Raw genomic sequence first — 144,179 nt, 5'->3', positions numbered from 1 at the left:
ATTAATTTGAAAAGTAATAATCATATTTGTTCTGTTCCTCTTCTCATTGCAATTTGTACCGAAATATTTATTTCATTTTATTTTAAAAACGTGTTAGCCTTGATTGGAAGGAGGTGGCATTGCAGGCAAGGTAGCCAAATGTTAAGGCTTTTGTCTTGTAAACAGAAAGTCGGAGGTTCAAACCCTGTCCGTGCTTGTTTCACTTATCATGACGTTCCTTTATCTAAGTCTTTAAATGTCTTGCACTGTACGAATCTCTATAATAATAAGAAAATAACTTCAGAATCCTTCTGTTGTCCTACCATAATCTGCACTGCTTTTGAATCGACAATGTTTGTCTCTCTTCACACCCAATTTATAAATGATCGTCTCAGTGTAAAAAGGAACGTGTGTTTGGTACAGCCCCCACTCCATGGTGTGATCACAAACAGATCAGGTGAGCTGTTAGTATAGGTTAGAAGTATCATTCGATGCCCTGAAAAACTGACTTAGGGACGCACAGACTGTGTTTTTTGAACAAGTACACAATAAAATATTTATTGGAACAAATCATTGCCTGCCTTCAAGACTGTCATGCTATGTCAGTTGTCCTAAAGCTTCAGAAAATTGGACACAATGGGTGCATTCAGCACAGTGCTTTCTAGTACTCGTCAGGATGGCTGAGTCTTGTCTTTCCATGTTGCTTATGTGCCCTGGTCTCTAAGTGGAGGTGGGGGTTCAAATATCACTCCCAATAGCTAGGGTTTTTTTCCCTGTCTTGCACTGTTCCAGTCTACTTGTACTCACTGACAATCACAATAGGAGGAAAATGTAGAAACTGCTTAGCAAGAACATAAAGGACAGGAAAATGCTTCCCAAACACATAAATGTCTTTAGCAGAAAGGAAAATTAGATAGGCTTCGATTTCTGCATTTATATAATCCAATATATAAGCAAACAGCACAAGGGGACTCTTCAGTATACTCCTGTCCTACAGTAACACAGATTCAAACCAAGGTTGTTGCAGCTTCAAAGCAAAGCTCTTACCATTCTTACCAGCAAGATTTGTTTTTTCAAGGAAGGAAACACTAATGTAAAATATACTGTAAATAGACAGGAAGTATTATTAAGTTAAAATTATAATAATAATTGTTAAAATAATCAGTTTGTTCTCTCTTGCAGTAACTGATTATAATATTTGTTTGTGGTTTGGTGATTATTGAAAGCAGAACAATTGTCAGTAACGTTTGAAACATACAGGCATGTGTCTCCTGCAGTTACTGAAGATTTTTCAATGTATTTCTCTGTGTCCGCGTGCCTGGTGCATCTTTATTGGACAAAGTCTTTCTCCACTAAAAGAAGGAAAGAAAAATTTGATTATTGTTAGTTCATCAGTTGTTTTGATCAAATTATTATAATGCAGTGCCAGGTACAATTAAGGTATATTATGTACATGAACATCATGTCTGAGACAGTGATGCCAGCTGACTATCGCTGGAGGACAGTTCATCATGAGTGTGTAAGTAAGCATAATGAAGGAGAAGAGATCGGCCTCTGTGATGGAGTGTCCAGTGACACTAACTATCTGTCCTACTGTTCTCTCCTAATGTAGTGGGTGAATGTAAGGTTTCTTTCTTGTAAAATATAATCGAGTGCATTTTTGCTGCTGAAAATGAATCTTGTGCATTTCAATTCTGTGTTCATCTTCCGATATTGTCACCTAATTCTGTATGTCATTTCATCAGACTGCTACATTTGTAGGAGCTCAATTGCATTAGATTGCATAGTGATAGTATTTCTTGCTTTTTAAATACTTCAGTCAAAAATGTTGAGAAAGTGCTCCTGTTTTCACCATTCTAAGAACTGTGATGCAACAGAAATATTTACTCTCATAAAAGAAGTTGAGTTCTGTTACAGTCTTGAGTGACACAAACCTTCTCTTTTACTGCACTACACTTCTCCAGAGGCCAGTTCAGCACATGGATCCTCAGGCAAACAAATGCTATGATCACTTGATAAAAGCCATTTCTCATCCTTTCTTTTAGTGTCAGTGCTACTATTGTATGCAAAGGAGGCAACTTGAAACTGAAAGATGTAATCGCCTTACAGAGAGTCTTCATGAAGTCGTGCGTCGGGTAGCGTTCCACTGTCAATTGACTGGGCTTGTGAAGAAACCAATCTCATTCAATGACCATACAAATTGCACACCTTAAGACACATGAAGATAAATGTGTGTGCTGATTGACACAAAAAATGTCACTTCACATTATCCACAAAGCTGTTTTACTTGTCCAACCTCCTCTTCCTACTTTGCAGTAAGCACGATTCTTTCAGTTTCTTCTCTTGTATTTTCCTTGCTATTTTACTGTCCCTTTCCCCCATGTGGAGATGGATTCACATCCGAAACCTAGTTTCACTCTGCGTTTGTGCCACTTTTACAATCTGTGTAGGAGCTTGTTTAGGGAGGTCCAGTGGTGCAATCAGTCAGTGTGTGGTACTTGCACAGCTGTGCACAGTGGAGTCATGCTGAGGTGGTGAGTTCAAGCCTTCACTGGAGCCATTAAACCTTTTGAATGTTTTCCATCCATAAAAAGTTAATTTGCCCTAGCAGTTTCACTGTGACTTTGCAGGTAAAATATTAATAAGGAGAATAATGTTTCGTATGTAATAACCACACCAGAAAATATTGAAGAGAAATTGCTTGTTGCACTATTCGCAGCAGGCACTCAGACACAAAAACTTTCCTGTCACTAAAGTAAATTCATGAAGAAGAGGAGTGACATCATTGCAAAGGCGATATTTTCTGATGGCTGTTTCGGTTAACAATTATTCGTGTTAGAATTACTACTGTCATTACTACTAATAGTGATAAAAACAGAGGACTCACAGCTCTCTGGGTGTTGGTCTGGACTCTAGAAAGTGTTTCTATTTGTAAGTGGCTCTGGACCTCAACACCTGTTGATGGGCCACTTTTGTCAGACACACCAGTGGAGCCCAAGCCCACCTACACACACATTCACACACACTGACAGATATACACCCACACACTCACACACATGTATTCTCACAGACACTACACACACTCACAGACACAACACAAATTTATACATTCAATCAGACACTCACGCACTCACAGATATACACTCACACACATTCACAGACACACACATAGACACCGTATACATACATAGACACGGCATACACTCTTAGGTACAGATACACTATAACTAACACTAGTGCAGATACTGCTAATATTGCAACAGTAACACTATCACCAAAACATACACTATTCTATCATTGTTACTAACACTGACACAAACTACTTATAATAACACTAATGCTATCATTAAAACTAACGCTACTACTACTATAACACTATAATTATAATTAATATTAACATGAATATGAACACTAAAACTAAAACTATCGGTAGCGCTATCATCATTAATACTCACATGAACACTAGCATTAAAACTAACAGTTGTACTCTCATTAATATTAACATGAATACACTAGTATTAGTATTAGTTGCTACCCATGACGTCACATCGCTCTTTGTGACGAAGGCGAGACACCTAGACGCGCACAGTGACGTGACGCCTGTCGCCGTGTTTACCATACTTATGATTTATAAACACTGGAAAAAATGCATTTAAACTGTTACTTACATACATGTGTCAACTTGGAATATAATTTTCTAGCTCTAGGATAGAGTTACCTAAATAATAATATGAATAATCATTGTTTAATTTTGGATTGAACATTATTAACACTAAATGCAGTATGGTAATTGATCGATACAGTCTTTATTGACTGTTTACTAGATATTTAAAACAGGGTCAAGAATGGGAAATGAATCAGTACTCACCAATCGGTGAAGTTAATCGTTTATCCTACGGTTCTTCAGAGATCAATAACTCTCCTCCGTGCACTCAGCGCGCCTCCCGCGGTCTCCCTCTCTGATCCCGGTGCTTTTGCTGGTGTCTGTGACATCACAGCGCTCTTTCTAACAGAGCAGAGCGCGTCTCCGCGGGAGGAGACTCCTGTCCGGAGCCCGGGGGGCTTTTCTTACAGATAAAACATCTCCCAAAAAAAAATACATACTGGGCTGTGAAGAGAAGCGAATCATAACAGTTGGAGAAGGAGAGCGGCAAACCAAGAAATGCAATTAATTAAACAGGGAAAAAAAATTTGTTTACTTCGCAGATTAATGTGTTACAAAGCGTACCCGTGTGGAGCAGTAGAGATCGAGCACGAGTCCCTGAAATAAGCGCTTTTAACAGTTTTACACGAATCTTCAGAGTATAGAAGCCAGGAGGATCAGACTCCTGATCCTAGAGGATAAAATGTGTATCCTGGTTTTATTTCCACCCAGTTCTCAGTTCCATAGGTAGTCTGATGATTTAAATGAACTGTATAACTGTTACAAGACTTCATCTAATTGTAAATTCATAAGACTGTCTGTGAGACACTTGTGAGAGCAGCTGAATCCCAGGGCTGGTGTGGATCACACACAGACAGGTCTTCTGTGTGATCTGAGTCCCACTGCTCAGAGCTACAGACTGGTCAACTGGTCACTATAGTAGTCACAACCATCGGACCATCAGTTACTAATAATCAATATGATGATCAGAGTGTCAATACTGGTGTTTATAAAATAAATACTAAGATCATTCCACACTCACTTGCATTATAAAACACTTAGAAACATGTTTGGGGGCTGACATACAGTAAAGAAAGTAATACAGAAGGGCTGGAGGTCCTGGAAAGGGTTAATAGAAGCTTCTTGCTTCTGACCTGGAACAGAGCCAACAGCTGCCAGATCAGTGACCCCTGAGCCCAGTTCACAGAGTGGAGAATTGGGAGCTCTTCTGTGTTTCTGAGAGGCTGGGAGGAAGGAGAAAAGGGGGAGATGTGACCTGAGTTCAGGCTGTTCTGTCTGATATTATTCATGTAGCAGCACTGATTGTCTGAATGTCCTCTGGATCTGGACTGTCAGGACAAAGAACAGTATGGAGTTGAGCTTAGATAGATAGATAATACTTTATTAAACCCCGTAGGGAAATTGATGTGTTACAGCAGTCCAGCCCAAGACAAGCAAAATAGACATCAGAATAGTTATAAAACAAAAGACAACAAAATAAATAAGTACATAGGTGTGTGCAAAATGTGCTGATCATAGTCACTGTAAAAACAATAAAATATGTGCAAAATGTGCATAGGTTTATACAGACTGATTATCCAAAAAGTACAATGGAGTAAACATGCTGTCCATAGAGGAGCAAATGAAGGGCTAACAGTCCTAGCCTAGGGCAGCGTTATACACCCTGATCGCCGCCGGGAGGAAAGACCTGCGGAAACGTTCCCTTGAACACCGTAGCTGGAGCAGCCTGTTGCTAAAAGTGCTCCGCTGCCCAGTAACAGTCCCATGAAGCGGATGAGAGGTGTTGTTCATGATGGCTGTGAGCTTGGTCAGCATTCTCCTCTCGGCCACCACCTCCAGGGGGTCAAGGCTCATCCCTAACACAGTGCCAGCCTTCTTGATAAGTTTATTGAGCCTATTTGCATCTTTTGTCATGATGCTGCTGCCCCAGCACACAACAGCGTAGAAAATGGCTGCCGCCACCACTGATTCATAAAAAATGTGTAGCAGTGTTCCACACACACTAAAGGACCTGAGTCTCCTAAGAAAATAGAGTTGGCTCTGACCTTTCTTGTACAGGGCGTCAGTGTTACCAGACCACTCCAGCTTATCATCCAGGTGTACCCCTAAGTACTTGTAGGAATGTACGCCCTCTATGTCCTCACCCTGGATGGAAACAGGGTTCAGCGGAGACTTATTCCTTTGAAAGTTGAAGATCATTTCTTTGGTCTTGCTGGTGTTAAGCTGGAGATGGTTAAGATGACACCACTCCAGAAAATTGGTAATCAAATTTTGCTTCTGTCTGAGTGTGAGTCTGAGCTGTGAATCTGACTGAGAAGAGAATAATGATTTGTTATTCTGCCTCTGAGGATTTTTCTTCTTTGCCAAGTGGTGTTACATCCCCTTCAGATACTCTGCACAGACTGCCAGAGAGAGATGGACAGATAAGAGCACACGCAGCGAGAGAGATATACTTCTTCATTAACTTTGAAGCAAGTGTTCATTTCTTTTCTGGAACAAGTTGTTTCTGAATTTCAAGAAAGTCATACAACTTCTGAAAGATAAAATACAAATCTTGCTTATCCGGACAGAAGAAATATTGCAAAAAAAAAAACAACAAATGCCAGTGATTTTTTCTCCTTTTAAAGAAAAGTGGAGAAAAACAACAGCAGTTCATCTCCGTCGGCTTGATTTAGCTTAATACAAGTATTCACTTCTTTTTTTCTGAAAATTACAGCCTGCGAAAGATTAAATACAGTTCTTGGTTATTCTTCGTCAGTGCAGAAGAAATACTGCGGGCTGGCAGGAAAATGCCAGTATTTTATTTCCTTTAACTACAAACATGTGAATGGTGAAAAGCAACGGGGGTGTCTCTCTGTGCAGCTGTTAAACAAAGAGCTGGTGATTCAAGCCCACTCAGGGATGCGCTTCAGATTGTTCTGATGTAAACATAATCTCCGTTAACAATTAATGGGATTTCTTCGCAACACGTTAACCCTCTTGAACTTTGCAGGAAATGTGTGTGTTTTACTCGTGTGGAACTACAACAAGTAAAAAATTAAGTACCTAAGTCAATGTCCAAGGAAACCATTTTCACGTGAGGAATTGTAGCTTTAACTGGCTGTCGGGAGAATTCATTTATACTACGCAAAAATATTTTGTATTTAAAATTAGATCACAGATTTGTTGGAGAACTTAACAATCCGGGTTATGTGCCCAGTACGCTTCCGCTGCGCCACTCTGCTGATTCAACACAACTGCTCTTCCTTTGCTTTCTAAAAGTGCGCCCGAGATTAAATGTCAACGGTAAACGCGGACGTCACTTTGAGCACTTGGTCTTTTGTAGTACAAATCTTCGCACGCTGCTCCAGTGTCTTCAGGATCGTTGAGAACCAAAGCTTCCGCTTTCCGAGGCTACTGATTCTTTCGTCGTTAATTCCCAAATCTTCAATGAGAATCAGTGAAACGAAAACCAAAAACATGCACACACTCGCGTCCTAGCGTGAAAGAAAAATGATGGAAGCATTTGAGAAATAGCAAGTGATTGCTACCTCCACACAGTTTATAAGGCTGAAAATGATGCAGGAAGGACAGCAAAGTTCTAAAAGCAGCGGTTGAAAAGCATCTACATAAGATGACAATTTCTCATAAGTAAAATCTTCAGCTTTAAAAGATTGTCATCCATATTTTTTTGTTTTACTCTTTTTCACATAACACGCTTTCGATTAATAAACTGTCTTGTAATGAAGGCTGCATTAGAAAATGCGTATCTAGCTTTGTTCAATTAAATTAAGAGATTGATTTAGGAACATAAACATATTACCATATACAAACTGTACTGTATACAGTATGTATATGTATATTTAATGTCTTAACTGTGCCCGTTTAAGTATTGAATATTTATATGGAATTTTACCACTGAAGGGAAATCTTAGTGCCTGAGCATAAAAAGAATAGGAGCATACTGCAACGCGTGTGAAGGCCATAAACGATATTAATTTTGGAACATAAACATACAGTATATGGCTGGTCTCGGTACTTTAAAGAAAACATACACTAAACATGGTTTCATTATGACCAGAATCGGTCTTGAGATATTTTTAACTTGATTTACAGTATTTGAGAGGTATCTTGACACCGATACTACGTAAGTACTGCTCACGTACTGTATATGTTTCTAGGTTTATATTATGCATTTCATACGGTCAAATTACTTTTGAGCAACTGATAAGAAGCGCGAAACGGTATGCCCAGGACGTTTTAGTTTCGTTTTGTGCGGGGACTGCTTTAACTATATCGCCGTGGATTGATTAGAGATATCAAGTACATACAAGTCAATTTTCAAATGTTGTAGTTTGTCTTGTAAAAATGTTACGAGAACATCATCTGTCAACAATTACACAGGTTCTGTTTCCATATTGCGGATTTTGGTTACGTAATATTATTTTCTAATTTAACGTTGTGAATATATGATTTGGGCAAACAGAGCCGCAAAGAAGTACATTATGGGTTGTTGTTTTTTTTTGCAGTTTTATCTAGAACAAGCGATGCTTAAACCTTTGTCTGATTCTTGTGAAACTATCCACACGACAGTTACCCACAGTAGGAGTTGACTTCAGCAATGTCACTGATGGGATGTTTCTAAAAATCCATCCTCTGTAAAACGTCTTCTCTAGTTGTCCTGCATATGTATTCGCTAATGAAGCTGTGTGTTCTGAGCCTGGATCTCTACATTTCTGTATGAACCAGCTTAGAGGGCTAAAGACAGCTTGTGTTTAAATTGAGTGTAAGGTAATTTATGCTTCTAAAGTCATGGTCAGCATTTATTATTGTACTGTGCTGTAAACTTGTTCTGTGCCTAGTCACATTATTTTATAGCTTTTTTAGAGTGTTATCAAATCTGGTGGCGCTGTGTGTTAGTTTCCTGACTCCCATGTCACATGGTCTGTGATTGAATCCCATGGAACTACTGTACAGTATGACTATTTTTTAACAAACATTTCTTTGAAAAAATGAAACGTTTCCCTTGGTCAGAGATTAAATAAAACCTCACTCGCACCAAACAAATTTATATTTCTAAATATCACAACATGATCGAATTTAAGTCTTTTTAATAACAATGAATAGTCACCTATGCGTTACAAAATAAACATTTATATTGATTTGAATCGCGTTTTGATTTAAATCGTAAACGCGTGTTTAAATATATGTGTTTAAAGGCGATATACTGTATAAAAGCGCTGATTCTTATGGAATGTGTTAAGCCGGGGATTCAAAAAATTTATTTTTTTTAATCGCGTATCTAAGGAAAATTGCAGTATAACTTTGTTCATGCACAAACAGTGGCATGTTACATTATAATTTGGGTGTCTCCTCTTGCCAGAAAGCTCTAAATTGCATTAAACTGCGACACTGATCATTCATCTCTAAATAAACTTTATTTTATATAGCGTTTAAGGCGAATAGGTAATTAGATTGCTCATAAACCTAATCGCTTTTTCTACATAAACACAGCGTGATTGCTCTCTGAAAATGCTTTTCCTTTATATTTAGGCTCAGATTTCAACTATAGATCGCATTATTATAAACTTTCTTGGAAAAATGTATTTTATGTAAACCATGTTTGCTATTAATTCATTTAGGGCTAAAATACGTTCATTGTCTTCCAATCGAGTCGAGTTGACATTAGAAGCTTGCCACTCCCGGACTGTTACACCAACGCATTAGCATGTTAAAGCGACTTAATTGAGGTGCCCAGCTACCAGTTAACACTGTACTTCCTACTTTAAAAATACCTGTGAAACCGGTTTAATTCGTCACAGCCAGCACTCCTGCAGAGAGGGGGTTGTACTCGTAAAGTAGAAGCAGGCGAGATTTCCAGCGAAAGACACCTCCCCCCCCCTCAAAAACCCAGTAAGCAGTAAGGCTTTATGTTGAAAATTGAGGTGGATTTTGTTTATGATAAAGAGGATAAACTGGGACGGGAGGAGGGTTTGGTTTTGCATAAGGGGCGGGATTATGATAATTGGAGGAATTTGCGAGAGTATAATGGTTTGATATATTTGATTTTGTATTGTGGTCGTTATCTATGTTTTTGGTTGGTATTATGTTTATATGGTTGTTTTTGTTTGTTGGTTGTTATTATGGTTATTAATAATACGATCTATAGTTGAAATCTGAGCCTAAATAAAAAGAAAAAGCAAGTGATTAGGTTTATGAGCAATCTAATTACTTATTTGTTTAAAACGCTATATAAAATAAAGTTTATTATTAATTTGCTGGACAGAGCGGTGAACATTATTATGCATAAGACAAAGATAACGATCCTGATCAGTTTAGAAATCTGTGTACGCTGTAAGGTTTTTACTTCTTAAACTTTTAAAATACATGTTTCGAATAGAAAGAAATCCTCTTCCTGGTACAGTCGCATGAAGAGAGAGGCGAAACAGCCCTACACAGCCCTGTCGCAGTACACGAATATAATCATATCGTTATTAAATTCTTTAGATACGCGATTCCATATTATATTAGCAGGAAAGTTTAAACTACCACTTTTTCACACGCTATTTCACATGTTAGTTAAATTTAATTTATTTATATATTATATATTTATATCTCTGACCAAGGGAAACGTCTCATTTTTTCAAAGAAATGTTTGTTCACAACGGCGACTGTCAGAAGATAGGACACAGCGGCTCAGGCACCCGCTGAATGGAAAAGGGGCACTTTAATGTTCTGTATGGCTAATACTAAAGCCAATACTAACATTCAATACTTTAATATCCTTTTCTGTATGTTTAACAATAGTGAGTACTGGCCTAATTCGTCCCTGCTCCCGTTGTTAGGTGTTAATGTGTTGTTAAGTGTGAATTTGTACCTGTTTCCCTGAGGTCTGGCTTTTTTTCTGGAAAACCATAACTGGTCTTGTCCAGATTGACTGTCGGCGCCCAGGTCTGACAGTGCTGCTCCAGCAGTGCCAGGTTCTGGCGCAGCCTCTGTTCTGTGGGCGACAGCGGGACCAGGTCGTCTGCACAGAGCAGGAACTCGATTTCCATAATTAATGCAGATCAGTAAATCAAGGGACAAAACAATTATTGCGCCCGGGTCCTCAATGGGCTTTGACGTGCTAATGCGTTGGTTTAACAGTCCGGGTGTGGCAAGCCTCTAATGTCTTCCGACTTTGAAAACCAAGTAATAACTTAACTATATGTGCAAACGTTTCATATGTTGCTGTTGTGGATGCCTGTGGAGTGTATCTTATTTGCCGCGCGCCCTCCCCCCCTCTTTCCCTCAATTCAATTCAATTCAAGGTGTTTTATTAGCATGGCAGATGGGTTCAATCAGTGTTGGGTATTTACTTTGCTTTGAGATTCCACTTTTAAAGGTGATATATAAATTTTTGACTAAAATAAATTGATATCTTTGTCTTCTAAGCTCTCTGTGTACAGTGGAGCCTCCTGTCCAGCCAGCACATGTCCACAGACATTCACAACAGCGACATATCATAAAACGTTTGCACATATAGTGTGCAAAAATGCACTTTATTTACTAAAAATAAGACAGAGATACTGTATCAATTTATGTTGCATTAGCCTGATTATGATTAAAAAAACACATACAGTGGTGTGAAAAAGTGTTTGCCCCCTTCCTGATTTCTTATTTTTTTGCATGTTTGTCACACTGAAATGTTTCAGATCATCAAACAAATTGAAATATTAGACAAAGATAACACAAGTAAACACAAAATGCAGTTTTTAAATGAAGGTTTTTATTATTAAGGGAAAAAAAAAATCCAAACCTACATGGCCCTGTGTGAAAAAGTGATTGCCCCCCCTGTTAAAACATAAATCAACTGTGGTTTATCACATATTTGGAAAGCTGAGTTCAATTTCTCTAGCCACACCCAGGCCTGATTACTGCCACACTTGTTCTCAATCAAGAAATCACTTAAATAGAACCTGCCTGACAAAGTGAAGTAGACCAAAAGATCCTCAAAAGCTAGACATCATGCTGCGATCCAAAGAAATTCAGGAACAAATGAGAAACAGAGTAATTGAGATTTATCAGTCTGGAAAAGGTTATAAAGCCATTTCTAAAGCTTTGGTACTCCAGCGAACCGCAGTGAGAGCCATTATCCACAAATGGCGAAAACATGGAACAGTGGTGAACCTTCCCAGGAGTGGCCGGCCGACCAAAATTACCCCAAGAGCGCAGCGACGACTCATCCAAGAGGTCAGAAAAAGCCCCACAACAACATTCAAAGAACTGCAGGCTTCACTTGCCTCAGTTAAGGTCAGTGTTCATGACTTCACCATAAGAAAGAGACTGCGCAAAAATGGCCTGCATGGCAGAGTTCCAAGACGAAAACCACTGCTGAGCAAAAAGAACATAAAGGCTCGTCTCAGTTTTGCCAGAAAACATCTTGATGATCCCCAAGACTTTTGGGAAAATACTCTGTGGACTGACGAGACAAAAGTTGAACTTTTTGGAAGGTGTGTGTCCCATTACATCTGGCGTAAAAGTAACACAGCATTTCAGAAAAGGAACATCATACCAACAGTAAAATATGGTGGTGGTAGTGTGATGGTCTGGGGCTGTTTTGCTGCTTCAGGACCTGGAAGACTTGCTGTGGTAAATGGAACCATGAATTCTGCTGTCTACCAAAAAATCCTGAAGGAGAATGTCCGGCAATCTGTTCATGACCTCAAGCTGAAGCGCACTTGGGTTCTGCAGCAGGACAATGATCCAAAACACACCAGCAAGTCCACCTCTGAATGGCTTAAGAAAAACAAAATGAAGACTTTGGAGTGGCCTAGTCAAAGTCCTGACCTGAATCCAATTGAGATGTTGTGGCCTGACCTTCAAAAAAGCGGTTAAGGCTCGAAAACCCTCCAATGTGGCTGAATTACAACAATTCTGCAAAGATGAGTGGGCCAAAATTCCTCCACAGTGCTGTAAAAGACTCATTGCCAGTTATCGCAAACGCTTGATTGCTGTTGTTGCTGCTAAGGGTGGCCCAACCAGTTATTAGGTTTAGGGGGCAATCACTTTTTCACACAGGGCCATGTAGGTTTGCATTTTTTTTCCCTTAATAATAAAAACCTTAATTTAAAAACTGCATTTTCTGTTTACTTGTGTTATCCTTGTCTAATATTTCAATTTGTTTGATGATCTGAAACATTTCAGTGTGACAAACATGCAAAAAAATAAGAGATCAGGAAGGGGGCAAACACTTTTTGACACCACTGTATAATTAAACACGCGTTTGCGATTTAAATCAAAACACGATTTAAATCAATAAAAATATTTATATTGTATCGCATACTGTCCAGCCTCCATTTCTCTATAAAAATGTACTCTATTACACACACACACAATAGAAGCAGGAAGCAGAAGCAGGGACCGTTGTCAGAAGGGAAGAAGGTGACTATTCATTGTTATCAAAAATGACTTAGAATCGATCATGTTGCGATATTTTGAAATATAAAAGTCAATTGATTGTCCATAATATCGCTATTCTATTTTTTCGAAGAAATGTTTGTTAAAAGAAAAGTCCAGCACCAGCTGGATTTGAACACACAACCTGCAAGTTGTTAATCAAGCACGTAGACCAGTAGGCTACAAGACAACTCGCATGAACAGGGAGGCGAAACAGCCCTACACAGCCCTGTCGCAGTACACGAATATAATCATATCGTTATTAAATTCTTTAGATACGCGATTCCATATTATATTAGCAGAAAAGCTTAAAACTACCACTTTTTCACACGCTATTTCACATGCTAGTTAAATACTTCGATGCTTGAAATGTTTAGGGAGAAATGGAATACCGGTGTGTATTTTTCCTTTAAAGTACCGATTCCTGGAATCTGACTGGCTGACACCCTTCTGAAGTGGTTCCATAAAATCTGGTATACGGAAAAGAAAGCATTGATAAAAAAAGCCTGAATTCTCATGTATCTCATACAAGTATCTTTTAATACAGTCTTTGCTGTGCTCTTGAGGATCCTTGTGATATTTTGAGCTCTAGATGAATGATAAGTGTCGCATTTTAAATCATTTTCATAGTTAGAAATTATGAAACGCCCTGTTAAAAGCAGGGGAGTTTTTATGCCCATTGAAGTAAAACAAAATGCCTGACAAAGTATGGCTTGGATAGATTCCAAGTGCTTGTACAAATGTGCTAAAGAAATTATACTTTGAGTATACAGCTTGTCCAAAGTCATTCATTATTAATACTATTAGTAATATCTTCGGTAAAGGCTTTGATGCATAAATATTTCTGATAAAGGTAGGTTGTGTACTTTTGTCCAGCTGAGCAATCTTGCTTTCAGAAAATATATACGCGATTCAATATTATATTCCCTTTTAATCAAATTCTAAAAGTATGCCTGTTGACACCGGTATCTCTTTAGTTAAAGACTTCGATGCTTAAAATGTTTAGGGAGAAATGGAATACTGGTGTGTATTTTTTCTTTAAAGTACCAAGACCAGCCATATACTGTATGTTTATGTTCCAAAATTAATATCGTTTATGGCCTTCACACGCGTTACAGTATGCTCCTATTCTTTTTATGCTCAGCTACTAAGATTTCCTTTCAGTGGTAAAATTCAATATCTACAACGGGCACAGCAAAGACGTTTACTGTAAGTCTTTTTACGACAGACCAACGGACCACGAGTGCCCCTGTCGGTCAACCAATCACGTACTGCGGTGCCTCGCGTCATCTTGCGTCACAATGCGTGACGCCACCTGCAGTACGTGTCTGTAACGCGCACTTTGAATGGCTGCATCTGTACATAAGTTGGTGTGTTAAAAGCACCAGTAGTTCACAAAAGTGAGAAATGCTTTGCTGGAGAAGCACCACGTTGCCTTTTGTTGCCTAAACGGATCGCGGAAATCAAATATTCGGATCAATTCAGAGTGTGCTTTACAGCCTTTGTGTATTATTTTTAATTGTTTTTAAAAAAGTGTGTGCTGTGTACTACGTTTAGGACTAGTTAGTGTGGTAGAACATGGAAATCATCTCCAGCTCTGAGCTCAACTGCAACAAGAAGTCGTGCTGAACAAGTCAGAGCCCAGCTGTACGTGTGCTCAGTGTGGTGCTCAGGACTCAGGGGTATTGTTGTGGTTCTAATTTGCATGAACTGCAGGGGCTCTGAATCCGAACATTTCAATTTATCTGTTCAGTAAGTTAAAATGCAGGACACGTTAAAATAGGATTATTACTTTGTCTCTGTCCCGTTTGTATATAACTGAATGTCCCTTACATTTTTAAGGACACATACCTACTAATGCGATACTCATTGCAAATAGTCCCAAAACAAGCACGTCTGGCAGCTGTGGGGTTGAAGGTGAACATGTATCGTATTCTAATGGCTTCTATTTCCACTGATGAATGAGACAGATTCACAAGGAGATCCTTCACACAATTAAGCAAACACATTGCCTTTTCTGTCTGATGTAGAGGCTACATTTGTGTCAGCAGTACTATACAGGTAAGTCGAATACACTTTCAGGGGCTGCATCTGTAGCGCTTCATCTAAGAGGATTGTTAGAGCACAGTTACATTCACCCACCCAACTTATTCTTTGATCATCTAAGAGGATTTTTTTACTTTCGCACATGGTTACATTCGCCCACACAACATATACTCTCTGAATGTCCAATGGCTCAATAACCCCGTTTTCCCCTGGGAACCACCAGTGTACAGTCCCATCCCATTCAAAAATATAACAGATATACTCAATTGATATATTCAATTAACAAATATAAAAAGATATTATGAACAAGAGAACTCTTGTTCATATAGATCCAGGTTTACACAATTAATTTCATTCGTACTCGAAGTGCCTGAAGTCTTGCTCTGCTGTTTTAAAAATACCTCCAAAGCATTTAGTTGTGTTAACTATCAAATTATTCGAACTAATTTAACGTCATATTCAGAAAATTCAGAGGAAGTCTTCAGACTTGTCATGGCTGTTGAAGAAGCCACCGGTTGAATCTCACCCGGGATTTCTTGAGAGATTGTTCAGCGAGCGAGTCCTCCTTCTGCACTCCGCACCGAGCTGAAAGCTGCATCGTATAAAATATCCATGGTACAACTCGAGAAAAAACTGAAGGACTAAACAACGACTTTTGATGATTACAAGAGATTCAAGCAACACAACCGTCCACACACGGGCTTGGATCCTGAACGCTTAAGTTAAAAGACAAAACGAAGGATACGAATTGTAAACTCTCTTCACGTCTTACAGTTTATGAAATAAAACAATTTCTTAATAATTTCTTACTGCTGATAGACGATTTATTGCATTTGAACAAAATCACAATTACAAACATTTTGGGTTAAACTGTTATTCACATACTCTAACGGAGAGAAATGTTAGTGTCTTCAGGTGTGTGAGCCCATTTAAAAAAAAAAAATAAAAGTTATATGAATTTAATTGTTCTACTTTTTAGGCTTGCATAGCATTATGAATGTTTCGGTTAAATCTTTTTTTCTGTAGTAATTTTAGTTGATATTAATATTAGTCATGATTTACAATTTTTGGACATGGTTCATCTTAAAAAAAATTGTAATTAGTTTCAGTTTTGGAAAATTGCACCCAGAAGCTACCAAAACTGGTAATGTTCATATAATGTGTAATGCAATAGCAGCATTTTGGGTGGGAAAACAAAAAGTATTTCTTGGTATGAATCCCAACACTTCATAAGCAGCGTTCGAGGACTTCTCACTTCAAATAAAGCTGTCAATACATCATAGATTTTTACTCAATCAATATCAGCAGTGTTATCACTACCGAACGCTAAATATAGATCCTGGCAATACTTCTTGAGATCTTCGTAAGAAAATCCAAAATACTACAGAAGCAATCAAATGTATACGTTTCTTTTGGATCGAGAAGAGGATAATTATGAGACTCAAAACATGCCTGTCTTTTCTTTTTTCGAGGACAAATGGATTATTGAGGTGTAAAGATGGGTTCAAAACCAAAATCATCTGCTGTTTCTTTAATAGTTTCTTCAAATCCTTCAACTGATCATCGATATCAAGGAAAAATATTATACAAATTGTTGTTTTCTGTTAATTGTCAATTTTATTGTAATTATATCTTCGTTTACAGATGTCTTGCATGTAGTCCACAGCTAAAATGTTTTAAAAAGTACGACAAAAGTACAATATGCTTAACAACATTTATGGTTATATCTATATTAAAATGAAGGTAAATAAACCAAGATATTAAAATACAATTTTACAGTCCTAACCTAATAATGCTTGTGAAGTTTTCCAATAAATCCGAACTGTAATTTTGAAATATTATTTCTGAGAAAGCAAAGAGTGTTCAAAGATCAAATTCAATGAGTGAAAATACAAAAGTAGTTCACTATACTGAGTTTCTTCCCTGAAATGATTTGCTTGCGAAGCACTAAGCAGCTTTGAAGGGATCGCGGGAATCAAATATACAGATGGGTTCAGAATGTGCTTTCCAGCTTTTGTGTAACATTTTCCTTTGATAGGGCAGAGTTGTCTTCACAATCTGGGTTACATAAAAAGGAGTGATGTCAGTACAAAACAGCTTTCCTTCTTGGGGATCAACGGTTGTGTTCCATATTTCTAACTATTTTGGTTTCAAGATCTCAATTTAGTGTGAAACATAAAAGCCAAGTGGATAAATCTGTTACACATCATTTACAATGGCCTTACAGCTTAACACTTCTCGGTCTCAGTGAAAGTGATACACTCCGTAAAATTTTTACTACTGGAGTTTTTTACATTCTATACTGCGTTTTCTGAAGGGTACCCTGTGAAAATACGAGTTTTTACGAGAAGGGATGGACATATAAGGTCAGCAGGCTTAGGGAATTGGACTTTAAGGTGAAGACTGTGGGTTCAGCAGCAGCAGAAGAACCTGATCAGTATCAGTTGACTCGCATGTACTTTGAAAATTAACTTCGGGATTTAGAGTCAGACGTGCTACCGTTGCACCATGGGGTATTTAATTAAAAAAAATAGAAAAACAGTCAGTGTTCCTGGATCTGTTATCGAGAACAACACCTGCACAAGAGCTGCGCATGAAGAATGAAATGTGGTCTGGGAAGAAGATACTCTCTTCAGAAGAGCGGTGCTCCTCACAGGAGAGAATGAAATAAAAAAAATTTGCGACGTTGATTTTTCTCTTTTGGGGGTTTAAAAGGGGGTGGGGGGGGGAATTGGTGTGACCTCGTGGCCCAGCGGTAGCAGGTCTAACTCCAAATCTGAAGGCTGCGCGTTCAAATCACGTCAGGGTCAGTTCTTTGTTTTTCAGGTTCTGCTGGTGCTGAACCCGGAATTCTCACTATGCAGTTGAGTTCTGTCTGTACATCACATAGATAATCTAAATGAAAGAGCGAATACCCTTGAACACAAGATAAAAGGCACAGTTGACATCTGCGAAACATCACGTCCGACTTGAGAGACAGCTACATCAGAGAATGAAACCCTGGAAGTTTCAGATCACTTTTTATTACAGGTTTAAACAAACCTGAAAGTTAGGGAGTTTCAGGATACTTTTGTTTTATTAAAAAGTGTCTGATCCCTATAAATGTCACTTGAAAAAAAAACGCTATTGGACATGAGCTGGAAAGGAAACAGACCCAGCGTTTGCTTTCAGGTGCACTTCATTACATAATAGACATCTATTGCTGAGGAGCTTGAATAACATTTACACGAGCCAGGTAGAAGACAAACTTACAATCTTATGATCCGAAATCAGACGCGTTATTTATTAAACCTCTTGTACATCATATAACCTGAATTGCACCGTTGTGAGCTCAGCGCTTCTACTAATAATACACCATCACGTCTAAAATTTAAAGTGAGAAACGTGTTTTCTAAAATTTTATGAGTTTTAAAATATAATCTCTTTAAATCAGACAAAGAGTTTATGTGTCGCATTGAAATTCCGATTGATTTAGAATTCAAAGAAAGACTGTTTCTTCCACAACTCATATCACATCCACCAGACTCTCCAACTTCTCCAGACCTTGTTGGGTGAGCATTTGCTCTGGTAAATTAGGTCACATATCATGTTAAATCATTTCTTCTCAACACAACATTTCCTGGTGCACGTTTTCTCTATGAAAAAAAAAAACATTTTTCCCTTGCACGATTTCTAGTTTTGTTATCAAAGCGTACAGAAAGAAAAAAAAAGAAATAGTGTCGCAAAAGAACTCTGTCGCCCTTGGTAGATGTCAAAAGTATTGGACATGAAAAATGCCAGATAAAAGGCATTACTCTTCGTTTCTCAGTGTCGGGGCTGCTATGTAAAAGAGGCAATTTGTGCTGAGAGAAGGCTCAGCGCTTACTGAAGGCAGATGTCTCAGAGCGGTCTGTCCAAGTGGCTGTAAAAGGACAGCAGCAAGAATACGTAAAACAGGTGTAAAAGAAATATAAAACAATTTTAAAAATAAATACTAAATGGGTTTAAAATTCAGGAATGTGATTGGTCAGATGCTTACGATGAGTGTTGTTGGTGTTTCTTGTGACTTAGCGAATTGAAAAAAATATTCAATTTAAAAACGGCAAGAGCTCGTAAGGAAAAAAAAAATAGTTTGTAAGTATCTTTGTTGTAACTGCTGCGCCAGAACTATTCAGATAAATCAGAAAAGTACCTGAACTTGACTGGTTTATATTCAGTAATGTGCATTGGGAACGAAAGGAAGACTTACATGGATTTTATTAGGTTTTAGGAATCAGAAAAGTTATTTTTACACGTTATTGCCTACGAGCAGAACTAACTTCCTGCTTTCAACGCTTTTTTTGTTTCTGCTTGTAACCTCGAACAGAAAAACCCAGTACTGACTCACAAAAACGCCGAGGAGTTTCTGTGTTTCTGGGATTTAAGAGGGATGTATGAAGACAGTAAAGGGGAGTTTTTTTTCCCCGCTGTAGAGTATGTAGGCGGTGTGACGAGTCAGGAGGGAAGAGACGCGCATTCCGCACGGGGAGCGCAGAGCAATGAGCCGCACCTGTTGCGCGCCGAGTCTTGTCCTATATAACCGCTGAGCCCGGACACAGAGAGTCTCCTGCCAGTGTTGGAGAATTATAGGGTTAAAGCCCAGAAGTTGAGAGTAGAGTTTTTGTACGAGTATAAGATTAAGGGAATAGGGTTTGGTTGTTGTTTGTTTTTGACACATTTGTAACGGCCATGGCGGCCTGTAGGGTCGGCATGCGCCGTTACTTTTGCGCGCGTTTGGTGTACAAGTGTGGTGAGGGCTCGGCTCACTCGGGTGATATTTCACGGTTAGACTTTTCAAGGAAGGTGTTACAGAAAGAGTTAAAGGTTAAGGCATTAGATGTCAATTGCTTAATTACTTTGCCGAAGGGAATTGGTTTTGACATTAGTTTCAAATCGGCAAAGTTATTGGAAGAATTTTGGAGAAGAATAGAAGAGAAAAAAGATGTGGGCCTGATTAGAATGTTTGAATGGCAGAAGCTGACGGATCTTTCTAATAGGACTGTGATTGTTCGCATGTTTAATGAGATGGTGATGAAGGAAGATATTGTGACATGGTTGTCTAAGTATTGTTTAGTGAAAGGTGAGCCTCAAAGTCTTGGATGATGATGGAATCTGGAACTGTGCATGGAGAGTACCTATTTCGTTGCATGAAGACAAAAATGGTTATGGTGGATTTAAACACATTCCTTCTTTGATTGGATTAGGTGAAAATAGAGGCCTTGTGTTCTACCAAGGGCAGCCAAAACTGTGCAGGAGGTGTGGGGAGCTGGGTCACTTTGTGGATGCCTGTACAAAGGTGGTGTGTGGTAAGTGCAAGGAAATTGGACATGCATATACTGAATGTACAAGCGTGAGGAAATGCAATCTCTGTGAGTGTGAAGGTCATGTGTTTAAAGACTGTCCAAATTCCTTTGCAAATAGAACAAAACTGGGAAGACCGATGCAAAAACAGGAAGAGTTTGAAGAGGCATTTAGGGCTGGAGCAGTGGTTCTGGATCAGGAACTGGATGTGGTTGACGTTGAAGAAAGTAGTGGAAAAGAGAGCGAGGGTTCAGAATGGAGTGAAGGAGATGAGGCTGAGGTAGAAGAGAATGATAATGATGTGGAAAGTGAGGTGGACTCTGAATTGAGTGGTAGCATCTCTCCTGATCGTCTGCCACCCGTGGAGACTGAAAGCGCTCAAATGGAATGTATAGAACAGAGGGTGTAGTCTAAAAGGTCTGCTGAGACATCTGATTTAGAAAGTGATCTAACTCCGAGTGGGAAAAGTGAGGGAAGATCATTTTCAGAGTCCTCAGATGGCAGGTTCTCCCATGGGATTAGTTCTTTCCAATCCTACTGATCCAGCTTTAGAACTAGAGACTCAAGGAGGGCAGGTGGAGAACCATCCTATTGATGGCGGGGGTGGTGGAGGAGGAGGCAAGGAGAGCAAATGGAAAAAGAAAAAGGCCTGTATAGTAGGTGTCACAGACTGAACGATTCTAGCCAGAGTTTTTAGTCTTCCCTGGTCTAACTTTAAGTATGGCTCTGAACATTGTGTCCATAAATGTGAGAAGCATTCGCTCCAAGTTAAGGGCAAGGACTATACTATCATTTGTGAGTAAGGTAAATGCTGATATTATGTTGTTACAGGAGTGTGGATTACTTTTAAAAACAGCTATAAGGATATGGAAGAACTGTGGACATTGGGCCCATCAATTTGGAGTGGGTCCAATGAGAATAAATCTGATGGTATAGCTGTTTTAATTAAAAATAAGATGGCAGAGGTACGTCAGTACCTTGTAGTGAAACCAGGGAGAGCACTGGTGGTGTATCTGGGTTTCATGAATGTCAAATTTAAAATTTTAAATGTGTATTGTCCGAGTTGCCCACACGACAGATATGTCCTAATTCAGGAATTGAGAGAATATTTATTGGGATGGGAACCACTGGTTTTAGCTGGGGATTTTAATTGCCTTTTAGAAAGAGAAGGCAGAATGAGGGGTGAGAAACAGGTCCAATTTGATAAATCATCAATATTATTGCAAACGGTATGTAAAGATTTTAAACTGAAAGATGCCCTCAAACTTCATAGTCAGGGGAGGGCAGGTTTCACATGGCACAAGTCTAATGGGACCCAAGCCTCACGTATAGATTTTGTTTTGATACGTGATTTTACTTGCACAACTGCAGGCTTAACCCCTGTTTTTTTCTCTGACCATTGTTTACTGTCATGTACACTTGCTATTCCAACGGTTGTTACTGTGGGGAAGGGTGTGTGGAAGCTGAATATTTCACTTCTGGAGGATGAGGAAGTGAGGAGCAGGTTCAGGGAAAGATATAAGGAATGGCAGTCTTTGTACGACCTGTTTGGCACAAGAGCACAGTGGTGGGAGGAGGTGAAGGAGCGTACAAAAGCATTCTTCATAGAGATGGGGAGGAGAAAACAGGCTAGGATACGAAGGGTTGAAAACGGATTACAAAAGAGATTGCAGAGGTATGTTAAGTTATTAGAAGAGGGGTGGGACTTCAGTGAGGAAATCAAAGAATGAGCTTTTAAATCTCTCTAGAGAAAAGATTAAAAAAATCATGTTTCAAAGCAAAGTGAAAGAGCTTGAAGAAGGTGAAAAATGTACAAGATTCTTTTTCAAGAAAAGGGTTGTAGGGAGGGGACTAATGTCTACATTGAAGGGACGAGAGGGGGTTTTGAAAACTAGTATGGAAGACATGTTGACTGTAGCTGAGGATTTCTATGGGGAGTTGTTTGGAAAGAAACAAGTGTCTAAGGATTTGTTAGAAAAATTTGTGCAAGTCATTCCAAAAAGTGTAAAAGACGATACTGTGTTATCAAAAGGCCTTTCTGTTGAAGAGTTAATGGAAAGTTTGAAGACCTTCAAAACGGGTAAGACTCCAGGGTTGGATGGTCTACCCATTGAGTTTTACAGGGCCTTTTGGGATATTTTAGCATTGGATCTTTTAACCATTTTTAAAGAATTTGAGTTTTTAGAAGAACTGCCGGACAGCTTTAAGACGGGAGTTGTGATCTTACTTTTCAAAAAGAAGGATCGCACAGACCTGGCAAATTGGCGACCGATAACTTTATTGAATTGTGATCTTAAACTGCTCTCCAAGTGTTTAACGCTTCGACTAAAATCTGTCCTGGGGGGGAAGTCATTCATCCAGATCAAGCTTGTGGTGTGGCAGGGAGGAGGATCACGGACAGCCTGATACTGATTAGAGATACCATAGGTTATGTGAGAGAGAGGAATATTAGATTAGCTGTCCTAAACTTGGATTTTGAGAAAGCTTACGATTGTATCTCTTATGAGTATATGTTTAGAGTACTACAAAAAATAGGGCTTTCAACCAGGTTCCTCACTTGGGTAAGGTTATTATATAAGGGTATAGGAAGTAGAATAATGATTAATGGAAGCATGTCAAATGTGGTTAATGTGAATTGCGGTTAAGGGGTGTTGGCGTGAAAGTATTAAAGTGGGTCTGACTGAGCTCATTACTGACTTCCGTCACATAATCTCTGTAAAGGTTTATGAGTTTACGAGTCTCCGTCAGTGGCTAAGTGAGTTGAAGGAAGAGCTCCCCCTTGTGGTGTATCAAGAATACACCTAACCAACCATTTTGTTTAAATACCAAAATGGAGTTTGAACAAGAGCAAGTAGAGCACTGCTGGAGTTTATAAACTGTGGTAGGAGTAACTGGGAGAGGAAAGACGGCAGGTCAGGAGGGCTAGAGCTCTACAGGAGCACATCCCTTCCCCTCCCCCGTTTCACTCTCACACCAGGGTCTGTTATACCCCAGTGTGAAATCCAGCCTCCTGCAGTTTAGCTGATCTAGAAGACTGTTGATTGAGCTTTTAAGAACCCAGCTGAGCTACAGGGTCAGTCCTGAGAATAAGGGGTAAATATAGGAGCCACACCAGATTAGAGGGAGGGTCTTTAAACCCAAGCGATAACTTGTTTTACAACAGCAGACAATGTAAAGAAACACAATCCCCCCATCTCCTGGTTCTACTGGGAACCAGAGGGGCCTGAAGGTCATGAACACTAATATGGGTTATAGCCCCAGGGGGGAGCTGGAGGAAGTGAGATGAAAAGTGTCCAGTTTTGTTAAGGGCAGTAAAGCTCATTAGATCTGACTGACTAGTTAAAATGAATTGATCTGCTTTCTAGACAGAAGCCAGTGCTCTCTTCTCGATATCTGGGAGAGTCAGTCAGTGTCAACAGCTAAGCAGTACAAACACTCCCTCAATGTGTTCTATGATCTGTTTTGTCTCCTGTTACCGCATCTTCCAAAGATGACAGTCCAATCCAACCTGGAGTGTCTTGGACTGCTCTGTCTGTGTCTGTGTCAGTAGGAGGTCTCTTGTCCGGCCAGCATATAAGAGATGGTGACCACTAAATGCAGTAAAATTTAGCTTTTGTAGCTGATTACAGCATCTACAGTAGCAATGTTAAGGTTGCTTGGAACCCTTAGTGTGCCCACACTCATAGAGACTCATAGAGACACTGGCCAGTCAATACCAACCTCCAGTCAGCACAGACCCGACACCTCTTGTCTTGGAGAGAAGACCTGGGTGAGACAATAAAAAAGACAGCTCACAGGAGGCATCTGGACTAAACAAATGGCTGGGTGAGATCCCTAAAACAATTCACAAGGAATGACAGCCAAAGATTGAGAGAAAGTAGAATTGTTTAATGAGATGTGAAGACTCTTAGCTGATGGCCAACCTCCCATAAATGAACCAAGTGGGACCCCAACCACCAGTGCAGAAAAAACAATGGACATTGACCTAAGTTCATCTGAGGAGAGAAAATGCTTGTTTTAGGATATCAGGATTGGTTTTAATATATGCATGATAGGCTTCTGAGGACCAGCGGCCGAGTTGTTTGATAAGATACTCTGGGATGCCTTGTCAAGCAGCTGAGGAAGAGGCCCTGAAGCCAGAGAATTAATCAGGAAATCCAGCAGGTGTACATTGTGATGGAGAAACCAGCCACGGGTCCCTTCTCATTCACAAACAGAGGATCAGTAGGCAAAGCTCTGGTGTGAAGTTGCACATAATGGGATAGAGACTCATATGGGCTGATGTAAGAATGGATTTTGAAATAATATGTAAGGGTGCTAGACCCTAACTGATCAGTTTTGCTTTTCTTGAGATAGAAGGTTAACGTATTGGGAGATAAGTTATTGATCTTAGATAAACAAGGCTTGGAAGAAGGATCAAAGGATGCAGAAGTAGCAGTAAATTCAGAGCATCTCAGGAAGCTGAAGAATGCTAGCATGAGTAAAGATTCGAGTGTGCTGTCAACCCAGGGTGTGTGATAATCAGATCTGAGAACATAAATGCAGGATGCCAGGATGTCTTAGGTAAATGGTGTGCATTGATTTGGAAGGGGTTTCTCGGATCGTTGGAAGCATTTTAGAAAGAGAGTGATTTGAGGGTGAATAAGAGATGGACAAGTCATGCCAAAAAGGAGTTTGTGGAAGAACTGGATGGAGGTATGCCTTAGTAGTGGATACCTGCATTTTGAGCAAGTTTCTATAATGGCAGATAAAAGGGTGAGAATATCGAAAGATAGAAACTTTGTTTGTTTAGAGGTGAAAGGATTGGAAACTTTTCCAGGCAGTCCAGTAAGAGCCAAGAGTGTGAGGAGCAATCCCTGACAGGACAGGATGGCCCAGTGCCACCTGGAGATAGTGATGGAAAGGATGATTGAGAAGAATGAGAGTTCTGAATAACGAGGTATTGTACAAGGTTTCAAGTATGCATCTGGTTCCCAAATTTCTTTTAAAATTTGCTGCTGGAGTAAGAGAGGAATGGAAGGAGGACGAAACACCAGTGTATTAGGAGGAGCTGAAAGAGGAAAAGCTGTTCGGAGAAAAAAAATCTCTGTTAAGGGGGAATGAGGCAGGAGAGATGGAAGCAGGAGCATGACCAGCAGGTGGTGCGGGAGAGAATGATGGAATAGATGAAGTAGAAGGTAGGGGTTGAACAGTTGGAGCTGCCACTGAGCTATGTTGGATGGCAGGGGATAGGAGAGACAAAATATTTAATAGGACGCCCGCAGGTTGGGGCTGAGGTAAGAGGCTGAGGCACTATTAGTAGAGTGGGCAGAGAGATTGAAATCCGGGGCCAAAGGCATGAGATGACTGATGCCAGGTTGGATGCCGGGGATAGGGGAAGAAAAGGAGGAAAAAAGAGCAGAAAGAAGATTGTGCTAGGTGAGGTTAGATAGGGGTCCTGAAGCTCAGTGGCTTGGGTGAAAGAACTCAAAGGATGTTGTAGAGAAGCTTGAGTCTTAGGTTGGGCTGGAGGATGAGCAGAGGTGGCAACCAAGTTGTCTTGGATGCCAGGGGGTAAAGAAGGGTGCAGGCTACTTGCTAGCTATGCTGAAGGTAGTTTGCTGGATGAACTCGGGGCCATGGGGACAGCAGCAGGTACAACAGGGGCATAAACAGAAGAAACTGGTGCCGAAGTCACCAAGCAAGTAGAACTTTGGCCACGTTGGATGCCGGAGGCAGAGACAGAGGAGAGTGTGGAAATGAAATTAAATAGAGAGGAAGGGAATGGGGGAAGGGCATGGACCTGAGGCCTTAGACTCAACAGCACAGTCAGCAATAATCGAAATACAAGTGTAAATAGCACAGGGCAGAGCACAGACTTTTGTTTTGCACCAGCTAAGTTTAATGACCCCGGCTGTCTTCATTCCTCCTGAACGTTCATTAAAAACTCCATTTGACTGCTTTTTTTGCTGTTGAAAATGAACCTTGAATGCGGTTTTCCTCTTCTGATATTCTCACCCAAATCGATGCATTGTGTTTTTACTATTCCTTAGACTACAACATTTTGAAGAGCTCAATTGCATTAGGTTATGTAGTCAATGTATGTTTTCATTCAGTCCAAAAGGTAGAAAAGGTGTTGGTGTTTTCCCTGCAATATGAACTATGATGCACCAGATGTATTTAATGTTATAAAAATACTGTAATAATTACAGGAACTCATCAGACACTCTAATTATTTCAACAAACCTTGTATCCTACTGTTCTGTACTTCTCCAGGAGCCAGTTCAGAACACAGAGATTCTTGGTCAAACAAATGCTGTAATTGCTTGATAAAAGCCATTTCTCATCTTTTCTCTTAGTGTCGGTGCTGCTATTGCATGTGTAGCGGCGAGGCTTAATAATAAGGCAGAATTAAGTGTTTCTGAGCTTCCCAAATGAGGCCCCATTTCTCTGTTCATCTCTGTGGAGCAGCCACAGAGAGACCATTAGTGCAGGGTGATTTAAGGTTTCCTAGGACAGCTCCCAAAGGGGGATGCACTTAGCTAAGTCTGGCTATCATGATCAATGGTCATCCACTGGCGCCTATCAGTCTAGGGAGTGCCGGATGGACATCTGGACTGCATTCCTAAGTGTCAGGACTAAGTGACTCATATCTCACCTTGATCAACCAATCAGGGACTGGTAGGGCTGAGTAACCCACGTGGGACTCTGATGCCCATGGAACTTTCAGCCAATCAACGAGCTGAAGTTCCTCCAGGTAAAAACAGGCAACACAGGCCTGGAGATTCAGAGAGCCTGAGAGATTCAGATTCGGGAGATTCAGTAAGATTCTGGAGAGGATTCTGTGGACTGTTCTAAAGGGAATTCAAAGGAGAATTCCAGGGCAGGACGGCCCAGGAGCAGAAGGCTCCCAAGGGCAGGACATTCTCGCAGCGCGCCTCCTGACCATCCCGAGACTCAGCCCGGACAACCACGGAACGGCTATGAAACACTACACATGTAAAGGAGGCGACTTGAAAATGAAATGTGTAATTGCCTTACAGAGAGTCTCCTTGAAGATGTGCATCGGCTAGCTCTCCACTGTCAATCAACTTGACTTTTGAAGAAACCAATGTCATTCAACGACCATACAAATTGTACATTCGAAGGCACGTGACGAGAAATCTTTGTGCTGATTGACACCAAAAATGTTGTTTCAGATTGTTAGACAAACTGTTTTACTTGTCCAACCATCTCGTTCTTTCCTAATTTCCAGTGAGCACAATTCTTTCAGTTTCTTCTCTTGTATTTCATTACTATTTTACTGTTCCTTCCCCAATATGGAGATGGATCCACAACCAAAACCCCGTGTTTCAACCTGTATTTGTGCATCACCTTAACCACTTGGCCACCTTGGCACGCAACTGCCAATGAGGGGGTATGCTCAAGATAATCATCTTTCTCCATATGCGAGGGTCATTTTCCTCTTTCCTCTTTTCGAAGAGGAAAACATATTGAGCTCATTGGACATGAAAGTGCCAGATAAAAGCCATTTCTTATCATTCTCTTAGTTTCAGTGCTGCCATTGAAGGTAAAGGAGGCAAATTGAAAATGAAGCTTGGTATCACTTTTAAAGGAGTCTTCATGATGGCGTGTGTTGGCTGTCAATTAGCTCAACTTTTGAGAAGCCAATCACAAACAATGAACATACAAACATGCTTTTTTTCCATAGAGTCCAAGCATGATTTTCACCATTAAATATCTAAAAGCGTTGTAACACAGGAAAAAAAATAGATACAAATGAGATGGTTAAAGGTAGAAAGATGCCAAGTCCTTATGCTTTTGTTAGAAACTGCAAGCTGCAGTACTGGAATTTGTCAGTAGGTGGAGGTGTGACGCAGGAAAAAATTATGCAGTCTTGGAGCGCTGTTGTGCCTGATAAGTATAGGAACAGAATAGGCACCACAGTCATGTATTTCTCTATATTTCCAAAACTGTAAAATAACAGTGTTGACCATTCTACTATTATACTACCTTTTAAGAGATATATATGAGCTATAAGTTATAATGTATGCTTCCTATTCCTTTTTCTCAAATGGTTACATACAGATCCAGACATTCAAAAACGTGAGATATGCTGTGTTAAAACCTGGGGGGGCATGGTGCAATATACCACATCATACCGCATGTTAACTGAAATATGATAATAGTATCTGGAAGCACCTTGTAAAACTGCCAGGTAAAGCTAATAAAGCTTAACTTCTCATGTACAGCATTTGGTCTGTTGCAAGAAAACGCCCTCTTTCAAATCCCAGTTGGTGCTTAGGGAAAATCTTTTTCCAATTAATGAGTTGTATACTCTTTAGAGTTTTAATAATTTTAAACTGTGTATTACAGCATGTTAATCATTATACATTTAAAAGTCTGAATATTTTATTAAAGCAAGATTGCTAAGTAGGACAAAAGTACACAACCTTCCACCTTCATCAGAAATATTTTAATTATGCTTGAATATTTTATGCATCTGTTACAACCCCAAATGTCTAGGGGTAAAGGGGTGTAACATTTAGGATAATTTTTGGAAGCAGGTGGGTTCTGGTGAGGGACTAGGAAGCTTGATATTAAGGGTCGGTAAAAAAGTGATGATTTTAAGTTGAATAAGTGACTGGTATGAAATAAGACAATAACACATAGGGGTCAGGAACTAGAGTGGTGCCAAAGAAGAGAAAATAACAAACAAAATGGAGCTGGTTAGGAAAGTGAGGGAAAGCTAACCTGACTACAAAAGAAAACCCAAAACACACGGTCTTCGGCGTCTTCAACACCCTAGTTAACCTCCACTGTCTGCCCAAAACCATACAAGACAAACAGAACTCACCCGTACTAAACTAGTGTTACTAATACAAAATCAACTAAGTGTGTAGAATGTACTCAACAACCTAAACTAACCTTATACACAAAAGTTCACACAAAAACATGAGTGAACTAGGAATACAAATAAGGGAAAACGAGAGTAATCAACAGGAACAGGGTACAAAGGAACACAAAAGGTGAACATATAACACGTTAGGGCAAGGTAATGGCAAAACAAGGATAAACACACAAACAAACGAAAGTACAAAGAAACAAACAGAAACCAACAAACCAACAAAGCCAAAGCAAAATCAAAAGTGAAGCGATAACCAAAGCCAAGCGGAATTGAAGTCAAACGAAAGGCCTCTTCCTTCTGAAAGCCACCATGTTTTATACTCAATAAGATGCACTCTGATTGGCTGAGAAGCTGATTGATGATGACATCATACTGAAACAGTGGTGTAATGGTGGGCCAATGGGGGAGGGAGAACAATCAAAGGTCAGCAGTGTGGAACATAACAAAAACACACTGGGACGTATCAGCATCAAAGTCTTTAACTTGGTAACTTACATGGGTTCTGGTTTTAATGTGTTTGTTCTAACATTATTAATCTTATATTCTGTACTTCATAAAAAGTTATAACATTTTATCCTTTTCTAAGAATACGTAGTAAGAACACCAGTTTCTGTTATTGTAAAAAAATAAATGTTGTAGTGATTTAACATCACTTGATTACTTGATTGTTATATTAATATGGAATCGTATAACTAAGCAGCTAAAGTATTACAAGTGGACATTTTGGAAACAGTTTGACATTCGTTTCTTTTAAAAAAAAACTTCTATTGTCCTTGTAGTGGTAATGTAGTGAGCTGCACCCAGACGGTTCAAAGCGCGATCAGAGAATTACTTTGTTTCTTACATAGCCGAATATATAAAAATAGTCCACTATTATAGCATGTTGTTGGTGTGAGTGTGTGTATCTGGATTAATTATTAAAAGTTATGGTTTTGTGATTTAGGATTTCTTCATGCAATTCTTTAAGTTAAAGGAGGGACAAAGGTTATATATATTTGTAAAAACATTCCAATTTAAATGCAATACAGAATATATTATTAATAACATTATAACAAATTCAGATTCTTGGGCTTGTGCCTTCAGTGCTCCTGCCCCAGTTCACCCTTCAACACATGGGCTCAAACCCAGGTCTCCTGTGTTGCTTAACAGAAGGTTTTTTCAGCTGAGCTACAGAAAACCTCCTTCAGTACTAGTGGCTGCAACCGGCTTGTACCATCTGTATGCCTGCCGTTTGTTACAATATTAATAATGAACGACCATCAATGAACTGTAAACTGAAGAGTTAGAGACGACATGTTGAGTCTTGTCTTTTCAGCTTGGAATTTAACCTTTGCAGCGATCCTTTTGGCCATATTTTTTCCATAGCCGGATTAGTAAAAATAGATCGGATTAATAACTGGAGTAAGACGAGATATTTCACACATACTTTGAAACCATACAGCTTTGGAACAGCAGGAGGCGAGACCCATCTGGGAGGGGGGGAAGGTATTTTGTTTTTCCTGCGCAAACCGTATTTGCTACAATACTAAAATGAGTCCCTGAGGCATACCATTCAAATTTTGGAATTATAAAAAATATATCTGTGTTGAGTTTGCATGAGAGACAAAAGGTACCTTTTGAGAAGTCGTGTACTGCTTGCAAAATAGCAGATTTTGACGAACAGCTAATTTTGCTTGAAGAATTTAAAATCTGTCTGTACTGTAGCTTTATTTAGTTTAGAAGAAAGTCACCTTTCTCTTACAAGCGGCTCTGTTAAGCAGAGTTTGTGTTAACACACCACTCCCTTTTGAATGATTTTTAATCAACTTCGTCTGTCAGTGAAAAAAAATGACAGCGGGCACTTTTCCTTCCCCCCTGGTGCGAGGTGATAATGTGGAAAACGTTTTTTTTATTTTACTGGGAGTGTGAACATTGAGTGAGCACTGGGGGGTACAGTGAGACTAACATAGTGAGATTGCTGAGATGGATAGTTTTAGTAAATATGTTGACAAATATCACAATTTTTGCAAGATAAAATTATATCCAGTTTTGAATGAGCTATGTGACCTTGCCCTGTGAAATTGTGGGAAAGAGGTTTAGTGAACAGCATTACTCACAGTGTAGTGACCATAGACTGTTTTATTACACTGTACAGTATAACAGTGTAAAGCAAGTATGTTTTTTTAATGTTTGTAATCGCTATTCTTGCAAGTACATTTTGTATTCAGTTTGGTTCTGTGTGTCAGCTGGTGGGCAAATATCCGAGGTGAAAATTCTTCCACAAGGAGTGTACCTTTAAAGCAGAGAAGACGGCACCAAACTTTTTCGGCTCTGTATGTCTCTCAAGCCTTTTCTCTTTGGCAGTTTAGTCATAAAGGTGGGAAGACGCCTCCCTTCTCCCCCCTCCCCCTTCCCTCTGCCTGCCTGACCTGTTCCCATTTTTAACCATTCTGTGTCTGAATCATAGTGGGTGAGAGAGAGTAGCAAGAGACAGAAAAAAAATTAACCCTGGTTTAATTTTAAATTATATTTTACCTTCTTTTTTATTTTATAAGTTAATATTTTACTTGTTTTTATAGTCGGATTTAATGTATATTTGAACACAGTTTTGCAAATTAATGTTTTTACAAGATGCGGAAGTGCAACAATTTGTCACAGTGAGAATTTTAATACTAATTATTGATTACTAATAGTTATGCACCTGATGCCTGACTTTTAGATGTATATAAAATATTGAACTGTGACTTAACATTCAGAAATACAATCCAAAATAGTCTGTGATATCCGTGTAGATTAAACTCTTCTAAAATGTATTTAAAAAAATAAAAATGATTAAACTGTATCATCTTTCCATGTGTAATGTCATTAGAAAGTACAACAATGTTTTGTTTAACGATGGTTTCAAATATAAAACTAACTGGTAAGAAAGCTATGTTTAATGATAATTAAAAGATTTCAAGTTAAACTAAATGATTGACATTCCTTTTCTATGTTTTAAAGGCAGACACACTCAGTGCCATAAACACTGCAAGCTGCAGAACAGTCTTCTTACAGCACCACCTCTTCTCTGACTGAGCTCAGTGGGTGCATTATTTTCTCAGCGACCTGCTAAGTTTCTTCATACCATGGGAAGAAATGAGAATGTGATTGTACTGTATCTGTATGAAATGTGTGTTGCGTTTACAAAATTAAAGTGTTTAAAATGTTTAATTAAAAATTTTTAAAAATTACAGCTAACACAAAGATTCTAATCTGATCACAAGGAAAATCACCCATTTTTAGTGGATTTTGTGTTTTTAGCTATTTAGATTTTAAAATCATGCAGTGTCTGTTTTAGGCAGACACGTTTTTTCTTAGTTTTGATTTTCTTTAAAATTAAAAGAATCAGTTGCCCATCATGCCACACAATATTATGTTACATTTTTATGTTTTTGAGAGACTTCAGAAGGCTTCAACTGATGCATAAAAAATATAGCATAATGCCTTCTCGCGTTATGAAGTCACTTGCACCTGGGATCTGGTTTATTCAAACTAAGGTTTCTAAAAATGCAACCAGGTACCGCTTTGTTATTCTCGATTTTAATTACAATCTATATGATTTCGTGTTAAGACTTGAGGCGTCTGTTAAATTGCCCCACTGAATAAAATGTTTTGAATTAAACTGGTTGAACAGTTGACAGTATTCACGTTTCCTTATTCACATTTTTATTCCATTATTAATATAATTTAACATTGAATATGTTATAATATATATACAAAAAAAAACATTTTAATACAGTGTGCATTATATTTGCTATTTCATTTTTTAAAAAGTATTTGTTAGAAGAAAAACTTGTGTAGTAAGCAGGTATTGAACCCAGTTCATCTAGACAGACTATCAATTGACAAATCCACTGCACTACCGGGAAATGCATCTGAGATGAACTGCTTAAAATGTTTAGAAAGTAATCATGCATGACTACCAATACCAGCCATTTACAGTATACATAATATGTTTATATTCCTAAATAAATATCGTTTATGTCCTTAAGACACGTTATGCTCCTTTTCTTTTTATGCTCAGCTACTGAAATTCCCCATTCAATTGTAAAATTCCGTATTAATATTCAATATTAAGCAGATTAAAACATGCATAGTTAAGAGATTAAATGAAGCAATCGTTTCACTGACAAGCAATGCATCATGAGTGCCGCCTGTCGGTCATTTTGGCCAGCCAATCACGTACTGCGGTATAACTGTAGATAATTTCACATGGTACGGGGTTCTACCGTGCATTTTGAATGGCTGCATCTGTATCCTTACATCTCACATGGTTATACAAAGTATGTTATCTGTATATTTAGCCTTTATTAGAACATTACTCCCAGTTGCAATCTATAAAAGGTGATTTGAAGTACACTAGAACAAGATTGAGACAAAATGGAAGTTATTATATAGAAGAAAGTGTTTTTTTTTACAAGAAGAGACAGTAAGAGATGAAGATGCCTTTTTTAAAATATGTCTCAATGGCAAAATTATAATTAAAATAATAAACAAAACCACATTCTAGTTGTATTTGATGAAATGTCAAAATCAGCTTGAGCACTGTATTTAATGTTGTACAAGTGAATTAACTATTCAGCAAAAAGCACATATACTTTTGTTATTAATTTCAAAGATAGTTCTTTATTTAACAACATCAAACAATAATCAAAAACAGATAATCTGAGGATTCCATCCAGCTGTTTCCTGAAAATATCCAATGAATCCACTTTAACAACATGGCTGGGTATCTTGGTTTACATTCCCACCTCCCACATTTATATCTTATTAAAAAACATATTAAACATGTTACAGAGGAAAACAGTATACATTCAGTCACAGCGATCTGTCTAGGCTACAGAAATAAAGCATGTTCTATTCACAGACATATGAATTAGGTTAAACAGAAATGGAACAATATTCAATACACAATTTTAAACTTGTGTTCAGCTAGTATGTATCCAAAATACATGACTGAAGTATTTCTGAATGTCATTACACAGGAGAATATTAAATATTAATTTCAATTTGTATTAAGATTTTATCAGACTTAAATGACTACAATTTTTTGTGTAATAGCAAGTCCTCTTTCAGATGTGTAGGCAGCCTTCTGACTACAGTGCAGTGTTGTTTAAAGGTTCTGTGCATGGTGTCATCATGATTCACAATAGATTATCCATTCACACAGTTTCCAGAGTCTCATTTCTTTCTTTTGTAGCATTTGTATCGTACACCGTGTCTCTTCTTTTGATGTCTTCGCTTGTCTGATTATCATTTTTTAAATTTCTGGAAATGCTGTAGTATTAATTTGAATGATTTGCATTTATTTTACAGTCATTGAATTGAATGCATTGTGTTGTTTTCCAATTTAGTAGCATTTGATACATTTAATGCAATAATTTACTCATTTATTTACAGTATTCATAAAGGTTCAGTGAATAGAAAATGATGATTGCTGTGCATCGATTAACGTATTTGCATTGGTGGATATTGACATCTTTCATGACAAAGTGTCTTTTAGAAACTGAATCTTACTGTGAACCAAATATGCTTTAAGATTGTTTTACTTCTACATGGAATTTGGGTGGATCAATGCTGTGGATACTACAGTATTTTGAAGTTCTACTGCATTATTTCCTGTACTTTTCGATTTGTGTTTTTTTTTTTCTTAATTTGTGTGGTTGATCTCTTACTCCTTTTGTAATTTCTTTTAATCATTGTTTTTGATAGGTCAAGCAAGATCTTCAAAATTATCACAGCATATTGTACTACTTAGTTTTTCAAACTTTTGTATGTGCTCATCAATTTGATTGAGATCCTTTTCAACGTCTGTTATCAAATGATTTATTTGTTTAGCAATTTCAGAACCATCTTTGAATTCCTTTGCTTTATTTTTAATGATTATGATATCAAAAATCATGGTGGCTGCGGCAAGAATTCCACCAGCCACTCTGACAACGTGGCCTGCAACGTTGGCCCCTGCAGCTATAATGTCATCTAAAGGCCCAAGTAAGTTCACAGCCTGGAAGCACTGACACAGCATATTATTTGCCATATTTTCAATGTAAGAAGCATGATCTTCTCTAAATACTTTCATCATTTGGCCAACATATTCAATTATGTTTTGGAGCTCCCTCATGTGTTTCTGTATTTCTTCCTGAATTTTTTTAGCATCGTCTGTCTTGTTCTTGGTAACAAAGTACTTAGTGAGATCTGAGGTTAGGACAGTGGCACCACCGCTTACTCCTGCAGCAACCCCTCCAACTGTAAGTGCTAAAGAGGCACCAGCAGTAAAAGGAGCAAGTAGTATCCCACCAATAGTAGCAGCTGATCCTGCAATTCCAACACCAGCTCCCACAATGCTGCCTACTGCAGTGCCCTTGTGGGTTTTTTCAATGCCCTCTGCCAGGGTTTTCATAGATCCCACAAAGTTGTCAATTTCTGTCTTCTTTTTGTGGTACAGAAGGACTGTGTAATATGTGAATGTCTGTTGAAAGACACAGAAATTAGAAAAAAAACAATGCATTGTACTAAACATAAAGGAACACTGTTGTATACAACCTCTAGAAGAATCAGAATTATTTTAGATATTATATATTATACAATTAGTATACATTTACAGAACATTACATTTGAACATTACTACATAATAAAACATTGTATCTTATTTGTACCATTTTGATATCTCATGTACTTCGACACACAAGACAGGACCCTGAAAATGGTCCTGTGATCAATGGTCCTTGATCAGACTATATTTAGGTTTCTCATTGCGTTATTTAATCACATCCAGAAAATATCTACCAGATTTCATGTGCCTTCAGGTTTAAATTTTTTTTCCAATTTGTGATTAATAAGGTAAATGCAGTTTATTTAGTTTTTTGATAGCGTACCAACTGCTATCATAATAAAAAAATAAAATATTTATACTGATTTAGTTTTATGTGTTTTCAAATGTTTTACGTTAAGATGCAATTACCAGATCTGTTGTGTTCATTTAAAACATCATAAATTACAGTTTTGGAAAAAATGACAAGAACCTAAAGTATTATTCAGTGAATCTGTGATGATGGTAAGATAGTGATAGTAGATCCATTCAGTTGATTTCTCCTTAGTGTAACAGTTTATGTCTGTTAATTCATCCTCAGAAAAGTATTGACATTCTTCCACAGATTAATTAATGTGAAATTCAGATATTTGTTTTGCTTTGTGAGTTAAATGTTTACAATCATGACCTATTATATCTGTTATGACTAAACCGTCTTATACAAAAGCATATCAATTTTTTTATTACACTAATATATAAATATGGTGTGCTGTGGCCTCTAAAATATTTAGCTTTTTTCCAAAAAAGTTGGAGAGTAAATTAGGTTCAACCCTGAAAAACTGCACTGCAAAATTAGGAGATTATTTAAGACTGTTTCTTAATGTGTTCTTGCATTTCTCCAATGCTTTATGTTGTGCATCTTATTTTCCTAAGCAATTTTTGCACATAAGTTTGTACTAGTGAAAGACGTTGTGATTTATATACAGATGCAGCCATTTAAAATGCGCTGGCGATACCGCATTATTTTGCGGTGCGCTTTACGCAGTCTACCGCGAGTTACCGTAAATTCTCCTATAATACCGCAAGCAAAATAATACTATCCGGAATTTCCGCAAGGTGGAGCTAATAAAGCCCAACCTCTCATGTTTGAGCTGTCGCCATCAAAGTCTTTAACGAAGATATTACTAATAGTATTAATAATGAATGACCTTGGACAAGCTGTAAACTCAAAGTATTGCCCTGGTCCACATTCTTTTTTTCATTGACCGTCTTTGTAAAAGTAATACCACAGCATTTCGCAATCACGCATTTGTTTCCAATCATGCAAAGTACAGTAATTTTTGAGAATCGATTCACCATGCCTTTCACATGCTCATAAAAGAGATTGATTTAGGAACATAAACATATTACCGTATGCAAACTGTACTGTATACAGTATGTATATGTATATTTAATGTCTTTACTGTGCCCGTTTAAGTATTGAATATTTATATGGAATTTTACCACTGAAAGGAAATCTTAGTACCTGAGCATAAAAAGAATAGGAGCATACTGTAATGCGTGTGAAGGCCATAAACGATATTAATTTTGGAACTTAAACATACAGTATATGGCTGGTCTCGGTACTTTAAAGAAAACATACAGATGCAGCCATTCAAAGTGCGCGGTACAGACACGTACCGGAGGTAATTGACTACGGCGTTGCGCATTGTGACGCACGATGACGCGCGGTACCGCGGTACGTGATTGGTTGACCGACAGGGGCACTCGTGGTCCGTTGGTCTGTCGTAGAAAGATTTACAGTAAACGTCTTTACGGTGTCCGTTTTAGTATTGAATATTTATATGGAATTTTACCACTGAAGGGAAATCTTAGTAGCTGAGCATAAAAAGAATAGGAGCATACTGTAACGCATGTGAAGGCCATAAACGATATTAATTTTGGAACATAAACATACAGTATATGGCTGGTCTTGGTACTTTAAAGAAAAAATACACACCAGTATTCCATTTCTGCCTAAACATTTTAAGCATCGAAGTCTTTAACTAACGTGATACCGGAGTCAACAAGCATACTTTTAGAATTTGATTAAAAGGGAATATAATATGGAATCGCGTATCTAAAGAAATTAATAACGATATAATTATATTCATGTACCGCAACACAAGAATAATACATGCTGTACATTGTCTGTTGATAATGTTTCTGTAGTGCTTTTTCAGCACTTGGTATGTGACCTTGCCGGTGGCGCAGTTGGTTAGGTTCCTGACTCCCATGTCATATGGTCTGTGATCAAATCCCACTGGAGCCATGAATATCCTTTAACAAACATTTCTTTGAAAAAATGAAACGTTTCCCTGCGTCAGAGATTAAATAAGACCTCACTCGCACCAAACAAATTTATATTTCTAAATATCACAACATGATCGAATTTAAGTCATTTTAATAACAATGAATAGTCACCTAGGCGTTACAATATAAACATTTATATTGATTTAAATCGCAAACGCGGGTTTAAATATATGTGTTTTTTGATTCACAATCAGACAAATGCAACATAAATTGATATCTTTGTCTTCTAAGTATCTTAATAAACTTTCAGCATAGCTTTCTCCCCGTTTAGATTTATTTTTCTTGGGATCTTGGGATCAAACATGGAAAGATTACATTGTAATCGTTCTTATTTTTTAAATACATTTTAGAAATGTGTAATCTATACTAAAAGGCTGTACACCTGCTATAAAGATACATATTGTAATACTTTCAAATTCGGATAGGACAGACATGAGAACTCAGACTTGCGGAGTTAAAGAAAGTTAAAGCCTTGATTTTATATATCACCTTTAAAAGTGGCATCTCAAAGCAAAGTAAATACCCAACACTGATTGTATCCATCTGTCATGCTAATAAAGCACCTTGAATTGAATTGAATTGAGGGAGAGAGGGGGGAGGGCGAGCGAGAGACCCAGGACAGACAAGCAAATAAGATACACTCCACAGACATTCACAACAGCGACATATCATAAAACGTTTGCACATATAGTTAAGTTATTACTTGGTTTTCAAAATGCAATGAAATACAATATTGTTGTTGTTGCTGTTATTGCTGTTTTTATCCTGTAAGGCGTTTTGAGAAGCCACCTTTAAAGGCGATATATAAAAGCGCTGATTCTTATGGAATGTGTTCCGCCGGGGATTCAAATTTTTTTAATTTTTTTTTAATCGCGTATCTAAGGAAATAGCAATATAACCTTGTTCATACACAAACAGTGGCATGTTACATTATTAATTTGGGTGTCTCCTCTTGCCAGAAAGCTCTAAATTGCATTTTGAGTGCGGTTTTTGACTTTTTTAAAATTGCAACCCAGAAATAAAGCTGATACAGTTTAGAGTTTTAATTATTTTAAACTGTATTACAGCAGCACAATGCACAATGCAACGTAAATTGCAAAAAAAACTTGGAATCTGTCCAAGCCCTACTCTTTCAGGCATTTTCTTTTACTGTAACGGACACAAAAACTCCCTTGCTTTTAACAGAGCGTTTCATAATTTCCAACTACGAAAATTATTTAAACTGCGACACTTATCATTCAACCAGAGCTCGAAATTTCACAAGGATCCTATAGAGCACAGCAAAGACTGTATTAAAAGTATACTAGTGACAAACTCTTTTTTTCTGAACCGGGGAAAATCTGATCATGTTTCTCTATAATAATAATAAAAAACATTATTTTACATATCACCTTTATATGATATCACCTTAAGGACAGCACATACAAGGGTTAATTGCACAATGGACCGCGCAAAGAAATTTAATATAGTTTTCTTTAGGTGTGAGGGCAGGAGTGGATCGCAGAAGGCATAATCAGCAAATTAGGAAAACAAAGAACAGGACAGGTGAGACGTTTATCCAGAGAGCGAGTGATCAGAAAAAGGAACAGCTGTTACGCCCAGGTTTTACGCTCTCTCTCTCTCTGCTGAATGAATAAAAGCATTTTATTAAAAACGCGTTTGCATTTGTCTGGGTATTTACTCTGTAATCTGTGGTTTACATCTACTGTATTGCTTTGAGATGCCACTTTTAAAGGTGATATGTAAAATAAAGTTTTTTATTATTGTTATAGAGAAACATGATCAGATTTTCCCTGGTTCAGAAAAAAGACGATTAAAATCTGTAATCTTTCCACTTGTATGTCATCGGAAAATACAAGAAGTTTCTGCTTTGTGTAAGGATGGTATCAAAAAGTAATCTAAGTGGTGAGAAAGCTGTGCTCCTTAAAGCGCTTTACAGGATAAAAACAATAACAATAATAGTGTTAGGCTGGGCAAACGATTTTTTTATAGAAATACAAAATGAGATATAATGATGTGTTCCGGCTAAGACATTAACGAGTACAACCCCCCTCTCTGCGGGAGTGCTGGCTGTGACGAATTAAACCGGTTTCACAGGTATTTTCAAAGTAGAAGGGGGCGGGATTTCCAGCGAAAGACACCTCCCCCTCCAAAACCAAGGAAGTACAGTACTTACTAGTTAAGAAAGCTAGGCTCCTCAATGAAATCGGTTTAACATGCTAATGAGTTGGTGTAACAGTCCGGGCGTGGCAAGCTTCTAATGTCAACTCGACTCGATTGGAAGACAATGAACATATTCTAGCCCTAAATGAATTAATAGCAAACATGGTTTACATAAAATACATTTTTCCAAGAAAGTTTATAATAATACGATCTATAGTTGAAATCTGAGCCTTAATAAAAAGAAAAAGCATTTTCAGAGAGCAATTACGCTGTGTTTATGTAGAAAAAGTGATTAGGTTTATGAGCAATCTAATTACTTATTCGTTTAAAACGCTATATAAAATAAAGTTTATTACTAATTTGCTGGACAGAGCGGTGAACATTATTATGGATAAGACAAAGATAACGATCCTGATCAGTTTAGAAATCTGTGTACGCTGTAAGGTTTTTACTTCTTAAACTTTTAAAATACACGTTTCGAATAGAAAGAAATCATCTTCCTGGTACAGTATGTATAGCAAACCAGCACATCTTTTTTCTCCAATCAGAGGGGTTAGATGCTCGGTTAAAGCAAAGGAGATTGTCTGTTATAGTGGACATAAAAACAAGAGTTCCCTGGCATTATATCCTAGAAGACACAGACCGGCACCAGACCGGGAGAATGCCCGCAGCGTAAAAGAAAATGCCTGATGAACTAGGGATTGGACAGTTTCCAAGTGCTAGTACAATCGATGGAAATGTTCAAATAAATGTGCAAAAGAAATAAACAAAATAATCATTTATTTCTTTATCATATTGGCTAGCTAATGTCCTCTCTTTGCTAGTTAGTGGCTGTGTTTCTGCGTTGGGTAGCAACGGGTGACTGTTCTCAGGCGGAAGATGTAAACAGCTTAATTTTCGTGTTAAATAATTTTTTAAGATTAAAATTCATCCTATACAGCAATCGCAGATTTGGGTACCGTTTCATAAAACTTTCATGCTTAAAATGTTTAGGGAGAAATGGAAGACTGGTGTGTATTTTTTCTTTAAACTACCAAGACCAGCCATACACAGTACAGTTTACGTACATACAGTAAAGTTTATGTTCCTAAATTAATATCGTTTATGACCTTCAGATGCATTATGCTCCTCTTCTTCTTGTGCTCAGCTACTAAAATTTCCCTTTAGTGGTAAAATTCCATATAAATATTCAAAACTAAGCTGATAAAAATGTGCACAGTAAAGACATTAAATGATTAAATCTTTTCACTACCAACCAATGCACCACGAGTGCCCCTGTCGGTCATTTTGGCCAGCCAATCACTTATCGTGGTGCCCTACGGTGCCCTGCGGTGGCTTGTGGGTAGATTACCGTACTGCGGGTTTGTACCGCCATTTTGAATGGCTGCATCTGTATCAATAGTACCACTATTCTGTAATAGGTCTTTCAGTAAACCGGTGGACCAAACAATTCAATAAGAAGTTTTTAATTTAATGACATTTACCTTCAAGGAGTCTTTAAGCAAAGGGTCCAGGTGAAGGGTGCCAAGTTCAGAAAACACAGTCTTGCTTATATCATCAGACCCTAAATGAAAACATTTTAAGTGCTTTACTCCAACAGCATAAAGCACATTAACAAAAAACGTAGCCTGTGAATATCAATGTTTAAAGATGTACACAATCTTTAGAAAATGTGTCTTTATAAACACATGTATAGTTCTCAAGTGAATGACTGATACCTTTTATGTTCATTAAGTTCAGTGAGAATTTCAGAAATTTTAATTTTTTTTGTTTTGGAATCTTAATGCATGACAACCCCTGTAATACAGTACAAGCACCAGTAAAAAATAGCAAAACTTTGTATTCATTAATCACAGTGTTTTGTCGATTCAATATACAACAGGACAGGATTATTAAAAAAATGAAAGGTTAGTTCAAATGAAAATAATGATTGTATAATTTTAGGACAGCACTAAAAGTCAAACAAATCGGATACATCTCATACAGTTTTGGATCTTGGATAGAAAGAACATCTTTGCATGTACAACAGGAAAGACTAAGCTGTCAGAAGTGAAATCTCTTTGTATTCTGTGAGTCCTAGAACCTAAATAAATTGCTATTATCTCACACCAGAAAGGAGAGATTGTTGAGTTCACATTCATGACATTCATATCACATGAACTGATAAAGGTAATTCTCTAGAACAGGTAAACCATAGCACAGTGTTGAAGGTATTAGTGCTTAATGTGTAAGCCTCTTGAACTGGTTTTCAATTGGCTTGAAGGAAGGCTTGCTTAGAACATTGGACTGTGTCTGGGATCTACTTCCATCGGATTTCAGCTCTGCCATCAGTAGGAAAGAAAACTGTAAACTAACAAACTAAATATTTGAACAATTTTTTTTTGGTAACCAGACTGAGATTCTGTGTCCCCTTCTCCTCAAGATATACTGAGTTAAGGAAACTTTTTTTTAACTTAAAAATTACTAACCACCTGTAAGAGATGATTATATTGTTTTTTTAATCAATTAAAATTAATGAATACTCTAACAAGGCAGAATCTCACCAGAGTATTCAATAAAATGCAGAATATAAGGTGATCCTATAGCTTGCCCTGACTCTCCTGTAAGGCATGAGGTTATTCAACAAGAAAATCAGGAAGGCATGGCAGAAGAGCACAATAATGTTCTGCAGTGAAGGGGTTCTGATGAGCCAACAGCTGCTCCAGTCAGGCTCACTGCCAGTATAGAGCCCAGCCACAAGAAGAGTGAAGAAACTGACCCAAGTGTGATTACAGACCAACATGTCTGACTTCTACATCTAAGATTATGGAAATAATTAGAATAATTCAGCCCATTTTTCAAGGTTTTCAGTTTGTACTTTCAGAAGGTAGGAGCATTTGGTTTTTACTTGGAGGCTGTCTGTTAAAATGTGTAAATAAAGCTAAAAGAAAATTCATATTTAATAAGTCTTTATTTCGCCCAGGTCAGGATTTTACATAATGTTGGATTTATGTAAATCTTGCATAACGCTGGGGAGTTATTTTATTCCTGGTAAATCATCCATATGTTATTTCTGGGTAAGTTATGCATACGTTTGATCAGATTATAACAACAACTTACTTTGTGTTCCATTGATTTCAAGTCACCATAAGTACCGAGACACATCCACTTTAAGTTAAAAACGTAATCACTTGAGATGCTTTAATAAGATGTTTTAATGAGCAAAACAGGATAGTTTTGTCCATTCTTTCTATTCCCCCCCCCCCCATTATATTAAATGCTGCTCAATTGGATTTGACTTGGACTGTCTGAGATAACTCGAGGTTTGCTGGGATGGTGTGTTTCAGGTCACTGTCATTCTGATGGTGGTGATGGAAGTAATTTCTTCAAAATAATGGCCCAAATATTTCTGTAAACCTCAGAATTCACTCTGCTGCTGCCTCATTATTTATATAATTAATACATTATCTATCAAAAGTATTCACTCCCGTTGGATATATTTATGTATTATTGGGTTACAATATGGAATCATTGAGTATTTAATTGGGATTTTATGCCATTGATCTGCACAAAATACTTTATAATATCGAAGTGTAGCCAATTCTACAGATCCTGCCAAATGAATTATGGATATAAACCAGAAAATAACTGATTGAATAAGTATTCATACTTAAAAAAAAAACACACACACAAGTGTTTCAATCAATGTGAGATGAGCTCTTAAAATAATGCAAGAGGGAATCTGTAAATTCAACTGACCAGTGCTTTCAATTTATCCAATATTAAAGCCTTCCAACATCATTTTTCATGCTTTGATGCGGAGATTAAATATTTTGTCCTACAGATACAGCCATTCAAAATAAGCGGGGTACACTGCGGTACAACGCAGTGGGCATGTTGCATCAAACAAGCGTCATAACAAGTCATTTCACGTCATACCGCATTTTACCTCTTGGAAATTAGATTATGTTAATAGTATCCGGAATCACCTTATAAAACCGCCAGGTGGAGTTACAGAAGCAGCCATTCAAAACAAGCGGGCGATACTGCGTTTTAACGCTTGTCGCAGTATAACTCGTTACCGTATAATACTGTATTAATACCGTATATTCTTGCATAATACCGCATGGCACCGCAAGTAAAATAATAGTATCTGGAATTTCCGCAAGCTGGAGCTAATAAAGCTCAACCTCTCATGTACAGCGTTTGAGCTGTCGCCATCAAAGTCTTTACCAAAGATAATACTAATAGTATTAATAATGGATGACCTTGGACAAGCTGTAAACTCAAAGTATTACCCTGGTCCACATTCTTTGAAAACGAAAAGATTTAATTTTCCACTCATCATGTGAGTGGTGTGATGGTCTAAGTGCCTGACTTTTAAGTGAGAGGTAGGCTGTTTGAATCCAGCTAGTGCTATGAATTTTCTTTTAACAAACATTTCTTTGAAAAAATAAAACAGCAATATTATGGACAATTAACTGACTTTTTTATATTTCTAAATATCACAACATGTTCGAATCTAAGTCATTTTTTAATAACAATGAATAATCACCGTCTTGCCCTCTGATCGTGTGGGGGTCCGTTTAGATCTCCCTTCAGATTTAAAAGGTTATTAATAATATTTTCGGTGTCACATCTTCAAATTTAGCTGATATTTTGCTGCCTTCGCATGCTTACACAGCTCCATGGGTAAACTATCGTACTTGACTGAGAAAGCTTTAGAGAACTTAACATTTTTATTATCAACAAATTGTAAATACTATGTTTACATTGGCATTATTAATTTTTCACTTAAGTGTATGGAGGAGTGTCAGCTGTCAATGAGAGCAGACCCCCCCCCTTAGACTGCGCAAACAATTTTTAAAAATTTAATAAAGAAATGGAGGCTGTATGCGTTACAATATAAACATTTACTGTCAAACTTTAAATCAACAATTAATTTAAAGACGATCTGTCAATGTGCAATGAAATACAATATTGTTGTTGTTGTTATTGTTGTTTTCATCCTGTAAAGCGCTTTGAGAAGCCACCTTTAAAGGCGCTATATAAAGGCGCTGATTCTTATGGAATGTGTTTTCTTACAGCACCCAGACAAACGCAAACGCGTTTTTAATAAAATGCTTTTATTCATTCTTAATCTGACTCACATAACTCACAGCCTTCACTATGTTGTTTTTAAGCCATTTATTTGACCACGCTCGAATATTCTTCTGTCCATATATTTGGAAGGGAAACACAGAAAGCCTTCAAAACAAATGCACTTTGAAGACCATGACTTGTGAAAATGTTCACAGCCTCCACATAAAACTATCAGTGAGCTAATTCTTTTTATTTAAACCTCCGGTTTTTCACTGATGCGTAATCACGCACTAACTGGAACCTGGGGGGACCGCTGTGTGTTAAGAAAGTTAGGTGTTGGCATAAACTATTAGTGAGTGGCTCTGGTGAAATTTAGCTGTGAACTGAAGAGTTAAAGTGTAAAAAGTTTCCTCTTTTTATCGGGAAGAGACATGGTGCTTGAAACAAGAGAGTGTGTGTTTTTTTTTTAATCCCTGGTGGAATCGGGCTTCCATTAGAATCAAGTAATAGGTTTATTCCATGCTGAAAAAAAGAAGAAAGAAACACATTCCATAAGAATCAGCACCCTTATATAGCGCCTTTATATAGCACCTTTCAAGGTGGCTTCTCAAAGCGCTTTACAGGATAAAAACAGCAATAACAACAACAACAACATTGTATTTCATTGCACTTTGACAGATCGTCTTTAAATCAATTGTTGTCAGAATATCCCTGCCTCCAAATAAGAACAAAATTGCGACCATTTTATTAACGAGCTGTTTCAGTAACTCAATGTATATATTTAAAGTAATAATTTAACAATATATGTAAATGTTTTATGATATGTCTATGTTGTGAATGTCTGTAGATTGTATCTTATTTTTAGTTTTTGTTTGTTTCACATTAATTTTATAAGGGAGGGTGTCATAGATAAGACTTCCTTGCCCCCATCTTGATTAAAATACTTTTATTTTTTTCAAAATCTGGCAATGCCAGACAGAATTCTCATTCGCCAAAGCGAGAGAGAATTTGACGTTTACATTGGCATTATTAATTTTTCACTTGAGTGTATGGAGGAGTGTCAGCTGACCCCACCTCTTAGGCTGGGCAAACCTGTTTTTAATACCTGAAGAAGGCTCCACGGCCGAAACGTTGTGTTCTCTTTCTTCTTTTTTTCAGCATGGAATAAACCTATTACTTGTTCCTTTGCAGCCTACGCATGCTGACGCAGCTACCCACCTGTTTTTAATACATCTACTTAAGAAAGTTAGGTGTTAGCATAAACTATTAGTAATCAATAATATTAAATTTAGCACTGTAATAAATTGTTGCACTTTTCCCCACATCTTGTAATACCATATTTTTATTGTTCAAATATACATTTAATCTTTCTATCATAAAATAAGTTAAATACAAAATTAAAGAAAAAATAGGGTAAATATAATTCAAAATATTTTGCTAAAAATGTTAACTGTTTATAAAAATAAAATTTGTTAACTAAGGAATAGGATGGCACAGTTGTTAGTATGCTTTTTGTATGTTTTTTTTCATAAATACAACAGTAGTACCAGATGTCTCAGTGGCTCTCAAAATTAAATTATGCATGCAAACCTGTGAATTAGAAAGATAACTAAGATATCCATCCATTTTTAACGGTGGTGAAGTGGTTAGCATTGCTACCTTGCAGCACTGGGTCTGTAATGTAGGGCACTCTGAACGAGTTAAACTTTGATGCAGGAAAAATGTATTTCTATACATTCTATATAAATGTAAGCTATACTGATTCTCCCCAATGTAGTGCAGTTAAAAAAATATCTCTGATGCAGTTCCTAAATTAATATAGTTTATGACCATCACACGCTTTATGCTTCTCTTCTTTTTATGCTCAGCTACTAAAGTTTCCCTTTAGTTTCCCTACCGGCCATGTAGTACACAGCATTGTGGGATAATCGTTTATTTTAAAGGGAACATAGAGAAACTAGGAACTAGAGAAATCAAGAAAGGCTTTTTTCAATACAATTAATAGATGCACAACCTGTTCACTAGGTTATTTAACTCCACACTGAGCAATCTCCAATATGTTCAGAATTTGATAGCCAGAATCCTGTATTGCTTTGAGATGCCAGTTGTAAAGGTGTTATATAAAATAAAGTAATATATTTACAGTAATTTAAAGTATATATTTAAAGTAATAACTTAACAATATATGTAAATGTTTTATGATATGTCTTTGTTGTAAATGTCTGTAATACAGATGCAGCCATTCAAAAGTTTTTTATACATAGCATTCAGAAATACAATCGAAAATAGTTTTGTGGTGTATGCGTAGATGAAACTTTTCTAAAATGTATAACAAAATTAAAGACGATTAAAATCTGTAATCTGTAATCTTTCCACATGTAATGTACAATAAGTTCCTGCTTTGTCTGACGATGGTATCGAAGAAGAAACCTGTGCTTGATGATAATAAAGGGACTTAGAAGTCAAAGAAAATTATTTACGTTGTTTAATTTTAAACACTAAGTTATGAACGCAATTGGTGCTTCACAGCCATTGTGCATTATTGAGCTCCGCGCTTTCTCCTTTCCAATGCTACCTCTCCCTCTGACACAGTGCAGTGGGCAGAACACTGTTTTCAGAGCCTCTGATAGGGGGAAAAAAACCTGCTGATCTGTTCTACATACCAGGAAGATAACAGAATATTTTTTTTTATTCGATACGTGTGTTGTTTTTATGAAATTCGTGTATTTTAAACGTTTAATTAAGTAGTAAAAACCTTACAGTGTAAACAGAGATTCTAAGCTGATCACGAGGAAGAAAAATCAAGTGGTTATTAACTATCGAAACCTGTTTTTTAAGCTTTTAAAGTCGTGCAATGTCTAAGTAGGAACACATCATTATATCTTGTTTTTTATTTATTTTTTAAGAATTAAAATAATCATTTGACCAGCCTAATTTTAAAGACCTCTTTTTGTGAAACTTTTCACAGCCTGTACAAAAAAACTATATACACAATACTGCTGACAGCAGGAAAATTCCTATTCTTTACTCAGCAGCTTATTAAAAACAGCCCCCATGGTGTTCAAACCGATTTTCTTTACACATAAGACTGACACAGCTTCGCACTGTGAACCTGTTTTACTAAGAAAACATGTGTCCGTGGGGGAAGGTGGAGTGTCTTTTGCTGGAAGACTCGTCCTATCCTACTTTGAAAAAAACAGTGAAACCGGTTTAATTCGGCACAGCCAGCACTCCTGCAGAGAGAGATGTAAACCGCGCAGCGCCAGGCAAATGCACAACGTTAATGTAGGGCTTTCGGGCTCATGTGGATTTACGCCCTACAACCTGTGGTACCGCTGTGTACATACAGTACGAACATGTGATATTTAGCAATATAAAAAATGTCAATATACTGTAGTGTCCATAATATTTTCTATTTAAGTTTTTCAAAGAAATGTTTATTTGTTAAAAGAAAACTCACAGAGTTTGCTGGATTGAAACATCCAACCTCATGCTTATACATCAGTCACTTAAGCTGTTACGCCACCAAGGCGAATCATAAGACATCCACTGAAACAGCAATACACATATCAATATAGAACTATAGTTATACCGTTATTAATTTATTTAGATACACAAATCCATTTTTTATTCCCTATTTATCCAATTCTAAAAGTATGCTTTTGTTTATTCGATAACGAGCGTATTAGCAAAGGTTAAAAAGATCAATTTTTCACAAAGTATATAAATGTACAGTAATATGGTCAGAAGGAGCAAGTAAAAACGTTTCAAAATAACCACATGTACTGTAAGACTTTGATGCTTAAAATGTTTAGGGAGAAATGGAATACTGGTGTGTATTTTTTCTTTAAAATACCAAGACCAGCCATATACAGTACAGTTTGCATACAGTAATATGTTTATGTTCCTAAATTAATATCGTTTATGACCTTCAGATGCGTTATGTTCCTCTTCTTTTTATGCTCAGCTACTAAAATTTCCCTTTAGTGGTAAAATTCCATATAAATATTCAATACTAAGCAGATTAAAATGTGCACAGTAAAGAGATTAAATGATTAAATCTTTTCACTACTGACCAATGCACCACGAGTGCCCCTGTCTGTATTTTTGGACAGCCAATCACTTACCGCGGCATATGCTTGTGGTTAGTTGCGTGCGGTACGGGTTTGTACTGTGAACCTTGAATGGCTGCTTCTGTATATACTGTATACTGTATCATATAAATATACCACGATCCTTGAGCAGAGAATTAACTTTCTGCTGCGTTTGTGGAAGACACAAGACAACTTAAAGTCAATTGCTGGTCTGCAGTCATACCAAGCAACAGTTTAAAGGTACAGCCTTGTGGAAACAAGTTTAAACACTGAGTTTAAACACTCAAGTGCACAAAGCACGTCAGGCCAAAAACTAAGAGCACCATGGGAGCTCATTCTTTGTGTACTGAAATGTTCTTAAAAAAACAGAAGTAAACTGTAACAATTGATAAAACAACTTTAAAAGTATTGTTTTCAATTAAATTGAGCCGACAATTTAACTTACTGTGAAACCTGAAGTATTCTTCTCTGATCTTCTTTATGCTCTTCATTGTTTCATTAAATATTTCTTTGTCTTTGTGATTCTGAAGACCTCTAGTGTATTTATCCTTTAGATTCGTAAATCTTTTCATGCAATTCTTTTTACAAAGTTCATTCAGCCATTGGTCTTTCAGTTTCTAAGTGGAATGGTAAAATTTGATGGAAATTCATGTTTTAATAAGCAAAGAAAAGGGAATATAAACAATAATTACAGGTTTCCTAAAGTGCTTTTCCTAAAGTTTCAATTAACAATATGTTTGCTGCTTCAATGAAGATATACACTTTGTTCTTTCCTTTTTCTGCACTAGACCATATCTACTAAGGCATACAAAACCATAATGTCACTTTTCCCTTTATTTTATTATCAAACTTGTGCATCTATGTATTCTTTTTCTGTTAATGATAAAACAATTTGAAAAACTTTTGTGAAATGTGATACAACACACAGCATGGCATGATGAAAATTAATTTAGGAGGCGAATGTTACTTGGGAAATATTGGTGAATGTGTTGCAATGCATTGCTGTTCCTTAATGTGACACAGTTGATTTTAAAATGGAGCAACCAATGTCTCCTTCACCTCTGGTACTCTAATTCTCTATTACATCACTTCCTAAAGATCAGTAAATACCTCTGTGGTTGTCTGTTTTTTTTTCCTGGACTACTGATGGCATGAATGAGTCTTGTTGTTAACCAGGCAATTTGTTTTACTCAAGCAGGGCAAACCTTCACCATTCTTGCATAAAAAACCCATGTATTTTGGCTTTTTATACAGATTTTTAAGGAACTCGTTAACATCGGTCATCTGTGCTTTGAGCTCAGTATTTTGCTATCCCAAAGAACATATAACACACCTATCTGCTGACTAATTAATATTCATGTATGCAATGAAGGAGCTATTAATGTAAAACCTAGACACTTATACTTTCATTGCTCTTCAATAAACAGTGTAATTATTTTCACTAGATTAAAAAATTATTTAGGAAGATGGGAGATATTCAGGTTTTCAGAAAATATTAGCATTTCAGCCTTATTGATATTTATATGTAGCAAATGTGTATGCTTTTTATAAACAAAGTAAACAAGTTAGAACTATTTAACAATGAAATCAAGTACAGTATTCATTCTCTACTGATATTTTAATTTAGTATTTAGTATTTACTGACAAACTTTATTTTTTAGATTTACCTGTAACTCCTTCTTCTTTTCTTCCTTTTGATTCATGCCACTGGTATATTCCAGCTTTTTCATGAACTCCTCAATTACTTTGTCACATTTTTCATTGTAGTCTTTGCACAGTGCATCTTCATTGTGTGGAAGGTGAACTTCCATCTCTGTTACAATATTTTCCATGTTATCTTTTGCTAATAGAAATGTTTTGTTTATCCAGGCCTCATTCATTTCCAGAGCAGCTACTGTCAGACAGACATTGTCTTGTTTGTTCAGCATGTTGATGTAGGAGCGAGCCAGCTCCACAACAGCTTCACAGAGGGGAAAAGAGTAATGTCAGGTGGTGATATGTTGAGATTAAGCAAATGAGAACAAACAAAATGTGTATATTTATACTAAAAAACCATAAAAATACAACCAGTAATTACTGGAACTGACAGCACCTGTAATGCTTTTAATGCCTCAAACACTAAATAAAATAATGAAAAGTTCTTTGTAATATTTCCTGGATTTTAAAAATATTTAATAATATTACAGGGCAGTAAACATTAATATTTATAATGCTTTGTGTGAGATCCATATTTGCACTTTGAGGCATTAAGAGACACATCTGATTGACATTCCCAGACATAAAGTTGGGGCAACATGTCAAAAGAAATTAAAGACCAAGGGGCTGAGTTTCCTTTCTTCACTGAATGAGTCCAATACTGGAGAATCTTTGTGTCCTCCAGGTGCTGCTGTCAGTGGCCACATGGACTTTTTTGATATTACAGAAGCATTTCTTTCTCTCTGGGAAATCTTCTTCCACCTGGTGAAGGGGGTGAGATTACATTTTGACTTCTTCCCAGAAGATTGCTTATATCTCACTTCTTATATCTTATATATATTATATTCTTCTTATATCTTATATATATAAGAATATATCTAATATTCTTATATTTCTCAGCAGTAAAATAAGTGCTGAGACAAGTTTTTACATTTGGTTAACTGATTTTTCAGAAATTAATAAAATTAGTTTTTAATGTCGTTTACAACATTAAAAACAAAGATGGATTTTCCCTCAGCTGCTCTAATTTGTGAGCATTCCTGAAGTAATTTCCTTAATTAAAAAATACACATTCTTTCATTAACACACTTTTCATATTATTACTATCAATATACAGTAATGAAACACATTAGTGTTGCAACAATTGCAGTGATAACATTCAGAATTATTTGAAACATTAATGACGTAAAAATTCATTGGTTGTCCCTATTTAAAAAAAAAACACATTTCTGCACGAAAATGTAACAAAGCAAATAAGTATTTTCAGGGAAAATATCACATCTTTCACCAGAAACTGAGGAATAAAAATGAAACTGCAATTAGAAATCTGCAATTTAATTATTTGTTCTTTGAATTCTGATGAGGACAGCATTTTAAATTCTAGTTTCTTCAAGGTAATATAAGAAGAAGAATCATACATACAATCACAAAACATTATTGCTACAAAATGTGACGATTTTTCCTTACTATTATTTATTTAATGTGCACCAGCACTGACACAATGATCAGTGTATATCAGTGTATATACTGTAAACGTAAAGGTTTTCTCCTCCTTGCTCATGAATTCATTCCTCCCCCTGTCTCCACCTCTGCACCAGCCCCTCACTCTTCTCTGAACTGGGCTTAAAGTTTCCTCGCCCTATAGCCTGGGAACATGGCTTCAGCCAAGTCTCTCTATGCATTGACATCTTAGTTTACTCATTTAATGATCACTCTTGAATACACTATATAATTCTGGGGAACCAAAACCATGTATGATATTTTATTACCTCCCAGTATAAAAGAGGTTAATTTGTCCCATAAATATGCTAAAACAAAGGATGAAAATGGAGACATTTTCAATGTGCCAATGTAACAGACCCCTCCCTCCACCCCAACATCCTTTGCAGCAGGTCCCCTGGCTCATCCTTCTTCAGTAAGGTGGCAACACTAATCTCCGACCAGCACTGTCAGTTCCTCAGCCAGGTGTACTGTCCAAAGTGTAAAGCCAAAGTGCTAAAAAAGTGCTTTTTTACGTCAGCTCATTCCATTTTTAGAATTTGAACAAGAAAATCAAGAGATGTAATTGACAACAGTCGCATAACTGAATATCCACTGTCATTTAACAGAGCTGCTTGTGAAGGCTTTACCTCCTGGTGTGCAGACGTGACTTTTCACTGCCTTGGGAGCAGACTGTTTATCACGAACAGTGGTCACAAAGGTGTTGAGTGATGTTAGAAAGTCATGGTCTAAATCTTCATCTTTCATTTCCGGGAGGTTTCTGAAGAGGAATCAAGTACATATGTTAAAAACACTTAAGTAAGCATGCTCTTATTACCAAACTTACATATAATAAAGAAATGTAAATAGAAATTATAGTTTACTTAAATTTATAAATTATAGTTTACTTCTTAAAATGTGGATCCATCAGGTAAGATAGAATAGGATTTTAGGAACAGTAGAATGTTATAATTATTATAATAATTAGAGTGATAATTAATATCATATTATGATGTCAGGCAAATCAAAATAATAGGGGTACAGGGGTAAGACTAAGTGACAGAAAACAAAACTGTTTAGCAGAGGTGAAAACCAAATAAGGAAGAAAAGATGATCTATGAATAGATTGTGCCTCATTTGTTTTTTCCTCACCAAAACAAATCCTAATACATTAGCAAGGATGTGAGGGGACAACAAAAACAGAAGGTTTGAGTTTGAGAGGAAATTACAGACAGAAGTAAGCAGAGTCTGTTGAGTACAGATGATATTTGACCCTTCCTTTCAAATACTGTACACACACTGGAAAGGAGAAATTATATAAAGCACAGCAAACTTTCAATAACAAGAACAGAATGTTTAAGTGCTTGGCAATTCCTGAATAGTTTATTATATTATTATATATAAATAAAAAGTATACTTACTTGAGCGCTTTCCCAAGAGCTGGTTGTGGCAGAATATGAATTTCTGTTTTGTCAAAGACTTCCTTATATTTTGTCTTTGTTTCTTTATCCAAGGCATTCAGAAACTTGTCCTTAAACTTATCATGATCAAATTCTTCAAACTGGAAATCTCTTATCAGCATATAGAACAAGTTCGGAAGGTAATCTTTAAGTGACTTATTTTTCTCCTCACTGACGAAAGACATCTGATGTACAACCTGTAAGAGGCAGCTGTACTGGGTTTCAGGAAAAAAAAATCTATGACGTCACATTGATAATGGCCTTTAATTAAAAAATAAAGTTTAACATTGCTGATATTTTTAAATCACTGAACAGTTCCTATTTGAAAAATTCTTAACACTGCATCACTTACAATAAGCACTTGTCCATTTCAGAGTCCCAGGGGAGCTGGATCCTACCCAGGAATCAATGTGCAAAAGGCAGGATACACCCTGGACAGGACATCAATCCATCGCAGGGCACACACTCACACCAGGGCCAACTCTACCAAACCACTTGGTTAAGCACCTGGAGGAAACCCATGCAAAGAGTATGCAGAGAGCACCCCAAGAATTACACCAAGGGCCCAGTGCTGCAAGGCTGCAATGATAATCACAGTGCCAATGCACCACCTGGTTTTAACATGGATAATAATATTTTCTTATTTATAATCTCTTTGTTAGTCAGAAACAATAATTTTGATATTTGTTTTAAATTCCAATATAAGTCTTCATTGTCCTTTTTTTCCTGTAATGTCCTGTTGAAATGCTCCAGAAATCTGATTTTGGCTTTTATTTTGGCTTTTGTTGGACTTTTACAGTTCTAGATAATTAGATTGTTTCAGTTTCAGTTTCATATGATTAGAAGCTGTCATAAGATTATAAAAAATATTTTACAGCAGACTTCATTAACACTCTGACTGCACATATGTACTTGTGGTTCAGTACTGAAAGGGGTGAAGTGAAGTGACCCAGCAATGATATTAACTAATTCTCCAATTAGACAACTCCACACAGCTGGTACAGTAACAGTACTGGGCATCATGGGTGACACAAATCAGCATAAACAAAGATCACCACAGCTCACCCCAGAATTCACTTTAATCTGAAAACTAAATCTGCTCATGAAATTGGAAGATTATGTAAAGCTCAAGATTTCTTTTTTAGTAATTTATATTGTTGTATAGTTTAAAATGTTTTCTTCCCAAGGATACAGAATTTCTTCAATAGCGCTTCTGTCGATACATCCTTTGATGTTGAAGATTATACTGCTGGACAGCAGTGTTGTCAGTAAAAATATAGTCTTATCAGTTATGAGCCTATTTTCACAGTCATCCAATCCCTCAGTATCCAGAAGCAGGAGACAGGCATTTGTGTGGAAAGGGTGTGGTCTGGACCACATCCAAATGCCTTTGGTACATCCTTCCACTCCATGTCCAACTTTGAATCCTTGGTCTTGGTTAAAGAACCGAGACAGCAGGTAAGACTTTCCAGTCCTGTGCTTACCCACAATGCCAATCACCTCTGCAACACCTGTCATTCCTGACAGAACTTCAGCTGCCCTCTCATTGAGTACAACTTTATCATTCTGGATCTCAATGAATATCTGTGGAGTTGCCATCATGCCTATTCTGCTCCTGGTAAAATAAGAGAAAACTGACTTAAGAATACATTAACTCATTTTTCACTATTTTATACTATGTGAATTTTGTAAAAATTCTATAGGTTCTGATTCTTATTAATTCATTCAGGATACCTGTGCCACAACAAATTGACTGTAAAAACATGTATACGTACTATAGCTGTCAACAGTTAATGTATATTGATTAGTCTTACACATTATCACAATTCCTTGAACCAGCAATACAAATTGATTCTGAAATTTGCATTATAAGTCAAAGTCATAACTTGGAAGTGATTATATAATGGAACAGTGTTATAAGTTGGGGACTAACTCCTGATTCAACAGCAGCTAGGCAACATTCATTATTTTGTGATCACAAATAACTTAAGGGAGTAGACAGAGTTCTGATTTATGCAAGATTATTTGAAACCATGAAGTCAGCTCTGACTGGATGGCATAAAAATGTGACCTGTGGGAAAACTGGTTTGCCTATGGTTATACTCGATTAGAGCAATATAAATATGAAAAATGCCATTTGGCTAATTTTCCCATTTGGTAGTTAGTTAATTGATCTGGGGACTCATTCAGCTGTTTCTTGAAAAATAAAGACAGGTGTCACATAGAAAACAAAATAAATTCACCTCCCAAATCACCTCCCAAATCTCTAATCACCACCAGAGGGCCCCACACGAGAAAACCAATATCACTCTTCCCTAACAGCCAAGTGAATATCTCTCTAATCATCATCACCTTTAATTAGGAGCATTATATTAAAGGCTCAAGTGGCTACTTAAGCATTCATGCCAGGACCATGAGCCCTCAGCTCAGAAAATCCTCTCTTCTCTACTTCAGAGAAATAAAATCCTTAACTGAGTTTTAACATTTGCCCTAAAAACCTTCCGAAAAGCTAAATATGGAGCGACTACACGCTGACTTTCTACTTCTGTCTGGGATATTGAGCCTGAAACCGGTGAAAGGTGTCGCTAAAACCCACACAATGTCACACAGGCTGTTAAATTTAACCATATTACTGTCTAGCTTGTTCCAAACTTTGCTAACAAGTCTGCATGCCTGCATCTCTGAATAATGGGGTTATTATATTATACTTTGTGTTTCTACAAAGGCTAGAAGGACTGTGAACCTCTCTCAAGGAGAGATAAGAATTGTACTGAAACAGACATAAAACCATTTAGCCATAAACAAAACAGGGCTAGTGATTCTCAAGTCAAGAGAGGTGATTTCCCAACACCTGACACGAGGCCATAATTTAAGGGCCACTACTTAGTAAGAAATGCAAGAAGAACTTTTTTTAAGATTCATTTTAAAGGAACTGCCCAAACATACCTTAAAATCATCCATAAATAGATATTTTATTTATCACATTTAAAAGAAACAGAACCAACTGCATTAAACTAAGAGAAACAATGGATATCTGAGCAAATGCCTGTAACTACTGTATCACTTGTATGGTCTTAAATTAAAGGGCAATTTATAATTAAATAGATGGAACAATCGGAATCCTGGTTACAACAAGCATTACTGAAAGGATTTTTCAGATTATTCTGATCCATCAACATCGATTGAGGGTCCAGGTTTGAGTCTAGTGAATACATGAGGATACAATCCTCTCCAATTGCTTGTAAAGCAAGTCAGAATTTTGACCTATTAAAATTGCATCCTTCATTCTGTATTGATAAAAGACTATATTAAGTACTGGATGTGTTGCCACATGTTTCATTCCCTTACGAAAGCTTAAACCTAAATTATTAAATTAAAATACAATATAATTCATCATTATCATTTCAGAAATAAACAGGCTGTACTTGTTTGGTATCAAATGAATGGGCAAAGCATGAGTAGGTCAGAAATCTAATAATCTAATATTAAATTTGTAAGTTTTACTCAGAAGAAGTTTTGAGTTTTCTCAATTATTGGATATTTTATCCTGTCTTTCCTGTTAGAAGCAATAAAAATTTCTGAAGGAGAGATATGCAAATCACAGGTTTGAACTGGCCAACCAGAACCCTGGAAGAAAAGACTCTGGTATGTCTTTGTCTGAGGCTAATCAATAGAGCAAGCCAAGGGCCACACTTTGGAAGTCTGGAAGTTTTAGAAGACGTTAGGTCCTACTAGTGGATGTCAAGTCTAAAGGAAGTCAACAGACAAGGGAGAAGAAGTAACAAAGAGCTCAGCTAGACAAGAGGAGTAAAGTCTGATCCGCTGCTCCACCCTCTCCAGCCAGCAGCCCATCTACTTGAGCTCCACAGCAACTCTGGATCAGCTTCTGAGCAGAGTCACAGCAGTCTTCTACTTAACAAATCCGCACCAGATGATGCCTACTTCCCCGCTATCCAAGACATAAGCAATACAGATGCAAAGCTTTTTTAGTTTGCACTGTTCCTTAATATATATATTTATTAACTTTGTGTTTGGTTTATCTTGATAAAGACTTAATGTAACATGATGCCTTCTGCCTCAAATTAGAATTTGACTTTGTTAACACTACTCTATAACTTAGCAACTTGCACTTTTCAAATTCTCTATTTCCAACCATTTCCACTTTCCTTTCCAAAGGCCTTTGTTGTATTAATTGTATTTCTAATAAACTCATCTGTTTTAATAAACTGAAGGAATCTGGATTTGAATTCACACAGATCAACCTCACCTTTATCTTGAATTTGGAATGTTCAGCACAGTGTTAATTATCACATTAAACTGGCTGTGTTTTCAGAGGATATGGTCATCTAAGGGTTGGTGTGGTGATAAACACCAGATCACAAGACCTGTTTTATCCTTCTATTGGTGTTTCAGTAACCTAGGACACATGGTTTTGGACTTGTGCTGGAAAGTGCTTACAGCAGTGCCTAAGCTTTGGTCACATGTGCTGTACATGATTTACTGAAGATTCAGGCAACCCTCCAAAACCATCTGATGCACAGCTTCCTGTTCTCAGCTTTACATATAGTTCCATGTAGTCCTCACTTGTGTCTTCTAATTTGTATTTAATTGTGATGAATTTGTCAGTGCCTTTGAGGATATTGAATACTTTATCAAATCCCCTTGATCTTCTCTGTTCAAGACATAAAGGCTTTGGTCCTTCAGTCTGTCAGTGTAGGACATTCTCCTGAGTCCCAAACTGTATCTGGTAGTTATCAGACCTAATTCTAACAGAAATATATATATATATTGTTGTTGTTTTAGTGTGGTGACCAAAAGTGTACACAGTATACCAAATGAGGCCTTACTATTACTATATTGTGTGATTTTAACCTTTTAGTACTCCTGTTTGTCATATGTCCAGAGGCCATTTCCAGATGGAATAATGTCCCCTGAAACATTCTGTATTAATTTTGTAAGTTCAGACAGTTGAGGCCTGGTTGACAGCTTAAATTGAAACTAATATAACATTCCCTGATTTGCATTCTGCTCTAATAGATGTATAATCTAACATTTTGTTTTGCGTTTCTTTCTTAATGTTTTTATTATTTCCAGCAATTGTCTAGAAGATATGTGCTCATATTATCCAATGTGTATACATTGCATGTTCATGACTCGCTTGTGAGCATGTTTCCACACCTGTCTTTTCCTGATAATAACAGCAAAGCTGACCCATGTAAAACTATCCTCACTGTGAGGAAAAGGACTGCCTACCTTCCTCTTCTCAAGAAAATATGTTACACAGGCTCCACTGTGACTCTGCCATGTAGGAATGTTAATTAATTTGGGTAGTGTGGTGTCTCTGTGGCTAAGGATCTGCACCTATGGCTGGAAGGTTGCCCGTTCGTATCCGGTGGCAGGAAGAGGATTCCTGCTCTGTTGGGCCCCTAAGCAAGGCCCTTAACCCCAGCTGCTCCAGTGGTGCTATATAAATGACTGACCCTGCACTCTGACCCCACGGATTCTTTTGATAGTAAGTAAAGAAATAGTGTGTAGAGTAGGAGGAATCCACTGTAGTGGACTAAGGGGTATAGTGTGAAGGTTGTGAAAGCTGGTGGCTATGTGTGTGAGTTCCCCAGACCACAAAGGAGGTTGACATTTCTCCTGGAGAAATGTCTGCAGTGCCTCAAGCATTCAATTCCATCATACCCAGTCAACTGGTGACAAAGCTCAGGGGATTAGGTCTGTGCAACTCTGTCTGCAACTGGCTGCTGGACTTTCTTATCAAGAGACCACAGGTGGTGCGGATAGGCAATAAAACATCAACACCACTCACCCTGAGCACTGGAACCCCACAAGGCTGCTGTCTGAGTCCAAGGTTGTACTCCCTGTCCACTCACGACTGCACAGCAAGACACAGCGACAACCGCATCATTAAGTTTGCAGATACCACCACTATAATAGGACTGATCAGTGATGATGACGAGTCCACTTACAGGGATAAAGTTGTACAGCTGCTTAGGCACTGCAGAGAATGGTCAATATGGCCCAGAAGATCATCGGCTGCGGTCTCACCGAGATTAAACAGCTCTATGAGGACCGCTGCTGTGGTAGAATTCTGGCCATCACAGAGGACAGTCACCACCCTGGGCATGAGCTCTTCACCCCACTGCCCTCAGGCAAGAGATATAAGAGCATACGGACACTGACCACCAGATTCCTCAATAGCTTCTACCCACAAGCAGTGAGACTGGCGAACACATTTAGCCATCCCCCTCGGACCACACCTACACTATCACCATCTACCTCTTTATGATTTCTTATCTATTGCACATCTCCAGGCATTGTTTACACGTCTGTATTGTGTACATTCAAACTGTCTACATGTTTACTTGCACATTGTCTATTGTTTGTTTGTATATTGTCTTGATGCACTGTTTGCACTTTGTTTTGTTTTTTACACTTGTTTTACAATCGAGAGACTTTCTGTAAGTAAGAATTCCATTGTATCAGTACCGGTTACATATGGCAATAAAGTTCAAGTTCAAGTTCAAGTACAAGTCGGAAGGGGAGAGAAGGAAGTGAGTGAGACTGGGGACTCATTCTGAAGGAGTGCTGAAGGCCCAGGGCTGTGGAAGTGGCAAAGCTGCTTGTCAGGCTTGTGTGAATGGAACTTAAACCATGTGAATCAACAGTCTATGTGTAAAACCAGTTAAAGGCCTAGCCCCCCAGAGGTCATTTCTGCCTGTAACAGACGACTTCTCAAACCCAGCACTGCAGAGACTCGCAGTTTATCAATATGAATAAAACTCAGCAGGAGGATTTTTCCTAAAGACTTCTCCTCCTTCAAAAGCTCAGGACATATGAACAGTGACTCACTCACCTGGGAACTGACAGGCAGCTGTAGCACCAGACAGTTGCACAGAGAAATTCAATATAAGAATTGCACTCTCCATTCAACAAGATATATTAACATGTCCAACAACTGCATAGCTGCTTGTTTTAATTTTCATAGTAAGGGACACACTGTCACAAATACAGAAAGGGCTCTGTTTCAGTCTCATTACGTTTGTTTCCACTGTGCATTTAAAACAGCCTTAAACTTTGAATAATACAATTTTATCTGTCAACATTGTAGTATGTACTGCATATTTCCAAACTTCAGTATCTCAGATTTACTGGTTTAACTGTAATTAACAATAAAACAGGACGGTTTTGAGACTTTATCTACTTACATGGGATCTCACTTGTTTAATGTTTTGATAATTTAATATCCTTATTTTTAACTTAATCTCAGCAAAATGTGTTTCCAGTGCTTTGGGTTTTACAAAAGAAACACAAATCTGGAAATAATTTCTCCTGGTGGCATAACTCAAGGGACCAATTGCATCGACCCCAAAGCAGCGAACCAACTGGAGTTCAGCCTGTGCAAAACTAGTGAGCAAACTTAAGATCAAATGCAATGAACATGGCTGAAATTTGTCCACAGCTCCATTCTGAACCTGTCCTGAATTGCAATGAACCCAAAGTAACAACTGCTGCCCTCTAGATATTATTGTAGTAGTAGATTAATTTAAACCACCTCTTCACAGGTTTTAAGCAACTCAGTAGCGGACTAAGCACTGGATCCCATTAGAACTTTCCTGAACATAGTGGAAATGATACCTTCACTAAATGATGAACTTAGCATCTTTAGCTTGACATTTATTGTAAAATTTACCTAAAATTGCTTTCCAGACACAACAATTATTTATCAATACAAGTATTTATTAATAAAAGTGTAATCTGTTAATAATGAAGTTTAATATCTATCTTTATCAGTAGCTGTACTACAGATAATGCATGTTTAACCTAACACTAACCCTTTTGTATGTGATAGTTAATTTTTCAGATAACCAGGGGAGGGAAGAGAACTGAAATCAAGGAAATACAAATTGAAATGTAGTGTAATTCTTACATGTGTTCTGTTACATCTGGGAGTTAATTGAATAGATTTGTTGTATTTTTCTTTGCGATTTGAGTCTTCACTTGTGTTTCTCAGGGAAAGCAGGGATATTGGGGATGCAAAGAATAAGTTGTACTGTATAGGCAAAGGTATGGGTAAGTTAAAGAAAAAAAACATATTATTAAAAGTGATAATCTAAGACAATTCTTTGGAACAGTGTCCTTTCTCGTATCTGTGGCTGTGGTCCAACAATAATGGTGTTGAAATGTGCGGAAAGATTTGGAGACGAACAGGAGACCCATCCAGTCGGTAACAGGGTTGAGCAAGACCGCACATGCCTCAGTGACGGTGCTGTTAATGGAATAGTACACACACAGACCACATGAAAGGCAAGGAAAAGGTGGTTTTAAAATTTCAAGATCAGAGGAACAGCAATTAACTGAAAAGATCTGTTACAGAGCTCTAAGTTTTTCTTTTTAGAGCTGTAAATGTAACTTGTTTTTGTAGATCAAATCCACATATTGATGTTAATTCTATTTAAAAAATAAAATGACTAACGCTGTTCGACATTAGATGATGCTTTGTGTAACATTTGTTTTCACTCAGCTGTAAGGAAAATGCACTACGCGCCTTTATTTTAATTAAAAACTCTTAATGTAGATGAGTTGTACAACAAACATTACAACAAATGCAGCCCCTGAAGTTGCATAACATTTACGTTAAAATTATTGCAGACACAAAAGTAGCTTATGCCTATTATAACACCGAAATAGCAATGTGTTTGCTTTATTTGTCTGAAGGATCTCTGTATGAATCAGTATAACTTATCAATGGAAATAAAAACTGCTATAATACATGTTCAAGCTTAACACGCAGCTGCTATTATAGTTTGTTCGTTTGTGATTAAATGCAATTGAGTATCTCATAAGCAGTTACCTTCTCTGGTTTATTTCAATATAAATGCCGTTCTTAAATTCAAATTAACATTAAATTGCCAAGAACATTCAGTTATATACTAACACAAGATAGATAAATGAATAATTATGGCTGACATATTAACGCACTGAACAGACTAATTGAAAAGCTCTGATTCAGAGCACCGGCAGTTCTTGCTAATTTGAACAACAACGATGCTGAACCCTCAGCACCGTACTAAACACAAGTTCATTTGGTCCCCAGCTTTTTTTGGTCCCCAGCAGTTTTCGTTGCATCTGAACTCAGAGCTGGAAATGATCTCCTGATAGTACCGCATTAAGTACTCCGGAGCTTAAGCAGAGCGTGCTAAATCTGAAAGTTCGTTGAAATTGAATGATCTTGACACAGCGGCCTGTCTTGTAATCATGAGCCGAAAAGGTCGAAAGATACATCCTCACAATAAACACCTTTGCATTTCTGGGCACTTGTGCCATCGTTACTAATCTATTCTATCTGTGCTTCCAAACTATTCAATGTCGAGATTTTGACAGCTACATTTATGTATATGAAATACAAAGGCAAACATAGGATTAGTGGGACTATTAGAAGCAGAACTAGAAGAAAGCAAAAACATTATAGGAGTCCCATTTACTAAGGTGTATTTGCCTAGATTTTAGTTCACTTCACTCCATAGAATATTAATCTACGTCACAGTATGTCTCCCAGAAATCTATCACAAATTATCAAAATGATGACACTTGCTTCAAGACTGGAATACAATTTCAGTTTTATATTTCAATACAGTATATTAACAGCCACTAATGTTTAAATTAAGTTCATATTAACGATATTATTTCAGTAATGCGTTTCTCCGTCATTCAGAACTTTCCCTTGCGATCCGCTTAGCACTGTACTAACTTGGTTAGTGTAGTAACCTCTAGACGGCAGCAGCTGTTTGTGTTTGTTGCAACAGAGGATATATTTTAGTGCAGAGATAGCGACTAATTTCAGCTGCCAAGTCCTCTGCAATCGGTATTAGGAGTGATTTCCTTCGCTCACCTTTGTGCCGGAATCGGTCAGTACGATTCAATTTCTGTGCGGTTCCCCTCTGGTCCTGACCACAGCTCAGTTCTACAACGATGATCTGGTGTGCACAATAAATCAGCTATATTATATGTTGCTTTTAACCACAAAAAAATGCATTTGTGTTAGTCAGTTAGGTTAAATATTTTTATATCTGTAGCTTCTCCGATAAGAGGAGAAATCAGAAATGATAAAATGTCTAATTTAAAGCAAACAGATACCCATTTCTCTAACGTAAATGTGGGTGGAGACACTTCTATGGATTTTGTATTGTTTCAAAGTATTTGAAAATGAAATTAGAACGGGAGTTCTTGAATCTGTTTAACGAATAATCTCGCTTTCTCTATAATGTAAAAGGTGCAGGAAGAGATTCTTTTATGCTTAAAACATTAAGATTAAAAGGTTGAACGATGTTTAACGATGCTCTGCTTGTGCCATTTTGTGAACATTCTGCACTATTGTTCTTCATAGAGTGATGTTTATTACACATTCAGGGAAGTCATTAAAAAAATGATTATCTAAATTTCACTATAAATGACGATTTTCATCCATCTATGTCTTTAAAAATGGTTTAAGGAAGTCTTTAGATCCTCGACAATTTAAAAGATGAGTTCAGTGGAAATGTGTGCTTTACTAACTAAGAAGACCCCTTTGCACAGTTTTTACTACCCCTTTGCACTACCTTAAAGTACTACAACGCGTATTTTTCCCCTTTTACACTTAATTAAGCTCAGCTAAGCCAATTTGAAGGGGGAAACTATTTGTTTTCAGACCAAAGCACCTCTGCGGTACAGAGGCTCTCTGAGTTGGGTTCTAGATTTTCACTCGATTGCTCACTCCTCTCACACCTGTATCATGCAGTGACAGCATGGTCTTGCGCGGTGGCGGATCCTGTCTGCGATTCTCTTTAACTTGTTATCCGATGTAAACACGCTTGATCATCAAAACAAGGATAAATCGTGACTTTATTTCAAAATGCTTGTTGCTGTCAGATATGTGGTGACTGACTGGAAAAAAAGATTTTCAGTCCTAATCAGATTTTAATTTCCTCGAGGGCCACATTTGCTTCGGAAGAAAGGCCAGATGGCCAGACACTGGGAGGGTAGGTATTTTATGATGGAGGAATACGTAATAAACAACACAATTTACACTTATAATAAATTAAATGAAACCCCTTATATTGTAATATTCAAATGAACAAATAGAACTAGAAGAAATATTCACATACATGTGTGCAAATTTAATGCGATATTTGGAATTGCTTCAGTGACAGAATGTCCTCAAATTCTGGTTCAAACTTAGTCGCCCCCGAATCAAAATCTGCTTAAGGTGCTCATCAGAAAGTTATGTTCAACATTTGGATTTTACATATTTCATCTTTGTAAATGTTTGTTCACACAAAATGTGGAGGCAGAAGACAGAAAACGTTAGAAAAGTTGCTCGTGGAATGTTCTTAAAACACCTTTCAGGCAGTGATTTATATGTTTAACAAATCATTTTCCTTAAACAGATCCCTATACAAGTTATTCGCAGCAAAGTCAATTACTTCGAGCGGCAACTCAGGCTGAAGATCTTCAACTTCACTTGCAAAAGGGTTCTTGAACAATCTTAGGTTCTGTGAGATACTGTTAAAATCTTGAAAACGGTCCTGAAATTGCTGCTTCAAATGTGAAATCACATGTAAAGCGAACGGAATCGGAAAAGGTTCGGCACATTCATTTCTGTACTTTTCACAAGTTGCGAACTGAACAAAATTGTTTGCTGCCACTTGTTTGTCCAAAAAGAATTATTGTCTGAAGAATTTTTGTCTGAAGGATTTTACGAGTGAAAACAAATCTGAAATTATAGAATCTGAAACAAATCTGAAATTATAGAATAGGTCGTGTCCTTTGAGTCATGAAAATATCGAATTCTGTGCGTAATTCACTAAATCTCTAGTACTTGGCTTTGCTGATCCAGCGAACCCCTCAGTGGTACGGAACGTCCAGATATTCACTCTCGATTTCAGATAGGACGTTTTTAAACTGACGACGATTAAGGGAGGACTGTCATATAAAATTCACTGTCACTATCCATTACTTCAGATAATTGTAATTTTTTACCGCACAAAGCCTGCTGATGAATGATGATGAATACAGTGCAAAATAATCGTTTTTTCCCGGGTCTTCTGTGCGACGAGCAGTTGTATTAGATGACAGGCATATTTGTTCGGGCAAAGCAACTTTTTCTTTGTATATGCTGCCCATCAGTAAATAGTTTCCCTGCCTTAGCTATGACGTGCTATTTTGAAACTCGCCCTTACAATGGATTCTGATTGTTGTGATCAGCTTTTTTAAATATTTCACGCTGATAAATTAAGTTTTTCTTCAGTGCTTCTACTTTATCTGAAAGCATTTTGCCAATCACATCTGAGTATTTCTGTGCTTCGTATCGTAATGCCTTCGGATATTATATTCCTTGAGAACAGCGACGGTTTCTCTGCGTATTAAGCACAACGCTTTGTTATTGCTTTCAATCACGAAATAGTTTTCTTATTAAAAATACGGCACTCTTCGTCAACGTTTCTCCACTTAGCTCGTGACATTTCGATGTAAAATAAACAATGCAAGAAAACTCACGCACAACAAACGTGAACCTGAGGTAAAGGTTATTTAATTTAACACTTGCGCGTAAGCATGCAGTGGTGACGCTTTCCTCTGTTCTCGGGCCGGATAAAGATACCGTAGGTTGGAGACACTTGGGTTAATCCATTCGATCGCTGCATATTGTTAAACACGGTGAACTCAGCGTTCTGTATAATGCGATTCTGTTTAAAACCGTTCCTACAGCTGTATCTGAACAGGAGGAGGAGACAGTTCCAAGCTGTACAGCTCTATCCTGTCCGGCGCCCTTTACCCTGGAGTTTTCGATAGTTACGTTTAAATCTCCTGTCAGTAACAAAAAAAGCCTAGACTCCAAACTAATCTCATTTCTTGTACTTGAAACAGGTCCAGAGTGGGAGATCTTTCTATTAGTTTCAAAACTATTATTAGTTCAGATGTATTTAAAGCAGAAATCTAACATGCCAGCAATCTGCGCCACACGATACCTCCTTGTCTGAAGGCTGTGCTGAGTTTGAGATTGTGACTGATCGAAACAAATGATCATCTCACCTGTATCCTCCGGTCCTCCTCTGTGGTGCGAATCTGTAAGGTGGTGAAGGAGATTTCCGCGCTGGAGTTTTATAGACACACATTTCCTTTCACTTTCGAGTTTTATCATGACTAGAACAGGGAGTAAGTAACTATCCCTCCTTTCACTTTCAACTTTTCATACTGATAAACTACTCGCGGAAATCCCAGAGAAAGAAAACTTCCTATAGAGACTACTACATTTTTCTAATATAAAACTTTGAAATATAAGCACTAAACAGTTAATCATAACAGGTTTTAGACTACTTTGTATGTTAATTGAATTGTTTCCATAAAGCACCTGCAATTGAAACAACTCACATAATCTGGTTATATTAAAGGGTCTAAGGTGCAGTTCATAAACCTGTCTAAATATTGTTGGATTGGGATTGATGGGTTAAACTAGTGTAGCGCTCTTGCCCAGTGGTGAGGAGGAAGTTTGGAGATACTGTGGAAATGTCTATAGAGATAGGCCCCGTAGAAATGTGCAGTACACAAAATATGTCAGTTTACTTTGACTTTATCCTGTCCATACAGACAAGATTATTTTATTCTCAGAAACTAACCACACAGTGCTCTATAACCACCAATGAGGACAATGTCTGAACAAGTCAAGTCTTTATCTGTAGCTGGAGACATACTGTATCAGCAACAGCCAGTCTCGTCTCTTCTGTGACCTCTAGCATACCTCCTGTCTGACATGATGTAATTGTTTTAACCCTGTGTACCGTACATTTCTTTACACAGAAAAATACTTAAATTACAATTGCAATCAGCTAACTCCCGTCAGAGCCCTGACTCCTAGAGACCCTGACTAAACGCAGCCAAGCCGCCTCAGAAAGGTCCTTTCCTGTAGCATCAAGGATAACCACACAGTTGACAGCAGGACATAGGGAGGACCCTAGCTAAGAATGGAAAAGGCCCTGCAAATAATTTCACAGTGCGTCCTCTAAACCACTGCTTGTTACGAAATAGCAGAGCCCTATGCAGAAAACCATAACGATCTCCAGAGATGTAGTCGATATAACAATCCGAGGTCCGAAAGCCGTATTAAACAAGCTGGTGCAAAAGTACAAAACCAGATGTGGAGCCATGAGGAAGCCGAGAGTAGAAACCAGAATGATACCCAACGTACAAAAACCAAAACCAGGAGACGTAGTCAGAGAACAAACCAGGGTCAGGAAGCCAAAAACCAAGTAGTAAGTCGTAGTAAAAATAGAAGTAGCTCTAACCAGGAAAAACCCTCATATGAGCCCAGGGGAGAGTGTGAAGAAGCATTAAGTAGGCAGGGGTAAATGGGCAAATTGGGAACTGTGTTGGAATGTGAGGTGGAATGATGAGTCCTCCGGGGCCGTGGCATAACAGTATGGAGTTTTCTTTCAGCAAGTGAGTCTCCTATTCCTGTGAATTGTGTAGGTCCACATATTAATGCCTGCAGGTTTTCAGTGTGACTGGATTGTTCAGGTGGGTGTTGGTGCTGTAGTGAGTCTCACCTGAGAACCGCTCTGACTCATCTGTAATGGAGAGGAGACTCTGGGGTCTCAGGTGCTGGGTAAGCTAAGCTATCTGAGCTGAGACCTGGGCCGTTAGAAATAACGGACAGACAGGATAAAGTGAAAGTTTAAGCTGTCCTGGACTGCTAATTAAAATAGTTAACACCTCAGTACTACTGTAATAATTACAGAGGTGAAGCTCAGCCTTATTGTCATGGTCACTGCTAACTGAAGTGATAAAAACCCACTATGGAGGTGTAGCGGCAATGCTTGTTAATAAGACAGAATTAAGTGTTGGTATGCTGTCCTAAGGGAGGCCCCATCTCACCCTCCATCTCTGTGGTGCAGCCACAGAGAAAGTATTCATGCAGGCTGATTTAGGATGTTTTCTATTGATAAGGAACAAGCTCCCAGACGGGGATGCACTTAGCTAAGCCTGGCTATCATGATCAATGGTCATCCATTGGCGCCTATCAGTCTAGGGAGTGCCAAATGGACATCTGGACTGCATTCTTAAGTGTCAAGAGTAAGTGACTTATATCTCACCTTGACCAACCAATCAGGGACTGGCAGGGTGTGGTAATACCACGTGGGTCTCCAATGCCCGCCAAACTCTCAACCAATCAGCACACATCTGGGTCTTGGTCAAAAAGGGAGCGCAAGCTCAGATCGGGGCTCTCCTTGGCCATTTTCGCGCATCCTCAGAGACAATCACGTGACAACTGCTGTTGTCTGCAAAGGGACTTGGACTTTGTTCTAAGCGCGAGGCCGAGGATCCCGTACGTACTCAGAATTCTACCAACGGGAATGCTCCGCTTGATCAACGGCAGCCTACAGTTGGACCCTCGTCGACAACCGGAATAGCTTATTCAGAAGCAGCGCTGGACCGGGAACGAACCAGCTTCTTCCCAGGCAAAAGAGTGACTTGTGAGGACTCGCGGTCACACTCTGTGCATAGAGACTTTCTACTAGCCAGCCGGACTGCTGGTAGATCCCCTCGGAGCAACGACTGCCCTGCACGCCGCAGTCAGATTCCTCTGCCCGTCCTACTCCAAGCTGCTCCTCGACTGGTTGGCCGGTAGCCAGAGGACGCCAGGACAACGCCCATTGGACAACCGCTGCAACAGAGGCTGCAACAGAGCCTGTCAGCTGGTTTGGTGTTCGTGCCGGGAGATTCCACATCCATACACAGTGGATAAGTAAACCCCATGTTCTACATTGCGTCTCGAGAATTCAATTGTACCTCAACACAAGTTGTTATCAATTTAATTCATGAGTAATGTATTTACTTCCGAGTTTAGAGTAACAGTGGGTAATAACACTGATTAGCGATTTGGTAACCGAACGATATATATTGACATATATTCTCTGTTGTGTATCTCTTTGTGTTGGCATCTCTTCGAGATTATATACCTTGTATATTGATAACCCTCACAGTAAGGTCTGCCGCTCGTATCCAGGCAGACTAGTATATGTTTGGTGCACAGTTTATATTAATAAATGTATCTCGTGTATTGAACCCGTGTGTGTGCGTTGTTAGTTGTTCTGACGATTGATTTTCTAAAAGCCCCAACGAACAACCTCGTGATTACTGCTACAATTAATAATTGTCTCAGTAAACCCATCAAACCACTACAAGACCAAGGGCAGTGGGCGGTGCCCGGCAAGAGGGGCAGAGGCGGTAAGTCATGATGCCGAGAAGCATGAAGCGAGGGGGATTAGCTCAAATGGTAGAGCGCTCGCTTAGCATGCGAGAGGTAGCGGGATCGATTCCCGCATCCTCCAGGTCTGAGTTTGGAGCTCCAGGAGCCCGGTGCTCTCGTTTAGCCTCTGCAACTTCTGACAGGTGCTCCTCCGTTGCGGAGAGAATGTGCTTCAGTTGTCAAGCGTTGAAGGGCCACACCTCCTTCCCAACCTCAGTCTGCACTGAGTGTGTCTCCAACATTTTCTCGTCCAATTTGTCAGCTTAGCAAGTGAAAAGTATATCCGAGTGAAAACAGTGCTGATAATACTCTCACAGATTGTTAGAAGACGTGCTTTTGATCATCGATTGCTTAACAATCACATTCGTTCGACTTGAGCCATCAAGCTCGTAGTTTTCCTTCAAATCTTGAAAGCTCTCAGTGAGAACATCATAGGCTGCAGGACACCCCGTAACTTGAGTACTTCAACAGAAAGAAGAGCAGACAGCTCCACAAATATGCGAGGCGCAGAGAGCGCAAGGCGAGCCGCACACATTTCGGTGGCTGAGAGAGGGCAGTTTTTGCTTCTGCATTTCCCAAGTAAGGACGCATGATAACAAGCAATCGCGGTCCTCATCTACGACATAGTGGTGATGAGTTTTCAGGACGTGTTCTTTTGAACGAGCAATGAGGTTGCCGCCTTGGACAGCTGACTGCACACTCTCATTGTGCCACGTGATGAGAATTCACCAGGCTCGTTCAGTCATTAGTCACATTCCATTGTTTGCCATAAGCAGACACTGCGAAGTGATGTGGATATCAGTTCCCAGATTTGTGGACGAGGAGGAAAGGAGCACACAAGGGCGCGCCCAGGAGTTGAACCCGGGACCTCTCATACCCTAAGCAAGAATCATATCACTAGACCAATGAGCCACAGCAGCACTTGCCATTTCAATCTGTCAGCAAACTTGAGGACGGGGGAGAGGCGTCATTCGCTCGTCCAGTCAGACCTTCATCAATTAGTCAAGAATGCCGCAATTACACGACTGCCTTGCAGACGAAGGGCAGTGAACTGCGCCCGGTAAGAGGGGAACAAGCGGCACTAGGCGACACCGAGGCATGAGCCCCAGCGAGGGGGGTTAGCTTGCGTGGTACAGCGCTCGCTTTGCATGCGAGAGGTAGCGGGATTGATTCCCGCATCCTCCAGGTGTGTGCTTAGAGCTTAATGTGCCAAAAGGTGTCCTTTAGCCTGTGGTCACGCCTTGCATGGAGAGCGTCGTGCAGCTGTCAAGCGTTTCGCAGCCACGCCCCCTTTTCATCTTCTCTCTGGCTTAAGCGTCTCCGCCATTCTCTCCTGACATTTCATGTCAGCATGTCAGAAGTCCGAGTGACGTTTTTAATGGCTGAGTGAGGGCACGATGCTGAAGCAGAGAGGCCACTTCAGCCAGAGAGACTTGTGCTAGGTGAGTTCTGAGACACGGACTCGCAACAGAAACAGACCAAAAATGTATTGGTGAGACAAACACTTGCGGCAACTGGTCGCTCATAACCACGTCTGGAATGCGTGACTAAAGAACATTCACATTCAGAAATAAGTCAAGAAATTTGCCATTACTTTCGCTCGCGCTGCTGTCAGCCTGCCCATGTTGCCAAAGAAAGATTCACTCGGCGTCAGCATGACAGAACAGCGATCACTTCAAAACAATGCTCCACACTCCGTAAGCAAGAACTTCAGTGTTTGCAGTCACCCGATATGCCGATGGTCAAAGGAGCGCAAAACACGAAGCGTCAAAAGACAAGATGAGTTGATGGAAAGAGCATTGAATTGATGAGCACAAAAGTTCAGCTCGTACAATAGGCAACGAAGGTCCCGGCATCGTCATCGCACTTGAAAGGACTGCCTTGCAGACTAAGGGCAGTGGGAGGTTGCTGTTGTGAGATGGAGGCATTGGGATGGTGGGCCGAGATCTATTCTTCTTAAGGAATTCTTCATCGTGAAAGATCGGTCCACAGGTCATCTAAAGAACTTACAAATTTTTTGGACTCAGGGAATCATGTGCTACTGAAGGGAGTGAAGTGCTGAAACACATGACATGCCCCCTTGATCTCACATGCACAATTCTGCTGCAACATGCACAGCTACCGTCCACACCAGGCAGTGGGGCTTCAGCAGAATTTGCTACGCCACCTGCAATTACATATCCAGCTGCACACATATACATGGCCCCTCTGTCCTTTTCAGGATCTAAAAAAAAAAAAGCATAGCATGGTTTTCCTGCAACCTGATTGACCTCATCTCCCTCAGAATGTGCCCCGCTGCATTCATTGCTGAAGCAGGACGGAGGCTAACGGACATGCCAGAACAGTGAGGTTCAGCGATCTCTCCAAAATATTGTGGTTGTAGAGGAAGAAATATGGTTTAAATTGTACCTTGGTATTTCAAACTCTCTCTAGAATGTTATCCATTTCTATTTTATTTTGATAGGAACTGTTAAAAGGCTAATGACACTAGATGAAAAGAGAAGAAAGAAAACACAATGTTTCGGCCGTGGAGCCTTCTTCAGGTTTGAGGGCTCCACGGCTGAAATGTTGTGTTTTCTTTCTTCTCTTTTAAGCATGGAATAGACCTATTACTTGTTCCTTTGCAGCCTAAAACATGCTGACACAGCTCCCCACCTGAACTGCTAATAATACTAGATGCCTAGTAGTTTGTGGTACTTGGTTATTGTCTTATGTTTGCTCAAACTGCATATGTGTGATTGCATATTTTTGTGTATTTTCATATGCCAATATTTAATTCACTGAAATTTCTGTATGCTTGGAAGGAAGGCAGATGCTCATATATGTTGATCTTTGTTGGGCTGGAAAAACTGATAAAAAGTGTATGAAAAAAGCTCTCCCCAACATTTCCCTTCTCTTGGCCATGGTTGCACTGCCCTTTCTTTCCATCTTTTGTCCTTCTACAAAGATTCCAGGGCTCTTTTTCCACCATAATATCAGAAGCCAAAAATAACCATCTAATGTGTAAACAGCATTTGTAATGTTGGTAGCTGGAAGAGGTTAAGTATGTTTGCAAGACCTAGTTGATTACACCACAGACTTACTTTGTTGTTGTCAGTTTTTTTTTCTCTTTTAAAGGCTGTAGGTGGGGTGTGATGGACTGTACCACTATCATAGAAGATTTTTTCAGGACACATCGCAGTACCATAGTAGAATTTATCAATAGTAGAATTCCATAGGACATTATTTATCAACATATAACATTACCCAGTGTGAGACTCTGCCAGTAAACCTCAGAGCATTGAGTTCTCCACTGGTGAAGATGGCTTTCTGAAGTCATGAAATCCACTGCTGGGATGCCTGAGAGACAGTGATTGAAACCTGGCTGGAATTAGACTCTCTGTTAGTGTGTGGGAATTATGTGGTAAAAAGGGAAAACTCCTTTACTTTAGTCACTTTGAAAGTTCAAATGTACAGAACCTGCAAAAATAAGCAATGAAAAAAATCCATCACCACTCTCATGATAGCATAACTCAGAGTCTCTGCTGTTGTGTAACAATACACACTTTCAACTTTCTTCTCACCTGTCTCCAGAGAGAATGTTGTTAGTGCTGATGACCTTGAATTAGACCTTGTTGACTCTGTAAAACAATCTTCCTCTGCTTAGATTTTCACTCAGATTGATTTTGTTCTCAGAATATTCCTGGCAGCACTGAGTTTCTAGGAAATGAAAAGTGAAAGAAAAAGTACAGAAGATCAGCCCTTGAATAAACAACATTGTGCAGTATTAGCTACTATCCTGTGCTAGAGCCTGTCGTGGTAAGCAGTCGATGACAGAATCTAGCACAGATACTAATGAAAAACTGTTAATGAAAGATAAAACACTTGAGTCTTATTTTAGTTTTCCATTTCCCTTTCATTTGTGATGTACTGTACAGCAGGCCACAAAACATGTACAGAAACAGATATGCACACATTCACACCAGGCAATGACAGTCTGCCCAGTCAGAATCTGAGCTGTGAGTTATTAGAATTCTGTTTGTCACGGATCATCCACAGAAAGGGCAATGTTTGAACACAAGGATCCCCAGGAGAGAGCCTAGTAACATAAACCCTTGGAGCAAAAGCAGATGATTAACGTCATAGTTTGTGTGGTTGAGCCAAAGGTGAGCATGAGGATATGTGAGTCACCATTCTTAGAAATGGATCCAACTTCAGACAGGCGTCCAAAGTAAGACTATACAGTGCTGGGGCAATGGCACTTTAATGATCAGAAGGATAGCAAGATTTTTAATGCTTAGAAATTGATTTTCTGGTGATGCACACGACAGCTGCAACATTTTAAAGGGAGCAAAAAGTTTTCATTTGTGTAAGAAAAGACAAACAAATATTTGGCTTACTGAAGTATCCACCTGTCATTCTTGTCATTCTGTTGATACTCTGTGCTTTGCACCTTTTGCAGCAATGAGAACTTTTAGTCTTCCTGTGTCAGTCTTGCACATCTAGAGTTCAGAATGCTCGGCCAGGTTTACTTGCAGTTTTGCTCGAGCTCTGTCAGGTTGGATGTGTGAACTGGAATCAAGTACTTCTACAGATTGTCAATGGAATTCAAGTCTTGGCTATGGCTGGACCACTGAAGGACATTTACTCACTTGTTCTGAAGCTACTCCAGTACTGTCTTGGCTATATGCTTGGGGTCGTTGTCCCATTGGATTGTGAATCTTCAGAAACCCCAGTCTGAAGGATGAAGCAGGTTCTGCTCAAGGAGTTGTCTACGTCTTGCTCCATTCACTCCAAGCAGATAGTGCAACATTTGCCTTCTCTCGGCCATGATTACACTGCCCTTTCTTTCATCTTTGTCCTTCTACAAAGATTCCAGGACTCTTAATCCACCATAATATCAGAAGCCAAAATTAACCTTCTAACATGTAGAAATCATTTGCAATGAAAGGAGGTGGAAGGGTTTAGAACGTTTGTAAGACCTGGTTGATTACCACACATAGACATACTTTGTTGTCAGTTTTTTTTCTCTTTGAAAGGCTATAGGAGGGGTGTGATGGACTGTACCACTATCATAGAAGATGTTTTTCTTCTAAGGATACTTCTGTAGCGGCAAGGCTTATTTAAAATACAGGAATTAAGTTTGCTGCTCCCTTGCCAGTCCCTCTCTCCCTCATCTCAGTGCAGCTGGATACAGAGAGGCCATTCCATCTGGTTCACATCTGAGGTGCTTTTCTAGCTGATAGAGTTTCCTGATAAGGAACAGCTCCCAAGGCTGAGATTCACCAGCCACCCTAATAAATGGTCATCTCTGGCACCTTACTGTCTGGGAGATTCCATGGGAGAGTCACATCCCAAGGTTTACAACCCTAAGGTCAGAGGTCATTGTTACTCATCCTCCACCTCAATCAGAACGGTCAGAACTGTCGACAACTGAATCTCAGGATTCAGGACTAGCGCTACATCGGGAACGAACTGGTCTTCTTCCCGTCTAAAGAATGTGCCTTGCTTGGACCCACAGTCACTTTCCATGTGCACAAGCTCTGCTAGTTCAGCCGGGACTAACTAGCTGGTCTTCAGAGAGCCCACTGCCTGCGCGCAGCAGCAAGAATCTCCCCTTCCTTCTTCCACACCTCACGCCGAACCAGAACTGCCTGGCACAGGGCCGGAGGACGCCAATTGGATGCAGCAACAGCCTGTCGCTGTTCCCTTGTGTCTGCTGGAGATCTGAATCCACACAGATTGGATGAGTATTCAACATTCTGCATTACAGCTCGAGAATTCAATTGTTACCTCAACCTGAGTTGATATCAATTTAATTCCTATGAGTGACGTACTTCCTTGCGAGTATCTAGTGTAAAAGTTGTAATCAAAGCTCATTTACGAAACAGTCTAAAAGAATGGTATACTGAATGTATGTCCCTCTTGGTTTGTAACTCTTCGTTATTGAATATACACCTTTTGTATTCTGCTAACCCTCACTATAAGATCTGTTATGTTTATATGCACATTTTATGTATTAATAAATGTATTGTTGTTTATTAGTGTTCATGTGTTTGCTGTCACGATTGTAGTCCCTCCCCCTGAAGGGCGCTCCGGTTCTTTCACTTCGGACTTGATTTTGTGGACCTGCCCCGTTTCAGCTTCCTTCCAGCCCCCCTTAAAAGCCAGATGCCCACTCAGTTCGGGGCTCTGCATTGATTCCCGCATCGTGCGAGCCCGGGATCTGGATGCGCCTGGCTCCGTTATGGTTTTAAGTTCCTGTTCCTGTTCCCGTTCCCATTTCCCCTGCCGGTCCTGACCCCGGCTCTGGTTTTAATCGTCAGTCTCGTTTGTACCGCCCGGCTTTGGACCTTTTGCCTTCGTCTTGGATTTTCCCATTTTGAATCTGTTTTGGATTGTTTACCCCGGACTCACCCCCCCTGGACACCTCCGCACTTTGGACACGCCCCCCGTTTTCATTCCCGTCTCCTGCCTGCCTTTTTTCCCTGTGTTCTCTTCACTCCACCCCGGATCGTGTTGTCTGCATAGGGCAACTGAAAGAACGCTTTCGTTACATGTGCGTTGCCGAGTTCTTCCGCAAGGTCAGTTTTCTAATAGCCATCAAAGAATCATTTTGTGACTTACTGCTACAATTATTAATTGTCTCAGTAAATGCACAAAACCCCTACACTTCCATAGTGATAGATATTAATCATCAATATATAGCATTTCCCAGTGTAAGACTCTCCCAGTAAACCCCAATGAATTGAGTTATTTACTAGTGAAAATGATTTGCTGAAGCAGTGAAATCCACTGCTGGGATTTCTTGCTGAGTTGCTGATGATTTGCTGAAGTAATTAAATCCATTGCTGGTGGAAACAATGAGGGAGCATGTCTGGGAGACAGTGACTGAATCCTGGCTGGAATCAGGCTGTCTGCTAGTATTGATCTGTGGGGACCAAATGGGACACTTTAGAGGTGACACTTTACAAGTGAAAATGCACAGCAGCTGGCCGCCTTGATAGTCAGTTAGGGGGGATTCACCTCTCTCATTATGACTTACCTAATAATTTCTGCTGTTATATAACAATATACAGACTTCCAGTTTTCTTCTCATCTGTCTCCGGAAAGAATTTTGATAGTGCTAATAACCTTGGATTAGTCCGTTTTCACTCTGTAAAAGAATCTTCCTTCCATAATTGCAACCTGTAACTTGTAAATACAGACCTTTTCACTCCAGTTCATTTTGTTCTCAGAATATTGCTGACAACACATTGCTTACAGGAAATGGAAAGTGAAAGTAAAATTTCCCCTTTGCTGCTAATTGTCTATCATTTGCGATAGGAGACCTGAAGAGTTGCTTTACAAAGGACTGAAAAAATATACTGTAGCAGACATTTATTAGGTTGTGTAGGAAATTTTGTGAGTATGGTGCCTTGCAAAACTATTTGGACACTTAATATTAATATTCTGAAATGTTATTAAACTTAATATCTGAACTTAAGATATGCTATAGAAAATGTCTGCAAAAAAATAAAATATGATGATTGACATGTATTTGGGCAGACCAGGCTACCCAGAGAACACAGAACCAGTGACCACAGCCTAGCCATGGAAACTGGACACACACAAACCTGACTGCTCAGACAGGACAGGCTCAGTGACCACAGTCTGGACACAGAAACTGGTCACAGACAGACCCGACTGGCCAGAGAGCACAAATTGTGCTCCCACTGCCAGCAGGAGAAGCAGAGATAGAGATGCACTTTCTGCAGTACTGATGAAACACTGTACAATTGTTCCACATTGCTATCACACAGGTGTTATTCCAGTCTTTCTTAGCTGTAAAAAAAATGTTATGTAAATTTTTGTTTTTCCAGATATACACTGTCTATTATCTAAAGGGGTTGTTTCCCATTGTTATTGTCTATGAAATGGTCACTTCTTGTGCCCTAAATGTTCCCTGAGATTCAGAGATTTTCTCATTCCTGGATTGAGCAGTGAGAATTTTTTTTCCAACTTTTAAGTTCAAATACAGAACAAACACATACAGTATAAACCTTTACAGCATTATATATCGAAAATGGTAAATATGCACGCATGAGCAAAACAAAACCAAAAGAGAAAATACATTTTGCTCTGGTCAATAAAAACAACATTTTCAGTTGGAAGCTTTTCACAAGCATGTTTTTCTTCCTTTTTTTTTCTAATTGTTTTCTCGCGCAACATTTAAGGGAAAGAGAGATGTAGTTGTTTAATAGAGCAGTTGTATCTTTCTTTCTCCTATTATGAGTGGCCCTGCCATCATTCTGCTCCGATTACTTCTTGCTATTTATGCGGCAATGGCGATTTAACAGCTCAGGCACACTGAGTGGAGAAGAGGATCTGTGTCTTCGTAACATCTAATAGAAATTTCTCCTGGAATGTCTCTTAAGTGGTTTAATCCCATTATTTCTTACCTGAGAAAAAAAGGATTCTGTCAGGAAAACACTTGAGTTAGAGAAGAGGTATTCACCCATTTTTCATATATTTTAAAGATTTTTTTTTAAAATGACATGGGATGAAATGTGTGACTTTCTTGACAAAGTCACACACACCACAGGGAACCACCACAGGATATAGTTTGCCACAGGAAATAAGATTTTATAACTGAATCCTACAAAAACTATAAAACAGAGGCCTATTGGACATTACTGTAGCTAAAGCTCACCTTAGAAATTGTTGGTGATTGGACAGCAGTCCCGAAAGTCTATTAGCTAAACTGAGACAGAATATGCAGGGTTTTCTTTTGTGTTTTGGTTGATGTTTGTTGTTCTTGTCAACAGCAGTACAGTATGTTACTTAAAATGACCGTTACATTGATTATCTTAAAGAGCAAAATACAGTCTGTATCATGTTTTTTGAGGATGGATACATGACAAAAAGAAAGTGAAACTAACAACCGAAACTGAGAAACTCATGAATTATTCATCTGTGGGAATGTCCCATGTTTTATACTGTGCAGAGTAGGGCAGATAAAAACAAAGTGAAAGAAAGAAGAAAGAAGAGGAGGAGGTAATGCCAATGCTAACCAAAAAAGGTTATTTAATCTCACTAAAACTGATTGGATGATGTGCTAGTGGGCAGTGCTACTGCCCACTAGCACAGATGCTGTGCTAGTTCATTAGCACTGTATATTTAGCATTTTTACCACAGAATTTAAGCATTTAATCCATGTTAAGGTAACATGGACAGGGGTGGTGTTCCAGGACACTTTGTGAGCCTCATTTAAACAAGTGAATCATATTGAAGGGTTAAGGGTTAAAAGTGCTACTATATTAACTAGATGAGGATAGGAAAATAGATTTGTTTGGAACTTTGTGTGGGAATGATTAAAAATAAGCAACTCTTTTTCTTTGTCTGTGGTCTGGTAGATTTGTGCCAATGTATGCCTTGGTAGCAAAATGTCACTGTAACTGTGCTAGAAAATTATTTCTTATTTGCAGCAGTCCTTTGATTATGAAAGTTAGACAGTAACCACAAATGATCAATTTACAGAACAGTCATTGCTGTTGTATTAATGAGTAAGGTACTGTACTCGGATTACTCAGATATTGGAAGTTGCTTTAGATGAAAAGTTTTTTGAATTTTAGAAGCAGCAACCTGTTTGTCTGCTAGTCTTAGTCTGTCAGTAAGTAAGTTTGGAGCACAGAAACAAAGTGCAGGAAGTGAATGGTTCAAAATAAATCTAGAACATTTTCACAGGCAAATTGACTCCAAATTAGGTTGTTCAAGAAAAAAACAAAAATTATTAACCAAGCATGTAAAGTTTTATTCCATACTCAAAAGAAAGCAAACACAACGCCGGCTGTGGAAACACAATGTTTTGGCTGTCTGCCCTATCTTTCTTACACCCGAAGAAGGCTCCACAGCTGAAACTTTGTGTTTAGTTTCTTCTCTTTTCAGCATTGGAATAAACCTTTACTTGTTCCTTTGCAGCCTACACATGCTGACTAATTGTATTATTAAATGAAGTTTAAGAGGAATAACAGTAACACTTTAGTCTCACCCAGCTGTTTCTAAACATATTTGTTATTTAAATTAACTATTGTCACAGAAGTCAGAAGGGACAAACCGTGGAGAGGCAGGAGAGCGAAAAAGACCCCATGTGAAGCGGCGGAACGGGGGTTAGCCGGGGTCAGCCATGCAAAGAGTTCTGGAGTGCCGTAAAGAAACCTATGCCCTCAGGTCATGGACGGAGCGGCGACCTGGTGCTAGGCAGGTCTCAGAACATCCGAAGGTCAATGCTGAGCGAAGCAGAATAAGTGACCCGGAAATATATAGCCCCAGAGAGAGAGACAGCGGAAGGAGAGCAAAGCACAGGAAACTAGGGACAGGACAGAGAAGGAGAACCCTCTGGCTACAGAGGGCATGACAAACAATTGATTGTAAAACAATCTTCCTCTGCTTAGATTTTCACTCAGATTGATTTTGTTCTCAGAATATTCCTGGCAGCACTGAGTTTCTAGGAAATGAAAAGTGAAAGAAAAAGTACAGAAGATCAGCCCTTGAATAAACAACATTGTGCAGTATTAGCTACTATCCTGTGCTAGAGCCTGTCGTGGTAAGCAGTCGATGACAGGATCTAGCACAGATACTAATGAAAAACTGTTAATGAAAGATAAAACACTTGAGTCTTATTTTAGTTTTCCATTTCCCTTTCATTTGTGATGTACTGTACAGCAGGCCACAGAACATGTACAGAAACAGATATGCACACATTCACACCAGGCAATGACAGTCTGCCCAGTCAGAATCTGAGCTGTGAGTTATTAGAATTCTGTTTGTCACGGATCATCCACAGAAAGGGCAATGTTTGAACACAAGGATCCCCAGGAGAGAGCCTAGTAACATAAACCCTTGGAGCAAAAGCAGATGATTAACGTCATAGTTTGTGTGGTTGAGCCAAAGGTGAGCATGAGGATATGTGAGTCACCATTCTTAGAAATGGATCCAACTTCAGACAGGCGTCCAAAGTAAGACTATACAGTGCTGGGGCAATGACACTTTAATGATCAGAAGGATAGCAAGATTTTTAATGCTTAGAAATTGATTTTCTGGTGATGCACACGACAGCTGCAACATTTTAAAGGGAGCAAAAAGTTTTCATTTGTGTAAGAAAAGACAAACAAATATTTGGCTTACTGAAGTATCCACCTGTCATTCTTGTCATTCAGTTGATACTCTGTGCTTTGCACCTTTTGCAGCAATGACAACTTTTAGTCTTCCTGTGTCAGTCTTGCACATCTAGAGTTCAGAATGCTCGGCCAGTCTTACTTGCAGTTTTGCTCGAGCTCTGTCAGGTTGGATGGGTGAACTGGAATCAAGTACTTCTACAGATTGTCAATGGAATTCAAGTCTTGGCTATGGCTGGACCACTGAAGGACATTTACTCACTTGTTCTGAAGCTACTCCAGTACTGTCTTGGCTATATGCTTGGGGTCGTTGTCCCATTGGATTGTGAATCTTCAGAAACCCCAGTCTGAAGGATGAAGCAGGTTCTGCTCAAGGAGTTGCCTACGTCTTGCTCCATTCACTCCAAGCAGATAGTCCAACATTTGCCTTCTCTCGGCCATGATTACACTGCCCTTTCTTTCATCTTTGTCCTTCTACAAAGATTCCAGGACTCTTAATCCACCATAATATCAGAAGCCAAAATTAACCTTCTAACATGTAGAAATCATTTGCAATGAAAGGAGGTGGAAGGGTTTAGAACGTTTGTAAGACCTGGTTGATTACCACACATAGACATACTTTGTTGTCAGTTTTTTTTCTCTTTGAAAGGCTATAGGAGGGGCGTGATGGACTGTACCACTATCATAGAAGATGTTTTTCTTCTAAGGATACTTCTGTAGCGGCAAGGCTTATTTAAAATACAGGAATTAAGTTTGCTGCTCCTTTGCCAGTCCCTCTCTCCCTCATCTCAGTGCAGCTGGATACAGAGAGGCCATTCCATCTGGTTCACATTTAAGGTGCTTTTCTAGCTGATAGATTTTCCTGATAAGGAACAGCTCCCAAGGCTGAGATTCACCAGCCACCCTAATAAATGGTCATCTCTGGCGCCTTACTGTCTGGGAGATTCCATGGGAGAGTCACATCCCAAGGTTTACAACCCTAAGGTCAGAGGTCATTGTTACTCATCCTCCACCTCAATCAGAACGGTCAGAACTGTCGACAACTGAATCTCAGGATTCAGGACTAGCGCTACATCGGGAACAAACTGGTCTTCTTCCCGTCTAAAGAATGTGACTTGCTTGGACCCACAGTCACTTTCCATGTGCACAAGCTCTGCTAGTTCAGCCGGGACTAACTAGCTGGTCTTCAGAGAGCCCACTGCCAGCGCGCAGCAGCAAGAATCTCCCCTTCCTTCTTCCACACCTCACGCCGAACCAGGACTGCCTGGCACAGGGCCGGAGGACGCCAATTGGGTGCAGCAACAGCCTGTCGCTGTTCCCTTGTGTCTGCTGGAGATCTGAATCCACACAGATTGGATGAGTATTCAACATTCTGCATTACAGCTCGAGAATTCAATTGTTACCTCAACCTGAGTTGATATCAATTTATTTCCTATGAGTGACGTACTTCCTTGCGAGTATCTAGTGTAAAAGTTGTAATCAAAGCTCATTTACGAAACAGTCTAAAAGAATGGTATACTGAATGTATGTCCCTCTTGGTTTGTAACTCTTCGTTATTGAATATACACCTTTTGTATTCTGCTAACCCTCACTATAAGATCTGTTATGTTTATATGCACATTTTATGTATTAATAAATGTATTGTTGTTTATTAGTGTTCATGTGTGTGCTGTCACGATTGTAGTCCCTCCCCCTGAAGGGCGCTCCGGTTCTTTCACTTCGGACTTGATTTTGTGGACCTGCCCCGTTTCAGCTTCCTTCCAGCCCCCCTTAAAAGCCAGATGCCCACTCAGTTCGGGGCTCTGCATTGATTCCCGCATCGTGCGAGCCCGGGATCTGGATGCGCCTGGCTCCGTTATGGTTTTAAGTTCCTGTTCCTGTTCCCGTTCCCATTTCCCCTGCCGGTCCTGACCCCGGCTCTGGTTTTAATCGTCAGTCTCGTTTGTACCGCCCGGCTTTGGACCTTTTGCCTTCGTCTTGGATTTTCCCATTTTGAATCTGTTTTGGATTGTTTACCCCGGACTCACCCCCCCTGGACACCTGCGCACTTTGGACACGCCCCCCGTTTTCATTCCCGTCTCCTGCCTGCCTTTTTTCCCTGTGTTCTCTTCACTCCACCCCGGATCGTGTTGTCTGCATAGGGCAACTGAAAGAACGCTTTCGTTACATGTGCGTTGCCGAGTTCTTCCGCAAGGTCAGTTTTCTAATAGCCATCAAAGAATCATTTTGTGACTTACTGCTACAATTATTAATTGTCTCAGTAAATGCACAAAACCCCTACACTTCCATAGTGATAGATATTAATCATCAATATATAGCATTTCCCAGTGTAAGACTCTCCCAGTAAACCCCAATGAATTGAGTTATTTACTATTGAAAATGATTTGCTGAAGCAGTGAAATCCACTGCTGGGATTTCTTGCTGAGTTGCTGATGATTTGCTGAAGTAATTAAATCCATTGCTGGTGGAAACAATGAGGGAGCATGTCTGGGAGACAGTGACTGAATCCTGGCTGGAATCAGGCTGTCTGCTAGTATTGATCTGTGGGGACCAAACGGGACACTTTAGAGGTGACACTTTACAAGTGAAAATGCACAGCAGCTGGCCGCCTTGATAGTCAGTTAGGGGGGATTCACCTCTCTCATTATGACTTACCTAATAATTTCTGCTGTTATATAACAATATACAGACTTCCAGTTTTCTTCTCATCTGTCTCCGGAAAGAATTTTGATAGTGCTAATAACCTTGGATTAGTCCGTTTTCACTCTGTAAAAGAATCTTCCTTCCATAATTGCAACCTGTAACTTGTAAATACAGACCTTTTCACTCCAGTTCATTTTGTTCTCAGAATATTGCTGACAACACATTGCTTACAGGAAATGGAAAGTGAAAGTAAAATTTCCCCTTTGCTGCTAATTGTCTATCATTTGCGATAGGAGACCTGAAGAGTTGCTTTACAAAGGACTGAAAAAATATACTGTAGCAGACATTTATTAGGTTGTGTAGGAAATTTTGTGAGTATGGTGCCTTGCAAAACTATTTGGACACTTAATATTAATATTCTGAAATGTTATTAAACTTAATATCTGAACTTAAGATATGCTATAGAAAATGTCTGCAAAAAAATAAAATATGATGATTGACATGTATTTGGGCAGACCAGGCTACCCAGAGAACACAGAACCAGTGACCACAGCCTAGCCATGGAAACTGGACACACACAAACCTGACTGCTCAGACAGGACAGGCTCAGTGACCACAGTCTAGACACAGAAACTGGTCACAGACAGACCTGACTGGCCAGAGAGCACAAATTGTGCTCCCACTGCCAGCAGGAGAAGCAGAGATAGAGAAGCACTTTCTGCAGTACTGATGAAACACTGTACAATTGTTCCACATTGCTATCACACAGGTGTTATTCCAGTCTTTCTTAGCTGTAAAAAAAATGTTATGTAAATTTTTGTTTTTCCAGATATACACTGTCTATTATCTAAAGGGGTTGTTTCCCATTGTTATTGTCTATGAAATGGTCACTTCTTGTGCCCTAAATGTTCCCTGAGATTCAGAGATTTTCTCATTCCTGGATTGAGCAGTGAGAATTTTTTTTCCAACTTTTAAGTTCAAATACAGAACAAACACATACAGTATAAACCTTTACAGCATTATATATCGAAAATGGTAAATATGCACGCATGAGCAAAACAAAACCAAAAGAGAAAATACATTTTGCTCTGGTCAATAAAAACAACATTTTCAGTTGGAAGCTTTTCACAAGCATGTTTTTCTTCCTTTTTTTTCTAATTGTTTTCTCGCGCAACATTTAAGGGAAAGAGAGATGTAGTTGTTTAATAGAGCAGTTGTATCTTTCTTTCTCCTATTATGAGTGGCCCTGCCATCATTCTGCTCCGATTACTTCTTGCTATTTATGCGGCAATGGCGATTTAACAGCTCAGGCACACTGAGTGGAGAAGAGGATCTGTGTCTTCGTAACATCTAATAGAAATTTCTCCTGGAATGTCTCTTAAGTGGTTTAATCCCATTATTTCTTACCTGAGAAAAAAAGGATTCTGTCAGGAAAACACTTGAGTTAGAGAAGAGGTATTCACCCATTTTTCATATATTTTAAAGATTTTTTTTTAAAATGACATGGGATGAAATGTGTGACTTTCTTGACAAAGTCACACACACCACAGGGAACCACCACAGGATATAGTTTGCCACAGGAAATAAGATTTTATAACTGAATCCTACAAAAACTATAAAACAGAGGCCTATTGGACATTACTGTAGCTAAAGCTCACCTTAGAAATTGTTGGTGATTGGACAGCAGTCCCGAAAGTCTATTAGCTAAACTGAGACAGAATATGCAGGGTTTTCTTTTGTGTTTTGGTTGATGTTTGTTGTTCTTGTCAACAGCAGTACAGTATGTTACTTAAAATGACCGTTACATTGATTATCTTAAAGAGCAAAATACAGTCTGTATCATGTTTTTTGAGGATGGATACATGACAAAAAGAAAGTGAAACTAACAACCGAAACTGAGAAACTCATGAATTATTCATCTGTGGGAATGTCCCATGTTTTATACTGTGCAGAGTAGGGCAGATAAAAACAAAGTGAAAGAAAGAAGAAAGAAGAGGAGGAGGTAATGCCAATGCTAACCAAAAAAGGTTATTTAATCTCACTAAAACTGATTGGATGATGTGCTAGTGGGCAGTGCTACTGCCCACTAGCACAGATGCTGTGCTAGTTCATTAGCACTGTATATTTAGCATTTTTACCACAGAATTTAAGCATTTAATCCATGTTAAGGTAACATGGACAGGGGTGGTGTTCCAGGACACTTTGTGAGCCTCATTTAAACAAGTGAATCACATTGAAGGGTTAAGGGTTAAAAGTGCTACTATATTAACTAGATGAGGATAGGAAAATAGATTTGTTTGGAACTTTGTGTGGGAATGATTAAAAATAAGCAACTCTTTTTCTTTGTCTGTGGTCTGGTAGATTTGTGCCAATGTATGCCTTGGTAGCAAAATGTCACTGTAACTGTGCTAGAAAATTATTTCTTATTTGCAGCAGTCCTTTGATTATGAAAGTTAGACAGTAACCACAAATGATCAATTTACAGAACAGTCATTGCTGTTGTATTAATGAGTAAGGTACTGTACTCGGATTACTCAGATATTGGAAGTTGCTTTAGATGAAAAGTTTTTTGAATTTTAGAAGCAGCAATCTGTTTGTCTGCTAGTCTAAGTCTGTCAGTAAGTAAGTTTGGAGCACAGAAACAAAGTGCAGGAAGTGAATGGTTCAAAATAAATCTAGAACATTTTCACAGGCAAATTGACTCCAAATTAGGTTGTTCAAGAAAAAAACAAAAATTATTAACCAAGCATGTAAAGTTTTATTCCATACTCAAAAGAAAACAAACACAACGCCGGCTGTGGAAACACAACGTTTTGGCTGACTGCCCTATCTTTCTTACACCCGAAGAAGGCTCCACAGCTGAAACTTTGTGTTTAGTTTCTTCTCTTTTCAGCATTGGAATAAACCTTTACTTGTTCCTTTGCAGCCTACACATGCTGACTAATTGTATTATTAAATGAAGTTTGAGAGGAATAACAGTAACACTTTAGTCTCACCCAGCTGTTTCTAAACATATTTGTTATTTAAATTAACTATTGTCACAGAAGTCAGAAGGGACAAACCGTGGAGAGGCAGGAGAGCGAAAAAGACCCCATGTGAAGTGGCAGAACGGGGGTTAGCCCGGGCTCAGCCGTGCAAAGAGTTCTGGAGTGCCGTAAAAAAAACCTATGCCCTCAGGTCATGGACAGAGCGGCGACCTGGTGCTAGGCGGGTCTCAGAACATCTGAACGTCAATGCTGAGCGAAGCAGAATAAGTGACCCGGAAATATATAGACCCAGAGAGAGAGACACCCGAAGGAGAGCAAAGCACAGGAAACTAGGGACAGGACAGAGAAGGAGAACCCTCTGGCTACAGAGGGCATGACAGTACCCCTCCCCCACCCCTTCATGGGCGGCTCCTGACGCCCAGCAGATAAATGAGCTGCACAGCACTGGGGGGAGGAAAAACCTCATTTAACTGAAAGGAAACCTCTGGGAATCCATGGCTGAGAGCTGCCCCCTCCTCCAGGGTATTAACCTTTATTGGGTAGAGGAAGGGGGGGGTCAGGTAGAGCTCCGGAGGCTTAAAACAAAAAAAAAAGACAAGTACACAAGCACAAACCACAACAAACATAAACCTGGGAGACCAGGGTGACAACAAAAAACAGGTAGGAACCAAAAGTTCCGAGACACAGGGAGCAGGGGGGACCAAATAGGAGGGGAAACCAGAAAATGAAAAATCAAAACACCAAGCAAAAAACAAAAAATAAAAAGACTAAAACCTGGGAAAAATACCACAAACTGGGCAAAACACGTTAAACATTCTATCACTGATATCGGAATGAACAACCCGAGGAGAGCCAGGCACGAAACCCGTTCACAGACATGGATGCTCAGAGTGATATCCAGCAATGAGAACAGGAAAGCAGGAAAAAAGCTCAACATTCTATCACTGATATCGAAGTGATCTACCTGAGGAGAGCCAGGCACAGGGCCCACTCACAGGCACGGAAGAATGGAGTGATATCCAGCGATGATGACAGGAGGGCCAGCTCAACATTCAATCACGGATGCCAGGAGAGACAACCTGAGGAAAGCCAGGTATTCAGGAGTGTATGTCGGAACGGCATAACACAGAATGTCCCGCTCACAGACACGGAAGTCAGGAGTAGCATCCCGCGATTAGAATAGGAGAACTGAAAAAAAAAGCCCGGAGAAAAAGAAAAAACTGCGGCAAGACAAAAAAGCGCCGCTCGCGGGGTCGTAGATGGGTCAGCATTCTGTCACAGATGTCAGTAGGGACATACCGTGGAGAGGCAGGAGAGCGAAAAGACCCTATGTGAAGCAACAGGAACAGGGGTTAGCCCAGGCTCAGCAGTACAAAGAGTTCTGGAGTTCTGAACACCTATGATTTTAGCAGGAATTGCGAGTGCTTTGCACATGTCGAACTTCAAGTACGAACTACTACAACAGTTGTAGACATAATTCAATACCACCGGAAAAGTCCAATACCGGCAACGTCAGAGAAAATCATGTTCACCCATGGAATTTGGTCTTTGAATGGCTGGCAGGAAAATTAATTTATACTCCCATTACACTGTCAGCTAAAACATGTTAAAATAACACCTCACACCTGAAGAAGGCTCCAAGGCCGAAACGTTGTGTTCTCTTTCTTCTTTTTTTCAGCATGGAATAAACCTATTACTTGTTCCTTAAAATATGTTAGCTGAGGATGCGAGGGGGGCTATTATACCTTGTGAAACACGCAAGACAACTGTAAAAAAGGCTGGTATTTGAATAAAATTGGCAATCAAAAGAAAACCACAATTCACGTGGTATTATCATCAATATCCTTCGAAATCGATGTTAAAATGAAGGATTTGAAGAAACTATGAAAAAAGCAACAGTAATAGCAGAGGAGTTTGGTTGTTGCTCTTCAATTCATTCGATTTCCGTGGAGTCGCGCCGCTACAAACAGCACAAAGGATGAAACAGCTCCCTCGGTATTGCTACGTTTGTGCCGGTTTGCGCTGTTGAAAGCATCACAGAAGATGAAGTTGCAGTCACTTCCGCACGTCATGATACCATCATTAGATCTGATGACAAGAGCTGAAGCCCCCGGCATTTTCCAAGCCAGCAACGTGAGGAAGATCGGCCCTGCAGAAGGTAGCGTGACCGAGCTGTCTAAGATGCTGGATTTAGGCTACAGTCTTTCTCGGGGCGTGGGTTTGAATCCCACCGCTGCCAAATGACACTGTTTTAAGACTTTGTTTCCTCTGATTTGCAAGACGATCAGGAAAAGAGTCTGTTGAGAGGCTGCGCAAGGTGTTCAGAGATAGACTTTCTAAAAGACAGGCTGTCAGCTTAACATCAAGGATAAGAGATCACTTATGACCCAGTGTACATGGTAGTGTGCCGGCAAGTACATTTACTATTGGCTGTGGTGGCGAGCTGCTTTTCTGGGAAACTGTCTGTGAAACTTTTACTTCTTCACGCCGAATCATCAGCAGGGGTAAAGCTTATTAAATCTTTGCGCATAGCGCTCCATCAGAAATACTTTGTCCATGTTGAAAAGCAATCTGGGGGTTTACTTCATGCTTTCACAAAGCACACCTTACAGGAAAGATTTAAATGGGGAATTGATTGTGCTTCTTGATGTTGTTCCTGTGGTTGCTTTGGTTACAATGGTGACCGTTCTTTGACGTTAGGTTCGACACGTGCAAAACACTTACAATTCCCACAAATATTATAGGTGTTTAAGTTTCACTGAGTCTAATCGACGGAATTGAAGCCGTTTTGTTATTCGGTTGTAAAACCCAAAACAGTAGTAGCCGTTAGAAGTTTGCTGTGCTTCCAGGATCATTTTCAGCCTTATAAACTGGTTATCAAGCTGCTGATCACTATATTAAGCAGTTGATAGCCTGGAGCTGTTCAGACTGCTCTTGTCATTTCTTTTAATAAGAAGCACCGAACAATTTTAGAAAGCTTTTCAAGTTCGGACATAAATTTGTTTATTTCTGGCCATCAAATGAGAGACTCCAGAATATTAAAAAGTGCTTCGACCTTTAAGTCGTGGTTTTACAAACTAGGGTACTGAGGGAGTGCCCATACATGCTCTGCAATGGGGAAGAAATCGAAATTCTCATCTCTGCTGTGAAGGAGATTCCATCATATTGCTTTCAAGCTAGGATACAAGTGTGTATAAGTGTTTGGTTTTCATTGATTCTTGTTGAAGAATTGGGGATTTACGGTGAAAGAATCAGTATCCTCGGAATGCAGAAGCTTTGTTTCTCAGCAATCGTAAGGATCCAGAAGACAGGTCTATGTAGAGCAGTGTGATGATTTGTATTCAAAAGACACCGAGTGCTCAAGGTGACACCTTCCTTTACTATTGAAACTTTGAATCTTAGGAGTACATTTAGAAAGTACAGAAAGAACAGTTGTGTTAAAGCATTTTACGGTGAGTGACGCAGTGGAAGCGTTCAGGTCACATAACCCAGACATAAATGGGTCAAATTCATCCTCTGCTATGCTCGGTTCATGAGCATACCCTAGATTCACTGAAATGCGAGAGAAGACTCCCTTTCCCTGTGTTTATTAAAGCTCCGTTCTGAGTTTCTCTCTTTGCTTCACACTTATGGTACTCTCTAATCTTTAATAATATCCTGAAAGGGAAAGGAACAGAGGCACATTTAGATAGCCTTTGCTTTGTGAATTAAGAACTGTTTGGGGTGTCTGTAATCAAGGCACGATTTTACGGTAAAGTATGTATTCAAATGTGTAAGACCGAAATATAAAAGCTGCACCACAGTGTACTGTGTAACTGTTCTGCATTTTTAAGATCTGCAGTTTTCTACGCATCTTGGATTCTTTTCATTTCTTTTAATTGGATGTCTTCTTGGATTTCTTACTCGCCCGCTCGATTTGTAATATGCGCATCAAACCTCCCCACTGAATAAAACAGCTTCATGTTCCACAGCATTCCACAGTAAATAAGGTTTGCACCATGTATTATGCAACCCCGAATGAAATATTTAAGTGTTGGCTCCAATGTGAGGAATTTAATGAAACCTGAAAAAGAAATGCATGCAGAAAATGTCAGCAATTCAAAGCATGTAGGCAGTATGAATAAAAGAATGCAGAGCTCAGTAAAAATAATATGAAGTCGTAATTCCCTTTATATCCCGAGCAGTGCATTCTGACACGGTGGCTGTGCAGAAGAAAATGAGAAATGCCAAACTTTACCCACCTCATTGCTGTTACTGCTACTCCTGCTTCAGTAGCTTTAAGATTCTCCTGACATCTGATTGTCTTGCATCTAACATTAAGAGGATTTCTCTGCTGGCCACGAGACACGAACTGTGTCACAGGCACAGATCCCTAGCCACCGCACCACCCCATATATTATAGATGGTACTACGGTGCTGAGCTCACTCTGGTGCAGTTCAGCAATGTGAGAGGAAGGGCAGTAACGCAATGGATAACGCAGATCAGAAGATTGTAGGTTCATCTCCTGCTTGACTCGTGTTGCTTTTAAACCTATCAGGCTCCTCAGTAATAAATGTCCTCTGTGTAAGTGAACTGCACCTGAGAGCTATAGAACCACACATTGGGTCAATTGCAACAAACTTTCGAAAGGAGCAGACAGCTGCGGACTAGTTAACACGGTTCTATCTAGAGATCATCTCCAGCTCTGAGCTCAATTGCAACGAAAAACCACGTGGAACAAACCTGGAGAGCAGCTGAATTTATGCTCAGGTTTCAGCACTGTTGTTTTTTTCTAATCAACACTAACTGCAGGGGTTCTGAATCAAAACCTTTCAATTATTCTGATCAATGTGTTAATATGTAGGTCATAATTGTTATTTTTTCTGTCTCGTTCAAGTATATAACTGGAAATCGATATTTTAATTTAGTTATTTCCAACTCAACAACGGCATATATTTTAAAATATTGCAGATCTGGGTAAGTTTGCTCTCAAAAGCAGGAAACTTAGAACAGGACTTAACTTCCACATTCAATTTATTGGTGATTCTTTGCTAAGCACTGAACCTTTTTATTTTTATCTTGAACAGAGAGAGCTATAAAGGGGCCTGAATCAAGTGTTCAGAATCATGTGGATCAGAAAATTGTAGATCTGACTCCCGCCTGGCTTGTCAATCGGGCTCCTCAGTAATAAATGTCCTTTATGTAAGGGAACTGCACCTGACAGCTATAGAACCACACATTGGGTCAATTGGAACAAACTTTTGAATGGAGCACACAGCTGCGGACTAGTTAACCAGGTGTTAACCATACTGTCTGGAGATCATCTCCAGCTCTGAGCTCAATTGCAATGAAAAACCGTGTGGAACAAAGCTGGAGAGCAGCTGAACTTGTGCTCAGGTTGCAGCACTGTTGTTTTTCTAATTAACACTAACTGCAGGGGTTCAGAATCAAAGCTTTTTAATTATTCTGGTCAGTATGTTAATATGTAGGATATGAAGTATGTGGGTATATGTAATATCATAATCATTTTTTTTCCCTTCCCTTAACGACAGACTACTGTTCTTTTAAATTTTCTCCATTCATTGGAAGTTTCATTTCACACCTCTCTGCACCCATTCTGACTTCACACCTCTTGATTGGCCTCTCTTTTCTTTTTTCCTTGCAAAGTTATTCAATTTTGCTTGAACTTTTAATAAAAAGGTGATCTGAAACTTCTTAGCTTAAAATCTCTAATGTTGCTGTCTCTAAACTTGGATGTGATGTTCCAAAGTTGTGTAGTGTGATTTTATTCTTCAAGAATTCTCTCTGTGTGAGCCTTTACTGTGACATGAGATTTCGTTTACATTATCTACATGGAGTATGTATGAGTACACATGATTATGAGTAAATATAGTGAAATATAAACATATCAAATGCAGATGAACACGAAATCAAGAAAATCACATTAAAATCTCATGGTAAACCAAGGTTTGAGTTTTACAACTTCAAGTACAACAATTTCATTACAAAAAGAGCAGGATGAAGACATTAAACACAAAACAGACACATTAAAATACAGAATCAGGTATTTAAATTGCCACCTGGGTAGAAATGTTACTGGGTGTTAACAGGTGAGAACAGTCCTGTGACTCACCATTCATTCTGACAATGGAGCAGCAGGAGGTGAAACTCTGGACAGAAACTGCAGACAATGGAGCAGCAGGAGGTGAGACTGCAGACAAGGTGAAAAAGAGAGTGAATGAGACAGGAGCAGGTAAAGGTTTATTCCATAGTGAAAAGAAAAGAGACACAATGTTTTGGCTTTGGTGCCTCCTTCATGTATGAGGGACAGCTGATAAATCAAACAAAAGAACAAAAGACGGGAGTGGAGAGGAGACGAGCAGGAGAGAAAGAGCTTCAGCACTCAGGTGGTGTGAAGTCAATGAGACGGAGCTGGAGAGCTGTTCTCACACTGACAATACCAGCTAACAGCTCTGACCTCTCAGTCACTCTGCTCCTCTGGATAACTGAGACAATGAGTTTACAAGTGCTCTTTCTGTCAGAATGCTGCTGGTTTGTCAGAGAGCTGCAAAATGTTAAATGTGGACAAAAAATGCTTCATTCAAATCACAGTCTTTTAGGGACTTTTTTTTCTTATTCTATCAACATTGCAGTCTTTTTTCTGAAAAATGAAACAAAGGATTACTATAAATTATAGAAATCATAAATTATAATAAAACCAACCTTTATTATGACTAGAGATATAAAACTATCTATTGTAATCAGAAATATAATTTGTCTAACTAATTACATGCCATAAAGCCCATAGAACTAATGGATGCACAGAACATGTAGAATGGTGTACTTAGATTATCAGAAGGCTTTTGACCTACTTTCCATTTCACATTTTCTGTTTAAAAAATGATTTTCAATACCTGATCTCTTGGATGTCTTGGAGATATCAAACCAATTGGCAACAGGAATTGTTCACATTACCGTCTATTAGCAGACATTGTTTAGATATGAATCCATTACATTAAAAGTTTGATCCCGTTATTTCAATACACGTTTAAGTACTGTTATTTATTTCAATACAGGCGAAGGATCTGGAAATATATGAAAATACAACATATATATATTTGTATGTGTATATATATATAGATGTGTATATTTTATGTACATATATTTGTAAACAATGCTACATTATTTTTCATTGTATATTCAACAAGATACAACATACTGAAAGTCCTTCACGTGAAGTGCATAGCAACAATCACTAAGGAAGTGCGTCATGTGGCAGGATGTAGGAGGAGTGATCGCTCAGTTCCTGTTCCTGCTTCAAGTATGAATTCAAACCCTTGCAATCATATAGACCCGTAGGTGCGTAGGAGTCTTAGTGTTTGTCATTTCAGTATCAGCATAACACTCTCTCTGTATTTGTGATCAACTTTGGTTAAATATGACAATTTTACTGTTCAATCTGGAAACTGAGCTTCACGTTTTCATGGAGGTTTTGCTCAAATCGATCGTGTATGAAGTTTCACGAGTGTTTCGAAGCAGGATGTCTGACTCTGAGGATGAGATTGAAAACAAACTCCGCAGCATCTCCCAGATACTGGTAAGACGGGCCGTGTTTAAAATCACACAGTGTGTGGAGGAGAGTGTCGGGAGTGAAATGGCGCAGCTGAAGAAGGAAAACGAGAGCCTGAAGTGGAGATTGCAGCTGTGGGAGAAGGAGTCGGGAGCAGGAGGAGGTCAGGGTACCCAGACGCTTCCCCGTGAAGTCCCTGCAGGAATAAAGGAAGAAATGGACACGAAACTGCAGCTCTCAGGTCAGTGGGGTGACTTGTATGTAGTCAGGGTGTGTGTGAGTTTAAAAACAGTGTCTTTAACTTCCTCACTGGTGAGAATATAGTGCAGAGACGCAGAGTGAAGTGGGAAAGACTTGCGTGATGTAACAACGGGATTCTTAACTGGAAACTGAACTGTTTTGTCCGGTTACAGTGTTTCACTGAATCAGATAATAATACAACGTAATTAAGAAAGAAGACTTATGTGTATATATATATTGTTTTTACGTTTTATTGGTTTATATTATTATATGTATGCTAATGATTGTGTATACAAAATAATTTTAATTGGTTTAAGTATTGCAGTCCTCCAGGGCCTGTGTCTGTATTAACTAATCTCAATGCAGTCTTAATGTACTGTAGTGTCCAGTCAGTGTGTGTAATTAACCTCCCTCTCTCTCAGTGCAGTGTTAATGTACTGGAGTGTCCAGTCAGTGTGTTTGGATCAACCCCTCTCTTTCTTTCAGTGCACTGTTAGTGTAAATGTAATGTACTTGTGATATTATTACAGTAGACTTACTTTTTCATGGTAGTTAGGTTTCTAACATAGCTTGTATTTCTAAAATCGCCTATAATCAGAACACCCCTTTATACCCACTTATTCCCCTCTGCTTAAACAACCCAAATCGATTGGGAGTGTACTAGTACATGCATGTATGTAGTTTAAAGTATAATAAAAAGTGTGATACAGCTTAACTTCTCTTGACTTGCCTTTCCTCTTTGTACTTGTCATATCGATGGTGATGCTGCATGATAACTAGTGACTAGTTCCCAAAGAGGAACTCAGCTGCATGGTGTATAAGAGTTGAATTTTTTATGTTTCCCACATTCTTTACATTTTTATTTACAGTATTTGAATTTTTTTGTTCACCACTAAATGGCTATACATGAATTTGTGTAAAAATGTTACGTAAAGTACTTGTCTGCTGTATTTTTAATCCCTTTTCACGTTATCTGTGTTAAAAGAGATTAAATGTGTTTGAATCTTTGATGTATATCAAGTTTGGAAAATGAGTTTTTAAAACTTAAATTACATGCTACTAAATAATATCTTTGCTATCTCAAGTTTAAAATGTAAGCTACTTTTTGCGTGGATAGTACTTCCTTTTGAGCGCTACTCTAAACTCGTATTAAAGTTCAGGGCTAAATACTAGATCACATGGCCTCAGCTATCATTATTATGCTGATTATACTCAAATATACATCCATACCAAACCTGACGCTAATGTGGCTGTCTCTTTGTTATCTAATTACATCTCTGACATAAAAACTAGGATGACTCAAAATTTCCTTTATCTAAACTGTGACAAGACTGAAGTCATGCTTATTTGAACCCCCCCATCAATTTTGTAAAGCCAAATATGTAACCCTATCTGTAGATGTTTCTGTACTTGAGCTTCAGTCTAAATTGGAAAAACTTGGGGATGATATTTGACTCAGGCTTGACATTTGACCAACGTGTGCAACATATTGTCAAAACTTCTTTCTTTCGCCTCAGAAATATTGCTCAACTACACTTTATATTATCGTTAACTGTGGCTGAAAAGTTTTTTCTTCTTCCAAATAAACCACTATAACGCTCTGCTCTCTGGGGTTTCTAAATCCACATTGAACAAACTCCAGTATGTCCAAAATTTGGCAGCCAGAATCCTGACCAGGTCTAGTACAAGTGTTCACATTACTCCTATCCTGGAGTCCTTGCACTGGCTTCCTGTTAAGTTTCGTGTCAACTTAAAATTCCTCCTGCTCACCTATAAGGCTCTGCTTGGCTTGGCACCTCAGTACCTGTCTGAGTTATTATCGCTCTACTCCCCACCTCACAGCCATCTCTCTTCTGTTTCTGGTCTCCTATCTTTCCCCCAGTCCGTCTACACTCTATGAATGAAAGGCCCTTCTGTTATGCCCTAAACTCTGGAACTCTATCCCTAAGGATATCAGAGAGTCACCTTCTCTAAACTCCTTTAAATCCAGACTCAAAACTTTCTTCTTTAGAAGAGCCTTTATTTACCTGTTCTTTACCCATCTGCTCCTACTGTATTTTGTACCACAATCTGCTGTCTCCTCAAACAGTGTATTCCCATCATGCTTATATTGTGTTTTTTTTGTTGTTGTTGTTGGCATTATGTAGAGCACTTTGAGAAGTTTATTATTATTATTATTATTATTATTATTATTATTATTATTATTATAAAGGTCTTGTTTTCTTGTCCTGTGTTTACAGGCTCAGAGGCCAGTGCTCTCCCTGATGCTGGGGAAAGGGCTCCTCTTGAACAGCAGCACAGTGAGGAGGAGTGGGGCTCCAATCTGATGCAGGAGACAGAGCTCACTGTTGCAGAAGGGAAAGAGACACTCAGTGAGCAGCACACAGAGAGCAGACAGAGTGTCGAGGATCTGGACTCTGTGCCCATGATGAAGATAGAACCTGAGTGTGAGACACCTGGACTCTTAATATTAACGGAGAAGATTAATCATCTGGATACCAAGAATATTGCAGAACATTGTAATGAACTTTACTGCATCACTGTACATGAACTCAAAGAAGAACTGAGTGAGTTTAATGTTACAGAGCAGGACATGGAGCCCCTGTTGATTCACACTGCTGACCAGCACACTGAAGGACACGATGGAGAAAACAAATCTCAGTTTCAGCACACAGAGCAAGACCATTCCATGGAGCATTTGCAGAATAAGAGACCACAGCACGATCAGAGGATGAGGAAGAATCACTCAAGGCCTTGCTCAGAAGGAGTGGACAAACTGCCATTATGGCACAGGGAGGAGCAGCGTTTCTGTCAGTCTAGCAAATCAAAACCCGACCAGCACCTTCAAACAGGAGAGAGACCTTTCAGCTGCAGTCAGTGTGGGAAGAGTTTTAGTCACTCATGCCTCTTAAAAAGACACCAGCACATTCACTCAGGAGAGAGACCATTCAGCTGCAGTCAGTGTGGGAAGAGTTTTAGTCATTTGCACCTCTTAAAACGACATCAGCACATTCACACAGGAGAGAGACCATTCAGCTGCAGTCACTGTGGGAAGAGTTTTAGTCAGTCAAGTACCTTAAAAACCCACCAGCGCATTCACACAGGAGAGAGACCATTCAGCTGCAGTCAGTGTGGTAGGAGTTTTAGTCAGTCAGGTCACTTAAAAACACATCAGCGTATTCATGCAGGAGAGAGACCATTCAGCTGCAGTCAGTGTGGTAGGAGTTTTAGTCAGTCAGGTCACTTAAAAACACACCAGCATATTCACACAGGAGAGAGACCATTCAGCTGCAGTCAGAGTGGGAAGAGTTTTAATGACTGAATCACCTGAAGAGCTCACCAGCGCATAAAATAAGATCACTTTATTGGCCATATACAATTTCTTGTATTAGGTATTTGTCTTTTCACAACATGCTCACCATGAGGCCTGCAGATAGGGAGAGAAGCTTGGTGTCAGAGCACAGGATCAGCTCTTTGTACAGCATGCCTGGAGCAATCAGGATTAAGGGCTTTGTTCTGGGGTCCAACAGAGTAGTCTTCCTCTGTCAATTGAGGAATTTGAACTGGCAATCTTCCACCCACAGACATAGATCCTTAACCACAGAGCCACTACCCTTAATTTTACAGGAGGGATACCTTTCCGCTGCAGTCAGTGTGGAAAGGGTTTTAGTGATTCAAATACCTTAAAAGCCAACCAGCATACTCACACAGGAGACCTTCAGAATCCACCAATGCAGTCACACAGGAGCGAGTTAGTTCATTAAGCTACAGTTAGTATGGGAAGTGTTTTATCCAGTCAGGCGACTTAAAAACACACCAATTTAGTCACCAGTTTTCCACTGAAATCTCTATTCGTTGAAGTAGGTAGCTGCGTTAGCATGTGACATTCGTTAAAGCTTCCACAGCTGACACATTGTGTTTTCTTTCTTCACTTTTCAGCATAGAATAAACCTTTACTTGTTCCTAAAATGTCTATTTGTTATAGTCTCTTTGTAGTCACCCACTTTTGATTTAGTCTAGTCAACTAAATTTTGACTGTTATTACCCTTACTTATGGTTGATTAGAACAGAATTAGTTTTAATCATGCCATTTTGTTTATGTGTATAATAAAATGTATAAAGTTTTTAGTTTTATTCAGTTTTAAAATGAATTAAGTCTAAATTGATTTCTTTATTTCTGTTTGGTCTTGGAATGTTAAGTTTAGTCCTGTTTAATTTCCAATTAAGACTGTTCTCATTGGATAGGCTTGTAATTGTGTGACAGCTTTTAACTTACATTTTACATTTTGAGCAAGAAATGTGTATAAAACAGATTAGGTTCCTTAACTGTAACTCTTAAGAAAAAAAGTCCCACATCTGATTAAAATCTACCAAAAAGCTCAAAGTCTTTGTTGCACAATCTACATTTTATTTACCCCCAGAGAGAATAAATATCAAATACAAGAAATATGTATGCAATAATGGATAAATAATGAGGAAAAAGAGATATTATATGAATCTCTCTTAATAAGAAAATATATTTTGGCACCATTACTAATCCATATTTTTATATTTTTAACAGTTTTTTTTCAATGCAATTTTTTTTAAAACCAGACAGGACCCGCAATATATATACACTTTAACAGCCACATAAACTAAATGCAATTAAACATTATTAAACATTATTTTCTGATGACCTCGTACGAATATGATTTGCAGTTCCTGCATAGCCAGACCTCTTGGTCATCCCTACCTTAGTGAGCATCTTTGCTTTTCTCTCAAATACAACATTCACTCCACAAAGAAGATAGATTATAAAAGTTCATAGGAGTGAAGTGATTCCTCCTGGTTTCTCGTACAAATATATCTTGACCACCACAGAACAGATACCCATGTAGCTGATTCAAGATTTAATTCCTCACATCTTCGGCACATTCTTTGTTCTTTGGAGATTGTTATGATCAATAATGAACTTGTTTGGGGAAAAAAAATAATCAGATACATTGGTAGATGTTCTAAAAGCATTTAGGAGTTTTTGAAATAGCCATCAGAAAATGACAGAAAAGGAAAATTATGTACGCTTTCTCACACTGCATGAAAGATTGAAATCTGATGGGAGAAAAGCTAACAGTCTCCTTGTCGGGAAATGGAACCCCGGTCTCCCATGAGATATATGGGAATGGTCACAACTATATGAACAAGGGGTGCTTGCATGCTGCTAGAAGCCATTTCCTCTTATGGCTATTATTATTTTATCAGGTTTCGGCTTTTATTTTCATTTTTTCCAGATTACTACAAGAAAACAGTTTTCCATCCGTACCATTCTCACTCCTCCTCTTCTATTGTCACAGCTCCTCCTCGTGCACTACCAACACCTATGGAGATGGTTCTTTCAGTTTTACTAATTAGGTTTTCAAAGGCTGGAAGTTAGAAGAGCGGAGGTTGTGAGGTGGGGAGTAGGGCAATAATAGCTCAAACTGGTACTGAGGTGCCAAGCCATGCAGAGCCTTATAGCTAAGCATGAGAATTTTGAAGTCAACATGAAGCAAGAGCAAGGACTACAGGACAGGAGTAATGCAATTACTTGCTTGACCAGGTCTAGTGCTAATTCCTCCCTTGTGTCCTCGGGTTCATTTTCGATTGTTGACTCTGAAGAAGTCCTCTATTTGACTTGATCAACGCCAATCCCTAGAGGATTTCAAAAGGTTGAATCAAAATGACACGGGATGTTGGTGGGACTTGAACCCACAATTTGTAAATTGTAGAAACATTTTATCATTCCGTACTTTCCTCTGCAGTCAGGCCAGTTCCACTTGAACTACACTCGAAAATGGAGATTGATTTGAAAACACGAGAGTAAAGGGACACTGCACATCTGCACATCACGTCCGAGTTTAAGGACAGTAACATCAGAGATTGGAAGCTAGGGAGTTTCAGGTCTGTTTTTTATTATAGGATCAACAAAGTCTGAATACCTTTGCAAGAAGTATTTCAGAATCCCAGTCAAATCCAGTACGATTGCTGCACAGATCTGCATTCTACAATTAGAATACTGCGTATCTCCTTCTTAAGAATCACTTCTTTTGTTATCGCTGCCTCCAGGCGATGTAAACCAGATTCAGAAAAAAATAATTTGAACAACAATAATAATCACATTTGAGCGTGTTTTACTCCTCCTCTTCTTGCAATTTGTACTCAAAGGTTTATAGTTTTTTGTTCTGAATTTTAAAAACATTTTAGCCTTGATTGGAAGCCGTTCACTTGAAGGTGCGGTGGTCAAGTGGTAAGGCGTTGATCTCATAAACTGAAGTTGATGGGTTCAAACCCTCTCTGTGCCTGTTTTGTTTACCAAGACTTTACTTAATCTATATTGTCAATTGTCTTGCAATGTAGAAATCTCTGTAATAAGAAGAAAAGAACTATCAGTAGTTGTTAATAATCCTTCGACAAAGTAGTGGGCGCATTCAATACACCAGCCTCCACTGTTTGTCAGGATGGCTGAGTGGTCTTAGGTGCCAGACTCAAGGACTCAATCATGTGTAGTGACAGTTTTATGTTATTCATAACACGGATTTCCCTTCATGTTTATTAAGATGTGTAATTTGTATGTTGGTTGTATGAGAACAGTTTCTTCAAAAGTCCCACCAATTAACAGTGGAGAGCTAGCCACCGTACATCTTCATGAAAACTCTCTTTAAGGTGATTACAAGTGTCTTGAACAAATCTGTTCATATTTTTAAAATAGTTTAGCTCAAGATGCAACGGGAGTATAAATGAATTCTCCCACCCTCCAATCCAAGATAAAACTCTATGTGTGAATCTTATTTTACTTGAAGTAGATGATGATGGTCATTATTGGAAATTGCCCATTGCTATCGACACAGGTACTCAGTTGTTATGTGCTGTAATTCGATAAATGCAAAGCTTTTGTATTCCCTCCAATTATCAATAAGGTCAATAATGTTTTAAGCATTACATGCCCTTTTTTCCCTAGATGATGTTCATGTTGGATCAGTGAGAAAGGCATGCCTGGTTGTGCTTCAACCAGCACCTTACTATCATTTTAGTCCCCACCTGACTGCACTAAGCAATTGTACCACAGAGACTCCAACAGGTCAGTTTTCTCCATTTACAGTTTTTGGGGAAAAAAATAATCTGCATTAAGATTGTATTTCAAATTTCACAAAATTGTAATTATTTCTTGAAAAATGCTGTTTCAGAAAGAAACTGAGTAGACGTGAATTGCCCAGTCAGTAGAATATTGAACTTTTCATCTTATGAACTATTCAGGGGGCTGATTTTCTTGCAACTACTTATTCCATGCTGAAACAAAAATGAGAAACAATGTTTCAGCAGTGGAGTCTTCTTTGGGTGTGATACAGAATAAACCTTTACTTGTTTCTTTCAAATTTATTTAAACCTCCTCTCCAGCACCTAAACTCGTCAGTTGCTTTCAGTAGCTAAAGACACAGACCACACTGCTCCAGGTGAGGTTTGAATTCACAACCTCAGCATAACTCTGCTGTGTACTGCTGTATAAGTACCACGATCGATTGCGCCACTGGAGCTGTATACCTCCTTCTTCTCATACAGACTGCAGCTGCAGAAACACATGGTGAAAACATGGTTTCGATTGTGGATCCATCGCCACATGGGGGAAAGGGACAGTAAAATAGCAAGGAAAATACAAGAGAAGAACTGAAAGAATTGTGCTCACTGCAAAGTAGGAAGGAAAGAGGTGCCAGGATACATAAAACAGCTCAGCGTATAATTTGTAACGATGATATATATTTTTTTAACTAAGCAGCCTTAATGGCAACACAATGTTAGGAGTTCGGCTTTTCTTATTCTGCAGAACCAGCGGTATTGGAATATACTGATCCGCATAAGAAGCGCTTTCGGTTTCTGATCGATTTTATTGAGCACTGCTCCAAACTTTACATTTGCTCGTGCTAGTTTTCCCCATGAAAAAAAAGACATTTCTCTAATTACATGATTTCACTTTTTTTCTTATCAACGAGGATAAATAAATAAAATATATAATTCATTATAAGAACCACAGGCAAGATGGCTGGTGATCTAAGGCGTTTAGGTTGCAGTTCACCCTGGAGATGTTTGTTCAAATCTCACTTCTAATAAAGAGGTCTTTCTCGTTAGAGTAGAAACGATAGAAGCCTTAAGTGGGAAAAAAAATCACAACATCTCGCATTTCACGTGTTTAATGTTAATTGTTTCAGTGGTTGCCTCGGTGATTGATGGCTCTTCTCCCTCGCAGGGTGACGGCAAACTTCTTCAGAGAGGGAGTCTCTGAATCAACAGAAACAGACTTCAAACTGAAATTTATTACTTCTTGAGTAAATTGATTACATCTCATTTATGACAGTCTTTAAAAAGCTGAGAGAAGGCTAAAACGTCAGTAGTATAGAGCGACACCTTTCATCAAACTTTTTCTCAGGCTGTACATGCATTACCTGTAATACAGCTACGAATAAAGATATTCATTAAAGTCAATAATAAATAATACTATTATTCATAAAGGCGTGCATTCATAAGATTCACCGTGAATAGTTGTGGTGTCTGGAAAGCAACTGTAGATAAATATAGAAAAAAAGAGTTTTAGTTTTTGAGGTAATTTCAGGTAGAATGTAAGAACTAAAGTAAACTAGTCCCACAGTATAGCGTAGGGTCCTATCAATAGAAAAAAAATTGTAACCCGAAAACTACCACAAAACGAGAAGTCTTCCAGGAACCTAGGTAAATCCCTGTAGTGCTCTAACAACTATAAAAACAAACAAAAGAAATGTAGTGTGCTCTCACGAGGCACCAGTTCTGTAGGGGTTTGGGCATTTACTGGGACAATTATTAATTGTAGCAGTAAATCACAAAATTGATTCTTTTGATGGCTTTAGAATCCAACCATGCGATATAACTCAAACAACGCACACACACGGGTACTAATACAAAAGGATACATTCATTAATACATAAAATATGCATATAAACCTAACAGATCTTATCGTGAGGGTTATCAGAATACAAAAGATATATATTCATTCAGTTACGAAGAGTTACCTATATCAAGAGGACATACGTTCAGTATATCATTCATTTAGACCATTTCGTAAATGAACTTGGTCACAACTTCTACACTAGATACTCAAAACAAGTACATAACTCTTAGGAATTAAATTGATATCAACTGGTTGGGATAACAATTGAATTCTCAAGCAGTAATGCAGTAAGTTGAATACTCATCCAATCTCTGGGCACAAAGAAGCAGTTGCAGGCTTGTTGCTGTCCAATCCGCGGTCCTCTTCCTGACCTGCTGGGACCCACAGTCATCTTTTCTCCTGTGCACAAACTCTTGCTAGTTTCAGCCAAAACTAACTAGCGGGTCAGTGAGCATCAGCAGCGCACCGTCGCAAGCTGCACAGCACAGCCTGGCACGGAGCCAGAGAGCGCGGATTGGACAGCAACAAGCCTGCAACTATTTCTTTGTGCCTGCAGGAGATCTGAATCCCCAAAGATTGGATGAGTATTCAACTTCACTGCATTACTGTGTGTTCACCCAGACACAGCCGCTGGGAGGTCTGTCCGTCTCACCCCTGGCCCTCCTGCTGCTGGGGGCTCTGCTCTTCGTGGTGCTGGCCCTGTTAGTGGTGTCCTGGTGCTGCCTGAGGGAGAAGGAGGCAGGAGATGAACAGGGATGACAAGTTGTGCTGTTGGGCTCATACAGGCTTTAACACATTAAAGTCCCTGAGTTTCCCATCAGGAGGTGTTAGGTCCTCAGGGTTAACCCATCTCAACAAAGAATTGTAAAGGATGCTACATCAACACTGTCAGAAAATCACTGAGAGATGAGAGAAGACACTACAGCTACACTGGGAATCTGAAGAGACTAATCTTCACACTGAGAGAGGAAAGGAGACATTACAGCTATACTGAGAATCTGAAAAGACACTGATATTCACACTGAGAGAGGAGAGGAGACACTACAGCTACACTGGGAATTTGAAGAGACAGAAAGACGGGAGTTATCAATGACAAGAAGGATTTCTGTTCACCTGTAGCTGTTGTTGTACTGGCTGTTGTCTCTGAAAGACCTGTGAAAGAGATACGAGAACTGTCAATATTTTGCCTTTGGTTTTACAGCAAGTTGAATCTACAGTGGAGCTGATAAAAAATATATTTATTTCTTGAGGTAAAACGTAAGATTGCAGAGATGAAAGAAGTCAGGTTCTGAATTGAAGAGTAGTGTTGTTCACACACACAGAGCTACACAACATCCTAGTTTTATGACTGATGATCCTAGCTGGTTCAATTAGATATTAAACAGTTATAGAATATGTGTAACTTCAGTGTATCTTCTCCATCAATCTGCTACCTTGTTCACCTACAGTGCTAAGACTCCCCTCACCTGTACAGGTAACCCCTGCATCCTCCTTGTGCCGACAGTCACTCTGATTCAGTCCAGAGTGACAGCAGTCCCACAGGTGAAGTTCACCTCGTCCAGCCAGATGGCGCCACTCCCTGGTCCGAATGAGGCCTCTATTGCTGCACTCACTGCATCCCCACAGCCCAGCTGTCTGCAGACCACCTGGGCATCCTGCAGGTCCCAGGAGTCATCACAGATTGTCCCCCAGGAGCCCTCATACTGCAGCTCCACCCGGCCAGAGCAGTTAGTGCCTCCAACCAGGCCAGAGCCAGCGGGACTGAAAGAGAACAGTGAGGTTACTGAGCATCCTCAGCTCTGTGACTCTAGAAGAGAGCAGAGAAGTTACTGAGTGACTGTAGTAGAGATCAGTGAGGTATTGAGTGGCTCTAGAAGAGAGCTGTATGGTTACTGTTGGGTCCAGTTACCAGATGGGTCCAGTCCCGTGGCTCAAGGAGGCTGGCACTGGGGCACTGAGGGCCGCCCCACACTGGAGCTGCCTGCACACCACCTGATAGTCTGCCAGGTCCCAGGAGTCATCGCAGACTGTCCCCCAGGAGCCACTGTGATAAACCTCCAGCCTCCCTGCACAGTCGCCTCCTGCTCCAACCAGCCTGATGGACAGCTGGCCTAGGAGCAGAGAATTAGAGGTCAGAGGTCAGAAGTCAGTGCAGTACTAAGATATCACAATGATGACCTCTAGGTAGAGACGGTCTACTGTTAGAAGTTGAACATCACCTCTTGCCACTGGGGACAGCAGATACAGTACAAGCACAAGCACAGCAGATACAGTACAAAGGAACAAGTGGAGCCTTCTTCAGGTGTCTGGTAAGGTAAGGTGTCTGGTAAGACAAGGTATGTTACCTGGTAAGATACCAGGTACCTTACCTGGTAAGGTAAGGCTCCATGGCCGAAACGTTGTGTTTTCTTTCTTCTTTTTTTTCAGCATGAAATAAACCTTTTACTTGTTCCTTTGCAGCCTACGCATGCTGACGGAGCTACCCACCTGAACAGATACAGTACAAGTACAGTGTTTCTTGATTTTTGATTAATTTAATATATCCAATACTTGTAACAGACTCCGTGCTGATCATCAGCACTATACCACATGTGTTACTGTTGGGCACAGAGACAATAGCTTCACATGTTTTGCTGTAGATCCCAAAGACCCAGACTGTGTGTGTGAGACACAGAGCAAACTGCACACACACACCTGCTGCCTTGCAGCTTAGTCTAGGATAGAACTGAGCAACAGAGATGTCAACACACTGAGAGCCCTGTAGATACAGAACAAGAGCCAGTTCATACCTGGTGTTAGTGAGGAAGGAACTGTTGAAGACGGGAAACCTGTCAAACACACAGAGAGAAATCAGAGTGTGAGCTGTGTGTCAGATGAGCAATTTAATACCAGTAATAAAACTACAATTAAAACAGCACTAATGTGATAAAGACAGTCCTCATTCTCTCCTTACCTGCTCCAGGTGAAATTCTGTTGATTTTTGAGGCTGTAAAAGAGATGGAATTTCAGCTGTGTGAGGGGATAAGCTGTAACATCTGTAAACCTTGATTTTCTGACTCTTTTTCTTCAGCCTCTTGTTTAATTGGGCTCTAATTATTATATTTAATATAATTATTATATTAATTATATAACATCATTTAAGGAATATATTTTTTCTCATTTCTGTCCACAGGAGTGATGTTTCACCAGCGGAGTGTCAGCTATGTGTGGGGCTAAGAAACACAATTTATAAATCTTCACTATCTGACTCTTGCTTTTTCTTCAGCCTCTTGGTGAATTAGTTGTTGGGATAAAGAACTAATTAAATGAGACAGTTGTTAGTTACTGGATACTGTATTTTAGATCATTTTATAACCATTAGTGATCTGAATATAAATATAAAACTGATTTTTAGTCCTCACTGTATTTGTGTAATGATCTGAAATAAATGCTGAAAAAAGGTGGGCTGCACATTGGTGGTGGTGAGTGGAGTGTCCAGAAAAACGCTATATGAGTGTAAGCAATTATTATTATTATTAGATGTACACACTACTGTAATAGTGTGCTGCTGTGTTTAAGTAGAGGGGGTGTTACTGTGTTTTAAACACCCAATTCTCACCAGAGCAGATGACTACTGCGTCCTGTCCATGAGAGCACCCTGCTCTCCCCCATGAAGACACAGCACAGTGTGAGAGACGGCTCTCATTGCCCCGGCACTCAAACACATCAGCCCATACTGGTCCGCTGCCCTGTCCAAACCAGGCCTGTCCTGGCGCTGCTACAGCCTCCCCTCAGCCCAGCTGCTGACAGAGAACAGTAGCGTCTCTCAGGTCCCAGTAGAGATCACACACTGTTCCCCAGTCCCTGAAGAGCCACTGTAACTCCGCTCGGCCAGAGCAGGAGTCTGAGCCATTCACCAGCCTGAACTCTGTGTATCCTGCAGATAGGACAGGGGAGAGAGCAGAGACACAGCTTCACAACACAACAACAACAGCAATAACCCTCAATCACACCTTCCATTTTACTTACAATCCTGAGCTTTAAATTACTGTCCTACAAGTACCTCACTAACGTGCTACTGTTCAATCCAATTCAATCTGAAATACTTTATTCATCAGCAAGGGTGGTAATTTAAGGTATAATTAAGTTACTGTTGATCAGAAGATCAGCGTATTGAATTTTCAGTGTTAAACACCAATCCCCAGCATTGAAACAGAGCTATAGCAACACTCATCTGTTTCTCTTCTAAGCTTCAGTTTTGAGCTCCATTCAAAACAAAATGAAATGGATTATTCTCCTCTTACCAAAACACTCCAGTCCCACATCGTTCTCATGGGTGCAGCTCTGTGTCTTTGTGGAGGACTTTGGACAGAAGGACAGGTGAGATTCACTTCCCTGACACTGGAGCTCCTCTGTCCAGACCTCTCCCTCCCCCTTCCCGAAATGAGCCCCCTTCAGCACCTGTGAGGGAACCCCACAGTACAGCTCTCGACAGACAACTTCTGTGTCCTGCCAGTCGAAGTCAGAGTCACACACTGAGCCCCAGGTCTCTCCGTGCTGCACTTCCAGTCTCCCAGAGCACAGATCACTGCCTCCAACCAGTCTGACCCCTCGGTGAGCTGGAATATCAGAACAATAACAGAGATCACTGTCCCTGACCAGTCTGACCCCTTGATGAGCTGGAATATCAGAACAATAACAGAGATCACAGTCCCTGACCAGTCTGACTCCTCAATGAGCTGGAATATCAAAACAATAACAGAGATCACAGTCCCTGACCAGTCTGACTCCTCAATGAGCTGGAATATCAAAACAATAACAGAGATCACAGTCCCTGACCAGTCTGACTCCTCAATGAGCTGGAATATCAAAACAATAACAGAGATCACTGTCCCTAACCAGTCTGACCCCTCGATGAGCTAGAATATCAAAACAATAACAGAGATCACTGTCCCTAACCAGTCTGACCCCTCGATGAGCTGGAATATCAGAACAATAACAGAGACCACAGTCCCTGACCAGTCTGACTCCTCAATGAGCTGGAATATCAGAACAATAACAGAGATCACAGTCCCTGACCAGTCTGACTCTTCAACGAGCTAGAATATCAAAACAATAACAGAGATCACTGTCCCTGACCAGTCTGACCCCTCAACGAGCTGGAATATCAGAACAATAACAGAGATCACAGTCCCTGACCAGTCTGACCCCTCGATGAGCTGGAATATCAGAACAATAACAGAGATCACAGTCCCTGACCAGTCTGACTCCTCAATGAGCTGGAATATCAAAACAATAACAGAGATCACTGTCCCTAACCAGTCTGACCCCTCGATGAGCTGGAATATCAAAACAATAACAGATCACAGTCCCTAAACAGTCTGACTCCTCAATGAGCTGGAATATCAGAACAAAGTAACAGAGATCACTGTCCTTGACCAGTCTGACCCCTCCATGAGCTGGAATATCAAAACAATAACAGAGATCACAGTCCCTGACCAGTCTGACTCCTCAATGAGCTGGAATATCAAAACAATAACAGAGATCACTGTCCCTGACCAGTCTGACCCCTAGATGAGCTGGAATATCAGAACAAAGTAACAGAGATCACTGTCCTTGACCAGTCTGACCCCTCGATGAGCTGGAATATCAAAACAGTAACAGAGATCACAGTACCTGACCAGTCAGGTAAAGTGCCTATATATTCTTTTGTGATTTGTAAAGGGGTGAGCATGTGGAGACAGGACAAGTTTGTGATTCCTGTCAAATCCATGGAGAATGATCAGCCATCCTCAGTCACCTGTAAGGTGAGATTTAAAAGCAGGAAGCAGTTCACCCAGAGGAGATGGGAGCAGACGAACGGACTGATCACTTTTAAGAGCAACAGAGCTGGTGAGCGGCTTAACTGCCTGTTGTATTACTTCAGGTGAAGATTCTCATTCAGAAGTTTAGCTTCTACATTTTTGGTTATGTTCTTGGGTTGTTTTTATTGTTCTGTAAATAACGAAACACTACTTTGGAAATGAAGGCTGTATTTGTGTTTATCCAAAGAGCTGTTTGACACTGATTTACAAAGTGTTTTTATTTTCTGAAAGCTCAACACAAGCTCCCCTGGAAGACATGGAACAGAGGGAGAGGGACATTTTTCCGTACAGAAACAGAGTTTTATATCAGATTGTTTAGTTATTTTCTAAGAATGTGAATGTATTGAAGTGGAAATCTAATAAGTAAATTGATTCTTAAAAATGTAGAGAGCTTTGAAAAAAATATATTGGTGCTTTTAGATAATATATTTCAAGGATGTAACTGCTGTGCTACAATACGTGCAGAATTTTAGAAAACAGTTTGTCAACAAAGTACACTGTTTAGGTTAGTTTAGAAGACAATGTACCAAAACAATATATGCTGTCTGGGTCATTAGAATTAGCTGAAAGTAACTGATAAGCTTTGAATAACAAATCTAGTTTTTCTTCTCTCGCTCTATGATGTAATCTGTTTTCTCTTAGAGAAAGGGGAAGTTTTAGAAGGGACCAAGTGCTGAACTTTTTTACAGTGCAACGTCTTATAAAAACCCTGTACTGCTTGTAACAAATTGAGTCTCTGGTTGCACTTTGCGAAGTGGCAGCAGGGCTCCCAATATTGCAATATTGAAATAAAGACCTTACTCAGGTGAGAACTCTCTCTTGTGGCTTCCTTGATAGTTATATTTCCATGACAGTATTCATATATATTTAAAAAAGGTTACATATGTACACTGAGAACTGAGGGCCCCTTTGCTAAAGGATTGTGGGAATATGGAACAAGTTACCCAGATATCCCAGCTTTCTTGAAGAAACAGTAGATGAGATCCTTGGATCAATACTGACTACCAAATGAACCAGGAAGCTGAGAAATCTCCTTTCCTTTGTAATAGGTCTTTTGAGAATACATATCAGTCATATTGCTTTTATTCTATAGTTTTTAGATATTGTTGTAACTAATTTGTTTCACTCAATCTCACAGAATGCGATCGTTGTTCTAATGTTTGTAAATATGTCAGAGAAGAGCAACTGATGTTCAATGTCAATGCTGTGAATCTTTGATCAATACAGCTCTTTGAATCTGAATTTAAATAGAGAAAAGGGAGAAGTGAGAGAGACTCAGCAGAACTGTGAGTAAAAATGATGCTGGTGAATTTCAAGAAGGACCAACTGGAGTTTTCAAAATCAAGACCAAAAATACATTTGTTCACGACAGATCTAACGGTCACATACTGTACATTTACAGACTTTCCTTTGGCCTCATTATTTGTCCATAGTAAAACCTAACAGAAAGCATACAGGTGGGATTGGGGGTTTCAGACAGTTTTCAATATGTTTTCTACACACTGGAGGAAATACAATCCAGAAGGAGAAAAGGCACACAATGACAGTGAGGAGTGTTGTCTCAGCTCTCAGCAGGACAGGAGCAGTGGGAATGGGAGGATGGACAGATGGATCATGATGATGGACTCTAGATCAGTGGAGAAGTTTTAATTGTCCTCAGTGATGGAGACTGGAAAGAGTCTGTCTCCTACCTGAACACCTCACTCCAGCATCATAGGTATGAGGGTAGCCATACTGTTTCCATTCAGTGTTTCCACAGTCCCTCAGCGCAGACTCTGACCCCCTGCAGGAGATATAACCCAGCAGGACTGATCCAGACCCTGGTCCAAAGTGAGCTCCTCCTGGTGCTGAAACAGCAGATCCACAGCCCAGCTGTCTGCACACCACTGTAGCATCATTCAGATCCCAGCCATAGTGAAGTACTGTTCCCCACTCTCCACCATGATATATCTCCACTGTGCCCTCACAGGGACTGGCTCCATTCACCAGTCTCACATTACCACTGCCTGCAGAGAGAGAGAAACAAACTTATCAAGATGTCTACAGGATATTTTTATACTAAGACATTTTAGAAGCACACCTGAAATTTTTATTTTGTTTTACCTGTTTGATTGGATGGCTAGTCCCTCCCATGGGGAAGAAGAGACAGTGGAGTGACAGGAAGTCCACCAGCACCCATCACACTTCTCCCTCCACACACCTGTGTCCGGATCCTGTTATATATCTCTCTGTCCATATCACTGTGTGACTGCAGAGGGCTGTTCTGCTGCGGTCAGCACAGTGGTCAGTGGCTGTAATGACTGTGTTCCTGGGTTTCTGGGGGCTGTGGTCAGTACAGTGGACAGTGGCTGTAATGATTGTGCTCCGGTGTTTCTGGGAGCTGTAGTCATTAGAGTGGAAAGTAGTTGTAATGACTGTGCTCCTGTGTTTCTAGAAGCCGTGGTCAGTATAGTGGACAGTGGGTGTAATGAGTGTGTTCCTGTGTTTCTGGAGCCGTGGTCAGTATAGTGGTCAGTGGCTGTAATGACTATGGTCCTCAGTTTCTGGAAGCTGTGGTCAGTACAGTGGACAGTGGTTGTAATGATGGTGTTCCTGAGTTTCTAGAAGCTGTGGTCAGTACAGTGGACAGCAGCTGTAATGACTGTGTTCCTGTGTTTCTGGACGCTGTGGTCAGTACAGTGGACAGTGGCTGTAATGACGGTGTTCCTGTGTTTCTGGAAGCTGTTGTCAGTATAGTGGTCAGTAGCTGTAATGACTGTGTTCCTGTGTTTCTGGGGGCTGTGGTCAGTACAATGGACAGTGGCTGTGGTGCCAGAAGACTGAATCACTGAAATCTGGTGTATCTGTGTCTCAGGCCCTGCATGTACTTAACAGTGGATACTGACCGCATGTCTGTATCAAGTAAGAGATTTAAACACTAATAAGTCTTTTCAACATTCTACTTTGAAAATAAGTTATACAATCCAAAACAGAATCAATAAAATCTTTTCTTAATAGATGGATGCTTCACAACTTGTGTGGAAATATGTGAAGTGTAATGCTGCAGAAAGTTGGAAAATCTGCAGCAGGAGATATAATTGAAACCCAGGCGCGGGACTTTGAGCTCTTTCAGAGTTTGAATGATCAGGGAGTAACAGATCGAATGCAGGCTGCTGGGCTGAATGAAAAAGGTGAGCAGAAAGAAAAAATAAAGAGGGACGCCTGTCTCCCAGCTGAAATAAAGAAAAGAGAGGCTGGCGAGTCGGAGCAGAAAAGGGAAAAAATTAAAACAGAGAAAATATTTCAGGATCGAAGAGCAGGAGCAGTGAGATATGAAAATATCAGAGTAAAAATTGACTATGAGAGGAATGTGATCGCCAGGTTCAAAAGGTTTAGCTCTATGATGGAGATTCGGTGTTCTGAACAGTTTCAATTAGAGAGGTGATTAGCGTGACTGGGAGCCTGATTGAAAGACTGAAGGCTTGATTGAAAGACGTCCTGACCCAGTCTGAATATCAGGGTGAGCGCTCGAGGGAATGTTGCTGTTGACGCGAGTCAGTCCCAGCCCAGTCTGTACGTGAAGTGTTTATACTTACTGTCCAGGGCACATTTACAGTAACTAGATTTGTTCTTTTTGATTAAATATTCAATCACCTACAGTTTGGAGTGTGAAATATATTTTTCTATCATATACTACAATTCATTGTAATACTACTTTTTATTCATATATGATTTTTACTATGATAACATGATATATATGTGAACAATGTGTTCTAGCTTTTACCTCTCAAGATCTTAATCCATAATTCACAGATTGAATTATAGTTGCATTTAATAATATATTCTAAAAGCACAGTGCACAGGTTATTTTTATTAATCATTCTTTTTTAAAATTCCATGATGTAAGAAAAATGATCCCTATCATTAGTTATCTAAGACTTACAAACACCAAGTCATTTAGCTGTGCAATATCAGTCAAATGCAGAATAAACATGGAACAAGAATTAAACCTTTATCACTTTAAAATGAAGGACTTCCAGGTCAAATACACATTTCTTTCAACATAATAGACACATTTCTCAAATAAAACTTCAGTCTGAACAGATCCCAGACTTTTGTTTAAAGTTGAAAAAACTAAGATTTGCCTCAGGACTCCTGTGTTGTTACTGAAACTGGACACTGTTGTCTAAAAGCACCCAGTATGGATTCAGGTCATCAAACTACAACACACTGCAATAAAAATACTTACTACCTGAACTTGACTGTTATAACAAATAAACACAACTATATGTCTTGTCCTCAATCATGTTATAATGTTAGATCCTTCTGTAATATAATTACCATAGTATCTAAAACTACTGTAATCATTCTCAAAAATAACCATGGATCAAAAATATTTTAATACATTTACCTTCAGTACTCCTATTTGTATTAGCACATTCACCTGCAATAGGGCCCGAGTTACTAATATTATTTTTTTAATCGGAGACGGGCCTTAAATATACTTTTATCTCTGATCAGCTGTCTGTAATAGTTCTTTGCACTAAAATTGTCACCTTCTCTCAAAATACTCTATTTTTTAATAACACTTCCATAATGTTATAATGTTATTATTATTAATGTTACTTTAATAATACAGTAAATATAAAATGTGTCTATAGTAATAATACTGGAGTCTCAATAATACTCTAGTATTTAATAACACATCTCAGTTAAAATATTAGTCTAAAAATACTCCAGTGTTTAATAACACATCAATTAATTACTTTAATAAAACATATTAATTCATCAGTGTGCAAAATAAAATATCAGTCAGACCAATACAACACTGTTTAATAACACTCTGATCTCTGTTAATACACTAGTCTGTTATACCCCTTAGAGAGGGCAGAATTGAGCACAATGAAATAAACAACCCCTGGTAAATATTTTGAAGACATTGTATTATTGTTAAAACATTTGTATTCCTTTTTGTTTGCAAATGGGAAAATTTCCACAAGTCCTTGCACTTGACCCAAATTACAAACAAAATTTGGCATTTTATTATTATGGTAATAGATAAGGGATTGTCAAGTTGTACAACAGTTTTGATAAGGTTGCTAAATATCTACAATATTAATAGTTATAATAATTATATGTTAGTACTTAAAAAACATTATCCTTAGTCTGTGTTGTGTGTAATAGTGTATAACTGCATATAAAACTATTAATACAGCATTAATAGAAAATAGTTTAAAAAACATATAAACTGAATTAATATTATAGATAGATGGATAATACTTTATTAATCCCGTAGGGAAATTGATGATACAATTAATCACAATTAATTATGATTAATTGTAGAGGTGAAGTTCTTGTTAATACTGCAAATTGTTTATTATGTTTCCTTATTTATAGCACCAGAATAAAATCAATTATAATTTTAAGGAATACCCATAAAGCTGAGTTTTAAATTAAACAGAAAAGCACTTCTCCATGTTGTGTTCACTACGGTGGGCAGTGGCTGTAATGACTGTAGTGGTTCCAGGATGCTGTTGTCACCATACTGGACAATGACTGTACTTACTCTGTGGCTTTCAAGTCCTTGGACCAGTGTTACTGTGTTAGTGGGACCTGTGGTCACTACAGTGGTCAGAGGCTGACCTGTGCTTCACATGTTGTGCTGAAATGTATGTGAGGCGTATATTCCCATTGTCTGTATGTGAATTGTTGACAATGGTTTTCTAGCCTTTAACTTCCAACATCTAAACTTAACACATGCTTATCTGATTAAATCATATTAAAGAACAACATTTTTCAAAAATACTAGACAGGTTTAACAAATAGACACAGATACATTTATTGTGATGTTGTCCTGAGCAACTGCTCAAAAATCTAAACTTGAGTCCTGTGATTACGAATTAATTTTTAAATATTGCATTTGTATGATAACATGTAATGAAATATTTAATTTGTATTACTCATACTTATATAATTGCATTTGATAATAATTTCAGATTTCTAATGTAGTCAAAAACAATAAAGCATTCTTATTAAAACTTCACAATTTACAAAAAAAAAACCTGTCATTGGATAACTAACCTAAAAACACAAATTAAATTATTCAGCTGTTAAATAATAGACAAATTCTGTATAAACACAAAACACAACTACCATTTTTTAATTCCTCCAGTAATGCCACAATGTCTTGTAGCTGTTAAATTATTAATGTTACACCTCAGTTTCTGATGAGACCCCAGTTAATAATAATACACCTACAATACTAAGAATTTCTATAATTTTGTAAATATTTTTCATTTTATAGCTTATAAACCAATAATGAATGTAACGTTTATCAGCCTGTGCTTTTCAATGTGAAAACAAGCAAACCTGGGCTTTATGAACCAAGTAATACATATATCAATTTTATTTTCACAGTATAAAAATACAAGAGCTAATTGTCCTATGACTAAAAATGCTTTACATTTTCAAAATGTAATTGTATGCCTTTAAAATGAAGAATTCACACTCATGACTTCCTATCATTTTTTACTTGTTTTCACAGCAACTGAATATCACACAGCCTAACGATAGAAACCTGGACTGTTTGAGTACGCCAAAGATACAGTATAACGACAGCATTAAAACTCCAGTCTTAATTCTCTAGCATAAACACTTTAGGTGGTGACGACACATTTACTGTATATCTATTAATACATCAGTCTGTAATAATTTAATATCAGTCTCAATAATAATTCACTATTTAAAAAGACGTGTATCTCTATTAATGCACCAGTCTGTAATAATACAATACTGAGGAGTCAGAATTGATCACAATAAAACAATAAACAACCCAGGGTATTTCTGAATCATCCTGTATAATATGATATTATTCTAGAAACATTTTTTATTGCTCACACTTTTTTTGTTTTCGAGTAAATGAAGACTTTTTCTCGTCACAGCATATCACTCAAATTATCACTTATATATAAAGTTTATTATTACAGTAACGAGTAAGTTAAATAACTTTTTAAAGATTTAATACACTTCATGTTTTCACAAATTATCAATAGAGGGTGATAATGGCCAGCCTCTGCTCTATCCATCTAAAACATTATTATTATATAATGTTTAGAAATCTTAAGAATATTTTAATAAAATCCAATAAAAATTAAAAGCAACTAATTATATTTAGACACACCTAATTATATTTCCTTACTTACAGACCAAGATAAAATACAGTTATAATATTTTTTATGAATACCCACAAAGCTGAATGTAAAATTAACATTTAAAAATTGTTCAACCCACTTATTGCTCCATTTACATCAAAACTTTACTTAATTTAATTCCAGTTGTTGTCTGTCTGTCTGGACAGGAGAAGACTGGTCACTTACTGGCTGAGCTGTGCAGCACCAGGACAGCGAGAGAGAAGATGGACAGGCAGCTCTCCATTGTCATCAGGACAGAGCGCAGCTGAGACCCCTGTCTTCACTCCTGAGCCAACAGGGCAACTGAGCTGCTGCTCCGCACCCCGGACCCCCAGTAACAACACAGCCCCCCGCCCCGCCAATCACACACAGCACTGCCTTTTCAGACTGACAGCAGGAACCTCTCACACAGGCAGGACAGCCAATCAGACAGGGCCCTTTCAGTCTTCTCCAAATATATCAGAGCCACATCACTGTTTCCTCTCCTGAAGACATTCCCAGCAGTGCGGACGGGAGGAGAGACAGGAGCAGCTCTGTGTCTCACTGGAGGAAACACAGATACAGATACAGACAGCAGGGCTACAGGTGCTGCAGGGGCAGGAAGAGATCAGATATTAAACTAAAAAAAAAAATTGTAGACAAGTATTATATTTTTAAATCAGTATCAAGATAATCAATTATGTATATATGGTCCTGTAATTCTTGCTGTCTGTATCAGGAAGTGTCTAGAATGTGGTCCTGTCTTTCTGTCTGTGTAAGGCAGTGTCCAGTGACTGGTGTCCTGAATATGGTCCTGTGTGCCTTGCTGTCAGTGTCAGGCAGTGTCCAATGACTGGTGTCCTGCAGTGAGTCACAGAGTTGTTGTGTCTCCAGACAGTAATGTCTTCTGGTCCTGGTCAAGGGCAGTGTGAGGAGAGCCTGTGCTCAAGGTGGCAGTAAGGTCATTCAGGTCAGCACAGGAATACGGAGACAAGGCGGACTGAATGAGAACTGGCTGTCCTGTGACTGTGATCAGAGATCAATAGTTTAAATGAAAAAGAAAGAAAAGCTCAGCAGTAATTGCCCCCTATGTACTGAGCCTGTTGGACAGCAGCTCTTCCAGTTGAGTCCCTCAGACCCTGAGTCTGTCCCTGCGCAGCTCCAGTCCACACAGATGTTCCAGCCCCTCCAGCTGTGGCCCCAGTGTCTCTCTGTGCGGAGCCGACTGCATGACTGAGACTCTCTAACAGCACAGTGGAGCTGAACTGATACTGATACACTGATACACCACCAAGCTGAAGAGAGTGAGGACACAGCTCACCTCCTCCACCTTTCTTATAGGTAGTAGTAGCAGCAGTAGGAGCATCAGTAAAATATTAGTAGTATCAGCGGCAGCAGCAATTGTGGTAGCAGGAGTAGTATTAGTAGTTATGCTGTATTTAAATCCTCCTGTTCAATATAGCAGAGTTCTGTGTTACAGCTTCACCATAATAGCTGCAGCAGCAGGAGCCGCAGAGCAGGAGTCAGTTTCAAATTTGAAAAAGCAACAAAATTATGAAAAACAAAGTTTAGTCCTTGTTAATACAACGGTGCTTTGAAGCAGAGCTTCACTGGAGCTACAGGTCAGGCTCTGCAGTGAGTCTGTGGTTTGTGCTCCTCCGAGCTCCTCCAGCACAGGAAGCCAGGCTGTACTGTGAGGCTGTGGGTGTCAGTGTGATGAGGCAGCTGAGAGCTGAGCTGTACAGAGAGACACACAGGGAGCCCAGTATTCAGAGCTCCAGTGCTGCACAGGTAGACACAGGAGAGCCCAGTGTTCAGAGCTCCAGTGCTGCACAGGGAGACACAGGAGAGTCCAGTGTTCAGAGCTCTACAGGGTGACAGGTCTTCTCCCCACACAGCTCTCTCAGTGTGTCTCTCAGGGCTGAACAGGAGGGGCTGTTCCTGTCAGAATGGAGGCTGACTCTCAGAGCTCTAGTGTCAGTATGAGGAGAAGCTCTCAGACCTGACTGCTGCCAGAGCCTCTGAGCCTGAGTGGCCATGAGCACTGAGCTCCTCAGCAGCTGAGAAAAGCCTCCTGTCTCCTGTGGTCACAATGTGGTTGAACACCTGCACTGTCTTCCTGCTCTTTCTCCTCTCTCCCCCATCCAGTCTCTCTCGCTGTGTGTGCTCTTATCTGTCCATCTCTCTCTCTCCTCTCCTCTCCCTCTGACAGTCTGTGCAGAGTATCTGAAGGGGATGAAACATTGCTTGGCAAAGGAAAAGACTTCTCAGAGGCAGAAAAAAAAATCTTTATCTCCTCTCAGTCAGATTCACAGCTCAGACACACACAGAGCTCTGAGTCCCTCAGTACTTTACCCAAACTCCTCCTTCCTGAACAGACAGAAGCTCATCTCCATCCTGACAATCCAGGACCAGAGTATATTCAGACAATCAGTGCTGCTACATGAATAGTATCAGACAGAACAGCCTGGACTCAGGTCACATCTTCCCCTTTTCTCCTTCCTCACAGCCTCTTAGAGACAGAGCAAAGCTCCTGGATCTCCACTCTGTGAACTGGGCTCTTTCCATCTGCGGGTCAGCTGACTTCTCTTAGCGGCCATCTTGGTCAGGTCTAAGTCAAGTATAGTGAGCAGATCGTTCCTGAAATACCTGTCCTGGATGACCCTTCCTCTGGTCATCTTACAACACCAGTACACACTGAAAGACAACTAGCTTCCTAGATTTTTTTCTAAAATGCTAATGTAAAATAAAGCCCTGAAATCACTGATGATATCTGGGAAACTTTTGTGCCAATATTTCTTTTCATGTCTTCCTTTCATGATATCACTTGATACCTCCAATTGTTCATGCACTTTCACTTCCTGAGTGATAGCTGATGTTTTCTCTAAGATTAGTGATTTACAGTATTTGGTCTTCATGCCTGATGCCTCTAAAATAATGTCTTGGAAAATCCCCCAAATTTCCTGATGCCCTGTTTTCCTGATAGTGATTCTAGCTTTTTCATCATTTATCATTATTATTTAGCTGGATTTTGCATACATCTTTGTGTTCCTGTTCTTCATAGAATTTTGCAATGAGTTGGAAGAAAGTTTTCTGATTGAGGTTTTAAGTTTTTAAATCAAGACAGGTTCTCTAATCACTCTCCAATCACTGTTCTGATGGTTGGAATTGGATTTTGTTTCAGTTACACACTTGAATCCTTTACTGGCTCAGCAATAGGATTAATTTGAAATGACAACATGTCTGGTCGCTTTTAACATTTACTCATAAGTAATCTCAAATTCCAAACTTTGGGGTAGAAAAATAAAACTTCTAAAAATACTCCAATGAATCAACACGTTATTTAAATTAAGGCTTCAGTCATTAAGATCATTAAGAGGGTGAGGAATTGAAAACAAGCAGTTGGAAACAATTCCATTTTTGAATTGTCAGAAGTCATCTGTTAATCCTCCCTCCTTTTTCCTCTCTAGGTCTTTGATCTCAGTAACTCTCAGGTCTTTTTAGTGCTCCAGCTGATTCTGAGCAATCTTGAAACAGATAGCACTCCAAGGATCAGAGCTGAATAATCAAGATGGAAAGGTGGAAGTTTTAAAATCTATCCAAACCCTTACCTTTTTGAGGCTAACTGCAGTCTCACTTTGTTGAGGATTTTGACTGATGTTAATAACATATTGGCATCTGAAAGCAGACGTTTATTTGTGTATTAATAACATAAGATTAATGATATATCTTGACACCTTATAAAGATACTTTAAAAATCCTTCCTGAGGAAATTCAATACCATTGCACATATATGCAAAAAGATCTAAAATTCTATACGTCTAGGTGCTTCCATTCTCAAGCTCACAGACTGATTTGCGCAATGAAAATATGCATCTCTAAAAGTGAAAACTTGTAGAAAATAGCTCATGCTATTCAGTGCTGCAGGACATTAATAACTGCAGTTAGAAGTTTTATTGCAGGTGTCCAACAGGTTGATTTGAGCAAACTCAGTGACTCTTAGCAACTTAAAAAATCTGTTCTGTGGAAGAATAACTTACTGTGAGAAGATCTTCTGCTGCTCCTGTAATGGATCAGCTCCTCCAGGCCAATGTGAAATCCTCCCACCACACTGAAAACACTGAACAGTTTCCTCGTCACCTAGATACATTTTCAAGTTACATCTACACATCAGAAAGATCTTAACAATATTGACTTTTTTCTACAAAGACCAGACTGTTGTAACCTGCTGCTGTCTGGTACAGAAGACTGCACTATATCCTGACTTCACCCTGTTCAAAATGTTGAAACGTGTCTCTCAACTTGAATTAAAAAAAAAACAATACAGACTTTAAAGCATTTCTTCTGCTTCACAAAACACTTAAGGGTCTACCGCCCCTTTATTTAAGTGATCTGCTAAAAACAGACCAAGCAGAGCACAGCGGTTACATAGTGGACCCAAGAAATTACAAAATAACTGCTGGGGGCACTGTCTTTAGCTACAGGACCACTTAATTGTAGAACGTCCTGAAACAATCTAAGAGATAACCCTGTGCTATCAGAAGTTTTTTTTTATTGTTTCACTGCTGTAAAAACAAACTTAATGGTTGGATTTAGAGGATATTGGAGATGACTCGCATGTGCAGTACTTGTGAAAACATTAAAAAGTGTCCTTTGTCACAATTCACAAACCCGCCCATTATTGCAATGCGCTCTTTCACCATTTAATATTCCCACTGCCTGGATCCCAGCGCAAGAACACAACATTGAGCATACTGCACCCACGTTGGCAGACCCAGGAAACCAGCCCTGGACCTCACAGGTTTTCCAGATTCAAGATAATCAATGTATAAAAAAAAACATTAGTGGAAGGAGGGGTGGGTGATGTCGCCACTGGGGCCTGGGACCTCCAGAGGTTTCTTGTCACCCACGGGGGAGGGCTTGTTTTCTCCTCTTTCCTGGCCACATGGTCAGGTGCCGTTTACCTGCTATAGCAATCTGTAAGGCACTCTGTGACATTTTTACAAAGGGCTCCAGAGAAAACAAAAGACTGATTGACTGATTTAAAATTACCAGCCACACCGAAATTAAATTTGTCCACTAATTCCACAACAAAAACACTGATAAAAACACGACAAGAACAGCAGACTTTAGAAAAATCAGTTGTGATCGTTGTAAGAGGACCCGGGGAAGGGTCATTTATAACCGGTATTTCCGGAACGAAACACTGAAAATACTCGATATAGACCTGGGCAAGATGGCCACCCAGGATAACCAGCTAACCTGCTATTGGGAAAAGCCTATGCAGCGAAACAAGGAGACACAGCTGAACTACATCAGGAAACAGGATATAAATCCCCCAGAAGCGATGAGCTTTCGAAAAAGCGTTTCGAAAAGAAGGAGAGATTTAGGAGTGTGCTGGAAGGAATTTAAGAAAAACAGACTATTGAATACGGTTTTTGACTAGGATTAAGGATTACGGCTTGGATACGGCGCGGAGTAGTGTGGACATACAGACTTGGGAATTTGGATCGTTTCAGGATACTGGCAACGGATTGCGGAACGGATTTGGAGAGACTTACGGACGAAGAACAAAGAAGATCAGTGTGGTGTGAGTTACATCTCTTTTACACCTGTTTTCCCCCGGCAACACCACATCATATATGAGATAAGCACACCAGTGTTTCTATTAAAAAATAACAAAATTGCTACTAAACTGATATGTATAAAAAGCTTGACATCGGGTGAGCACAGATGCCAGATGACAGTGCTGTTGCTTTTAGATTTGTGAGTTACCGTTCTTCACCTGTGTAGAAGAAGCCAGCTGTCGCCAGTTTGGATGGGACTGCAGCTGAGTCGCTTGGCCATTGGAAGTAGGACTCAATTCGAGAGCACTCGTTCTCAAATACGTTACGGAGGATCTCTTCTGACGAGGCTGTGGAGACGGTAATGGCCTTGGTGAGCACTGCTGGCACGCAACACTGGGCCAGAGGTTCAACTCCTGGGGTACCAAAGACATGCTGGTAGGTGAACTGGATTCTGGGAAAACTGGCCCTGCCGTGAGTGTGTGTGTCCCCTGTGATGGACTGGGTGTCCAGGGTGTGTGCCTGGGCAGGTCTTGCACCTGTTGCTTGCTGGGATTGGCTCCGGCTCTCCCATAACCCTGTACTGGCTGAAGCAGTTAAAAAATGGATGGATTGATATAATAATTCTAAATGCTGTTGAGTCTGGAGTGAAGTTCAGGTTCTCCAGGTAGTCTTTGCTAGACCAGTCATTCTGTACTCACTTTTCTGACTCTGCTCTCCTTATCTCAGTTTCTTCACTCACTTTGTTGACAAAGTAATGTTTGGCCTATAGTTATATAAAAAAAGAGTAACAGCATAATTAATAAAAAACAATATTCCTGAGTTTGTTTTAGTTAGGGTCTTAAAACCAAATAAGGTGAAGAGAGCATGTAAGATCCTCACATGAAGGACTGAAATATTTCAATGAATATCTCACAATAGAGAGACAGGATTCTGTGTGGAACCATAAAGTCTGGTTGAAATAATAATAATAATTGCTTACACTTATATAGTGCTTTTCTGGACACTCCACTCAAAGCGCTTTACAGGTCATGGGGAATCCCACTACCACCACCCATGTGCAGCCCCCACCTGGATGATGCGACGGCAGTCATAGTGCGCCAGAACGTTCACCACACATCAGCTCTCAGTGGGGAGGAGAGCAGAGTAATGTAGCCAGTTCAGAGAGGGGGATTATTAGGAGGCCAATGGGAAATTTGGCCAGGACACCCCTACTCTTTTCGAGAAACACGCTGGGATTTTTAATGACCACAGAGAGTCAGGACCTCAGTTTTACATCTCATCCGAAGGACGGCGCCTGTTTACAGTATAGTGTCCCCCATCGCTATACTGGGGCATTAGGACCCACACAGACCGCAGGGTGAGCGCCCCCTGCTGGCCCCATTAACACCTCTTCCAGCAGCAACTTTAGTTTTTCCCAGGAGGTCTCCCCTCCAGGTACTGACCAGGCTCACACCTGCTGAGCTTTAGTGGGGGGCTGCCAGTTGTGAGTTGCAGGGTGACATGGCTACTGGCAGATGAGAAATATACTTTGCAGATGAGTTTTTGGGATTTTCAAGCCCAATAAGCCCAATAAGCAGCCTAGCTGCCTGGATATTAGTATTGGAGAGAGGAGAGAAGAGAGAGCTTGCTACACAGTTCAAATTAGACCAGAGCTTTTTCTCTGGTTAGATTTTGTTCTGCTGGGAGATTAGCATCACTACACTGTAAAACGGGTTCTACCGTTCGGGTGCACATGTGACTCTCTCCCTGGGCCACCATTCTAAAAAGATTGATTATTAAAATGTCCCCATGGGAACATCCCATACTCTATATTGGGTACCAGGCTACACATGCTGTCTCATGGGAGGCAGTCCCGTTCCTCTCCATTATGTCAGATACGGAGGACAAGGGTACAGTTGTCTAGGGCTGAAAGACCACTGGACAACACACACTGTCCCAGTAAGTCCTACAGACTTCTACAGGGCTCATGTACGGTACGTAGGGCAATCACTGCATGCATCTCATCGCAGAAGGAAGCTGTCCCATGCTACGTGAGTAACGCGTGTTGTGCTCCTGGAACTCGGTCATGCTGAAACGAACCTGTAACGTGTGCAGCAGTGCTCTCAGGGTCTGAACAAAGTAGTAAAGTGCACTCAAGAGCTCTGTAGTGATTAGACACTCATATTGTTTAGGCAGATCTGTTTCAGGCTCCCATAAATCCACACAAAGGCTGACTGCATTGATTCATTGCTAAAGAGGACTCTACTCCACTGCAGGCAGGTGCACCAGAGGTGACCGACTCCAGCTTCCAGGTTCCAAGATGTAATGAGGTGGCTGAGCTCTAGTGGAACAGGCAAAGTCACTCAAGTACAGTGTGTCCTAGACAGCCATGAATGATGAAATAAAAAGATGACAAAGTTTTAATCAGTATCCAAAATCTGTAGAGTAGATATCTTGAAACCTAATATTTGATTTTTTTCTGAAGCTTGCAGGCATTCAGGCTTCTAGATTCTTTTGACATTCAGTGTCAATGGTTACAGAATTTAGAAGTTACACCTCAGCACCTGAAATGGAGGGCAGGGCAGCACAGTGGGCGCAGAGGTTAGCACTGCTGCTCTGAGCCACTGTGACCTTGAACTGGATAAAAGGGAGCTGAAATTGATGCGATGACCTGGAAGTGATTAAAGTGCTATTCGATGGGTGTGCTCTTTCTCCTCCTGGTCGTCAAACACAGCGAATCTGCAATGCTTACTCTGGAAACTACTTGGCGTGCTCCCTCCAGGGGTCACTGGCCACCTCCCAGTCTCCCAGCCGCCCTCCGCAGGAAAAGCACTGCATGTGATCCTTAACACCTGCAGCTGCAGAATGAACAGCAAAATCAAGAGCACGCGTGACTTCTTCCAAGGTCTTGTATATAATTATATATTGTATTTTTTTATTGAAATGTTTTTTTTAATGATAGGGAAAATATTTTCAGTCCTTAAACACTTTTTTTTACTTCTTAAATTTAGTCATTAGTCTATTTTTTCTTCCACTAACAATAACCCCCCACCACCACCAAAAGAAAAGCTTGAGCCCAAAATCTCAAATGAGCAAGGATAGATCTAAAAGCTTCATCTCAATGGAATTTGCTTTTAATGTGTTCTTTTCACACATACATTGATGAATACAGACTTTGGCATAGCAAATATATTATCTTGAGTGCAGTGCACAGAAAACCAGAGCTGTTCAGTACAGCTGATGACTTGTACAGCACAGCAAGAGATGAACAAGATTCCAATTTCAGTGGAAAGGATTTGCTACACTCCTACAGGCCATCTGTCATTTATGAACAGACACACCAGGTGGAGATCAGTTAATGAGCTGATCACTGCTGCCATTAGAACACATTCTCACATGCAGTGGATTACTGGTGTAGTATCCCCTCACGAGGCACCAGTCAATCTAGGGGTTTGGGCATTTACTGGGACAATTGTTAATTGTGGCAGTAAATCACAAAATGATTCTTTTAATGGCATTAGAATCCAACCATGCGGGATAACTCAAACAACACACACACACAGGTACTAATACACGAGAATACATTTATTAATACATAAAATGTGCATATAAACATACAGTGGTGTGAAAAAGTGTTTGCGCCCTTCTTGATTTCTTATTTTTTTGCATGTTTGTCACACTGAAATGTTTCAGATCATCAAACAAATTGAAATATTAGACAAAGATAACACAAGTAAACACAAAATGCAGTTTTTAAATTAAGGTTTTTATTATTAAGGGAAAAAAAATCCAAACCTACATGGCCCTGTGTGAAAAAGTGATTCCCCCCTAAACCTAATAACTGGTTGAGCCACCCTTAGCAGCAACAACTGCAATCAAGCGTTTGCGATAACTGGCAATGAGTCTTTTACAGCGCTGTGGAGGAATTTTGGCCCACTCATCTTTGCAGAATTGTTGTAATTCAGCCACATTGGAGGGTTTTCGAGCCTTAACCACTTTTTTAAGGTCATGCCACAACATCTCAATCGGATTCAGGTCAGGACTTTGACTAGGCCACTCCAAAGTCTTCATTTTGTTTTTCTTAAGCCATTCAGAGGTGGACTTGCTGGTGTGTTTTGGATCATTGTCCTGCTGCAGAACCCAAATGCGCTTCAGCTTGAGGTCATGAACAGATGGCCGGACATTCTCCTTCAGGATTTTTTGGTAGACAGCAGAATTCATGGTTCCATTTACCACAGCAAGTCTTCCAGGTCCTGAAGCAGCAAAACAGCCCCGGACCATCACACTACCACCACCATATTTTACTGTTGGTATCATGTTCCTTTTCTGAAATGCTGTGTTACTTTTATGCAGATGTAATGGGACACACACCTTCCAAAAAGTTCAACTTTTGTCTCAGCAGTCCACAGAGTATTTTCCCAAAAGTCTTGGGGATCATCAAGATGTTTTCTGGCAAAACTGAGACGAGCCTTTATGTTCTTTTTGCTCAGCAGTGGTTTTCGTCTTGGAACTCTGCCATGCAGGCCATTTTTGCCCAGTCTCTTTCTTATGGTGGAGTCATGAACAGTGACCTTAACTGAGGCAAGTGAAGCCTGCAGTTCTTTGGATGTTGTTGTGGGGTTTTTTCTGACCTCTTGGATGAGTCATCGCTGCACTCTTAGGGTCATTTTGGTCGGCCGGCCACTCCTGGGAAGGTTCACCACTGTTCCATGTTTTCGCCATTTGTGGATAATGGCTCTCACTGTGGTTCGCTGGAGTCCCAAAGCTTTAGATATGGCTTTATAACCTTTTCCAGACTGATAAATCTCAATTACTCTGTTTCTCATTTGTTCCTGAATTTCTTTGGATCGCAGCATGATGTCTAGCTTTTGAGGATCTTTTGGTCTACTTCACTTTGTCAGGCAGGTCCTATTTAAGTGATTTCTTGATTGAGAACAGGTGTGGCAGTAATCAGGCCTGGGCGTGGCTAGAGAAATTGAACTCAGCTTTCCAAAGATGTGATAAACCGCAGTTGATTTATGTTTTAACAGGGGGGGGGCAATCACTTTTTCACACAGGGCCATGTAGGTTTGGATTTTTTTTCCCCTTAATAATAAAAACCTTCATTTAAAAACTGCATTTTGTGTGTGCTTGTGTTATCTTTGTCAAATATTTCAATTTGTTTGATGATCTGAAACATTTCAGTGTGACAAACGCAAAAAAATAAGAAATCAGGAAGGGGGCAAACACTTTTTCACACCACTGTATATATAAAAGTGCTTGTTCAACTTCATCTCCCCCCATAACGGACAGATATTTCCAGAGGACAGAGAGCAAGTTAAAAAGAATTCACAGAGATCAAAGAGGAAAGCTAGCTGTATTTTTTTGTTTTGTTTATATTAACATCTGTCGCGCCTCCCGATAATAAAGGCATACTCGAATGTACTTGATTATATAGGTTTAATCTGGTTTATCTTACTAAACAGTAATAAAAGATCATTTTATGATGTGATATTTTGACTGTCAAAACGATTGCACATAAAGGAATAACAGGACGGGCTTGCAGAGAACACAAATACTTTTTAAAATACTAGTTGTGCCGATTCGATTCACACTGGAAATGGCAAATTGTCTGTTTATGAGCTGTGCGTCAAAATACTAATGTGACGCTCCAAGCGTTGCAATATAGTGTCCAGTCAGTGTGTCTGTATGAGCCCCTCTATCTCTCTCTGTGCAGTGTTAATGTACTGGAGTGTCCAGTCAGTGTGTCTGTATGAACCCCTCTCTCTCTCAGTGCAGTGTTAATGTACTGGAGTGTCCAGTCAGTGTGTCTGTATGAACCCCTCTCTCTCTCAGTGCAGTGTTAATGTACTGGAGTGTCCAGTCAGTGTGTCTGTATGAACCCCTCTCTCTCTCAGTGCAGTGTTAATGTACTGGAGTATCCAGTCAGTGTGTCTGTATTAACCCCCCTCTCTCTCAGTGCAGTGTTGATGTACTGGAGTGTCCAGTCAGTTTGTGTGTATGAACCCCTCTCTCTCTCAGTGCAGTGTTAATGTACTGGAGTGTCCAGTCAGTGTGTCTGTATTAACCCCTCTCTCTCTCAGTGCAATGTTAATGTACTGAAGTGTCCAGTCAGTGTGTCTGTATTAACCCCTCTCTCTCTCAGTGCAGTGTTAATGTACTGGAGTGTCCAGTCAGTGTGTCTGTATGAACCCCTCTCTCTCTCAGTGCAGTGTTAATGTACTGGAGTGTCCAGTCAGTGTGTCTGTATGAACCCCTCTCTCTCTCAGTGCAGTGTTAATGTACTGGAGTGTCCAGTCAGTGTGTCTGTATGAACCCCTCTCTCTCAGTGTAGTGTTAATGTACTGGAGTGTCCAGTCAGTCAGTGTGTCTGTATGAACCCCTCTCTCTCTCTCTCTCAGTGCAGTGTTAATGTACTGGAGTGTCCAGTCAGTGTGTCTGTATTAACCCCCCTCTCTCTCTCAGTGCAGTGTTAATGTACTGGAGTGTCTAGTCAGTGTGTCTGTATGAACCCCCCTCTCTCTCTCAGTGCAGTGTTAATGTACTGGAGTGTCCAGTCAGTGTGTCTGTATGAACCCCTCTCTCTCTCAGTGCAGTGTTAATGTACTGGAGTGTCCAGTCAGTGTGTCTGTATGAACCCCTCTCTCTCTCAGTGCAGTGTTAATGTACTGGAGTGTGCAGTCAGTCAGTGTGTCTGTATATAGTATATAGTATATAGTAATGACAAACACAAACACAAACTAATTACATGAACACACTAATATTAAACTCAAAACCACATTTCGATTCAAATATAAGTTTTAAAATTTACAACTTCTATATTCGCACGAAAATATTATTAATGTAGCACAAACGCTACTTTCTAAAAAAGACAGAAAGAAACTGTTTGTTTTGTCTCATGGTGGTCCTCCTCTCCATCCTAATGAAATGTTTAATATGATCCCTCGAGAAAAAAAAGGAATCAATTTCCGCCTGGAATGATTGATGCCCCATCAAACATTTTGTAATATCTCGGAAGTTTATACAGTAGAATCCTGGTTCTTGACTAAAATTTAAGGTAAACAAGACTAAGGAAAGTCTTGAGTTGAAACTTAATGTCGCACTGGGATTTAAATCACCCGGAACATTTCACTACATTGGGCAGTATGTGCCAGAGAGCGGCATCTGATATTCGATCGATAGCTCAGTTGGTAGAGTGAAAGATTGTAGTGAAAACAGCGGGAAATCATTAGGTTGCTAGTTTGATTCTGGCTCGAAAGAAGGTGCTTTTTGTGTACTTTAATCAAAGAGTTAAAATAGGGAATCTTTTTCACTCAGACGTTGATCAAAAGCTCAGTAAACGACGAAGCAGAGGCTCTTGTTCCGAATTCAGCTCCCGTCTGAATGTCTTGTTTTAGCCAAAATCTGATCTTTGAATTAAGGGACTACTCTGTCTGCTTTGTTATTCAAACGTATATACAAATGTCACGTTATTATTATAGATATAAAGGTGTTCTCTGTTTTCAAAGGATAGGTACTTAATTTTCTTTATGATTTGGTATTGATTTTGTATCGTTGTATTATTAAGTTTGTGCTTTCTGTGTTTTTATCGTATTGTGAACTTCTTTTTTAAACAAATGCTTACAAAGGCAGACACGGCACACATCTGTTTATACCAGCGGTGAATTGTACATTTTTATAACGTTCACGCTACTTTGCACTTTTGGGAGTAAAACAGGTTCGATATAAAGTGGCAAAAATATAAAAGGGGAAAATATCTCCAGACTGCGTGTATGTTGTGACTGTTGTTTTATTTTTTTTAAAAAAATGGCGTACTGTGCACGAAATGTTGCAGAAACACAATCTGATATTTTAATAATTATTATTTTAATAATTTGATAAAATTGAGGCCCCGGATCCAAATCTTCAGTTCTGATTTTTTTTAAGTGATATCTTCCCTTCCTGTTATGGAAGTCATACGATGTGAGCAATTGTTTTTTTCACGTTGCGATTCAAAGAGCCTCAGACGCACTGTCGCACAGTAAACAAACCAGAATAGTGTAATGCTTACGGCCGACAGGTACTGTGTAAGAGCCGGCTTACCAGAGCAGGTGACGTCACCGCCCTTCCCAGTAATAGCAGGACCACAGCCGCTGGGCTGTGGAGAGATCCCTCATTGGCTCACCGGGCGGGGTCCCTGCTAAGTGACGCGGAAGTCCCGGGTTTGAGCCCCCGATGGTGAAGAGCCGACCTAATGTGGCAAGGGCGCCCGCCTGAACCCCCGTTGCGTTACAATAGATTCTGCTGGGAGCTGGACTGAGCTCATTCTCACTTCCTGTGCTGAAAACAGAATCTCTCTTTCCCAGACATCTACTGCTGCCAGATATTGTTCTGCGTCCTACTGCTCCAGCAATTCCTTTGACGAAAGACAGATCACTTGTGCGCTTTTAACCTTCTCGCAGCTACAGGCGAGACTGAAGCTAGAGATGTGAAGGCACCCGCTGGTACACCTTCTCTAACTTTCACAATCGCGACAGACTTCTCTTTGATAAAAAAAAAAGTAGATATAGCCCTGAAAAAAGCATTAGTTTTATCAGTTTTTACATTAATCGATTTTGAATCAAATATGATATTTTTATTGCATTTTACATAATAATAATAATAATAATAATAATTATGATTATTGCTTACACTTATATAGCGCTTTCATGGACACTCCACTCAAAGCGCTTTACAGGTAATGGGGACTCCCCTCAACCACCACCAATGTGCAGCCCCACCTGGATGATGCAACAGCAGCCATAGTGCGCCAGAACACTCACCACACATCAGCTATTAGTGGGGAGGAGAGCAGAGTGATGAAGCCAGTTCAGAGATGGGGATTATTAGGAGGCCATGACTGGTAAGGGTCAATGGGAAATTTGGCCAGGATGCTGGGGTTACACCATTACTCTTTCGAGAGACGACCTGGGATTTTTAATGACCACAGAGTCAGGACCTTGGTTTTACGTCTCAGCCGAAGGACGGCACCTGTTTACAGTTTAGTGTCCCCGTCATTATACTGGGGCATTAGAACCCACACAGACCCGCCCAGCGACAGAAACCAGACGGTACCGTGTGTCGGGCTCGGCTGCGAGCAGGACAATGACGTCACGGGGACAAAGTAGAGAAAATCAAAACGGTTCTATAAAAGACCTGTATCAGCTGTCGGTTCGCAGTCTGGACTCTAAATCCACCGATCCGATTTCAAATCTCTCTAACACCTGAGCTGCGGCTTCTTTCGAGTACTTATTCAAGAGAACATTATGTTAATCATATAGATGAAACGTTGAATATATTCAGGTGGGTAGCTACGTCAGCATTCGTATCTGCAAAGGAACAAGTAATACTGTAGGTTTATTCCATGCTGAAAAGAGAAGAAAGAAAACAAACCTGAAGAAGGTTTCACAGCTGAAACGTTATGTTTTCTCTCTTCTCTTTTCAGCATGGAATAAACCTATTACTTGTTCCTTTAATATATTGTTCGGTTTGACTCAAAATGCTTTACTACTACAAGAGAGAATTATAGTATGGAGGATGAGACAAATTTATGATTTCTTGGAAGAAAATGTTTTTTCTGTGCGTTTGAAATGAATCGAAACTTAAGCGCGACACACAAACCCTTTGTCTTTTTTAAAGATATAATATTTTTAAACAGACAAGTATAGAAAACGTTTTTTTTACTTTTTGCTTATGTTGCTTTTTTAATACGGTACTGTCTGAAGATCAGCTCCTGCTCTGAGCTCAATAGCAATGCAAAACTGTGCTTAACAAAGCTGGCGAGCAGCTGAACTTGTGCTCAGTAGTCAGTACGACGCTGAGGGCTCAGTACTGGCGTTGTTCTAATTAGCACGAACTGCAATGGCTCTGAATCTGACCATTTCTATGGAAGTAGTTCAGGTGGGTAGCTGCGTCAGCATGCGTAGGCTGCAAAGGAACGAGTAATAGGTTTATTCCATGCTGAAAAAAAGAAAGAGAACACAACGTTTCGGCCGTGGAGAAGAAGGCTCCACGGCCGAAACGTTGTGTTCTCTTTCTTCTTTTTTTCAGCATGGAATAAACCTATTACTCGTTCCTTTGCATTTCTATGGAAGCCCGTTTCCGCCAGGAAGTAAAAATAAAAACGCTCTATGGTATCTCAGAATTCCGACTTAGTAACTGAGAATTGTGACTTAAAAACTCAGAATTCCGACTTTATATCTCGTAATTGCGACTTTATATCTCAAATTTGCGACTTCGAAATAACCCATATTTCATTGTATGTCCTTTTGTTATTGTAACGGATTCGGGTTCCAGGGCTTGTGCCTTTGCTGCTCCCACCCTAGTTCGTGCCTCACTGCATTGGCTCGAACCCAGGTCTTGCCAGCTAAACTAAAGAAGACCTTCTTTTTTAAGTAAAAAAGGACATACAATGGAAATATGTAAAAAGTATAAGTTTCAGCTTTTATAATTGTGAATTCTCCTGGATGTGACGTGTCTATTTCTGTATCTTATTTCATATTCTGTCTTCGTTTTTGTATTTCTGGTGTTTAAATAAAAAAAAAATAAAAGCCCACCGTCCACTATTCCATCCATGTACTATGGAAGCCTCACTACCGGAAATGGGATTCCATAAAAATTTGTGTAATTAATTTGATTTTTATCAGGGCACTGTACAAGACAAGTCTTCAGGCCTATAGATCCTATGATCTTGTACGATTCATCATTATAGTGTAATGGAACGGCCGACACAATTTGTAGTTCAGGTGGGTACCTGCGTCAGCATGCGTAGGCTGCAAAGGAACAAGTAATAGGTTTATTCCATGCTGAAAAAAAGAAGAAAGAAAATATGTTTTGGCCGAAACGTACCAGTAAACTTTACATTAACAATACCAGCCAACTATACATTATCATTTCACACCGGTTCTACAGGAATCTACAGCAGAGCCCTGAGTTGACTCCCAGAGTCCCACTGAGCCCATAGAATTCCACATCACCCATCACTCCTGCACACAGTCCGCTGAGAGCGCCTGTCCATAAACTACTGGATTGAGAATGGGATCAAATAATTCCCCATTTTCTTAATTCTACATCAAAGGACTGTTAAAGGTCTATTTGAAGGCATCGATTCGTATTCTTAAACCAGATGAACGCCTGGAATAAGTTAATATTACTTATAAATAGTCATGCTACAATACTCCAGTTGAAGGCACGCTTCTAGCTTTGTGGTACTCTGGTGCATCACGAATTTATGTTTGAATTTCTGTGGATGAACTACTATAGGTGTACCCTCGCTCACTTTCTTTAGCGACAGTCGTTGCTCTTCATCTGAGTGATGTATTTGCTTGTTTTTCAGTTCACTTCCCTGCAAGGAATATTCACCTCAGAGCTCTCTTTCACAGACTGCAGGCGCTATGTTTGTTAACAGGTGTTATAGTGATGACATCTTTCTGTATGATCAGGAGAGGAGCTGCAGGTCCACTGTGTTGTGGCTGCAGTACAATTTTAGCTTATTATAATACTTTTTAAGAGCGACAGATTCTTAAGATCACGAGGTGTTTACGATATTATTTCAGTATTAAGCTGTTACTACATTCGGAACTGTCCCATAGGATTCAGTGTTCCATTAGTTTGGCACTAAACTGCTTAGTCTATTGCAGGAATTGTACTTAGTCCTGTCCTGTAGTGTCCTCTAGAGAGCAGCAGCTGTTTCCTTGGGCTCATTGCAATTGGGAACATTGTGATTACTGAGCAGGGGACTAAAGTCAGCAGACGAGCGCGTTGCAAATCGGTATTAATCTGGCGTACAGAGCTGCATGTTAATCTCTGGATCATCTCCAGTTAATGTGATACTGTTCTTACCTTGCAATTGACCCAATCTGACTACTGGCACCAACACCCCTGTTATTACAAATAAACTTCTTATGTACATACCGTGATACATAAGTTTGGTGGAGAGGTTTGGCAGCCCATATTCAGTCAAAGGTGTGTGTGCAGATCACTGTGATATACAGGCATCAACAAACTGACAAATACAATATTAAATGTTTAACTGATAAAACCCAACCGAACCAAACCTGAATATATTAGTGGTGGAAAGGAGTCTTTTTATATAGCAAAAGGTCTCTGATCCTTTGGTAAGAACGATGGGTATATAACCCATTGTCCTCAATATTAGAAATGAATCCTTGAGCACTGCCGTTGTACCAACGATCCTCAAAAGTGCTGCCATTACCCCCGTCCCATAAAAGCCTAACATTACCCTTTCTTGCATAAACTGTAGAACATGCCTTCACATTTCAGTTGCACCTCAGTAGCACTTTGATCTATTATCACCCTACTCCCCACATCATAACCTTTGCTCTTCTAATTCTGGTCTCCTAACTGTCCCCCAAGCCCCTCTACACTGTATGGGTGACAGGGCCTTCTGCTGTTATGCCCCCAAGCTCTGGAACTCTCTCCCCAAGGATACCAGAGTCACCTTCCCTAAACTCCTTCAAATTCAGACTCAACACCTTGTTCTGTAGAAGAGCCTTTACTGAACTGGTTCTATTCTTTACCCCCCTGCTTCTACTTTTCTTAGTACCGCCATCCATGGTCTTCTCAGTCTATTGGAATTGTTTTATCCTGTGTATTCTAATTGTAATTCTGTCAAGTGCTTTGAGGAGCCACCTTCGGAACCATTATATAAAATAGTTTATTCTAAATCCTTGAAACTTTAATAGGGCACTGCAGTAGGGCTAAGAATTGACAGCCTTAGTGGGCCATCATGATTCGTGCAAATAATAGGTAGTCACAAAGGAAGACTAGGATTCACTTGAAATCCATGACATGGGACACTGAAACAGTGGAGAGGCTTTGTGTAGTAAGCATTCAGTCTCAATCTACACAGTCTGTGCTGCTGGTAGAGGTGGTTGTGAACACCCGTCTTCCGGATCAAGTGCTGGGATCTCCAGTCTCAATCCTAATACTTCTCATGACTGTCCACTACCACTGCTGTGAAACCAACACCCATAAGATAAGACCTCCGAGATTCTAACTGTACCATTATTCACTGATGTTCACGCACCAGTATTGTTCCTCTGCTAAGGAAGGGAAGGCCTACTTTACACCAAGCCCCTGCTGACAATTCCATCCTTGTGTTTCTTTTAGTCAGTTTGTGCAGCCTAGAATAGGACACTAGATCTCACTCTTACTGGGCACTACAGTAGCAACTCACACTCCATAAGCACTACCCCTCTCAGAAATGGGAGAATTTCCAGTATATTGAACACCTCTGTCTCTCCCACAGTAAAAAAAAGTCACACTGCCCTGCCCAAGGAATAGTGCGGCCATCTTCCCCCAGTACAATGCTTTATTACTCCAGCCATTTTCAGTCCTCATTGGCAGCAATATGGGAAGCATTCTTGAAAGGGGAACCCCCACAAATACTTCCCTTGAATTCCTCCACCCCATTCAAACCTATAAACCATAAAGAAACAAGGGCAGACAGAAGGGTCTTTCACAGCTTTATTGAGATGTTGCCATTACAAGGCGAGTGGAGGCAGGAGAGTCACAAGGGCCAGGCTGGAGCCTTCATTCAGGCACCTGGGGAGGAAGAAGGAGAACAATCCAGCTGAACTGCAGGACACCCACCCCTAAAGGAGCTCCTCCTGCCAGACCCTACCTGTCCACTGGCCAACATCTCCGAAGTCCTCTGCTCCCTCCACATCCTCACTGGAGCTCTGAGGGTCTCCCTCCTCATCCTCAGTCCAGTAAGCTCCCACATCCAGAGGACCCCCTACTGGTGCCACAGCCACCCGACTGCTGGTCACCAGGCTCCTGGTACCTGTGGACAAGCAGCACCCAGGAGTGAGGGATCCGCTATACCCAGAGTCCCACAGTGATGCTACTCATCTTAATAGTCCCTTTGTCCAGCATGGGATCATTCCTCAGTTGTCCAAGCATGGTTGTCTCTTGGGCAGAGATGCATCCACAAGGGATAGAGAACCAGACCCACCTTCATTCTGACTGCCAGCACACTTGGACTCACAGCAGGCACAGACCTCATGGTCACCATACAGCTCCTCCCACCTGGAGGAGAGGAGGACAGGTGAGGCCTCCACCTGGCATGTCCCAGAGCACCCTCAGCAGGCTCCTTACAGAAGTACCTCTTCGCCTCCCTGTTGTAGGTGCAGGACTTGGTCCCTGGTGTTGCTTTAGCAGGAGCCACAGCCATGACACAGTGCATGTACAGCTCAGTCACTTCATGCTGCAAGAGGGAAGGTCACAGCATTAAGGGATCAAGGCCAATCGAGGGACAGAGAAGGACCTTCTGCCATCAGTGAAGGCAAGCTGGCAGCTCTTGGCACTACAGCCGCCACAGTCTGGTTCACATCTAGATCATGGATGGAAAAGCAGACAATGGATCAGTAGAGCAAGAAGGCTGAGCAGCCTTTGAAAGCAGTACCTTCCTGGACAGCTTCTTCTGGAAGAGGAAGGCATCAATTGTGAAGCGGAGCATATCCTTCTGCTTGGAGGGGACAAACCTGGACAGGCAGCCATCTGCCTTGCTGTCCACCATGCACCTGGGGACAAGGACAAGGATGAACCCCTGCAGACTCTCAGGGCTCCTGCCCACCTCTCCTCCCAGAAGGGGCCATACCCCAAGTTGTCGATCACAGGGAAACGGGGCTGGGAGTGCTGGTCTGGTTTCTCCGTTACGTAACACGAGTGGATGTACAGCCTCTGCTCCACTGTGGCAAAGTAGGCAGTGGCCTGGAAGTACATGGGCTGACCCAGGAAGTACTCATCCTTAGGAGAGAGCCGGATCCAGCGGGCTGGAGAGAGAGGCAGCATTACACCTGCACACAGCACCCCCTGCAGGCAGGAGGAGCCACTCACTCAAGGAGCTTACAGTTGGTGGTGAGCAGGACAAAGCTGTGCTTGTTCTTCAGGTCCTTGAAGAAGGTCCTTCTCCTGGCCCATGTGGGGACATAGCCAACCTTGTAGGAGTAGTGGAACCTGCAGGACAGAGGGGATGAGGGGCTTCTGGACACTGTCCCAGCGGCTTCTCAGCAGCAGCAGAGCCCTGCCTACCTGTTGTAGGAGCACTTGACTGGCACAGAGAAGGGAATGAAGCGATGCACAGGCGCACTGGAGGAGGGCGGTGCATAGCGGAGAGTGTTGGAGTACACCAGGCGGCCCTGGACAACCTGCAGGGTTACAGAGGAAGGGATATTCCCAGGAAAGGCAATCCTGACACTAGCCCTACAGCTCACATCGATACACTGCCTGTAGATGAAGCCCCGCTTACCGATCGCTCGGTGCCACACTCGTGAAGCCCGTAGATGAAGTAGAAGTAACGGCGTGTGGTTCGGCTGACGCTGCAGTTGCCCAAGGTCACCTCCGATGGCCGACAGCTGAAGCCGAACAGGAGCCGACTGACCCTCACGTACATCCTGCTGGAGTCGCACCACACGGCCACTCCTCGGGTGCCCCCGATGGCCGGGCGAGCCGGCTGCCGCCCTCGCTGGGGAGGAAACAGGACGCTCTTGATGTAGGCGGGTAAGGGCCGGCTGCCGGCTTCGGGCTTCATCTTCTCCTTGTCGAAGTAGGGCGAGTACGCGTCTCTGGACACGGGAAGACGGCGGAAATCGGGAGCCAAGGACTGCGAGTCGTTCTCGCTTGCAGACAGGTCTTCGGAGGGTGCATCTGCCAGGTTCAAGTCCTCCGACTGGGCTGCGTCTTCGAGAGCCGGGAAGTCGGCCTGGAGCGCTAATGCCCGAGAGTCCCAGCCAGCCGGCCCGGCGGAGATCAGTGCGGGGAGCCCGGCCGCTGCGCACAGGCACAGTATAAAGAGAAACGAGCGCATCGCCAAATTAACGTCCCGCTAAATTGCTACAGGGGTAAGATAAGTAAACCACCAAACTGTGTTGAAGCAAGAGAGCATAAAGTGTGAACGCTGTGACTAGGTTTTTATACTGGCAGGACCTGCTTCCACACACCTGGTCACACTACCGCTCAATCAACACAATCAGTTACACACAGAGACCCGGATTGTTCTCAGCGTCTAATTAGAACCTGCTTCCAGTCTGAGGCGGGACTCCGTGAAGCCGCCTGCACACTTTCCCGTGTGTATCTGACCTCAGCGGAGGAGTTCCACGCAATTTCGACAGAATTAAATCACCCACACGTGTAAAATTTGCTCAGATTAATTTATTGTTCAATTAGTTTCTAATTTCCGAGGACAGTGTGTTAAACTCGCTGTCAGACAGAGTACGGAACATGCGACACGTCCGTCCACACTTTCCTTTATCGAGGGGGCTGTTCTATCAACACGTACGGCAATGAAAATAATTTTACTATTTTTCATGTGTAATTGCATGTCATATTAAAATGTGTAATACAAGCATTTCTTTGCTTCCCAGTAAAGAAATACTGATCAGCTTTTGACATGATCTGATAATAATTTGTCTGATTTTCCAGAGATTGCTTTTGCTTCGCAGCACTGAGAACCAATGGAAGCCCGTTTCCGCCAGGGAGTAAAAAAAAAACGCGCTATGGTATCTCAGAATTGACTTAGAATCTCAGAATTGCGACCTAAAAACTCAGAATTGCGACTTAAAAACTCAGAATTCCGGCTTTATATCTCGTAATTGCGACTTTATCTCTCACATTTGCGTCTTCGAAATAGCCCATATTTCATTGTCTGTCCTTTTGTTATTGTAACGGATTCGGGTTCCAGGGCTTGTGCCCCTCGCCGCTCCCACCCTACTTCGTGTCTCACTGTATTGGCTCGAGCCCAGGCCTTGCTAGCTGAGCTAAAGAAGACCTTCTTTTTTAAGTAAAAAAGGACATACAATGAAAATATGTAAAAAGTATAAGTTTCAGATTTTTTAATTGTGAATTCCTCTGGATGTGAAGTGTCTATTTGTCTATCTTATATCATATTCTGTCTCCGCTTTTGTATTTCTGGTGTTTCAATATTTTTTTTTTTAAAAAGCCCACCGTCCACTATTCCATCCGGGTACTATGGAAGCCTCACTGGCGGAAATGGGATTCCATAAAAAAATAATGTAATTAATTTGATTTTTATCGGCTGAAACGTGTTTTCTTTCTTCCTTTTTTCAGCATGGAATAAACCTATTACTTGTTCATTTGCGACATACAATTTGTACAATCTGGTTGCAGTGTGGTGACGGCACCGCCCTCCCCTGCGCATAACAGGGATGCTGGCCGCCGGGGCTAAAGAAAGTGATCTTTAGCTCAGCTGGCAAGACGTGGGTTCGAGCCAATGCAGTGAGGCACGAACTAGAGTGGGAGTAGCGAGGGTACAAGCCCTAGAACCCGAATCCGGCATAATAACAAAATGACAGACAATTAAATATGGGTTATTTCGAAGTTGCAAATGTGAGATATAAAGTCGGAGTTCTCAGTTACTAAGTTAAAATTCTGAGTTACTTAGTCGGAATTCTGCAATACCATAGCGCGTTTTTTAACTCCCTGCTTTCATACATTTCAATTAGTCTGATCAGTGTAGGACAAGTTAATGTAGAATCATTACTATGTCTGTCTGTCTCTTGTTTGTATATAAATGAATGTCTTTGACAACTTAATGTTAGTTTTTAATTTAGTTTTACGATGTAGGTCATGCGTTAACATATGCACGATCATACGAAATGTCTCACTCCTGATTCAGCTCATGCTCCATAGGAGAGAAGAAATTCCTCCTGCTTCTCGTACAATCATATCAGAACAGAAGCCCGTGTCACCCAGCTCTGATTCAAGAGCGACTCGCATCTTCAGCCCTTTTTTTATTCGTGATCCTAATTTTCTTTAGTTATGATCAATATTGAACTTTTTCTAAATAAAACGACAATAACCAAACAGTTAAAAAAAAAGTTTTAGGAGCTGACAGGGTGCCCCTTTGGAATAGTTGTCAGAAAATGTGAGAAAAGGAAAGGTACGTAAGCTCTCACACACAGCATTAGAGATTGGCATCTGATTGAAAAAAAAAACTACCTGTCTCCCCAGCATTTAACGGTGCTGTTGTTTTGATTTTACGTATTGTTAGCATTTTAATGAATTTTTAAAAGATTGATACACAAATCGCTAAATAAGAAAACGTAAAAACCCTAGCTGTAAGCAATTGGCCATTCATATTCCTGAATTTTAAATCCCTGTGTTTATCTGTATCCGAATGCCTGGTGCAGCTATTTTGAAAGCATAGTCTATGATTTACTGTATTGCAGAAGCGTATTGTTGCCACCAAAGAAAAAAAATCCTGAGTTTACAGGAGAGAAAGAGGAAACAAATGCGAACACCGTTTAGAAAAAACACACACGTCTCAGGCCTTAACCGTGACAAGGATGGGATTTGAACCTAGACGAGCAGAGCACAATGGATTAGCAATCCAAAAAGTGACTCCTGTTTAATTTTCTTTTTGCTTGCTCGATTTGTAGTACGCTCCTCAATCCTTACAAACGATAAACAAAACGGCTTCATGTGCCACAGCACTCTGCTGCAGGTACGGTTTGCACCGTGTATTAGGCGAACCCGAATTAAATATTTCAAATATGTGAAGAATTTCATGAAACCTGAAAAAAGATCACAGCCAATGTCAGCAATTCGGAGCCTGTAGGCAGCTTCAACAGAACAAAACGATCTGAAGCCGCAATACTTTCATAGAGTGTATTGTGACACTCTAACCACGTTGTTGCTATTACTGCTACTTCTGCTGCCGTTGCTTTAACCTCTACTCAGCGGGCAAGTAAAGTTGTACAAGGAATCTTGAAGACACGCCCTTGTAGAGCAGCTTGTAGAGCTTGTAGAGCAGCCTGTGATGATTTGTACTACAAAAGACCAAGTGCTCAGTGACGTCTGCGTTTACCGTTGAAACTTTTCTTCTCAGGTGCATAAGCAGTTGCCTTAAACATAGCTGAGTGGCACAGCGGAAGCGTGCTAAGCCTATAACCCAGAGGTCGATGGATCAGAGCCATCCTCTGCTATACACATTTTATGCACGATTGATAAGCAAACCATCAGTTTAATGAAGTGCATTGAAACTGATTTCTTCTCTCGTGTGTGCAAACTTCACACTTACGGCGCTCTTTAATCTTTACAAATACGCAGATGCCCAAATGTTTCTTTGGTTGTTCTGAGATCCTTTATAGATTCCTCAAATCCTTCAAATGAACATCCATATCAGCACAATTATGTTTATATATTTTAAAATTAAGGTACATACAACAAAAATATCAATGTACATTTGTACAATGCTCATTTAATAATGATTGTCAAGGATTGTCAAGTTCCCCAACAACTCTGTGTTATAATTTTAAAATATTTTTGCTAAGGATACACAACGGGTGTATAAGGCATTCTCCCTACAGCCAGCTGAAGATAAAATTCCACACGTGAAAATGGTTTAAAACACGCTCATTTCCTGCAAAGTTCAAGAGGGTTTTTAGCGGAGATTATGTTCACATTGAAACAATCCGAAGCGCGTCCCTGAGTGGGCTTGAACCACCAGCCTTTTGTTTAATAGCTGTACAGAGACACACTCCCGTTGCTTTTCAATATTCACACGTTTGTAGTTAAAGAAAATAAAATGCTGACATTTTCCTGCCAGCCGGCAGTATTTCTTCGGCACTGACCAAGAATAACCAAGAACTTTATTTCATCTTTCGCAGGCTGTAATTTCCAAAAAAGGAAGTGAATACTTGTATTAAACTAAATCAAGCCGACGGAGATGCACTGCCGTTGTTTTGCTCCACTTTTCATTAAAAGGAGAAAAATTACCTGCTTTTTCTTGCAGTATTTCTTCTGTCCTGATAAGCAAGATTTGTATTTTATCTTTCAGAAGTTGTATGAATTTCTTGAAGTTCAGAAACAACTTGTTCCAGAAAAGAAATGAACACTTGCTTCAAAGTAAATCAAGAAGTATGTCTCTCTCGCTGTGTGTGCTCTTATCTGTCCATCTCTCTCTCCTCTTCTCTCACTCTGGCAGTCTGTGCAGAGTATCTGAAGGGGATGTAACACCACTTGGCAAAGAAGAAGAATTCTCAGAGGCAGAATAAAAAATCATTATTCTCTTCTCAGTCAGATTCACAGCTTAGACTCACACTCAGACTGACACTTAGCTCCATACTGGTCTCCATCCTGACAGTCCAGAACCAGAAGATTTTCAGACAATCAGTGCTGCTACATGAATAATATCAGACAGAACAGCCTGGACTCGGGTCACATCTCCCCCTTTTCTCCTTCCTCACAGCCGCTTAGAGACAGAGAAGAGCTCCTGGTTCTCCTCTCTGTGAACTGGGCTCAGGGGTCACTGATCTGGCAGCTGTGGGCTCTGTTCCAGGGCAGAAGCAAGAAGCTTCTATTAACCCTTTCCAGGACTTCCAACCCTTTAGTATTACTTTCTTTACTGTATATCAGCCTCCAGACATGTTCTATAAATGTTTTATAACACACGTGAGTGTGGAATTATCTTAGTATTTATGTAATTAACACCAGTAGTGACACTCTGATCAGTATATTGAGTATTAGTAGCCAATGGTCTGATGGTTGTGTCTCCAATAGTGACTAGTTGACCAGTCTGTAGCTCTGAGCAGTGGTACTCAGATCACACAGAAGAAGACCTGTCTGTGTGTGATTCCACACCAGCCCTGGGATTCAGCGTCTCCCACACATCTCTCGCAGACAGTCTTATAAATTTACAATTAAATGAAGTCTTGTAACAGTTATACAGTTAATTTCAATCATCAGACTACCTATGAAACTGAGAGCTGGCTGGAAATAAAGCCAGGATACACATTTTAACCTCCAGGATCAGGAGTCTGTTCCTCCTGGCTCCTATACTCTGATGATTCGTTTAAAACATTTAAAAGCGCTTATTACAGGGACTTGTGCTCGTTCTCTACTGCTCCACACGGGTATGCTTTGTAACACATTAATCTGCGAAGTAAACTATTTTTTTTTCCTGTTTAATGATTTTCATTCCTCGGTTTGTCGCTCTCCTTCTCCAGCTGTTATAAATCGCTTCTCTTCACAGCCCGGTGTGTTCTTTTTGGAGATGTTATATCTGTAAGAAAAGCCCCCCGGGCTCCGGACAGGAGTCTCGTCCAGCGGAGACGCGCTCTGCTCTGTCAGAAAGAGCGCTGTGACGTCACAGACACCAGCCAGAGCGCTGGGATCAGAGAACGAGACCGCGGGAGGAGCGCGGAGCGCACGGAGGAGAGTTACTGATCACTTATCTGTCGACAAACAATTAATTCACCTGAAGAACTGTAGAATAATCGATTAAATTCACCGATTGGTGACTACTGATTCTTTTCCCATTCTTGACCCTGTTTTAAATATCTAGAAAACAGTCAATAAAGATTGTATCGATCAATTACCATAGTTCGTTTAATGTTAATAATGTTCAATCTGAAATTAAACAATGATTATTCATATTATTATTTAGGTAACTGTATCCTAGAGCTAGAAAATTATTTTCCAAGTTGATAAATGTATGTAAGTAACAGTTTACATGCATACCAAGTATGGTAACCACAGCAACAGACGTCAGGTCACTGTGCGCGTCTAGGTGTCTCGCGTTCGTCACAAAGAGTGATGTGACGTCATGGGTAGCAACTAATACTAATACTAGTGTATTCATGTTAATATTAATGAGAGTACAACTGGTAGTTTTAATGCTAGTGTTCATGTGAGTATTAATGATG

General features: G+C 39.7%; 3 protein-coding genes and 1 non-coding gene across 4 annotated transcripts; 2 read left to right on the top strand and 2 right to left on the bottom strand.

Moving 5' to 3' along the window:
• Window positions 1-34,802: 34,802 nt before the first annotated feature.
• LOC148824861 (guanylate-binding protein 5-like) lies at window positions 34,803-67,260 on the bottom strand. The gene is made up of 8 exons (XM_088926464.1): window positions 67,238-67,260; window positions 55,356-55,778; window positions 54,125-54,373; window positions 53,354-53,484; window positions 51,197-51,489; window positions 49,975-50,146; window positions 41,859-41,938; window positions 34,803-35,799 (listed from the first exon to the last, which is right to left on the bottom strand). The coding sequence occupies exons 2-8, from the start codon at window positions 55,763-55,765 to the stop codon at window positions 35,044-35,046; spliced, it is 2,091 nt and encodes a 696-aa protein (XP_088782590.1). The 5' UTR covers window positions 55,766-55,778; window positions 67,238-67,260; the 3' UTR covers window positions 34,803-35,043.
• A 3,200-nt stretch (window positions 67,261-70,460) lies between these two features.
• trnaa-agc (transfer RNA alanine (anticodon AGC)) lies at window positions 70,461-70,533 on the top strand. The gene has a single exon. It is a non-coding gene; the product is annotated as a tRNA-Ala (tRNA).
• Window positions 70,534-94,634: 24,101 nt separating this feature from the next.
• On the top strand, window positions 94,635-98,328 carry LOC148824859 (uncharacterized). The gene is made up of 2 exons (XM_088926460.1): window positions 94,635-95,007; window positions 97,247-98,328. Exons 1-2 carry the CDS (start codon window positions 94,635-94,637, stop codon window positions 98,326-98,328), a joined length of 1,455 nt encoding a protein of 484 aa, XP_088782586.1.
• Window positions 98,329-104,537: 6,209 nt separating this feature from the next.
• On the bottom strand, window positions 104,538-138,322 carry LOC148824858 (uncharacterized). The gene is made up of 16 exons (XM_088926303.1): window positions 137,765-138,322; window positions 137,548-137,663; window positions 137,366-137,472; window positions 137,114-137,288; window positions 136,919-137,036; window positions 136,620-136,720; window positions 136,469-136,542; window positions 136,136-136,297; window positions 122,702-122,870; window positions 111,470-111,561; window positions 107,832-107,851; window positions 106,889-106,921; window positions 105,964-106,046; window positions 105,640-105,696; window positions 105,049-105,087; window positions 104,538-104,658 (listed from the first exon to the last, which is right to left on the bottom strand). Exons 1-16 carry the CDS (start codon window positions 138,320-138,322, stop codon window positions 104,538-104,540), a joined length of 2,025 nt encoding a protein of 674 aa, XP_088782429.1.
• Window positions 138,323-144,179: the final 5,857 nt, after the last annotated feature.

The sequence above is a fragment of the Atractosteus spatula genome, chromosome 10 (genome assembly GCF_055471065.1).
Source record: "Atractosteus spatula isolate fAtrSpa1 chromosome 10, fAtrSpa1.hap1, whole genome shotgun sequence".
Lineage (NCBI taxonomy): Eukaryota > Metazoa > Chordata > Actinopteri > Semionotiformes > Lepisosteidae > Atractosteus > Atractosteus spatula.
This window is presented reverse-complemented; position numbering and strand designations above follow the sequence as displayed.

What these genes read in the sequence shown, in the direction of transcription:
- LOC148824859 (XM_088926460.1), top strand. Translation starts at nt 94,635, where the DNA reads ATGACAATTTTACTGTTCAATCTGGAAACTGAGCTTCACGTTTTCATG. An exon ending in CACGAAACTGCAGCTCTCAG is followed by an intron (nt 95,008 to 97,246) that starts GTCAGTGGGGTG and finishes CTGTGTTTACAG; the next exon opens with GCTCAGAGGCCAGTGCTCTC.
- LOC148824861 (XM_088926464.1), bottom strand. Translation starts at nt 55,765, where the DNA reads ATGATGGCAACTCCACAGATATTCATTGAGATCCAGAATGATAAAGTT. An exon ending in AGCGCTATTGAAGAAATTCT is followed by an intron (nt 54,374 to 55,355) that starts GTATCCTTGGGA and finishes AACCCAGTACAG; the next exon opens with CTGCCTCTTACAGGTTGTAC. An exon ending in AGAATACTTCAGGTTTCACA is followed by an intron (nt 41,939 to 49,974) that starts GTAAGTTAAATT and finishes GTTTTCATTTAG; the next exon opens with GGTCTGATGATATAAGCAAG.
- LOC148824858 (XM_088926303.1), bottom strand. Translation starts at nt 138,322, where the DNA reads ATGCGCTCGTTTCTCTTTATACTGTGCCTGTGCGCAGCGGCCGGGCTC. An exon ending in AGATGTTGGCCAGTGGACAG is followed by an intron (nt 122,871 to 136,135) that starts GTAGGGTCTGGC and finishes GCGTGCCAGCAG; the next exon opens with TGCTCACCAAGGCCATTACC. An exon ending in ACAGTGGCTCCTGGGGGACA is followed by an intron (nt 105,697 to 105,963) that starts GTCTGCGATGAC and finishes GTTCTCTTTCAG; the next exon opens with TCCCGCTGGCTCTGGCCTGG.